The sequence below is a fragment of the Prionailurus bengalensis genome, chromosome A1 (genome assembly GCF_016509475.1).
Source record: "Prionailurus bengalensis isolate Pbe53 chromosome A1, Fcat_Pben_1.1_paternal_pri, whole genome shotgun sequence".
NCBI lineage: Eukaryota > Metazoa > Chordata > Mammalia > Carnivora > Felidae > Prionailurus > Prionailurus bengalensis.
The window spans coordinates 191145406-191289584 of NC_057343.1; the positions used below are offsets into that span (position 1 = coordinate 191145406).

The 144179-nt window shown below is 38.9% G+C and overlaps 3 protein-coding genes and 1 non-coding gene across 10 annotated transcripts; 1 reads left to right on the top strand and 3 right to left on the bottom strand.

The window, feature by feature from the left end:
- Positions 1-26849: 26849 nt before the first annotated feature.
- Positions 26850-40928, bottom strand: LSM11 (LSM11, U7 small nuclear RNA associated). Its single transcript, XM_043597172.1, has 4 exons — positions 40444-40928; positions 35048-35187; positions 32585-32668; positions 26850-32120 (listed from the first exon to the last, which is right to left on the bottom strand). Exons 1-4 carry the CDS (start codon positions 40886-40888, stop codon positions 31710-31712), a joined length of 1080 nt encoding a protein of 359 aa, XP_043453107.1. The 5' UTR covers positions 40889-40928; the 3' UTR covers positions 26850-31709.
- Positions 40929-42912: 1984 nt separating this feature from the next.
- THG1L (tRNA-histidine guanylyltransferase 1 like) lies at positions 42913-76139 on the bottom strand. 6 transcript variants are annotated; one of them, XM_043597222.1, is made up of 8 exons: positions 76086-76139; positions 73331-73409; positions 71284-71315; positions 49146-49322; positions 48008-48177; positions 46899-46987; positions 45656-45763; positions 42913-44392 (listed from the first exon to the last, which is right to left on the bottom strand). In XM_043597222.1, the coding sequence occupies exons 4-8, from the start codon at positions 49265-49267 to the stop codon at positions 44231-44233; spliced, it is 651 nt and encodes a 216-aa protein (XP_043453157.1). In that variant the 5' UTR covers positions 49268-49322; positions 71284-71315; positions 73331-73409; positions 76086-76139; the 3' UTR covers positions 42913-44230. The 6 variants fall into 6 exon arrangements, with proteins under 6 accessions (XP_043453157.1, XP_043453144.1, XP_043453164.1 ...); XM_043597209.1 differs by lacking the exons at positions 71284-71315; positions 73331-73409; positions 76086-76139 and adding an exon at positions 50049-50491; XM_043597229.1 differs by lacking the exons at positions 71284-71315; positions 73331-73409; positions 76086-76139 and adding an exon at positions 49478-49867.
- Positions 76140-76263: 124 nt separating this feature from the next.
- SOX30 (SRY-box transcription factor 30) lies at positions 76264-113390 on the top strand. 2 transcript variants are annotated; one of them, XM_043597185.1, is made up of 5 exons: positions 76264-77609; positions 79208-79447; positions 80638-80817; positions 87337-87829; positions 112964-113390. In XM_043597185.1, the coding sequence occupies exons 1-5, from the start codon at positions 76598-76600 to the stop codon at positions 113343-113345; spliced, it is 2307 nt and encodes a 768-aa protein (XP_043453120.1). In that variant the 5' UTR covers positions 76264-76597; the 3' UTR covers positions 113346-113390. The 2 variants fall into 2 exon arrangements, with proteins under 2 accessions (XP_043453120.1, XP_043453129.1); XM_043597194.1 differs by lacking the exon at positions 87337-87829 and having other exon boundaries at positions 112964-113082.
- Positions 113391-136611: 23221 nt separating this feature from the next.
- LOC122496327 lies at positions 136612-136718 on the bottom strand. The gene has a single exon (XR_006300768.1). It is a non-coding gene; the product is annotated as a U6 spliceosomal RNA (small nuclear RNA).
- Positions 136719-144179: the final 7461 nt, after the last annotated feature.

Genomic DNA, 144179 nt, shown 5'->3' on the forward strand with positions numbered 1-144179 from the left:
ACTATGCCTCCTTCCTATATCTCCGAAGACCAAAGGGAGCCTGTCACACATATTACTGCACCTCAACGTACAGTTTGCTGTCTTACCAGTGTGTTTTGTTTCAGAGCCCATGAAAGAATTGCCTTGCTAGGGGTCCATCCAGTTTAACAATTTGTTACTGAAGGGGTCACTAAATGATACTTCAAAGAAAAGTCTGAATACCCCCAAGTAATTTGGACTTGACAAGAAACTACTCTTCTTTGGTCTGTTGGACTCCCTCTGCCTGTCCTATACCCCTTTATCTTTTTGAGCTTCCGCTTAATGTATTTTTTTTGCTGGAGAGGAGGAGGTAGGAACTGTTCACAAAATTTACAAGTGAATCTCCACTGCCAACCCGGATTTCATCTTTTTCCCGTTTGAAAATTTTTTTCTACCTCTAATACAGTCTTCAGGAACCACACATGGACACAGCGTACTTGAATGGTACTTGGGATGTTTCTTCTGGTGTCTATAACAAATTGCCTGAATGATAACCATAATGCTGCTGGTTGTGGGGTCGTCAATAAGTTGGGGTCTAGAGTTCTATTTGGAGGGAAGGGGTAATGCTTTTTCTCTCAAATATTTTTGAAGCACGTTAGTAAAATGAAGCTAACTGTCCTAAGCACAGAGCACACCTTACGGTAAATAGATTTCTGAAATGAACTGGCTTTGTTGTTTGAACTCTCCCGGGAGACAGCATAGCGTTGTGGAAAGCACGGACTTGGAAGCAGATCTAATCCCATTTCAACCATGCACTACCTGTGTGACACCTTGATCAACCTGCCTGACTTCTCTGGGCCCTGATACATTTTTTCTGAAATGAACTTAAATCTGGAAGCATTAGATAAATAACGAGTGAGATCTACCAGCACTGACACAAGTACACTAAATATTTCTCTGCCACCCATTTTTATTTCATGTAAATGTGCCTACATGACAAGACCTTCTATGTGCCAGTCACCGCTAGACGCTTGGCATGCATGCCATTTACACAACAAACCCAAAAGTTCATCTTCTGGTGTATTCCTAAAAGCAGTGTGTAGTTAAGAAAGCCTTGGAGACTTCTGCTAAGTTGTTTTCTGAGGATTTTTCTGCCTGAGTTTAGTTCCACTTTGTTCTTAGACAAGGAGATTGTAAGTGAGCTATTTTGTGAATGTATTGACTGACTCCTTACCACATTAGTGCAGATGGGAGGGAGAGAACTGTGAAAGTGAGCGCTTGGTATCGGATTTGCCGCACAAATAACCCTCATTAGAATGTTCTCAGCTTTTAGAAGCAGTAGAAGATCTCAATTTTTCTATTGACTTCTTGCAGTTTTGTTGACTAAGATCTTGCTATTCTTATATCCAGAGAAACAATCAGATATAGAGACTAAAAAAAAAAAAAAAAATCTATCCATGAAGGTTTTTTTTAACTCTTACTCATTATGCCCTTAATTCTTGCATGCCTTCTTAATAACGGCAGCCTTGCTAATAATGCGTTGTTCCTTGCAGACGTCATGAGTATCTGCTGGCGCCCCTTCACACTGCCCTTGCTCACCCCAATGGGTAAGGGAATCAGCGTGCAGCCAATTCAGATGGTTAGCTTCCCAGGGATTTGGGAGGGATTTGAAAGTCCTGATGGGCAAACATGGGTTTTGTTTGTTATTCTTTAAAGTAAATGTCATTACTTTAAATAACTGCTTCCTGGGCTGTCAAGCCCTGCATTTCTTTTCCATTTAAGTTAACTATACATCTTGCAGCTGTGTTCTTTAAGTAAGTGCCCCAGGCACACTCTGCCATTTCATGGTGAGAAAAGAGTGCTTAGAGTTGTGTATGGAACAGTTTGGTCTCAGCACCCCCTTTACACCCTAAAGATGATTGAGAACCCCAAAGAGCTTGTGTTTATGTGGGTCATATCTGTTGATATATGCTGTACTTGAAATAAAAACTGAGCAACTTAAAAAATATTAATAGATTTTATAGTAAACCCCATTACCTGTCAAAATATAATTGTATAAAAAAATTCAAAATCAAAATTTGAGAAGAGTGGCAGTGTTTTTACATTTTTGAAAATCTCTTTATTACCTAGCTTATTGCTGGATTCTCTTATGCGCTTCTGCATTCAGTCCACTGTGCAGTGTTGTTTTGGTGGAAGTACATGAAAAAGGTCTGGCCTCAGGGATATCAGGTTGGAAAGGGTGGGAACCCGCAGATGGCTCCGGACAGGTCTCAGGGCTCCCCAGTGGTCCACAGGCCACGCGGCTATAATATTTTATTTTTTTTTAATTATTAAAAAAATGTTTTTAATGTTTATTTTTGAGAGTGAGAGTGCAAGCGGAGGAGGGGCAGAGAGAGATGGAGACAGAATCCAAAACAGGTTTCCAGGCTGTGAGCTGCCAGCCCAGAGCTCAACGCAGGGTCCAATGCACACACGAGCTGTGAGATCATGACCTGAGCTGAAGTCAGACTGACTGAGCCACCCAAGAGCCCCTCCCCACTATAGTATTGAGAACAAATAAGATTACTTCATGGTAACTCTGTTTGATTTATTCTGTTTATAAGGTGATCTGCTTGAGGTACAAAGCATTTAGTTTTGCCTTTCACTCAGTCACCAGCAAAATGACTGCCACATGAAATTACTCTCTGGATACCCAATACTAGAAGTTTGTGGCATCATGTTTGCTCAGTTTTCGAGATTATTTTCTGATACCTAGTGCATATTTCCTAGCTTCTATAATAGGAAGAAGTAAGTTTCTTATCCATTTTGATTTTTTTTTTTAATTTTTTTTTCAACGTTTTTATTTATTTTTTGGACAGAAAGAGACAGAGCATGAACGGGGGAGGGGCAGAGAGAGAGGGAGACACAGAATCGGAAACAGGCTCCAGGCTCTGAGCCATCAGCCCAGAGCCCGACGCGGGGCTCGAACTCACGGACCGTGAGATCGTGACCTGGCTGAAGTCGGACGCTTAACCAACTGCGCCACCCAGGCGCCCCTCCATTTTGATTTTTTAAAAGAACTTACACTGAGCGACTGGGTGCTGAGTGATGAGTTGTGAACCTTTCAAACGTCTCTTTCTGTCCCTTGAGAAGAGAGAGCAAAATGGCTCAAACCTGAAGACCTATGACTTGTTTGCAAGGCAGCCTGGCAGCTTCGTATACTGTGTTCTCTACCAAATATCTCAAGGAAGCATGTGGCTATAGAGGTAGTGCATGCACATTCACGGTATTCCTTATGAACCTAGATGAATTTTGATCCCTGAAATTGGAGGAATCTGGCAAGGTTTCCATCCATTCACGGAATGGCAGGAGCAAGTTCTGGGCTGGGCACCTTCACCCGATGTACATCAACTCTCCTCATTCTCACAACCTATGGAACAATGACCTCCCTCTGGTAGATATGGAACAGGTTCATCCGAAACTGGTCAAAAGTAGCTTTAAAAAGATTGTTATGCAGGGTCCCCAAAATGGAGACTGTCAATTTTCAGTAACTGATCAGCAAGGTCAGACTTCAGTTAGTAAGTCTGTCAGAGTTTTTGCCATGGAAAGAGGAAGGAAATCCTAAGCAGGACTCCCTCTCACCCCAGAAGAGCTTCATTTTGGAAATTGGTGTGTAATGGGCACAGAATCAGCTTCTGTTAGTGAAGTGTTGAAGAGGTGATGTTTTGTGTCTGGTGACTTATACCCCTTTTATTAAACCCTATTTTCTAAAAGGCAGCCCAAACATTAGGTAGTAAACTGGGCCCCAGCATTCCTATTTTTCATGATATTTTCACTTCTCGATTATCAACAATTAAATCAAGAGGAACAATACCAAAACAGTCATCATAAAAATGCAGAAAGTCCAAACCCTTGTAGCTAGGAATCTATGGAAGTGTGTGCATGTTTAAGTGTTCTGAAAGAGATAGTTAAGTGGCTGTTATGCCAAAAATAGAAGGAGAGAAGAGCCTGGGTGGCTCATTCAGTTAAGTGTCCAACTCTGGATTTCAGCTCAGGTCATGATCTCACCGTTCATGATCGAGCCCCACATCAGGCTCCAGGCTGGCAGTGTGGAGCTTGCTTGGATTCTCTTTCTCTCACCCTCTCTCTGTCCCTCCCCAGCGACCTCTCTCTCACTTTCAAAGTAAATAAATAAACTTTAAAAAAAAATACGGGAGGCCTAATTTAGGTAGGGTAACTCAGGAAGGCCTCTCTGAGAAGGGAGCTTTTATATAGAGATCAGAAGAACGATGAAGCCCACATGGAAAACCTCCAAGTGGAAAAAGAACCATCAGTAGCTTAGTGGGTGTGGCTGGAGCTCAATGAAACAGGAAAGCTGAGGAGATCGGCAAGGACATGGTAATCGTTGAGGTTTAGAAGGCTGAGGTACGTAATTACTCTCCTCGAAAGTTCCTCAGGGGATTATGACCACCAAGGATGGTGTATTCTGAAGGTCCCATGTGCTTTCACTGCCATTGTTTTCACAGAGCTCACTTGGAAAAATTTGCCGTGGGCTGTAAAACACTTGAGTGGAAAATCGTGTGGCAATGTTTACTGTCGAACTTGAAATATATCAATTGTTGACACATATGTGAAAGATACAAAGGGGCCATTTATAAATACAAACCGAATACTTCAAGAAGTAACACAAGGGCGCCTGGGTGGCGCAGTCGGTTGAGCGTCCGACTTCAGCCAGGTCACGATCTCGCGGTCCGTGAGTTCAAGCCCCGCGTCGGGCTCTGGGCTGATGGCTCAGAGCCTGGAGCCTGTTTCCGATTCTGTGTCTCCCTCTCTCTGCCCCTCCCCCGTTCATGCTCTGTCTCTCTCTGTCCCAAAAATAAATAAACGTTGAAAAAAAAATTAAAAAAAAAAAAAAGAAAAAAAAAGAAGTAACAACACGCATTTGCCTATTATAGTTTACAGAGTGGATTCACACTCATTTCCTCCCTGATGTTCACAATTACCCTAAGCTGAGAAGGTAAGACCGTTAACCCCTTGTTGTAGATGAGGAAACCAGCTCCCAGAAGGCCAAGTATAGTGAAACCATGTCTCCTAGCACAGATCCTCAGAATCCAAATCCAGTTTTATTCCACTATCCCTCATTTCTCCTCTAGAATATTTGAGACCTCTTAAAGATTGTACATGCCATTCAGATAAATTATCAGGTTTTTCTTGCATATCCCTGATCTCTGACCATGTTGTCCCAGGTGTCTTGTCACGCTCTACACAGAGTAGCCAGTAGATACTTGTTAAATGATACTTTTTTTTAAGTAAGCACTGAATGTTTATGAAATCTTGTTGCATTTGCTAAAGGTCGCCAGCAGGAGATGAGCCACAGAGCAAATAAAAACTGATCTCTTCTGAAGAGTGAACCTTTTGTTTGTTTTGTAGAAATGGTGATGTAACTTAGCGTAAGACATTAGCCACATCAGAAGCAGAAAATTCCAGCAGGTTTGGAGTATAATGCGAAGGCTCCTCAAGGGCTCAGAAGATATGTTAAGAGTAAGCTGCCAGAAAGGTGGATGACCTTGGATTGCTTGTTTAAGGAATCCATTTCAAAAAGTGCACAGCAATGCCTTTTAAAGATTGTGTGCTCTTTGCAATTTTTTATTTGCTCCTGTGATTCTTGCGTTTGAGAAATAGAATTGAGATGCCCAGCTATCAAATGAAAGCACAAATGGAATTTCTAGATTTAAGGTGTTCTTAAGGGAATATTTGAATTGACATCTTTAGAATAAGGTTTTTATTTACTTTTTTATATTTCTCAAGTTTATTTTTTTTAGGTTTCATTTTTTAAAGGGCAGTTAGAAATATGTGGCAACTTGAAAACTAGTTTGCCAATAGTTGAATTATTTTTGATATGGAAAAAATACTTTTTTTTTTCAGTGTTTGTTTTTGAGAGAGAGATAGCATGAGTGGGAGAGGGGCAGAGAGAGAGGGAGACGCAGAATCTGAAGCAGGCTCCAGGCTCCGAGCTGTCAGCATAGAGCCCAATGCAGGCCTCAAACTCATGAACCGGGAGATCATGACCTGAGCTGAAGCCAGACGCTTAACCGACTGAGCCAACCCCGATGCTACCCCCAAAATACTAACTTTAATGAAAAGTATCAAATGAAGTTTGAGACATAAGTTACACTAAGCTGAGATGGTTGAGTGGTTGAAAAAACATTTTTCAAGTTATCTTTCATAGGAAAGTGATAAAATTAAATAAAAGAAAATCAAAGTGCCCTGAATTTCAATGAACATACTGGCTTTATCAGCGCTGTCTTTTGGACCTAATTCCCGTGATGAACCAAAGAAAGAATACTGTAGCTGAAAATTTTTCAGTTTTTAAGAACTCTTCACATACTTTTAATTCCTCCAACAGAGAAGCGTGTGTATGTATGTCTCCACACACACACTATCTCTATATATAAATATATAATAAAGGTTGGCTCTTAAATACTCTCTTCACCAAATTCTTTAGATGTCCCAAGAGTTCTCAGATTTGAATGATAAAAGGGGTGCCATAAGGTACCGCTTTAGTAATTAACTGGTTCTTTAATAAGGCCTCAATTACTTTGTTTCATGATAAGGAAAAAAAAACGTTCCAAGACAGAGTTACATTCGACATCTGGGAACCTCCTAACAGCTGGCTACCTAATGAATATGCATCTGCTTAAGAGGCTGTAGACCATTAATAAACCAATAGATGTAAAGCAGAAACAATCTTTGTCAGCTTCAAATGAGATTGGATGCAATGTGCTGTGAACTGTCACTGTCACATTGAATCGAGTTTGGGAGGTTAACAATCAACTGTTAGCTGCTTGTGTCTTTGTAGCTCTACACTTGGGCTAACACTCTTCCCAAACTGGTGGCCACGTTTCTGATGTACAACTTTTTGCTCCTGATTGCCTGGTTTGAGGCTGACAACGTCTGTGTTTCAAAAATCCCTTCCGTTTTGTTCAACTAAACCACACATTTGCCAAAACACTTTAAAACAAAGGCGTCACCTCCAGGTAAGAAAGGCAGTTAATATCAGGATCAAAGTGGTGCAAGACGGGCTTCCAGTGAATTGGAAAATGTTTACAACAAAACTTCTATGTATCTGTAGGTAAATTGGGAGTTGTTGGGTCCTCCTGAGGGAACCCCTCACCCCAGTGCAGGCGACAGTTCAGGCCTTGATAACTGGTCTCAATGAGACCCTAAAGTAAGTGGTACACCAACCTAACAGTTGTGTGATTAGGACCACACTTGCCCAGTTTAGTGGCTGAGATTTCTTGAGGGACATATTCATAGAAGTCTTGATTGAAGTTATTATCCAGGTGAAGGAGAGATTATACCTAGAAGAGCATTTTCACAGCCAAACATACTCATCACTCTATTCTCATCAAAGTGCTCACGTATATGTTTTGGGGTAATATTAATAATGGGCAAGGAGAAAGGCTGGCAGTTTAATTCTTTTTTTTAATTGCTTTAATGTTTATTTTTGAGAGACAGAGTTCAAGTGGGGGAGGCGCAGAGAGAGAGAGAGAGGGAGACACAGAATCCGAAGCAGGTTCCTGGCCCTGAGCTGTCAGCACAGAGCCTGCCACAGAGCTCAAACTCACAAACCACGAGATCGTGCCCTGAGCTGAAGTCAGACACCTAACTGACTAAGCCACACAGGTGCCCCAAAATTTTTATTTTTTTTAACTTTATTTATTTCTTTTGAAGAGAGAGAGAGAAAGAAAACCAGATGGAAAGGCTGAGAGAGAGGGGGACAGCAGATCCGAAGCAGGCTCTGTACTAATAGCAGGAGCCTGACACAGAGCTCGAGCTCATAAACCGTGGATCATGACCTAAACTGAAGTCAGACTCTCAACTGACTGAGCCACCCAGTCACCCCTGGAAGCTTAATTCTTATAAATTCAACTACCTTTTCTATTTTATATCATCTCTTTAAATTGTGGTAAAATATACAGATTTTATTTTATGTGTATAATATAAATTTATGTGTGTAAGTGTGGTAGAATAAAAAATTTACCATTTTAAACATTTTAAGTGTATTTTTCAGTGGTATAATGTAAATCACATTTTTGTGCAGCCATTATCACTATCCATCTCTAGAACTTTCCATCTTCCCTACCTGAAACTCTGTACCCATGAAACACTAACCGCCCCCCCATTCCCCACTCCCCTCAGCCCCTGGCAGCAACCATTTTACTATGAGTTTGATTACTCTAGATACCTCACAAAGTGCCATGATACATTATATTTCCTTTGTGTCTGGCTTATTCCAGTTAGTACGTCTCATGGTTCGTCTATGTCATAGAATATGTCAGAATTTCATTCCTTTTAAGGCTGAAAAATATTCCCTTGTATATACAACACCACGTTTGGTTTATCCGTCCATCTGTTGGACACTTAACACTGTTTCCACCTTTTGGTCATTATAAATAATGCTGATATAAACATGAGTGCACAAATATCTATTCAAATCCCTGCTTTCAAGTCTTTGGGGCATATATCTGGAAGTGGAATAGCTGGATCATGTGGTGATTCTATGTTTAATTTTTGAGGAAGTGCCATTTGGCTCATTTTGGATTTCTGCTTTTTTCCTTGACACAAGGCCTTTGATCAGATTCCATTTTCTCCCCCTTGGCCCTTTTGAAGAAAAAAACCCAATACAACCTTGAAGTTTATTCTTTTTTATTATTTTGTTTTCTAATTTCAAGCCTGGAAAATATACAAAAATGCACACCATGGGAATAAGTTTTTTAAAAAAGGTGAGGGGGTGAATTAAGCCCCACCCATTCCCTATAACATCAAAAATGTGATGTTCTATCAGAAGCTGAGAATTATGGTTTTTTTTTTTTTTTTTTTAGGTTTACTTATTTATTTATTTTGAGAGAGGCAGAGAGAGAGAGGGAGAGAGAGAATCCCAAGCAGGCTCTGGGCTGTCAGCACAGAGTCCAACACGGGGCTTGATCCCACGAACTGTGAGATCATGACCTGAGCCAAGATCAACAGTTGAACACTCAACCTAACGAGCCACCCAGGCGCCCCAAATTACAGTGTTTTTTTTTAATCCCATAGCATCAAAAACATATGTAAAACCCTACTATCTCCCAGTTGTGGGAGTGACTCCTTTATTAAATAAAATGTCACCCTGAATTCCTACACAGAGACTATCACCTTATTCATGGGAATGTAAGATCCAGTTCCCCCCAAATCTATATAAAAATTACCACCACAACTACCAACCCATCTAATATGTTCATATAACAAGTGGAAAGCCAAGTAAACACCATAAGCTTCAAATGATGGGTTTGGTCAGTGACAGAGGAAAGTGGTTTGGTAGAGAAGGACAGGTTGTATTGGTCATGTAAATATGACAATATCCTATACCACAGTATATCTAGTAGGAAGTCATATTTGGATATGCAGTAATTATTCTCTAACTCTGAGCAGGCGGGGAGATATTTGAAAGAATTCCAGTGCCATACTCAGGCAGATACTATCAGGTAGATACAATACTGTAACATTTTCAGTCCAAGTACAATAACAAAACAAACTTTTCTTAAGAAAAAAATTCCTTTAAAAACTCATGATGCATCCTGTATATACATAGATATACATATTTTAGTTACCAGCCAATAAATGGCTTAAACTCAAGTGATGTAAATAGTAGTATTTATTCATCTCTCATAACGTATTTGTAAGACCGTCTCCTTTTATTATTCAATTCTTCTTTTTTTCCTTCACCTCACCACAGTTCAAAGCTATTTGGGGCAGATGATAGTTTCAGTTCATTTCATTCGGGAGTGCAGTCTTAGGTGATGGTGTTTTTCTCTGTCAAGGGTGTAGATTTTGATTGTTCTAAAACAAGTGTGGGTGGGTCCCAGACCCCACATTGAGGATTTTTCCATGGGCTTCCCATAACAGTTGCTTTCTTAGGATTCAGCCATCAATTCTGTGGTTCATAAAATCCTTCAGTAATGGTAAGTCATTATTGAAATTCCCATTAGTTATAGCTTCAGAATCCCATGTTTTATACTTGAAAGGGATTTTTTAAATTTGTTGTTGAATGGTAAAAACTTTCAAAAAGATGGAATAAATAAAAGAACAATAAAATATCTGAGATCTGCTCTGAGACCATACAGGATTATCATTGCTCTAAATCAGCTAGTGTCTTTTCCATTCCTTGGCCACCACTTTTGTTTGAGCTCAGAACGACTTCTCACAAATGTCTTGTAACAGCCTCCTAATTGGTTTCCATGTTCCTTGCCTCTTCTTCACTTCAAATGTCTTGTTCATCTCTCCTTGGTTCATATACCACCGATGGCTCCCCATTCCTGGTTGAATCAAGTCCAGGTATTCAGGGCCATCTAACCACGGGCTACCCTTTCAGACTTTTATGCTTGGTCCTCTCTCATGTGGCGACAAAAGGAAACCACTTCCCAGTGCTGGCATACTCGGCTCCTGTTTCTTTCCCCCTAACACTGTGCCAGGCCAGTCCTGGCACCAGGACCCTGGAGGCCTTCACCTGGACCGAGGGCTGTTATCTGAAATGACCATTCTTCTCTGTGAAGAGTGAGTAACCCCAGGAGAAGTGATCTCTCTCTGTCTCTCTTTCCTAGGATAATTATATTCATAATAACCATAGAGTAGGCTCTTACAGCTGATAGTTGCCACCCTAGATAGAAAACAATAATAGTACTCTAATTATCATGGTTATATTAACTTTCATTATCAGCACTGTGCCAGGCACTATGCTAAAGAAGTTTATGTACATTCTCCCATCGAAGTCTCATGATGATCTGTGAGCTGGTATTCCAGTGAAGTTACAGCTTCCCTTGGGGTTTGATTGTAGAAGCAGGAATATAGCAGATATGGGGTAAGGTCAGAATTGCTCTTGAAAATCTTTTAAATTGCATATGGTGTTATGTACAGAATCATACACAACATAGATGTATACATACAGAGTTGTGTACAACATAAAATATACCTAATTGGAGTATAATTGCATGGCGCTGGGTATGAAAACACCAGGATGCACTTGAAGTCCACATTTTGAGAGGCAGGTGGAAACTGAACCCACTCAAGGAAACCGCAGACTCAGGTCCCCCAGCATCACCTCTGGGACAAATGAAAATGAAGAAGGGGCCACAGAGGAGCCTACATTATTTCGACTGTTACTGAAATGGCATAATAAGCCACAGTGTAGGCCCCATTTTACAGATTAGGAGCAAACTGGGGCTCTGCAGGGTGGAAGGAACAGGCATCCAGTCCCTCTAACTCCATGCTGTTAACCAACCTGCTGAAGGCGTGGAGTGTGGTCCCTTCCATCTGTGCTCCAAGGGCGCGCTTACCACACGCTGCCTTGAATTGTGCTCGAATCTTGACAGAAAGCTTGTGGAGCTACAGGCCCTGCTGACATGACCCATCACAGTGCATGGGACACATCTGGTGAACTAGGACTGGCTGTCAGAAGTCATGCCTGTCTGGGTGTTACACAGATTGGTTAGTCTTTCATCATGCAGCACACTTTTTCCAAGGAAGGAAGGAAGGAAGAGGAAAGTACAGGACTCAGGACTTTTTCTGTCCACCATGCTTCAGTTACACTAGGCCAGTGTGTTAGCTTCCTTTTCCAGAACGAGAAATGGCAGTCCTATAACTTTGTTGAGAGAATCAGGAGAAAAACTGAAACTAAATATTTCCAGAAAATATAAAAGTAATTTCTCAAATATTTACTGCCACCAACACCAAATTAGGTCATTTTTCTTAACACAAAACAAATCTGTGACATGGGAAAAGAACCATGGGTATTTGACAAAACTAAGAATAATATTGACTTCTCCGTGATTCTGATCCATGGATGGGGGGTGGGGTGGGGAAACAGAGGCCCTGCTTCACTCAGCAGGTCCATCAATGGGAGAGCTAGACTCCAAGCCCAGGAGCCCTGGCAGAGAGGGCTGCACTTCGTAAATTTTATGGCCTCTCAATGGAAAAGGAAAGTATGTGATGGAGCTGATGATATAATCTGTTGCTTGATTACAGGTGTCAAGACAGCCAGAGAAAACCATGAAAGGAAGATCCAGCAAGTATTGTATTAATTTTTAAATAACTTAAGGCAATAGTTCCCAATGTGTGGTGCTTGTTTGGGTTGATTTGGTGATTTGGGGGAGCATATGGAAGAATTTGGGGGGGGGACATTTTTAAAGGCTATTTTTCAGTTTTATTGAAGTATATTTGACAAATAAAATTGTAAGATATTTAAAGTGTACATTGTGGTCATTTGATATATTCATATATATTGTGAAAGATTCCTCTCCCCACCATCTAGCTCATTAACACATCCATCCCCACACATACTTATCTTCTCTTTCTTTTCTTTTTTCTTCTTTTTCTTCTTTTCTTTTCTTTCTTTCTTTTTTTTTTGTGAGACCATTTATGTTCTCTCTTAGCAACTTTCAATTATACAAGTGTTATCCATCAACTACAGTCACCATGTTTTACATGAGATCCTCAGACCTTATTCATCTTATAACTGAAAGTTTGTATTCTTTTACCAATCTCTCCCTATTTCCCTCACCCCCACCTCCTGACAACCACTTTTCTCCTCGTTGTTTCTCAGTTTAACTTTTTAAAAAATTCCACATATAGGTGATAACATGCTGCATTTGTCTTCCACTGTCTAGCTTATTTCACTAGATGTTCTCAAGGTACATCTTTTGTCACAAGTAGAAATATTTCCTTCACTGTCGTGGTTGAATAATATTCCATAGGATATACATACACCCCATATTCTTTATCCATTCATCCATTGACAGACACATAAGTTGTTTCCCAATCTTGGCTATTGTGAAGAATGGTGCAATGAACCTGGGAGTGAAGATATCTTTTCAATATCTTGTCTTCATTTCTTATGGATACATACCCAGAAGTGGAATTGCTGGATCATATGATAATTCTATTTTTAATTTGTTGAGGGATCTCCATACTGTTTTCCATAGTGACCGTAACAATTTATATTCCCACCAACATTTACCTCTTGTCTTTTTTGTTTTTGTTTTTTTTTTTAATTAAAATAAATTAGTTTTTATTTTCCCCTTGCAAAGGGAAGTCCCTTCTGAGTTTGGACAGTGGTGACTGAACATGATCAACCTCTGGTTTTCCATTTAACATCTTGGTTATCTAATGGAACTCAGAAGATGAAGGCTTTTTCCTTTTCCCTTCTGCGACAATTTCAGAGGAAAATCGACGTCACTTGGACTTCCCCTTGCCCATTTCCTCCTCCTGCTTGGAGTTGCTGGTGCAGTCACTGTCACCTCAAGGTCTTGAGGCTCAGGCTCAGGCTCATCTCTTGTCTGTTTGATGACAGCCATTCTAAGAGGTGTGAGGTGATATGTCATTGTGGTTTTTAAATAATTACACAGATAAATTTTTTATTTCTTTCAATTTATGGCAAGTGAAGTTGACATTCCATTTATGGTAGTGCTATAAAGAATCTTTTGAATATAATAATTTAAGTGAAAATGAGAATATTTAAAGAAAATATTTCTAAAGTAACAATACTACAGTACTATGATGAGGCAAAGAGTAATATGGGAAGGGCAGAACTTGGGGAAAAACTTGTATATGACATGATTGAACCTCTCTTTGAATGCTTTGACCCGTGATCTCCAGAGAAGATCCACAGAAGGTCAAAGGCCAGAATGTTTTGTTTAATGCACTTTCTTTTTTTTCCTTTTTTTGTTTATTTATTTTGAGAGAGAGACATAGAGCATGAACAGGGGGGTGAGGATGGGGACAGAAAGGGAGAGAGATAATCCCAAGCGGGCTCCTCCCTGTCAGCACAGAGCCCAGTGTGGGGCTTGATCTCACGGACTGCGAGATCATGACCTGAGCCAACGTCAGTCACTTAACCAACTGAGCCACCCAGGTGCCCCTGTTTAATGCATTTTCCATATATATTCATATGTAAGACTCTAACTCTTAATATGCTCTTAAGATGCTCCTAGTAGTAGGTCTGTTCCCCATCAACTGGGACATGTTTCTGCAAGAAACCACGGCTATCTTAAGTTACCTCAATTGCTCAGCGTGGTGGTCATGAAGAGAAGGTTTACACAGGCCCTGGGAGAATGCCAGAGAATTTGCCACGGCATGACAAGGATAAGATATCTATTTTCTATCTATTTGTATTGATTTTATCTAAAATATAGGAAAATAAATTTTACTAATGATCAATGCACACTGACAGAACAGATATCTATTTTATAAGTATATACTTTAAGGGATTGGACACTAAACACTGTTTTATAAATTGGATGTTTAGTCAGAAAAATTCGATCACTACCATATATGAGGAGAGAATTGAGAGCCCCAGGCCAGGCACTATTAGTTCGGTTGCAGTCTGTTGTGCTAGGCACATTTGCTCTCTCTTATTCTATCCCTGAGGAAGACAGGAGACTCTGAAGAACCCACTCTGGAGGAAAAGAAGTGTGTCCAAGAGGTCACCCTCACATGTGAAGGATCATTTTTACAGCCCTTTGGAAATCTCAAAACCCAACCATCTTCTTCCAGTTCAAATTTAAAAAAAGGAAAGAAGACCCAGGCCACAAATGGACTATGTTCCCAGATTTTCTTACTCTTCATTTATAACTCAGAATTTATTTTTCTGTAAAAACAGTTTACAGTAATTCATTTTCTTAGCAAAGATTTATTTAATACTCAGTGTGTCAGAAACAGACAGTTGCAAAGACAATGTACAGATTACAATGCTGTTACAATGCTAGTGAATAAATAGAACAAAATTTGGGTAAGAATAGTTTATGTTGAACTGTTGGGAAAGCCACAAGAGTGAGAAATGGAGACTTTTGTGAACACTTTGAAAAGGTCCTCTAGTCTAGTCTGCTTCCAGGACATGAAAGATGCACAGAACTAGCTTTTTCTTGTCGAGGTTCACTGCGAAGCTCACAGCTCTTCTCCTCTTCAATACTAAAGTATCACTAGCATGCTCTTTTAGCATACACTCAGGAGTAGGGTCTATTTTGGGCCAGTGAAGGGGGGAAGAGCTTCATCCACCAAAGTAGTTATTCATTATATAGGGGTCTGCTTATAACTAACCTTTTCTTATCTCATTCTAAAAGGATGTTTTTAACATACCTCTCAGAGATCATTCAGTTAGTGCTGGGAATTGGATATACATTGGTCCCCATGGGTGTGATAAAAAGTCCCAAGGGCCCTGGAAGGGAGAGGGGCACACTTTGATGGAATACTATTTAGTTCACAATTGACAGAGATTATGGGGAACTTTTCTGATGTTTTTCCTTAGCGACCCAGGCAGAATGATATTTTTTCTCACAGTTTTGAGCAGTAGTCTACATCAGATTTGTTGTTTGGGCTAGGTTGCTCTTCCTAAAGAACCTAACATCCCTGGGACAATGTGGAAATGTATGAATATTTTAAAGTTCCATCAACACATCATGAAGGTGCCAAAACAGAGTGGTAGTACATAAACTAGAGCCGTAATCACTTGCAGAGCATGACAGTGGCAGGAAGAAGACAGGGACGAAAAACAGCTCTCTCTGCAGTTTTTCACCACCTACCAGCACACGTAACCAACGGCAGGATCCACACAAGTTCATATTGGAGGCAGACTACAGAAAAGTGCCTGCCCTTGCAAAGAATGATAATGATAATGCTGGCAACATAGTAATGCCATCTTGTGTTTTTCTTCCATCTCTCCTACCTGCCACTCTCACCCCTACCCCGCCGCCCACCTTCCTTATTGCTTCCCCACTCACCCCATTACCTTAGAAAGGACACTAAACAGAAAACAACTGGTGACGCTGGAGGAAGAACAAACTCTTAGGTTGTTCAAGACCCTCCTGTCCATTGGCAAATGCTGCTTTCCTCTGAAACGCCTTGCTGTCACCCTCCCAGTCTCCCGTTTAAGTTTTCTCATGGCACTCTACGTTGTCTGAAGTTGTTACTATTTTGTTTCCTTGGGAATCATGGGTCTTGTCTCGCTTCCCCAGTAGAATGTAAACACCATGAGAGCAGGAAACTTGTCTGTCCTTTTTCGTCCCAGTATCTCTGGTGCCTAGAACAGTGCCTGCTTCTAGAAGGTGCTCAGTAAATAAGTATTGATGAAACAGATACCCTGAAATATCCGGGAGGATGATACAGGCATTCAATACATGTCTACTCACTAGATAGTAAGCACTTAGTAAATGGTGGTTATTATGTTTATTATTAAATTGTTGGTTGGTAGCCAAAAAAAAAAAAAAAATTACCAGGCCTCTAGGATCTGACAGTGTTCTTTCCCAGCCCAGCAAAATGATTTGGTTCCTCTTGCTTCACCCTGATCCCAGAAATAAAATTCTATTCTGAGCCTGAGAGCTGCACCCCCAGCCACAGTCCCAACATATCTGTGTATTAGCCATGCAGGCTTAGTGCTATGATGCGATCTCCTTTGAGAATATCGGGTGAAAAATCCCCACGGGTTTGGCCCCAGCTTTCTTTGTTCACATTGTTTGCTTTATAGACCTTAACACGGTGCTGAGAAATCAATAAGCAGGGATGCTGCCGATCCTGTGTCTCCTTCTGATTCTCCTCTGGGAAGCTTGGCTCACACCAATGCACTGATAAGTCATGAAGTGTCCAGCTTCATCTGTGAATTAAGGCCCTTGTAACTAAATAAGGAACACCAAGTTTAGCATGCTGTGGATTTTCCATCCGGAGTGTCATTAGATGAAATGAAAGTACACATTACAGGTTTGTGTAATGAACAAGCCTCAAGTTAGGTTTGCCGTGATAGGGTTATCAGTCATTGCACAAATTAATTATTTAGGAAAGCACTTTTTACAATGGGGTTTCATTTAAGTTTTTCCCCTTGATATATGTATATAAAAATGACTAATCCATCGGACACTGCTATTGTACTTGTGCATCTATCACTATCAGGCCTTTTTTGGTAATTGGTTTATTAATTATAGCATCTTAATGATCTGTTTAAAATAAATAAACCATTTGCACCATTTCAAAGGTATTTTGTGAGGCTCAGCTGATATTAAAATAGCACCAGCCTTATGTGCTTTTTCAGCAAGTGACCTAATTAGTTAATAAAGTAATTGAATATTAAAAAGGATGTTGCAAGTGATTAAAATTTAAGAGCCTTCAGAATGTTATTAAAGCTATAAATCATACATCACTGTTTTAATTTGCATAGCTACAGAATTACTAATGGTCCCACGTGCATACGGGGCTTGGCAATTAGTCCTTTAACAAAATGTTGGTGATGTTAAGGTACCAAATTCTTTCAACCTCTTTTGATAGCTACATAGAAACCTGCTTTTGCCAGATTAAATATCTAACTATTGAAATTTCTGCTTGCTCGCTTTGACAAGTATAGACATTCACTCAACAAATATTTATGAATACCCACTGTGTCCAAGAACTGTGTTAAGTATTGAGTATAATGGTGAGCAAAACAGACACGGTCCTAATGGAATTTAGGGACTAGAGACACTAGTCATGCACTTCCCTAAATTCATATATAATTACAAAAGGTGATAACGGGCTATGAAGGAAAAGTATGATGCTCCAAGAGGATTTTGCTCATGAAATCTGAACTCCTCTACTAGATTAGGGACCAAGCATTTATTTCCACGTGAAGAGACAGGGACTTCACCCAGCAGGCTGAGAACTCTTGTCCAAGCAGGAAATGCCTGATGAATCACCAGTAGTGTGTAGGTAGGAGTGACTGACATTGTTGGTTGTTTACCCAAGAGCCTTTGTTCTTTCCTGGCTATCAGAATCCCAGTTCTCTTTGGCTATAGAACTAGTACTATGCTTAGGGAATGTAGGCCCAGGTCCAGGGATAAGTGATGAAAAGTCTAAACCAATTATTGTAATTCCATTGCCCTTTGCCTGTGTATTGGTTTATGGTGGATGTGTCCTGAGGAACTCTAAGAGGATTTCTGGAAGAATCTTCCTCTCTGATAAAAAGAGACACACAAGAACTCTTTCCTTCCATTCTTTTGTATATCATCATTAGTGAAGATAATTCTTAGCACTATGGTAGCCATATTGAGACCATGAGGGGGAAGGCCAAACCAACAAAACACTACACACACACACACACACACACACACACTCCCTAAACCTGAAAGATCTGATATTGTTGAGTTTCTGAACCAACTCTGGAAATTTTGGGTGTCTTACTATATGAAAGAATAAGTTTCAGTTGGATATTCTGTTGCTTGCCACCTAAAGCATCTTAATTGAACCAGATAGGTCAAAAATGAAGACACTGGAAACTGAAAGGTAAATTAAAATGCTAGTGTAATTGTCCAGACGAGCAGTGAAAAACACTAAGTTATAATGGGATGGAACAGGAGGAATGGAAAGTAAAGAACAGAGCTGAAGCATTGTGGACAAGATTCAGAAGAATGTGTCACCTTATTAGTTATCCAAGTTGCCAGGTGATAGGAATTGCCATCCATTGAGTATTTCCCATGTTCTGGACATTTCTCTAAGCACTTTGCATGCAGTATCTCATGTAATAATTTTAACAGCTCTGTAAAATACTACTAATTGTCATCATGGTCAAATTCTTTCAGTTGTGCCTTGACTTCCCAAGTCAAAGCCCGATAGCCTCTGCCACCATTAGTAGGTGAAAACAGATGAGTTGCTTCTGACTCCTTGAGAGAGCTGCTGGCTATATTGGTGCTTTCAACATTTTTCCTTTGTAATACACATAGAAAATGATGATATTTTAAGATACACACTGGAGTAAACTGGAAGGGACTTGGGGCATCTATATATGGGTCTTGGCAAAAACCTCCATTAGTCTTTCTTTAATATTATATAATTATAAGAAAATAAAATTCAAAGTTTAGGAAAGATGTTACATACTGAATTTGTGTAAAATTTCCAAAAAATAATTTCTTTAATTTTTAATGAGAAATTAGCATTTGCTTTTTATAAATATAGCTTTTTTAATATCAGATTTTATGCTTCAAATAGCAACTCCTGATGAAGACTTTTAATACAGTCAAGACTTTTTAATCATGGTCTCTTCAAATTCTTGATAGTCATCACTAACGATAAACTTTGTTCACACAAATTAGTAATACCAAGAAAGTAAAACATTTTTTGAAGCCATTTCAAATTTTATAATATTTGGGCCTTATTTAATGGATCTAACAGTTCTTTTTTCTTTCATTGACAATTGCACTACTGAAATTCCTTGAGATTGTGTGACTGGATTTCAAGTCTTTGGGAGCTTTCTCAAACAAAATTATTTCAAAGTAATAAAAATGCTTTAATTCATAGGCCACTCATGCATAGTTATAGTAGTTACTAAGCACAGCCAGCTTGGACACCTCTGAAAGGGCATGTCAGTCACAGAGGGAAGAATCCAATATCTGTGAAGACAGATCCAGCGCTGTGCCTGCCAAGAACCTCCTTGCCCCTCTCCCCACCCCTGTTGAACTTGTGACTGGCTCCAGTTTGGCCTGGTGCTGTGCTTCCTGCAGGGCTAGCTTCATGGGTGTGCAACCTGTGCTGTCATACAGGACCCCACACTTAGAAGGAGCCTTTTCTTGGTTTAATGCTCTGTTGTTGGCATCTTGAAATGAGTTTTGAGCAAGTAGCCCTGCATTTTCATTTTGCACTAGGCCCTGCAAATTACGTAGCTGGTGTTGGTATCTGGGGTACCGGGAACACAAACTCCTCCAATAGTAGCTACCTTGTGGCAATGGCATTTGTCACCACTGGCTTTTGAGTTATGAAGCAACTTTTTAGCTTCTGTATTCAGCTTCTTAACACAGAACATAACAATCTGGATATCCTCAGGCTCATGGGGTTCAAAGTTCACGTGACAATGGGTCATACCTTTATACTTTGTTCCATTCAGCCACCCTCGAGGGTCTCTGATGAAGCTGTTGATGCTTCTGGTTGGAGGCGACTGGCCCAGAGGTTGCAGCTGCCCCAAGAATTGAGGCATCAGTTATATTACTCAAGATGTCATGGCTTACCATTGGGGCAGTCCTGTGCAGGATGTGTTCCTGGGTACGTTACTTTCTGGTAAGAAGATCTCTGTGACCTAAAATAGATCTACTAGGTCCTTGCCAATACTTTTCAATATGAATGGTTAGGATTTTTAAATTTATTTTTATTTATTTTTGAGAGAGAGAGAACAAGCAGAAGAGGGGCAGAGAGAGAGGGAGACAGAGGACCTGAAGTGGGCTCTGTGCTGACAGCAGAGAGCCCAATGCGGAGCTCGAACTCACTAACTGTGAGATCATGACCTGAGCTGAAGTCAGATGCTTAACTGACTGAGCCACCCAGTCAGTTAACTGAAGAGTTAGTATTAAATTTTGAATACCCATTCAGTGCAAAAGAACCTAGATTTGGTATGATTGAGGTATGATCACTGAGGGATACATTTGGGAAGGACTGAAGTAGAAGTGAGAGCTGGAAGGGAACGTGCTGAATCCTTCCAGGCTCTTCCTCTGTCATGTGAGGGTTTTAATTAAAGCAGTTTCTCCCAACCATTTTGGAATTGGAATCTAAATTACTTTTGGTTTGATGTCATAATGTTGGTCTCTCTATTAAAATGACACATATAGGGGCACCAGGGTGGCTCAGTCAGTAGACCGTCCGACTTTGGCTCGGGTCATGGTCTTGCAGTTCTTGGGTTCAGGCCCCGCGTCAGGCTCTGTGCTAACAAACAGCTCAGAGACTGGGGTCTGCTTCAGATTGTGTGTGTGTGTGTGTGTGTGTGAGTGTGTGTGTGTCTCTCCCTCCCCTGCTCGTGCTCTGCCTCTTTCTGTCTGTCAAGGATAAATAAATGTTAAAAAAAATAAGTAAATAAATAAATGAAATGACATATATTTATACATAAGGGTATATAAATGTGTGTGTACAGATATATTTTTAAACAAAGTAAGCAAAAACAATTCCAAGCCAGTGAGGACAGATGACTCCCAGCACAGGAGAGGGGAGTTTCTGCCAAAACACTTTTCATGGAGCAACAGATGTGCTCAGATGAACTCTGGGGACCGGGGAGAAGGAGGGGCAAGAGGACTCGCTGAGGAATAATTGGACCTGGCAAGGGCAGGGAGGAGTCTGTACACAGGCCTAAGATTTCTCACACAGAATACCAAATGAACTAATTGCTTTCGGGCAAAGATCACAAGTATGCATCAATCTTAGAACAAGGTCATACAAACAGAATTCTAACAGATACTCTTAAGTAAATACTATTTTTGCACTGTTTTCCATAAATACACACACAACATTCCCCATTACACAGTCTTAACTATTACAGCAAGAATCATGCGATGAGAACTCTGTAAATGCTAACGACATGGAGCCATTTCCTTGCCCTGTACCGTGTGTGGGTATGTGTACATGTACATGTGTGTGCAGTCATTAAGTAGTTCTTGCAGTTAGAGTACTCATCTGTTCTATGTGCAACGGAAGAAAACTATAACTGCATTCCTGCTTCTTAATATTTTGATTTTCTGATTTAAGTAAGTCTTGTGGCACTTATAAGATGGCCTGGCCCTCTTGCTATCAATCAATGGCTTTCCAAGGATTCTGAGGAAGCTATAAAAGTGTGAAACCCAAGCAGCACCGAATAACAGGAGTGGCTTTAGCAAGAGACCACAAGGTAAGGGAGACAGGAGCAAAAATATACCCTGAGCGACTTGGTGTTTCCACACTGCTAAAATGTTACACTCTGCCTCATGGTATATTTGAATCCATATCCCTTTATAAGTCCATTTTTCTGTCAGAGCCCATCTCTGGACATTGGGGGCAGAGAGGGAAGACCTTCTGGACTTCACATTCACAAGACCTCACATACACACTTGTGGCTCCATTTCCAAATGAGGCTTCACAGCCACTCACAGATATGCAAAGAGGATTGATCAAGTTGTGTATCATTCAACTAGGACTTTAAAAATATATCACAAAATTTACAACTTTGCTTTGACATTTCTTCATTTTTTTAAATGTATTGGGAGCCTCAAATAATGGAAGTGGCCAGGCCCGCTCTCAAACTTGAAGGGCCCTGTGTGTGTGTGTGTGTGTGTGTGTGTGTATCTTTTTATGTGTATTTGTCCTCCAGTGCACATTTTCATAACTGGATTAGACGTAACATGCTCAATTAATTAGGGAATACATTTTTATTACCAACACCACTATTGGTTATAATTTGATCTCTGTAAGGGACTGGCCAACCAGGCAGATTAGTGTGAACTGGCTTATGACTGGAGGGGAACAAAGATGTTGTACAGTCAACACATCTGATTTGCATGTTTGGGCTTTGTTTATCATAAAACATGAGATAATGATAAGGATGTGTAAGAAGCACAGTGTTAATGATAGTGCCAGTAGAGAGTGCGAACAAAAGCCATGACTTTGAGCAAAAGCTAGATGTAAATTAAACCCTGGATTTGTTCAGAGTTGAGGTTTTATAGCTATATATTTATGGCATTTAGAAAGACCCTTGGTGTTGAAATTCCTGCAAGAATAATTTCATCACTTCAAGTGTGAAACTCCCCAGTCACTGATTCCAACTCTTTCCACTGAAGCAATTGCTTTATATAATATTGTTTTTGCTGATGTGACCATTTTATTACAGAACAGTGGGTATATTATAAAACACACAAAGCTTATAGAGTGCAACATTTACTAACACGCTTGATCACTTGTGGCTCAGGAGGTGTTTGCAGATAGTATGAAGACTAACATTTAAAAAAATTTTTTTTAATGTTTATTTTTGAGAGAGAGAGTGTGTGAGCAGAGAGGAGCAGAGAGAGAGAGAGAGAGAGAGAGAGAGAGAGAGAGAGAGACACAGAATCCTAAGTAGGCTCCAAGCTCCGAGCTGTCAGCATAAAGCCCAAGGTGGGGCTCGAAATCACGAACCACGAGTTCATGACCTGAGTCTAAGTTGGACACTGACTGAGCCACCCAGGCGCCCCTGAAGACAAACATTTTAATTTCCATAGTTGTATATTTCTTTCAATGTGTACTTTCAATTTAGGGCAAATATTCCAACTTGCCATTGATGGTAGTGATAAGTGTAAGCTAAAAAGTGAGTCAATTTATAGAAAAATATTGAATCAATAAGCAGTAGTCTGCCTAGGATAAGGCAAAAATCATGAAAGTGCTCTCCAAATGACTCACATTTTGGAAACAATGGGCTATCTAATAAAAAGAAAGAGGATGTAAGCTTTGGGTTGACTTTCTGATAGTGATGATGGCCACACTGAGCCATCCTGGTGACCAGTGCCACACACACAGGTAAGGCTGCTGCCTGATGCCCCAGGAGCGTGCTTTTCCACGTGACACTAATTGGCCCACACAGGAGTGAAACCATGACCCTTCCCTCATTAGCCACATGCTCAGACCAGCTGAGCTAGCTCGCTCTGGGTCACTGGGGTCCCATGTAGGAAATTACCATTCCAGTGCCCTGTGGTCCTCTCGTAACCCCAACTAATGAATGTCCCGTGGAGCCTAATGTCATTCCTGGGGGAGCACACAGCTCTCCCAGCAGTGGAGAAGTTGATGATATTCTGAAGTTTTAACCCAGGGAAAGCCAAATAAGAGAGCACAGAGAACTCAGGGAGAATAATATTTCACACACCTGTATGCTAGAAAAAAGAATGACAACACCATTCTGCTCTGCGCATTTGTTTTCTAGGCCTGGTCTCAGGACATAGAAAGCAAGCACAGGGAAATGAAGAATGCTGCTGGGCATCACATAGCAAGCTCATCACAGTGTAAATGACATTAAGTGCTTACTGTCCAGGCCAAGCATTTTCTGTCACCAATGCTATGAGGTGGGTGGTATCATTCCTATTTAGAGATCAGGAAATTGAGGCTCAGAAGTAACTAGTATAAGAGCCTAGGACAGCAAGCTCCTCCGAGGATTGGCTATATTCTGGAAATTAACACATTATCAAGTTGAAAGGAAATTCTAAAAGATGGACAGACAGCCTGCCAAACCTTTCTGCTTGTGCCCCTTTTCAGGTCTCTGGAGAAAGACTATAAGCCTTCAAGTAATCTTTATTTTTCTGTAGCTTTAGCACATCCATAGTTTAGCCTTGACAAGAGTTTCTTTAATAAGATGAATTTACGGTCAAGACCAGAGAAAGCATTCTTCCCAAGTGTTGGAGACAACTGGAAGGATAGGGACAGCAGATGTTCTAATGCATACTGAAGAGCTGGGAAAGACCACTAAGTCACTCCATCTGTTTTTTAACAAGACTATTGGATCAATAACCCTTCCAGGGCCAAACGTACTGGTCGATGAAATACTTCCTGGGGCTCACTTGACAGCCACTATTTCCAGAGCCACAGTGGACCTACTGCCCTGGGGGGCTCACCACCTTTATTTTCTTTGGAAGCCATGAAACCCTGTGCGCACGTCCACTTCCAGCTAAAGAACTGTATGAATCAGAAGGCACTAGAGATGCCTGAAGCAGATAACCAAACCACATTTTAACTCAGCTCTCTGGTTTCTGGTCAGTTTCCTGGTCAATGCCTGAGAAATTTAGTATTTTTGAGGTATAACTGGCTAATAATAAACTTGAGAGTCAGTCAGATCTAGATAATTTCCCAAATTTGCCATTGATTAGCAGAGAGATATTGGCAAGTTATTTTTAGTTCCCTCACATCCGGAAGAGGGATAAAATCTTTCGCTCATGGTGGTTGTATTCGAATAAAGTATTGCATGTATGTTTATTACAGGGCTGAAATGCTTAAAAAATGACAGTATTTCTTTATTGCCTGACCTGTCCTCTGCCCCTTCACATAGCATGACTGAGTGAAATGTGGTGCAAGTTGCCATAGTGCAAAAAGGCATGAGATAAAGCTTTTTATTATAATCTTATCTGTAGTTATTCATTTGGAGGATTTATCTATTTATTATTTCACATTCTGTATTCCTCTTCACTATAGGCTGCTGAGAAACTATTTCTTGAGGTAGAGGGGAGAAGGTCTTTGGAAGGCCTTGACTGACTACCACTGCCCACCCACCCCATCTGCCCCCAGAGTCCAGCCTATAACAACAGACTTTTCTGTGTTTATTATAAATTTTCCTTTGACTCAGGAGCAAATTTGCTTGGTCTTGGGATGGAGACTCAATTCTGGTTATGGAATCACGAGACAGCTGCAACCTTTCTTACAAGCGGGCTCTCAGGCATCAACACTGGGTAGAACAGAATTGTTTCCAAAAGTGAGACAAGTGCTGAGAAATAGGGGCCTCAAGACAGTTTCCCTGGGGTAATCCTTAGCCAGCAGCTGGGAAGAGTCTGGGTGGGGTTGACCAAACTCTGAGAAGAAACAAGGAAACCCATGACGTGAGAACAGTGATAGAGTCCCTGAAACAGTGGACGCTGGGCAATGTCTCCGTTTGCTACTCCTCTCCAAGCACATTCACTGGCTGGTTGCCATCAGTCAGGTTGTCTAGGCTTCAAATTAGGCACATTCGATATTGGGAAGAAACGTTTATATTGCCACTTGGGTTGATCATAGCTTGTTTCTCCTTGATTATCTCTGTTCAGACTGGAGCATTTAACAATGAATTGTAGCAGTGACTGGAGATCCGGAGACTCAAGTCCTTCTAGGGCCTCTGGTTAAGCAGTTCTCTTTAACTCACTGCCACCTAGTGGCAACTGAACAGACTGAAAAGTGCTTCACTTCTGCTCAGAGAAGAATGTGGTTGGGCAATAAACTTTTTTGTCCTTGCCATTAGAATCCGGGAAGCTTAGGGAAAGATAATAGATATATCTCATTCCACTGGCCTCCATCCCCCTGCTAATATGTAACAGTCACTGTACATTTTAAATGTACAGACCAGCTGACTCCTCTGCCTTTATTTTGATTAATGATGATATTATTGCTTAATCAGAAGTCTCTGAGATACAAAACAAATAAGCAAGGGGTTGAACTGGAGCATAGTTCACCTTTTCCACCACTGAAGTGGTTAGAAATTTCTTGCATGTTGGCTAAACCCAGCTCAATATATTCTTTGAAAATGGGGAATCGGGTCTTAACAGTTAACTTGAGGTTTCCCTCTGTAAGCATCCGTGTGATTTTTTGTCTGTCTCTCTTACAGGTGACTCAGTTATGAAGCAAACAGAGCTCAAGTAATCAATGTCACAAATCTTTGGGCAGTTCAACTTCCTGTACATGCACAGAGGGAAGCTGGTGGCAAATTCAAATATTTCTGGAACCATGTAAGGATCAATTAATCAAATGTGGTAAAACCCAAGGGAGCAGAGTGAGGGGTGATCTCAGCAAATCATGAAGAGAGGGGGTAATGCCAGTGAGCTATTAGGTAGAATAAATTTACAGGGAAATTACCAGTGCTTGGGGCTTAGAAGAGACAATTCACAATGTGGGCCAAGTTCCTTTTCTAAGCATAAACTTCTTCTTTTTTTTTTTTTTTTAAATTTTTTTTTTTTCAACGTTTATTTATTTTTGGGACAGAAGGAGACAAAGCATGAACGGGGGAGGGGCAGAGAGAGAGGGAGACACAGAATCGGAAACAGGCTCCAGGCTCTGAGCCATCAGCCCAGAGCCCGACGCGGGGCTCGAACTCACGGACCGCGAGATCGTGACCTGGCTGAAGTCGGACGCTTAACCGACTGCGCCACCCAGGCGCCCCTCTAAGCATAAACTTCTAATAAACATGGAAGACCAAAGCCACCTCAAGGATAGTTGATGTAGATATGTGTGCTTTGGTGAAGAAAAGGCACAAGGTTACAACAATGAGATGGCTTGGGATGCTTTCACTTTCTAGGTCAGTATCGTCACCTGGTAATAGACTCCCCTGCCTCCTCCCCTCCACCGCCCCTCAAAATCAGCAGAGACAAAGCAGTCAGTACATTAACACAATCATATTTATTACAGTTTCCAGACTCCCATGTGACACATACCTACAGCAGAACACTGCAAACTGACGTTACTAGCAGCAATCCTCCATAAACATGAAGAATTTAGAATCCTCCATAAACATGAACTTCACAATTAAGAGTAATTTCAAGACAAGATGAGAAGTTATGGTTTTTCTTTTAGCAGCTTATATATGAATAGTGAAACTATAAATACAGAGGGTCACCAGGTTTAGCCTTGCCTAAAAAACACATTAATAAGTCACGGTGCAGAGGGGTATCCCCAGGGTTGCCAAACAGAAGGCTAATGTCTTTAGATGTCAGTATGAAATAAGCAGATCACTTTTCAAGACATCGCTTGCTATCTGTGTTAGTGTCAGGACAACAGAAAAAGAACTGGACAGCTGCCCTAGAACCTAGCTCACACATAATTCAGCCAGATAATCATTTAAATAATACCCCCTAAAATTGTTTAGACATTTTTCCCCCACAGCTCTAAAAACATAACATCAGACATAACATCAGACATTTGCTCCAAAGGAGTAAAAATCAAAAGCAATTGCAATGTATTGGGAATAGCTTTTATAGCTTTCCTGAGGGACAGTTGCCATCTTTTCAGAGAGTGTTTTTAAAGCAACACTAACTCTGGTAGCTTATCAAACTACTTTTTATTCTAAATAAATAAAAGACCAACTGAAGGTCTCAGGTGTACTTATTTCTTTTCCCCTAGATCTCTGAACCATGCAAAGCCATTCCTTGACAGATAGCTTTCATTTTTATTAGAGGGGCACAAGAGAACTTACAAACATTTGAAAAATACTCAAAACACTGAAAGTAAAAAAGGCGCAACCCTTCCTCAGAGCCCAAGAAACTGTGACAGGCATCCCAAAGGCTTATATAAAATCCATCAACTCAATTTGCCAGAAAGTAGTGACAGACCACCCACCTTTGCAACATAAGCCCAGATAAGATTTTCTTCCTTTATAATCACTAAGAAAAGCCTTCTGGGAGTTACTGCCCAGGAAAACATAGGTTGATGAACAGAAGCTACTGGAAAGGGATTGACTGTATTCTATATCTGGCACAGGAAAAGAAAAATTAAAACAGTTGCTAAAACATTATATTTATGCCATGATACTCTTACGTGAACCTTGGACTTCCCACAGCGACTATTTCATTCATAAAAAATACATAAAAGATGGGAAAGTTTTGGGGCAGCACCAGTGACAGACAGCTGTCTTTGAATAATTTTAATTATTCCTAAAGGCAAAAATTAGAGAAAATTTACAGAATCAATTCTATTTCATGATTTTGCCCATGTCAGCAGCTATGAGGATAGTGCAAAAAGAAATCCAAAAAACTCCTCTGCATCAAGTTAGGTTTCTGTTTTTCTCTCAAGGGGTAAAGTGGTATAACTAGATTTCTGTGAGGCTTCTGAGGAGTAAAGAGAGCCCATAGTTCATGTCTTCACAACCTCTTAAGGTACTCCTGGACTTTTTACCACAAGGATAAATCAAGTCCCTTCTGATCCAGTAACAGCTCAAACCAAGGATTCTGATGCACCTAGACTTTAATGCTAATGGTTTCTAGGCTTTCTAACTTGATATGCACCATGCACAGACAGCAAGGTACCAAATGGTCTAAAGCCATCTGTCTTAGACACTGCTAACACTGGCTAACCATCTCACAAATGACCCACCATCATAAGATAGTCTCTGAAATGAAGCATAAACGCTTCCCAAGTACTAGCACCAACAACCTAAAACGCACGTTCTCCTGGTTGCAGAACCACAGAATCACCTCTATGTATGAAGAACAGCACATGAAATCGTTCTGGGTGTGAAACCCATGTTCCATTGCTTGATGCCTTGTTATCTAACAAATCTGGTGCTCTGGAGAAGAGGTGTGTCCCATGAACTATCTTCGGAACGGATTCCCATGTCTAGAGATTACTTTGAAGAACCTAAGCTGGATGTTCAAAAATAAGCACTATTCCTACCAACTGTCCTAAGCCCAAATCCCTGGAGAATACTAGAAACCAGATTTTGCTGCATTTCTGCAACATAGGGACCCCTCAGGTAAGCTCGTGGGGGCCTCCAGAACTCTACCATTCTGGCTGTTACTTTCTCTTTTTCTTTCTTTCTCCTGAGGAAGACTTCAGTTATTTTCATAGCAACTTATTATAATGTCCTAGATGATGACATATTTTGAGCAGCACATACATTCTTAGGACCAATTTTTTTTTTCCTTTTGAAATATTTCTACAATAATAAAGAAAAGGCAGTAATTAAAAAAAAAATGACTTCCCTATAAAACACTGGCATGCTTTATACAATACAGCACATTTACTAAATGTGAATCACTGTCCAAAACTGAACCGATAAATGGGGGCCAATGGGCACATTAGACTGATCACATGGATTTAAAATTATTTTCAGAGCCAGAATTATTATATTGGACAGAAAAGCAGTAAACCAATCCTTATCTGGATATATGAAAATTATATACAAACATGAAAACTCAGCATGTGTTTAAAACAAATCACGTTAGATTTAGTCAGGCACTAGAATGAATGCAAAGTGATATATTCCTTTTGATACCAAACTTTTACTTATTGGGAAAACCTGGTATCTATTGCAGGTTCTAGCTGAGGACAGAAGGGTAGACAGATGAGGACATCTAACAGGAGAGACTGGTAAAGATGCAGAGGCAGGGGTGCCTGATGATTAAACAAGATAACTATTAATTGGGGAACTGAGATTTTATTAGACATACTATTTAGAAGATAATTTAGATTAGCAGATTCCAAAGACAATTGCTTGACTTTGTAACATGGAACCTCTCTAAATGCTTACTGCATCTGATCTGGCTCTAAAGAGTATATTTAAAATGCATCTTAAAATAAAAACAAGTAAACGAAACGAAGCATCTTCCACAGATTCCCCTTTGGGGATGTGTCATTTTTAGATGTGCATCTCCCTTTGGTACTATCACATAAACAAACCTCTTGAAAAGTTCAGGGGAATTTTTTCTGATGATCAGAAAAGGATTGGGGCTGGCATTTGTGGGGGAAGCAGCAAAGAAACGTTACTCTTCTTTTACTGAGGATATTCTTCTGAGAACTTCCATTGTCCTTTAGGAGAAAGGAATGGAATATGGAAAATAGTTCCTGAAGATATCACTGCCTTCTGATGACAAGTTCAAAATTACAACAGCCACAGAGATGACTTTCTTATGTAGCACCTACCTTGCTCATAAGACATAGAACTCTTATCGAGCTATGAAATATAGTTAGTAAAAATTACTCATGGCACTTAAACATGTTTAGAGACTTTAAAATGCGTTCCTAAAATTCTCTGTCTCAGTGCCCCGGTGAGGTAGGTGTCTGATGGGAAAAACTGAGGCACAGAGGGGTTAAGTCTGCTCTCCTTTCATTGGCCCAGTGGCCCAGCTAGCAGAAGGACCAGGTGCCCTAACTCCCTAAACATTATTCACCTGCTTCTCAGAAGGCTTATCTAAGTTACACAAAAAATGCAGCAGGGAATTTTTTTTCAAGCATTTTAACTAGTTAGCTACTTCTTATTCTCACTTTGAATGTAAGTTATATAAAATAAAACCAAATATAAACTAACAAAACAAAAAAATCAATATTGCCTAACAGTCTGCGTCAAGATGTAGCCTATTCTGTACTGGTGATTGAAAAAGCATATAATATGATTCAAGTAGAAGTATTAGAGAGTACTACAGTGTTCCCATTACTCAAGCCAGGCAGTAAGTAAAGTGTTCCTTATAGATGCCACCCACTGTACTTTGTGAGAACCTCGTTGGCGTGACTTGAGGAAATAAAACTATCACTCCTACTTTGTGGAAAAACCATTCTGAAAGTTAGTCTACACAGGCCAGCCCTCCCCAGAAAGGAAGCTCCCAACCATGTGATGCATATATATTACTGAGTCCATGCAGAACTCTTTGAAGCCAGATATGTAGGTCACAATCTCCTGCCATAAAGCTCACAGGACAGTTCACACTACATACAGAAGGGCAATACAGTGGGTACATGCACTACACCATGCCACACAAGTGAGAGAAAAGGCCAAGAAGCCACCTCATGAGCATCTTATAGTCCCATGTGGCATGCCATTCTCAGAAGCTACCTCTGGTAAGTGGGGAAGACTGATGAATTCCCATATCCCTTTACATACTAAGGAGAGGGATAACAACAGAGTATTCATTGTTGGCTGCTCTAAGCATACCAACCATCCAAAGTTTACATAAGTTAGTGGCTTTCTTTCTTAGTTTTGCAGATATTCAAAGGTAATAAATTACATTTCTTGATAAAGAGAGAGAATGGTGTAGAGCAAAATTCAAAGGTCAGTTACAAGTTGTGGGTGCAGGGCTACAGGGCAATTTATGTTACTACTCTTAGAATCAAATTCATGAGTACTCAGGGCACTAGCTTTTAGAAATGAGAGCATTTTTTGAGGTGTTTTTTTATTCCCATCCTTATAGTGTCTGTGGGATGAATTTAATTCATACCATGACTCCTAATTCAAATGGAAGATCTGGTATTTGGTTTGAGTGTCTAAAGTCAACCATGACACCAAACTGGATGCATATTTCCTCTGTACAGCTTTTGCCTTGATATTAACGCAAACCCCCACCTTCCTAAGGCCTGTGTCCGCTTGAGGGAGCTCATCTTCCAGAGGGCCCAAGCCTGGCTCTATGCTCTGCACATGCAGGACCAGAGGGAATCATTCCAACTCAGAGTTTCACTGGGATACTAGGATACAGCATAGCAGCGGTTCATGCATTTTATTTCTAAGAACCAAAGCTCAAGAGATGCCGAGCTGGTCACTGTGCAAGATGAACCAGCAGGACATTCTCGCCTCGAATGAAAATCTGATTTATGTGTCGAGTGAATACCTGCTGGTAATCCACTTTGGGCTTTCGCTTTTTCTTACGGGGCTGACCCCTGGAAAGGGTGGTAGCCCTGGAAAAGGTACCTCCTGCACTTGACCCTTCTGTCCGTGTAGTCCTCCCTGACATCTCTGACCTGGACTCCTCCCTTGCAGACGCCTGCAGGGAAGAAGGGACGGAGCGGGAACGCCTGCGTGAGCCCCGGTCAGTGTCTCCTCTTCCCCACACCGAAGCTACCTTCCAAGTGGATGTCTGGGAGTATCTGGACAGAGTGGAATCTTCAACTGCAGACTTGGAATCTGCGTCCTTTTTGGAGGAATCTTGAAGTTTTAGGCGATCAAATAGCTAGAAGGAAAGTAATGATAAATATCAGCCTTCTCTTTAGCCGTCAACATCCTTCCTTGAATATACAGAAAAAACACCATATTCATGAATTAGGTTTTATGGACTTCTCACTTTGTAATTTTTAAAAAGCAATGAGTTTTTCTGTGTTTAGCCATAATTCGGGTAAATCAATAAATACGTCAAAAGAAAAGGCACCTGCTTTTTTCTGTGGTATAAAATGGAAAGACTTTTAAGGCTTATAAGAGGTAACTTGCTGCTCAAATAACGTGCAGGCCAGAAGCACAGACTCATTTGTGATTAGCTGAACGCGTGAGAAGAGACTAATGAAGACCCTGGTCTGGGCATACAGAGTGGACAGCAACTGAGCTCTCTCCCCAAGAAAACCTGGTCACCGGGCTCAGTGATCTCAATGTCTAAGATTGAAAGCATGCTGGGTACTCAGGAAGCCAGGGTAAACTGCCTACCCTAGTAAGAGTCAATGAAGAATCCCGTTCATATGCTTTGCCTAGAACAGGTTTTCGGTAGGTCTCATCCACATCGGTAAGTGCCTAGAGAAACAGCCCAAAGGGAAAAAAAGATAAGGCAGAATTAAAAATAGTATTTTTACAGCTTCTAGAAAAAACATTTTAAAAAGGAGAATAAACATTGGGGTGCCTGGGTGGCTCAGTAGGTTGAGCGTCCAACTTTGGCTCAGGTCATGATCTCGCCGTTTGTGAGTTTGAAGCCCGCATTGGGCTCTGTGCTGACAGCTCAGAGCCTGGGGCCTGCTTCAGATTCTGTGGCCCCTCCCATGCTCATGCTCTGTCTCTCTTTGTCTCTCAATAATAAATAAACGTTAAGAAGAAAAAATTTTAAAAAAATCCTCCTATGGGTGGAACATAAGTTTTAAAAAAATAAATAAAAAGGAGAATAAACATCTAACTTAGCAGAACTAAACTTAACAAGTGACTGAGCTCTTGGGCAGGAGAAAACGGTAATACCTGGAGCCCTCTGAGTAAGATTTCCAAGCTGCTACCACCATATAAGATAGGTTTCTTCTATGGTAAGGGGCCTTTACAAATGCATGGTAGAGGTTTTTAAATTTCAGTGTGCATATGTATCTAAGAGGCTTATTAAAATATAAATCCAAGGCCACTTCCTAGATATTCTGATTTAGTAGGTCTGGGATGAAGCCAAGGAATTTTCTGTTTTAACCAGAAATTCCATGATTCTGATGTAGGATGCCCTTAGATCATACTTTGAGAAACACTATTCTGCTGCTTCTTTTCCCTCATCAGATTTAGGTCTTACAACAGCAATGAACAGGTATTAACCAGGGTTCCATACAGAACTGTTGGGGAATTCCTGTCTTTGAGAGATGGACCTCAGAGGACAGCTATGTAGGGCCAAATGAGCTCAGGTATGAGAATTCAGTTTGAAAAGTGTGACTCACCTTACAAATATAAGCTGACGGTATTATTATCATGCCTGTCATCAAAGATGTTCTCTTAAAAACTTTTCCTTCAAAGATGAAATTATAATAGTAAAGTAGTTTTTCCTACATTTTAGAGATAAGAAAAGTGGCCTCAGAGAAACCATCTTGCTCAGAGTCACAGAGCTACCAAGTGGTAAAGCTAGGATTCAAATCCAGGTCTTCTGATTCCACAGTGGTTGAAAAGATGGTGTTAGGAGTCAGAAAGACCTGGGACAACGTTCTAGTACTTCCACTTACTAACAGTGTGATCTGGGCCAATCATTCAATATCTCTAGCCTCAATTTCTTCATTTGTAAAATGGAACAGTAACAGACCTTGTTCACTGAGATACTATATTATAAATCCTTAGTATACTGTACAGCAAATAGGAAGTACTTAATAAATAGTCAGCAACTATTATACTCATCCAGGAGAATGCATGGAGGAAGATAAAACACAGGAAAAAGAAAAGTTAGAGATAGAAGACCATATGAAAAGCCTGGTGGTTCCTATTTTAATTGCTTGTCTCATAGCATAATTGTGCCATAATCTATCTCTTCCCTCCTACGAATGTCTGGTAAACAGACAGTAAGCCTCTAGGAGTGTGGGGGCGCATGTACTCCATAAGGAAACACCATGCAAAGTGCCTTGCTTGTTAGTATGTCTGCTTCCCCTCTATCTTTATCTATCTTCCCAAATGCTATAAAGTGAAAGTTCCTTTCTGAAATTTCTGTACCTAGCACTGTGGTAAAGTACCAGCCAAAGTGGAAAATCAATAAATATTTTGAAATGAATGAAAGAATGGTTAGTAGGAAATTGACATAGAATTACTAAACAGATAAAATAAATCCTTATTCCTTAAGCACAAATGACATTTGGGACCAGAGAATGGTTTGCTGCTGGGGGGCTATTTTTTGTATTGTAGGATGTGCTGCAGCACCTCTGGCTGCTACCCATTAGATACCAGTAATACTCCATGCCATGGTTGTGACAATTAAAAAAACGTACCCAGACAGTGCCAAATGTCCCTAGGAGGGAAAGAAGGGCAAAACTGCCCTGCTTGAGGGGCGCCTCGGTGGCTCAGTCGGTTAAGCATCTGACTTCGGCTCAGGTCATGATTTCATGGTTTGTGGGTTTGAGCCCTGTGTCGGGCTCTCTGCTGTCAGCACAGAGCCCACTTCAGGTCTCTGTACCCCTCTCTCTGCCCCTCCCCCACTCACACTATCTCTCTCTCAAAAATAAATAAGCATTAAAAAAAATTTTTTTTAATTGCCTTGGATGAAAGCCAATGCCTTAAAGAAAAGGAAGCAGTAAAAAGAACTTTTTTTATTGTTGATCAAGAGAATGCAAAAATTCTAGTTCTTCTAGGAAGTCATTTTATAGGTTTTCCTAAATAAAATTACTCAGGTCATTTAGACATATAAAAGATTTAATCCTTAGGAGCTCTCCAGCCCTTTGAGAAAGGCTTAATTACCATATTCCAGAACTTGTCAAATGCGACGAGGAAGCCTGTACAGACGCCACGAAGACCCTTGAAAGTGCGAATGTGAACGTTCACCTTCACCCCCTCCCGGATACAACGATGGAGCTCACCCAGAGGGCTGCCTTCGTGCACTGAAACAAGACAAGAGCAGACAGCATAATGTAAACATCTGCCTTCATTCTCAGAATTAGCAACCAAGACCAGCCAACCATCTCCAGCAACACCAGGCAACATGGTGCAGTGGCAACCTCACTATGGAAATGAGAAGGCCCAATGGGCAGCATGGTTAGTATGGGCCACACACTGAAGTAAGACAAGATTCCACCAGGATGAGGATAAAACATACATATGGCTGTCACCCGAATGTTTCACTAAGTGTATATCCCATGTTCTATGATGTCATTGATTCTAAGATGCACCATTATTTAAAAACATTTGGGGGGGGGGGACCCACATTAAATGTACACATCAGCAGCAAAATTCTTCTCAGTTCTGTGCCTGGTTAAGACAACTTTTTAAAAGATAATTCTCATGAACCACATATCCAGCTTGACTCTTCAAAAAACCAAAAATCTTGTTCATATGTTTAAAGGAAACAAACCATGTAACACATCTGCCCTTAAACACGTGCAGTCCTCTAACGAGAGAATGGACTTTTGGCCCCCATCTGAGATACTCCATGGACAAGCTCTCTGGAGCCACTAGTGTTCCAATGGACACCATCTTTACACTAGACGGAAGAGACCTGGTTTCAGTCCAAGCCTGTTGACAGAAAGGCACCTGCTGGGCATTAGGCTCGTAGGACATTGCAGATAAGCATCACGTAAAAAGAGAATGACGATTCATGGGAAGAATGCTGGGACTATAAGTTGCAGCCTTTATGATGATGGATTCTCTTTCTCAGGGCTTGTGAAGAGGGATGAATTTTATTTTTATTACTTCATGTTAACTTAGCCTTCACAATATGATGGCTATACGATATATATAAAACCTCCCAAAAGAAAACCACATGTCCAATCACACACTTACACTCACACTCACACATAGTCTTTGTCTTTCCCTCCCAAGTTTGCAAGGCATAATTCTTTGGAGATTGATTCTTGCCATCAATAGTAAACACAAAATCTCTGTTTTGTTTCTAGTAGTATGAAAGAGAACAAGAGTCCTGCCCTTCAGTTTGGAAAACTAAGCTGGTTACTCCTGACCTCTTTATCCCTCACTCATGGGTCAGCTTATACATCATGGCAGTGATAAATTAATAAAAGAAAATACTCTGAAGAAAGTGACCTAGCCAATGAGAAGTAGGAGCTTATGTCAGATTGAAGATTCAGCAAGAAGGCACAGTTGAAGGCAATGTGGCAGAGACAGAGGCTCTGGAAAGGAATGTGAGAGTTTTGGTCTGGCCTCATCATCTACCTTACCTGTAGCAATATTTTAAAATTCCTTGAATGTTTGAGTAACTTTTTCTCTACAAGTCTGACTTTCCTCATTTGTAAAATGAGGTTAGACTAGTTAACTTCTAGATTCATTTGAGAATAAGTCTCTATAATTCAGTATTTTAGAAACCTGGATTAGTTTCTTTGCCTATACACATTCACTGCTTCCCCCGTCCCCATATGTGTTTCCACAAACAGTGGAAAGACCACTCTTTTCCTAACTTGTAAAAAAATAGAGAGGTATGACTTTTACCCCTGAACCCCCACATAAGAGAAAAGAGACAAGCACATATCTTAACAACAGTTTCTTATTCTAGCTAAACAAATGACAAACTCAGGTCTTTCAACTCTCATATCTGTACTCTTCCCTTGATTTTTTTCTTCCAAAGATTTATTAATAAGGTATAATTCCAGGGAGCACTTCATTCCTGTGTGATCAAAAATACATTACTAGCACCACCTATCAGAGCAAACTACCAAGGCAAAAATTCTGAATTGGAACGCACACTCTGAATCTCTTTCCAGCAGTCTAACAAACTCCAAATATGAACCAAGCTTCTAAAATTTAATACAACAACAAAAAGATATATATGCCTTATCTTTGAAGTTATTCTTCCAGATCTCCTTCTCCACTGCTACTATTCTTAGGCCTCAACCTTCTAAGTCCCAGTCATTTTTTTAAGTTTTTTTTTTTTTTTTTAATGTTTACTTATTTTTGAGAGAGAGACAGTGAGAGCTAGGGAGAGGCAGAGAGAGAGAGAGAGGGAGACATAAAATCCGAAGCAGGCTCCAGGCTCTGAGCTGTCAGCCCAGAGCCCGACAAGGGGCTCGAACCCACAAGCTGTGAGATCATGACTTGAGGCGAAGTTGGACGCTTAACCGAATGAGCCACCCAGGCGCCCCTAAATCCCAGTCATTTTAAACTCTATTCTTCTCCCTACTTGTGGCCACACTAGGCTCAGACAATGGATTCTCAATAAGTATGACCTGTCCTTTCCTTTCTTTTCCCACAACCAATACAGCCCAGAGTCTTATGGGATGGTTGGTTCACTACAACAGCCTCTGAGGTCCCCTCACTCCCATCCTCCCTAGCCATCATCATCACCAATTACTGAGCACTCCCTATGAGCCAGGCCCTGGGGTAAGGTTAACTTTATGTATGTTATTTAATCCTCACAACTTTAACACACAGGCACTATTATTTTGCCCTACTTTCTAGATGAGAAAAACGAGGCTCAGAAATGTTCATTTGAATTAGTTTTTCAAGGTTACTTACGCAGTAAACAGCTGAGTCAACACCCAATTCGGGTACGTTATACATACATCCTGCCCTGGAGCTTTTAATTATGACAGCCTAAAACAATAATAACCACCACAACAACCTACAACAATCACAGGGACATTTAACAATCACTGAGAATTTCCCCATGTACTACTGTGGTAACGCTTTGAATGGATTAGCTAACTGAGGCCCCAAAGAGTTTAAGTGACTTGCCTCCGTAAAACAGCTAGAAAGTGGAGGAGCTAGTGTTCATGTTTAAAACTAAAAAAGCCAGCAGTCGAACCCCTGCATCTGTGGTCTATACACCGTCCCCACCAAATACATTTTACTACCAGAAATTAAACTATGAGAAACATTGCCCTAAAAGTGTTTACTTAAGAATATACATCATGGTCCCCACTATCTATCATAACAAAGTCAGAGAGAAACCCTTTGGTCTTCAAAATGTTTTAATACATCCTTCTCTGGACCCAGATTCCGTTCTCATTGTTCTAGACACACACCGTCTGCCTCACTTATGTGGTACTCTCCACCCACCAAAAGAAGTAAGCAGAGAAACATGAGAATGTACTCCCCTGTTCCCTCACTTGAGATTAGCATGATGGCCCTGGCACATAGGCCCTGGAGTTGGACAAACCGATTTGCAAGCTAACTAGCTATGTAATCTTGGGCAAGCAGTGATGCTCAACAAGCCTCATTTAAAAAGTAGTATCTAAGGGTAAAGTAAGATACGAAGCATCTACAGGGCTTCGCAAACTGCACAGCACTCGCCCACTAAATAACTGTAGCCATAATTAGCAACAATAAAATTATCTCCTGACTTAAAAAGGGACTGTTTGGGATGATGGATTTGTTCTGTATCCTTATTGTGATGGTGATTTCATGACTACACATTTGTCAAAACTCACTTTAAAATGGTGAATTTTGCCGCATACAAATTATACTTCAATAGCCGAACTTTTAAATAATTACTGTCATCCCTAACCATGCCCTTCTTCAAATTCACTTCAAGACCTGAAGACAACCTTTTATAGGAACTCTATCTGAATAAACTTAATCTTACCCACGCTTCTGTACTTTTCTTGCTTTCTGAAGCTCATCAGTTCTTTGTCACGTCTACCCATCTCTATCATGTACACCCAACCGTTTCCAGTGGAGTGATAAAAATTTTCAGTGCCTACGGCACACTCTGAGATCTTGATTGCAGGCACATATTTAATTGTGGAAAGCCAACAAAGCTGGTTTTCATGCTCTGTCATACTAATATAACAGAGTACTCCGTAGGTAAAGCCAAAACCACTCGCCATACAGAAGTATGTCTTTTCTTTGACAATATCAGTAGCAAAGCCACAACTGGCAAAACGGAAATAAATGTTACAATCTGAGAGTTGGAGAGCATTTCAAAGATCTGATAGTGGCAAAACAAGGTCCCCAGCTACTCTTATTTTAGCTACATGCACACTCTGTCTTTGTGTTATCGTCCGGGAAGCAGGCTGGGGTGCCCCCTGGCTTGGCCAAGAATGCTCTAGCACTGTCACAGTAAATGATCTGACCAAGACCCAGCTAACAGCACACAGCTTTTCAGGATGTTTCTCTCTTTACAAACACATTTCTAGGAATGAAACAACTCGCTTAACACAACCTTCCACTCCAAAGCCAGTGATTTAAAAATGTTACAATTTAGCTATCAGGATACAGATGCTTTGAACGGCTAACTAGGTCATTGTCTTCCCTGGCAGATGTGAGAACTGCTTGCCAGATGACAGAAGACATAACCCTGGCTTGTTTTCATTCCACTGGTGGAAGACCTAACTCACACATTAGCAGCCTTGCTGTTTACAGATCTCCAAGGATCTATTAGGCTCCAAGAGATTCCCTTGTGCCATTCACACCTTCAGAACTTAAAATAACTTGCGCATATGGTAACAGGAGCCTGACAGACCCAGTCCTGCACCCATCCTGGCAGGGTGGCGGTGAAACAGTGTCTGTATTTTAGTGGCACTGGTGCCTGCTGCATTCCAGCACTTGTGACTTGGGAACGCGAACATACGTGTTTCAAGACCGCACAGCCCTTCTCCTACGACCCCAGGAGGAGTGTCACTTAGTGTGCGGGGGTTATGAAATTATGTCCCCTGTTCCAACTGCAGGGACAGATCTCCTCACACTCCATCCCGTCATCGCCAGTCCCGCTAACCACTCTCCTTTCCTTAAAATTGGCTGCGCCCCTCCCCTCTGGCTGTGGCGTGCAGCTCCTCCCGGTGATGTCCGCTTTCCAGGCCCCACCACCTTTCCAGACGCCCATCACCCTCGTGGTCGTAGCCCCTCGTTGCGGGCTCCGCATCACCTCTGCAGCCACTTGCATGGACCCCGTTAGAGCCCCTCCTTGTTACCTCTACAGCCTTCCCACTCTGCCCCCACCGCTCTCCCTCACCCGTCGGTACTCCAGAAGACCTTCCTTCCCCACGCCCCCCCTTCCCCACATTATTCAAGGAGAACCTCCTCACGGCCGCGGATGATCTCTGCAACCTTCATCAAGACCCTCTCCCTCAGGCGCGCAGACCCGCCCCAAGCCCCTAGCACCCTGCAAACGCCCCCTCGGCCGCCACCTTCCGGGCAGCGGGCCTGGCCCTCGGCCCCCGCCCCGCCCCGCCCGCGCCCGCCGGACTCACAGGGCATTCGCGTGAGCACGTTGCGCGGCGCCTTCCTGCTCCGACCCGGACCCCGCCGGCGTGCCCCGGCGGCCCCGTCCCCTTCCTCCTTGGCCACCATGAGGCGACGGAGGCGCTGGATGCGCTCGGGGTCTGGGGCCGGGGCGTCCAGGCGGCGACGGGTTCTAGCCGTGGGCCCGGCAGAGGCGGCGGGCACCCCTGAGCCCGCGGCCGCGCCCCGCGCCCGCCCGCGCCCGCCGCCCCGGACCCCGGTCCTGAGGAAGCTCTCGTACTCGGCCAGGTTGTTGAAGCAGGGCGCGTTTGGGTAGGGTATGGGCGGCAGGCGGGGCGCGTACAGGGCCAGCAGCGGGTCGAAGCTGTCAGAGCTGACATCCAGCCGCGGGCTGGGCGGGCGCGCGGGGCTCCCGGCGCGAGCCGACCTCGCCCCCCGCTCCCGCTCCTCCATGTTTGAAAGGCCCGCAAGCCGAGGCCGATGGGAAGAAGGAGCGGGGCCGCCAGAGGGCGGCACTGCGCAGCCGCGGCTTGGGGTTGCACTGCGCCGGCGCGGCCACCGGGAGGCAGCATCTGTCCGCTCTCGGCGCCGAGCAGCCGGCCTCCGCCTGGGCGCTCGGGTAACAGGTTCATCTGCTTGAATGCAGTGTTTCCCCATTTATATCATTATCACTTAGGATGTTTGTCAATACTCCAGATTCCCCGGGGGTGGATCCTGGAACCAGCATTTTAACAAGCTTCGCTAGGCGTTTGTCTGCTCTCTGGAACTGTAGTATACTCGTAGCTTGAGCTGGTGGGAAGAGGCTGGAAGAGGGCAATCAGAGTCCCGTTTTGCATGCTAAATTTTACTGGGGGCTAGCCTACCCGGACTCAAATTATTTAGCTTCTTTGGGTCTTTACATTCTCACCTGAAATGTACCTAACCCACAGAATTGTCCTAAGAATGAAGAGATACTGCATAGAGAGCATATAAATGCTTTCTCCTAGCTGGTACTGGTTAAGTGGACAACGAAGCTGTGAAGGATGGATGGATCCCGGTCCTCCATTTCCTAAACCCTATGCAAAAAGTAATTTACATTAACACCTGAGAGACCTTAGTATTAAAGAAAATTCATTACATCATAGATTTTCTAAGCATCCCTTAGGCAAGTGGAGGAAACCAGGATCCAGCTCTTGGAGGAAAGGAAGATGGAAGATTTCCAAGACCCAGTTGTACTTATTTTATTACTTTTAATTTACATCCAAGTTGGTTAACATATAGTGTAATAATGATTTCAGGAATAGAATTTAGTGAGTCATGACTTAAGTATAACACCCAGTGCTCATCCCAACAAGTGTCCTCCTTCATGCCCCTTGGCCATTTAGCCCATCCCCCACCCAAAACCCCTCCAGCAACCTTCAGTTTTTATAGCTTCTGTTCAGCAAAAACATTTTTGCTTTTTGCTATTAAATGATAGTCTAGGGGCGCCTGGGTGGCTCAGTGGGTTAAGTGTCAAATCTTGATTTCCACTCAGGTCATGATCTCACAGTGAGACCAAGTCCTGCTGTTAGCACAGAGCCTGCTTGGGATTTTCTCTCTACACCTCCCCCACTCATGCTTGCTCTTTCGAAATATTTAAAAAATAAAATAAAGTGATAGTCTACACAGAAGGCCAGGTATTACCCTCTCATCCAGCACAGCCAAGGTGTTTCCAGTTACCTACAAGCCACGCAAATCACTTTCCTAATTGCCACTTCCCTACCAAATTATCAACTAGTGTTAATTCTATACTAGTTCTTTTTGTGTATGTCTTAACGTTTCTTTAAGCTATGCAAAGCCCAAGAGAATGCATTCTTTACCTTAGAGAACACAATGAAAATTAACATACAACTGTGAAATATATGCTGGAACAAATACGTGTGGCAACAAAGAAACACCATCGCTACAGGTTAAGTTATGGCAAGAGTATGAAACATACATACCTTTGCTCAAAACTTGAGAACAAAAAACAAAGCTGTAAACTGCTAATTCAACAAATGCTTGTCCCTCTATCGTATGACAAAATTGAGCCTTTGTATCACATAGCACCCACAGAAAGCACATTTCTTTGGGTGGTTTTGTCCTGAAAGTTTGTACTTTAATGTCCACTTATCACGTACCATTGTTACATTCGCCAGTCCAGAGCTACATTACCTTATTGCCTGACTTGACCTATCACAGGATACCGAGGGCCTTACAGCCCAAAGTGCCACAGATCACCCACCATAGGCATCAGAGGCCTTTGGGGTTAAAAATCAGATGAGCAAACCTCAAATCTTCATCGGGGCGTGCTGGAAGAGGAATGTAAAACAAGCATTCCAAGTAAATTTTTGTATGTAGAAGTCTGTGAACCACCGCGGTGATGAAGGTATGTTTATCCTGGCTTACGTAAAGACATATATACAAAAGTCGGATCCATACACTGTATTTGTATGAGAAAAATAAGTGGAAACGTAGGCCAAGGGAGTTGAAACCTTTATTTTCTCAGAGATTTTTATCAATTACCAAACATGCACCATATTTCTTCCTGTGCAGTGAGTACATGAAGGGAAAAAAATGATTCCAACAGATGGAGTATCAATTAGCGGAGGATGAGACCAGCCGTTGCCTTCAAAAATACATTTTCTTCGTGGCTGTGAAGTCTGCGATGCAAGACCAGGCACTAAAATGTAGACTGCCTCTTAATTCCTACTAGAGCCAAATAATTTTCCTCTGAAATATGAAACCAGGACAGCAGGCAATGGGAGTTCTCTCACCACCTACCCCCACTTGAGGGGGACCCCTCGCTAGTGGTGGTTCTCGAAATTACTGCTGCTGTCCTCTGCTCTTCCTCCCCCGTCTGCAGCTGGAACTGACCCATCTGCAGCTGGAACTATTAGGTGTCCTCTGACACCTGCCACTTGTGACCCCAAGGGAAGTGCTAATTCAAATGCCAGTGTTCTGATTACATAGAGGCTACCGGAGAATCCTTTTCAGGAATCCAATAGGAAGGGGACTTTTAAAACTGAAGTATCTAGAGAAAATGGACTAAATGCTTCTCCCTTCTTGTTCATTCATTCTCACACATTTTCTTTATTTCATATATACACATAATTCCTTTTCTTTTTAGAAAGAGGTTAAGTGGCCTTGGAAATACCCCTGGCAAGACGACGATCATGCTGACAACTCCACAAAATCAATCTATGGAATATTCATATAAAGACATCCAAACTACTACTCATTTGTTCAGCCAAAGGTGCCAACTTGGTAACTGGCACAAAGCGCTCATTCTCCCTGGAATTCCTGAATTCAGAGGCATCTGCAGTCATCAACCCATTACTTATCTCCAGGTCAAAGTACACGGGTAAGAAAGGTGGCTTTAAAGGTCCGTGGATTCTGTAGTTAAGAACAGGTGGCTGAAGAGTAAAGTTTGGGTTCATCATCTACCATAGGTGGAAAGAGCTGGACACGTTTTTATAAGATTTATGCCACAATGTAAAAATGATTCATTCTGCAAAGCATAAAGTAGTTCTTGCTTTATAAAAATAGGACCACAATTTTTTTTTTTAAATGCACTTCTACAGAAGGAACCATGTTCCAATACTGCAAAAAAAATGTTCTACTTAAAGCAGAACAAGATAACCACCCCCATACATCCCTTCTTTTCCTGGTCCCTTTCCAGTCAGTCATGTTATTCCTGGCACACTGTTCTTGGTAGTAAGGATCCTAGGGCCACCTGCTGCCAGGAAACTTAGGGGTCTTGCATGGTTAAGCATGCCAGGACTGAAAAGCAAAGGATCAGCTGTCTTCATCTAGGATCTCTGGATGTTCCTTCCAGAAAGCATCCCCAATAATATCGCAATATAAAGGCACTGGCTTAATCCTGGTCCGAGTCACCGCCATCTTTTTTCCTTCTATTTCTGCTGGCAGCTTGACTTCTTTTGTTGTGACTTCACCCACCTACAGATAAAAGTTAACATATTAACACTGTTAATTGGGTTTGGGAGAGTAGAGGGGGATATGCAGGAAGTTGACTTATTTTATATACTTCCGACAAACATTTTTCAGGTAGATATACAAATACATATCTCAACATACATGAATTTGTTTAAAAACTTTTAAAAAGTTGCTATATTCTGAAAGAAGGTCTTAGGAACAAAGGAATAAGTCCATGTTCCTTATTAACAATAAATATAGAATTAAAGGTTTTTTTTGTTTGTTTGTTTTTTTGCTTCTCTCATCTGCATGAAGAAGTATCCAAGTCTGTGCTAAAGAGCAAATGTGGTTTTAAAATACTAATAAGCTGAAGCTGCCAGTGGGGAGGACTAATTCTTAAGGTACCCCTTAACACCCGAAAACATTCATTAAAAAAAAAAACAACTAAATGAAGGAAATAAATTCAGAGAAATCATTATGCTCAGAAGCTGGCACAGAGAGAAAATATTGGTAAAATTAAGAATTTAGGTAAAGGTACAGAATATTAAAGTATGAATATCTAGGGAATCTCAAGAACATTCTCCAAGTGGTAGAACGCTCATATACAGTGTTTCCCTATGCCTCATATTATAGTTGTCATGGGACGGGTGGACCACTTAATGATATTATCCAGTGTGGAAGAAAGTATTTTTTAAATGTTATATGAATGCAAAAATCCTTCTGTCTGCAGTGTACTCTGTTATGGGGTTTTATTTGATTTGGAGAGCTTATGACACAGGAAAATAAATGAACTAATTCTAAAATCTGTGATTCTGCTTATAAAGAGAAATTCCAGACAACAAAGATCACTAACAAACTGACAAAATTAGTAGCACTGACTGACAAAAAAAGCATCCAAAATAATATATAGTATCTCATTTAAAAAAAGATCTAATTCATGTTAATCAATGGAGTCACATCTTTATATATGTGGTAAGGGACACAAAGTTTGGGATGGGCACAGGCTCTCTTCTTTCTGACCTCCATTCTAAAATTTTTTTTTTTCAACGTTTATTTATTTTTGGGACAGAGAGAGACAGAGCATGAACGGGGGAGGGGCAGAGAGAGAGGGAGACACAGAATCGGAAACAGGCTCCAGGCTCTGAGCCATCAGCCCAGAGCCCGACGCGGGGCTCGAACTCACAGACCGCGAGATCGTGACCTGGCTGAAGTCGGACGCTTAACCGACTGCGCCACCCAGGCGCCCCAATTCTGACCTCCATTTTAATTTGGACACAACAGCATTACCTTCTGCCATATCAACACAGTCCCTTTCCTATACATCAGTGGCTCATTATTGTAGTTGATGTTGAATTCAGAAAACAAAATCTCATTCTTGTCTGCTGCAAGAGTTCCCTGAGAAAATAAAAAAAAGATATAAAAAGATTTTTATGTCTGCTCTCTGCCCTCACCCTACCTATCCATTCCACCCTCTATCTAAATTTCCACAAACAAAAAAGTGGAAGGGTTTTACCAAATATCTTATAGATACTAATGAATTTCAATTGTAAGAGCAGTTTAAATCTTATTTAGATGTCTAAATTCATAAAACTGTCTTCTGTAGCAAACAATTGGCTACAAAAGTCACAACTGGGATGGGGTGACAGGAAAGAGTACTATTCTGTACTACGTAATGTATGTTATCTTATTTGACCCTCATTACCATCTCCATTTTAGAGAGAACTCTGAAGCTTAGAAAGATTATATAAATTGCCTAAGGCCAAAAGCTGCTTTTATTCTTATAAGAATCAAAATCTAAACTCAGCTCTTCCAAACTCGGGATAGATCTACCAATATGCCAATTATTATTGCTATCTCTAAATCTTCACCATTACTGTTAATGACAAACATGTATTGTGTAATTATAATGTGCCAGGCATTATATTAAGAGCCATAACAACACATCACCTCATTTCAGTTAGTCATCCCATAAGTAGCACTGGTCATCTAATGATGAACGCCAGTGTTTATTATGGTTTATGTGCTTCATGCCATTTAATTCTCACAATAAACCTATGCAGTGGGAACTGTTACTTCTTACATCTTACCTATAAAGAACTAAGGCAGAGAGGATAAAATTAAATAGAAGTCCCCGAGTACAATTATTTGACTTCCAAAGCCTATACTCTTAACAATACACGCACCCAGCAGGGAATGACAATGATAAAGATGCCAAGTGGGACTGATGAAAAAGAGCATGTGCCCTGTCTAAAGAAGGCAACCAATATGCAGCCCCAGCCACGCACTACCACGTGGGAATGTAGAGCCAGTGTCACCAATTCCATTTTCTAGCTGAGGACACTAAGACTCAGGGAGAAGCAGTAACTCATCTGGGGTCACAGAATAAGCAGGTAGCAGAGCTGCTACTAGTAAGATCTTTATATCCTTTCAAACCAAAGCAGTAGAGAGCTTTAAAAGAATACAAAATGGCATGGGAGAGTGTACAGAAAACCAACCCCAGGTGAGTATTAATGCAGTTAAGACCTTATACCTGTAATCTCTCTTGGGCTTGTACTGGTGTTAGTCCAGACTGTTGTACAAGTGCCCAGAAAACTGTATTATAAAGATTATTGACGTGACCTGTGAGGAGAAAAGAGTAGCACTGTTTATACAGATATTATCTTTATGCAATACTCATGTTTCGAAGAACATTAGAACTCCACCTCTCTGGGGCGCCTGCGTGATTCAGTCAGTTAAGCGTCTGACTTCGGCTCAGGTCATGATCTCACAGCTTGTGAATTCGAGCCCCACATTGGGCTCTGTGTTGACAGCTCGGAGACTAGAGCCTGCTTCAGATTCTGTGTCTCCCTTTCTCTCTCTGCCCCTCCCCAACTCTCTCTCTCTCTCTGTCTCAAAAAATAAACATTAAAAAAAAAATTAAAAAAAAAAAAAAGAACTCCACCTCTCTCCTCGAAAGGAGAGAGATCTTGGAGACATTTAGTGATTTACCCAGAACCATACACTGGGAAGATGGGGGGGGAAGTGGTGAAGTATAAACAAACTTATTACCTAGAAGTTTTATTCTCTCATTTCACTTATGCTGTGTATAAACTGGTTAACTTACACATTAAACTTAGGAATACTTTCAAAGTTATTTTAGATTAATCCTAGCTCTTTTCCAGTTTTTCTGGGAAAATCAAGATACACCAAATAAGTAAGTCTCACAAACATGTCATCATAGTTGTGTAAGGCAGGAGTCACAATTCAAACACCCACTGAGGCCACCATAAACATAAATGCATAAAGCAGAGTAGGTGACCCATGGGGAACAAGAGAGAATGGTACAGTTTATGGCACATTGGCTTCTGTGTGTGTGTGTATACATATATATAAAGGCAGCAGTCACTACATAGGTAATATCTAATACTAAGTGGGAATGTAGACCTAGTATTACCAGGTCTCCTGATTTTTCCCAAAAAAAACTGGAAATCGGGAACATTTACATGAATCTCCCAATTTTTCAATTGTTTTCAACTAATTAAAAAAATACAAAATACTGCATTTAAACAAAATACACATGTGCCAAACCTATATCAAATCACCACCTCTAATATATGGAACTGGTGGTTTAACTACATCTGTTTATTTGGTTTCACTTACAATCTGCTTGCCGCCAACTGAGGTAGTCCTTTAAGGTCTGGTTGGTAGGATACACTATGACTCTTCCATCAAAGCCTGGGGGATACAGAAGGGGCTGGTCCTCAAAGTAATCTCGCCAATAAAACACATAGCTGGAGGCAAACTGGGAAGCCACATGGGTCATGAACTTACTTGCAGAAGTAAGGCACATTGGGTGGAGCAAGAAAAAAGAAAATACATGATATTAATTCAAAACCATGATAGAGCCTGTGTGTGCAACAGAGTGATTATACAATGTCCAGCAAGCCAAGAGATAAAATGTGCTGGGCCAAGAAAAACTAAGCAGCCTGCCTCTCTTTCCAGTCCAATAAGTAACTTACTAATACTGAATTTTTGTATGTAGGATGTTATGTGAATTTATGGTTAAAGAGGGTTTGTGTGTGTGTGTGTGTTTTTTAGCCTTGGAAGGAAGAGAACCATTGTTTTAAAAAAGGCAATTCATTATATGCTTTGTTTTCTGTGACAGTTTCGATATACTGCCAAATGAAATATCAAATTTGTCTATTTTGAGATCCTTCTTAATTAAAAATTTAAGCAATATTGTAAAGCACATATAGGCTGTTCTTGGCTAAAGCCAACCTAGGAATTATTAATATTATTATATTCTAACTGTGTCTGTTTCTAGTCTTAATGTTCAGTGCCAGATCTATGTAGAAGCTAAGGTGATGAGGATTGAAGCAGAAAGAATCAGATAAAGAGGCTTATGTAATGCTCACATAAAAGATAAAAGTACAGGGGCGCCTGGGTGGCTCAGTCGGTTAAGCGTCTGACCTCAGCTCCGGTCACGATCTCGCGGTCCGTGAATTTGAGCCCCGCGTCGGGCTCTGGGCTGATGGCTCAGAGCCTGGAGCCTGCTTCCGATTCTGTGTCTCCCTCTCTCTCTGACCCTCCCCCGTTCATGCTCTGTCTCTCTCTGTCTCAAAAATAAATAAACGTTAAAAAAAAATTAAAAAAAAAAGATAAAAGTACAACAGTCTAAACAGGAAATATACATTCTGCAGTTGGAATATTCCATCTGCAGTCTGTAAGGCACCAATTAAAAAAGGCAAAAACCAAATGCTGACAGGAAATATTCTCAAGAGCTAGGACATGGAATTACCTGGCTCTTCTTTTAAACCAATTGCTTTTCCGCTTGAACACAAAGCTGTACTCATCACTCTGTCCATACGCAATCACAATATCCTCCAGTTCTGTCATTACAGTCTGGGCACATTTGGTCATCAGGTGGAGAGCACGGCTGTCATTAGGTTTTGCAAAGTTGTGTTTCTCAGCAAACCTTTATAGAGGGAAAAGGGCATGAATGGAAGAGAGCTTACAACCTGACTTATTTAAGAAGTCTACTTTATTCTCGCCCTGACCAACTGAGAAAAAGGGGCATAATTGCTAAGTCTCCATTCCCTGTTCTGCGAAACGGAGATAAAGTATACTTACTTCACAGGACTGTTGTGAAGATTAGAGGGAGGTAACAAATATAACTATGCCTGGCTCCTTGGAAATGCTCAACAAGTGATAAGAACCATTATTAAAATAATACTTTTAAGAATTAAATTCCCATCTTTCTGTTACATTTCTTTTTTATTTTTCCTCCCGCGTATGGCTAGTTACTGATAATCAAAGAACATACTATAAAGTATTGCCCACAGCAAGACCTAAAAAGGTCTCTAAGCAGTCTGCCTTCAAATATAACTAACTAAATAGCCGGGCAACTGGCTGAAGAGCTGAAATGCTGCATTGGGGACTGACTTTTTCCACCAGGGCCTTGCTAACAGGTCTTAGCTCAAGGGCGCCGCAGGCCAGCTGCTCATCACAAGAGCACTCGACCTCAGTTTAACTACTCAGACCGCGTCTTCAAGCACCTGGTAGCTAGCGCGTAGGGTGAGGCTCAACGCCACGCGCTCATTGGCTGTCGCGTTACCCGGTAACCAAGAGCTGCCGCCACAATTGGCGTTCCATTCCCCGGAAGCCCTGGGGCACCTTGCTGCCTCAAACCAAACTCGCTCACCGATGGAAATTCCTGCCGTCCAGCCGCACCACCACCCAACAGTGGGCCAGGCAGGTGTCGTCAGCCTCGAAGTTCCGCACGTACTCGAACTTGCTCTTTGCCATGGCCGCCCCCAATTTCAAGCACCGTCTCAGAGTAACGGAAGTGACGGCCCAGCAGTCGCGAACTTTCACATTGCATGCGGACCACATTCGCCCCGCGGAAGGAAGGACCAAGAAAGCCTCGCCCCGGAAGTTCCTGTGTCTCTTAGTGGCCGCTCTAGCTGTAGTGGAGGTCCTCATCTCTCTCGCCTCTCCTTGTAGTTCTTAATCCACTTCCGGGCGTGTAAGAAGCGTTCCATTGCACCTTTTGTACTGCACACGGTTGTCAGATTTTCTCCTCCGTCGTGCAGCAAGTCACTTTCACGAAGTGAGATTTTGTAAAAATTTTCTTTCTGACCAAGTTTGAAGGTTTAGTTGTGATTTTTTTTCTTTCTAAATAGCATTTATTAACTTGCAGAAAATGTGGGATATACCGGAAAATATAAGAAAATACTTCCTATTTCCCCTCTCCCTTCAAAGCATTGTGAATGGTTTCTTCCAGTCACTTTTCTCTTTGTATTTGTATTTGTACACAGGGAACACACAAAATTGTAAGCATACACCTATGCGATTTTTGTATTTTCCACTTAAACCTTGAGCATTTTCCAATGTCATCAAATATTCCAAAGGGTGATTTTAAAAAGAAAAATAGGATTTTATTCTGACACACGGGCCTACTAAATTAATTTACTCAACTTTTGCACGAAGACCCAACCTTTAATTTCTTTTTGCTGGTAGATAATAGTAACATTAAACCCTAATATTTTTTATGATGCTTTATGATTTATAAAGCTCTTTTGAATTCAGTACTTATTTTTTTATCCTCAAGAAAAATTTTCAAATAATATAGAAGAATATATGATGAAGTCTCTCACTGACTCCTAACTCTATACTTCAGACAATGGCTGTTGCTAGTTACTTGTATATCCATCCAGGAGTAGATAGAAACATATATCTACATCTGTATCTAAATCTCTCAAACTGTTTGAAGGCAACATGAAGAAAGGAAGGATGTGAATGTCATGAATTTATGCCCTGGCTCTGCCACATATTGACTATGTGACCTAACATAAGTTACTTTTTTTCTCAGATTTCCCCTTCGTTAAGTGAAGACGCCAATTCTTCCCTTGCTACCCTCTAAAGTTATTGTGTGAGCATTAGAGAACATGATGGGTAGCATTTGTGGTATGGATGTACAGACACACTGGTATAATAATATTCCAAGGTGATGTTAATTTGCAACCAAGATCAGGAAGCACTTAGAGGAACAGGTTAAAACACACCAGGAGGAAATAGACAAATTCACAATGTAGAATCTTATATATGATTACTGACCTGACTTCTTAAAAATATAAATTTCATGAAGAATAAAAAAAAGAAAAAATGAAAGGAAGGAAGGATGGGAAAAGGTAGGACACTGTTTCAGAATGAAACGGATTTAAGAAACATAAAAACAAAACACAATGTGAAAATCTGGAATGCATACTGGCCTGAAAAATATTAAAGGTAGTTCTAAATCCACTGGGAAAACATGCAGTTAAAAACAGCTCTAGATTTCAGTGGTTTACAAACAAACATTTATTTCTTGCTCAAGTCACTCAGGTTTCTGGCTTGGCTACTGCTATGCTCCAGGCAGATGTTCTGATTTATGTGTCTTCTTATTACAAAACTCAGTCAATGATTCAAAAGGCTTTTGCACCATAGGGGAACATCTTGCTGTTCACATTATGTTTGCTAAAGCAGCATAACAACAGAGTCAAATGCAAAGATTGCAGGACAGGGATGTATTATCTTCCCACAGGGAACGGAAAAGTGAATAATTCTGAACAATAATGCAATCTACTGCAACTGTTCATTAGTTGATATTAGGGAATTATTGTTAATTTTAGTGGCACAATAATGGTAGTGTGCTTAGGCAGGAGAATAACTTTATTTTTCGTTTTTAAATTTATTTTTAAAATTTACATCCAAGTTAATTAGCATATAGTGCAACAATGATTTCAGGAGTAGATTCCTTAATGCCCCTTACCCATTTAGTCCATCCCCCTCCCCAAACCCCTCCAGCAACCCTCAGTTTGTTCTCCATATTTATGAGTCTCTTCTGTTTTGTCCCTCTCCCTGTTTTTATATTATTTATGCTTCCTTTCCCTTATGTTCATCTGTTTTGTATCTTAAAGTCCTCATATGAGTGAACTCATATGGTATTTGTCTTTCTCTGACAGACTAATTTCACTTAGCATAATACCCTCTAGTTCTATCCACATAGTTGCAAATGGCAAGATTTCATTCTTTTTGATGGCTGAGTAATACTCCATTGTATATGTATATATATATACCTACATATACATTGTATATATAGGTATACATATATATACATTGTATATGTAGGTATATATATACATGTGTGTGTGCGCCGGTATATGTGTGTGTGTGTGTGTGTGTGTGTGTGTATATATATATATATATATATATATATATATATATATATACCACATCTTCTTTATCCATTCATCCATCGATGGACATTTGGGCTCTTTCCATACGTTGACTATTGTTGATAGCACTGTTATAAACATTGGGGTGCATGTGTCCCTTTGAAACAGCATACCTGTATCCCTTGGATAAATACCTAGTAGTGCAGTTGCTGGGTCGTAGGGTAGTTCTATTTTTAATTTTTTGAGGAACCAGCAGGAGAATAACTTTAATCTTAGAGGATACCTGAAGAAAAAGTGGCAAAATATTAACATTTACTGAATCTAGGTGTAGTCATATGGGTATTTATTATATTATTTTTTCTATTTTTCTACATATTATGCGTTGTGTCACCCAAAAAGATATGTTGAAGTACTAACCCAAGATACAGTGATGTAACTTTATTTGGAAATAGGGTCTTTGCAGATATAATCAATTAGGATGAGGTCACTAGGGTGGGGCCTTAATCCAATATGACCAGTGCCCATATGAAAAGAGAAAACAGAGGCACACAGAGGAAGACCACCAAGTAGAGAAGAAGCCAGAGATTTGAGTGATGCATCTATAAGCCAAGGAAGGCAAAGGATTGCCAGCCATCATCAGAAGCTAGAAGAGAGGCGTGGAAATGGGTGCCATCATTATTCCCATTTTAAAGATGTGGAAATTGAGTAGAGAGAGGTCCAGTAATTTGCCTAAGGTCACAGATCCAACAGGTGGTGATGCAAGAATTCCAAACCAGGGGTGCCTGACTGGCTCAGTTGGAGGGCATGCAACTCTTGATCATGAGGTTATGAGTTCAAATCCCACATTGGGCAAAAAGTGCACACACACACACACACACACACACACACACACAAAGAATTCAAACCAAGCATTTTAAATACAAAGCCCATGCTCTTAGCTACTCCTCAGTATTATCTCCCCTTCTCTCTCTCTCTGTCTTCATTCACCAGCTTTACAATAGTTACTGCCTGTGTCAACCCGGCAGAAATCAACCAATTCAGTACTTCACTGAGTCTTTAAATCAAAAGGTACATGAATCATCCAATCCCTTAATTCTCAAACATAATTTATTCATATACAGCCTTTGTGAATGTTGTCATTTCCATATATTACCTTAATTAGAAATATTTTTCTTTATGCCAATTCTCTTCATTTTAAATCTTTTTATTGGAAATGAACATACACGTGCAAAAGTACACAAAACATGATGTAATCAGTACTCAGTCAAGAAAGAGAACATTGTCAGTTTCCAGGAATCCATATCAATTATTATTACCTCTCCTTTCCAGAGCTAATGGCCTTCTTAACATCTATAACTTTTTTATGTTCATTTTTTAAAGTTATCTCTCTGCCCAACACGAGGCTCAGATTCACAATCCCAAGATGAAGAGTTGCATGCTCTACTGACAGGAAGCCAGGCACCACAGTTATGTTTGTTTTTGGACATTACATAAATGAAATCTTGCAGTACATATTCTTTGGCATCTGGTCTCTTTGGATCAACATTATGTTTGGAAGATTCAACCAAGTTGCAGAGTGTAACTGTAGTTCATTTATCTTCATTCTTCCATAGTATCCGATTGTATAACTATACCAGTTTATCCACGGTATTATTGAATAGATATTTAGATTACTTCCATTTTGGGAGTGATTATGAAAAACACTACTCTGAACATTCTTGTACATGTCTTTTTGTGTACACATGCCTGAATTGGGTATATACCTAAGACTAGAATTTCTGTGTCATGGAGAATGCACCTGTTCACTTTTGGTAGATAATGTCATACTTTTTCCAAAGTGTTTTTACCAATTTCCATTTCTCCAAATAGTATGTGACTTGCTCCATATCCTCACCAACACTTGATATTGTTAGTTTTCAAAAAGATTATGCTGCATCATTCTAACTTATATGTAGTAGATCTTTCAAGGAGTATATTTCCATGATGATTAACAATGTTTAACATTTTTTCTTACACTTATTGGCCACCTGGATATCCTTTGTTGTGAAGTATGTGTTCAAGTCTTTTGCACAGTTTTTCACTCACTATTTAATACTTCAATTAAGTATTTGAAAGAGAAAGTATTTGAAAGAGAAATTATCTGAAAGAGAAATTCTGTCATTACCATAAATGGAAAATTAGCATCACATGTCAACAATAGAGGGTGACAATATATTAAGATAAATGCAATTCCAGGATAATGCTCATGCTTTGTGGTAGGATTTTTTGTTTTCTTTTTCATTTTGCCAACAACGAAAAGGAAGCACTGAACATTACCAGACATTCTCAAAGTCATTCACGAAGCTAGTTGCAAAACTTGATTTGATTCAGAGTTCCCTTTCCCTTCCAATGACTGATAAAAACCTGGAGAAGAAGGGACAGGTCAAAAGCCATAACAACTCTCCTGAGGTCTCCTCCAGGTTTATCAGTTAACACCAGGGACCATTCATTAAATATCTACTCTATGCCAGGTCCTATGGTCATATATTAGCCACATTGCTTTGGCTATCTGATTTATTCTGCACAGTTGTTCATTGAGGGTGGGTTTTCCAGTGTTGGTGTGTGGCTTTTACCCTTGATAGCTGGAGCTCCGCCATTATATCTATGTTCCAGGAAGGAAGAAGGACAAACGGGAAGATAGCAAAGCTCACACCTCCAAACCAAATCACGTCTCTTTATCAGGTTTTTACTAAAGCTGCACAACTTCTGCGTATATATTTTGAGCCTTCCTCATCTACAGTGGAGCCTGGGAAATGTAGTTCTTTTAGCTGGGCACTTGGCCATCTCCAATAATATAGGATCTTTCTTTCTTTTCAAAAAAGAAGGGAGAATGGTATTGCACGGACAACTGGAAGTTTCTGCCACAAAAGCCACTAGGGGTTATAAAGGGGTAGCCTAACAGGCCCTGCACCCTGAACTCTAACTCCCAGCCTGTTCCCCCTACCTCCCTCAGCCACTTTATAAAAAAAAAAAAAAAAAAAAAAATCAGGGCACCTCAGTGACTCGGTTCAGTGTCTGAATCTTGATTTTGGCTCAGGTCATGATCTCAGAGTTGTGGGATCCAGCCTCACATCTGGAGTCTCAGGTCTGGGAGAGGAGCGGGTGGGGGGGGTAGTGGGGGGAAGAGGGAGGAGGGGGAGGAGGGGAAGGAGGAAGAAGAGGAAAAGGAAAATGAAGGAGGAGGAGGAGGAAAAAAAGAAGGAGGAGGAGGATGAGAAGAAGAAGAGAAAGAGGAAGAGGAGGAGAGGAAAGAGAGGGCAAGGGGGAGGGGGCAAGTGGGAGGAGGAAGAGATGGGTGAGGAGGGGAGAAGGAGAGGAAGAGGAAGAGGAAGAAGGAGGTGGAGAAGAGAAAAAAGGAGAAGAAGGCAGAGAAAGAAAAAAAAGAAACAGATGATTGGTTGGAAATTCCAGGGGAGATGTTACATTCTTCCCTCCCCATACTTCCCTCCACCACCTGCCTTGAGTTCCCCCACTTCCCATCCCCAGAATAGGTGGGGGAACTCGAAGCAGGTGGTGGAGGGAAGTATGGGGAGGGAAGTTGGGGGAGGCTTCAAAGGCAGACAAGAAAGGAGTACTAGTTCCTTACTTACTAGCTGGGGACCTGAAGAATTTTCCTGGTGCTATCACTGTAGCAGGATATCAGGAGAGTTACTTGGAGGTCCTGATAAGTATCCCTCTCTTGCTCCCCTTGAGTTTTGGGTATATGTGAATGTAGAGACCAGTGACTACACCATATTTGGAGGTTTCTGGAGCAGACTAGGCCAGTGTATGAGAAGGATCAGCAATGAGGTATGCCTGAAAAAATGACAGAGATACCTCACTGCAGTCCCCCTCAGCCTTTGTGCATGTGTGTGGGGGGTCATCATCATCACTGTTCCATAAGAAGCAGCTCAGAGGTTGGGGTAAGGGGGGGATAGGAACTGGGAATTGCCTTGAGCCCAATGGGCAAGTAAAAGTCATCCCTCCTATAGAGGGTCTGAAGAGAGAGAGAGCTGGAAGGGCCAAGAGGAGCTATATGTTCCTCTCTAAGGATCCTTGGAAGATCATCCTGGTGCTAAAAATGGCCCCAGGATAACCATGCACCATGCCAATGTAGGAAGAGAGAAGACTTCCCACCACAAGGTGGAAGGTCAACTATGTAAAAAGGCCTCTGCTTTGCCTACACCCCAACCCAGCCCTCAAAGGGAATTAAATTTTGAAAAGAGGAGGGTGATGCAGAGGATCTCAGAACAAGATTGTGGCTCCCACCTCCATTCCAGGTTGTTGGAGTGGGACCAGAATGAAAGAGCAGGGTCTTCCACTCTAAGCCCCTTGAGTAATAAGCATGGCCTGTGCTGGGGGTGGGGTGGTGGGGGCACTTGTCACAAAAAGACAAATACTGTATGATTCTGGAAACTCAGTGAGGTATGTAGTCAAATTCATACAGAAAATAGAATGATTGTTGCTAGGGAATAAAGGGAGTGGGGTAAAGGGAGTTATTGTTTAATGGATAAAGGACTTCAATTTTGTAAGATGAAAAGAGTTTGGAGATTGGTTGCACAACAGTGTGAGTGTATTTAACACTACTGAGATGTACACTTAAAATGTTAAGGTGGCAAATTTTTTGTTATGCATATTTTGCCACAATTAAAAAAACCTAAAATCCTGCACACAACAGATATTTGTAACCTAACTGGACAATGATTTCTATTTTTAAAAATTTCTATTACTTAGAAGATCAGTTATCACTGAAGCTGACGAAATAAAAATAATTGCCTTTGGTGTGGAAGTCATATTCCAATTTTTCTTCCCTAATGCTGACTCATTTCATTTGTACTAAGAGCTACATTATGTAAATGAAATTCAGGGTGGAAGGGGGTAAGAAGAAGGAATAATTTGTCTCTAAAGTCTCCTTTTCTGTTCTAAACCACTCTAATCAAATTTCTGGCTGGGAGTAATGTATACACTTCCAGGAATAGACTGGTTTTGAGGCAGATAAAAATATCACTACATACCAAGATTTACATGGGTGTAAAGTTTAGAACTATTATTCTAGAATAAATTCATGATTACCAGGGCCTTGAAATTGCTGTAATATATTTGCTCTGTATTTTGATATGTAGCTTACATAGGTCAGAGTGAATGGATTTTATTTTAAATAGTCATTAATTATGTCTTTAAATGGACATGTTTTGTCAACTACCTCGTCTTTCTCTACTTAGTAGAAGTTCCGGAAGTCATGAGGATCTGGTCACTGGAGGGCTTAGAAAAAGACATTAGGAAAACAGAAAGGGGGAATTAGATGTATGTTTCCTAGTCCACTTGACCTTGTTACCACTTAATCCTACAAATTTACTCATTCATTAAACTAGTATTTCTTAATTTCCTACCATGTACCATGTTCACTGGGATGCAACAGCAAACAATACAGCTATGGTGCCTACACAATGGAGTTCACGGCAAGTTGAGGAAGACAGACCTTAAACAAAGAGTTTCACAAGTAACTGTTGGACTACATTGTGTTCAGTGTTATGAAACACGTTGCAGGCCCTGCCCTGACTGGGCAGCTGAGCATGGTCCATGAAGTTTTATCTGAGGAAGCAATATTTAAATTATGACCTGAATAATGAGATAAAAAGACAGCTTGCTTCATATGTTCCTGGAATTGTGGAATTGTTGAATTTAATGTTGAATAAACATTTTGCCAAAAGATTTTGCTTGTATAACATTTTGGAAAAGAATCCAGAGTAATATGAGTTTCCATACCATGGATCAGCCATTTAAAAAACACATATTGGGCACTTAAAATGTGTAAGGGCACTGGGCAAGGTACTGACTGGGAGGATATAATAAATAAAAACAATAACAACAACAATAGTAATTTAAAAAAATGCTTTCTAAGTGTAAGAAACTTAAGAGTCTCCAAACCATAGTCTCATACATTATCCTATTTTTTCCCTTTCAATGAGTCTGTGGAAGGCAGAACAATAATTCTCTCCATAAGAAAGGAAACCAACTTTGTGGGAACTGTTTAAATGATTTGCCCAATGTCTCATGGCTTCCAGAACCAGGATTAGAACCAAGTCCTTCTTTTAAAAAAAAAATTTTTAATGTTTACTTATTTTTGAGAGAGAGAGAATACAAGCAGGGGAGGGGCAGAGAAAGAGGGAGACACAGATCTGAAGCAGGCTCCAGGCTCTGAGCTGTCAGCACAGAGCCTGATGTGGGGCTCGAACCCACAAACTGTGAGATCATGACCTGAGCTGAAGTCAGACACTTAACTGACTGAGCCACCCAGGTGCCCCCTTAACTGACTGAGCCACCCAGGCGCCCCCTAGAACTCAGTCCTTCCAATGCCAAGTCTAAGTATTTTCCACTCTACCACCTTGCTTTGCTATGTTTTAAAGGAACAAACTAGATAGCTGTTGTTTTTGCCTGCCCAGCATCCCTCTTTCTGTCTTATGGCAATGGCATCCCAACTGTCTTTCCCCCACCAGACCATTTGGTTTATGTGGAGAATACCCTATCTGACATTTGTTCCAGGGTAAGCACATGGTCAAGACCACGCTAGTGTCTCAGTGTGAGTTAGAAAAAGGCCCCCTCTCCTGCAGACATAGTTGTGCACCGGGCAGAGGTTTGGTAAGTGTTCTCCACACTGGATTTAAACCTCTGCTTGTCCTCTCTGTAGTGACCAACCTGCACAAATATGATGACCTCATCAATAACTGAGACCTTACCAGTAAGGTTCAAAGATGTGCACCTAACCTTAGCCAGGTCATTGAGACAGTCTGACATTCTGCTAGAATGACTACGAAAATCAGGTTCTCTTCCTATTAGAAATGCTATACTGGTGATCACATTGCCTTCAAGACAAAAGAGGCTGCCCATTGATTAGGCCTATACAAAAGGAAAAAATCTGAAAAATACAGAAAACAACTTCTGATGACATTGAGTTGAGCATTGCGCTTAGAGCCAGTGCACAGAGTGCTGCTCCTAGACCCTTACAAGTTCCTGGAGAGCAGGGACCTTGCTTAATATTTTTCAAAGCTGTATCCTCTGTGCCTGGAATAGTGCCTGGCACATAATAAGCAATCAATAAATAACTGCTGAAAGATTAAGCCAGTAAGTTCCTTTTTTGTATATGAACTTGGGTTTTTAGAAGCCTCAATTCATTGGGGGGTGTAAATAAATAACTTCTTTTTTCCCAATAACCGCTCTCTCACCTTCTCCTTTATTCATGGTTAGCAATTCCCTTAAAGAATCTTGGCCAGATCCCATACTTCCCAGTAGGTGAAATGTATTAATGTTGGTATTAAAACATTGGTCAAGAGCACTGTGCTCCTCCAAATGCAGGCCAACTCTCTCCCTCTCAGTCCTATTCTTCTATCAACTCAGTGCGAAGAGGTGATTATAGCAGGCCTGGTTCTGGCTTCTTTAGCAAGCCCTTCAGGGAGGTAGCTAGCTTAATAGGGGCTTATGAAACTTAGAGGTGGGCTACTTCACACTTAATGTTCTCAGCTTTGGGCCTTTGGTATAATTTAAGAACAACAGGAAAAATCACACCCAACATCTTATTTAGCAGTTTGAGTTGGATCAAAAGCAATTCACATAGGTGAGATGAACTTGAAAGAGAATAGGATGACCTTTGGATAAATTCAGGAGTATGAGTAATACATGCAAGGTAGACTGAGGTACGTGAGGAGACTGACAAAGAGATGGAACGTACGGAGTGGAAAACAAACTATAAGAGACAACATCAGACTTGAGGATATCAGGCACGAGGTAAGGACTTTAGCCTTGCTCTATCTAACAGTGTTTTAGGAAAATTAATCTGGCTATGGCATGAAGGGTACATGAAAGGAAAAAAAAAAAAAACCCAGGGGAAGCTAGGCCAACAGAGAATCTATTTTAACACTTCAGATATGCAGTGCTGACTAAAAGGAAGACAGGGATGAAGAAACAGAAAAGAATTTGGCATCCATAAAATGTTCTGAGGTCCTAAATCACAAAGATCTTTAATCCTTTTTAGAAAAGCCAAGGCATTAAGATATCTTGAAATAATTACAGATATTATTATTGATACAGAGACAGAATCATGTTCAATGAAGTATAAATTCCACCATATAACTAGGAGTTATTTATAGGGCTGCATCTTGAATGTTCCATAATGATTTGGCCCTGAATGGGCCATAAGTTGGTAGTGAGTTGATACAGGCAGATATATTTCAATTTATTTTTTTCCAGTGACTGGGCTGCTCTACTGAAGAAAAGAATTTGAAATCTTCATGCCTATCTAAAAGTGGAATCTGGAATGTGAACTGACTTTCTATATAGCTTACACTGTTACTCATTCTTAAGTGACGGAAATTAAAGGTAAAAGAAAATCCAGTAAGTAATTTTCTTAGGAAGGATTATTTCCTAATCTGAGTTCAATGAGATCTTCTTTTTCATTTTAACAAAGGAAAAAAAAAACTGCATAAAAAATACTACTACCCATGCTTAATTTTTATTACCGGTTCTGGCTATTTGGGGATCAAAAGTGGTTCCTAGAACACTCATACACAGAATTTCACCTCTAAATATTTCTGACATAGCTTGCCTCTGTTTCTGTGGAGAAACATAACATTGGGAAGAGAATTCAAAGGATTTCAGAGACTGAACCACACTGCATCACTGACACTGCATGCATTTATACCATTTAAGGAAATCTTTTCTCTCTGTGATATTTTGTTTATGAAGATCACTACTTAAGAACATGTTCTTGGGCAAAATCTCACAAATTATTTCCCCCTTTGACTCATCTTAGATGCAGTCTGGAAGTTACCTTCCTCTTTAAATTACTACATTTAAAAGTAAAATTCTGTAATTATAGATTTTTAGGATGAGTAACTGCAATATAAATTAGGATCAGAGTAACTCTCTATATAAATATAACCAAAGTATCTTCACTCCTGAACTATATTTAGGCTTTGTTTTATACATGTTTGAAGATGAACATCATCTTTTCCATTTCCATACTGAATTTGGGCCAGATTTATCTTCATTTTCCCAGTCAACAGGCTTAGAATCCAAAATTTGGAATCATCGTTGGCTCTTCTCTGTTTTCCTCTAATAATAATGGTTAAAATGTTTACTAGATGCCAGATTATTTATTGAGCCCTTTACATAGAGCATTTAATAATATACTCCAAACAGTTCTCTTAGGTATATATTGTTGTTTATCCCCCATTTTATAGCCTTATAGAGATTAAATTATTTGCCCAAATCACATAGCTAGTAAATGGCATAGCCAGGATAGAAAGCCAGAAATGTAATGCCAGAGTTTATGTTCTTAACCAATTTTTCTACAATGCCTCCTAATAACATCATAACATTGGTTTATAGATTTATCCATTCAATTACTTATTAATTTATTTATTCATTGCACAATACTTCTTAAGCAGTCATTCTACAGACACTGTAGAAGTTGCTAGAAATTAAGAAAAGGTCCCTACACTAACAATTTCAGGAGAAAAACATGTTAACAAAAAATCAAAGTATATTACAAATGTTTAACAAATGCTATTTTCATTCCTTCTATCAATTTGGATGCTTCTTGTTGCAAATAACTAGGAGCCTGAATAATAGAAGCTTAAACAATACAAAAATTTACTTATATCCTATAGGGAAATTGAGTTTGGCAGTTCCAGGGCCCATGCAGTGGCTCAATGATGCCATCGGGATTGGAACACTTTTAATACTTCTGCTTTACTGTACACACCATATCAGAGAGATCTCTCCTCATGTTCACAAAATGGCTGCCATAGTACCAGACATCACGTTCTCACACTATAACATCTAAAGTGGAAAGGAAGTGATGAACACAAAAAAACTTTCTTTGTACATCTGCTCTCTTTTCTACTAGGGAAAATGGTTTTCCTCAGAAGCATCCAATAGACTGCTCCTTATGTCTCAGTGGAGAACCTGGGTCACATGCTCACCTCTATACCAAGCTCAAGTAAGGGAACAGTACTTGGGACAGTGTCTTCTAAACAAAAGCAGGGTTTTGTTAGTAAGGAAAAAGGGAGAATGGTGGAAAAGTAGGCAATCGGTAGTGTTTACCATATCCTTTTTCTAATATGAATGTCAAAACAGAGGTATATAGAAAGTGCTGTGAAAGAATAGATTAAAAAATATTTTATTCTGCCTATGAGATCTAGAGATAGCTTTTTAAAGGAATTGTACATTTCAGCTGAGTCTTGAAGGGTAGATGGAAGTGTACCAAAGAACCAGGATCTCAGAATATCAGAGATAACAGACCTTAAAGAATATTAGAAAAAATTACACTGAACATGTACATCTCCTTCACAGTATTTTCCAATTCTGCCTCATTTCTTTCTATGACCTCTGCCTCTAGTCAAGTCAAAACCAACAGTGCTTGGGCCTCTTTGCTTTGGCCAATAGTGATTTTATGTGGTAGGAGGTCCAAGACAATAAAAATGCAAGAACCACATTTTTGCCAGCTGACCAAATGCTCTTTTGACCAAATAAGATAATAAAGGACACAGTACGTACACTGTGAGGGACCTCAAATATTTGTTCCTTTCCCAGCTACCTTTATTTCTCTTTCCATCTTTCTCTTTTATTAATTATCTTCCATTCTTATTTCAGAGAATGAAAAAATTGAAAAGCTAGAATTTTGATTCTTCTGATAGTAATAAAATAGAAACTATAGGATACCATGTGATAGAGACCAAGGAGCCTCGCTTTTCGCTCTTTATTCAGGACAAAAATTATGTTACTAATCCTTTCTTATGTAACAAATTATCCTAAAACTTAGTGGCTTAAAACAATCATAAGTATGTATTGTCTCACATGGTTTCTGTAAGTCTGGAATTCAGGAGTAGCCTAGCTGGGTGGTTTTGGCTCAGGGTCTTTCACAAGGTTGCGATTAACATGCCAGCTGGGTGTGTAGTCATCTGGAGGCTTGAATGGGACCAAATTATCTGCTTCCAACATAATTTACTTATGTGGCTGTTGGTGGGAAGTGGCAGTCCTCCCCACGTGGCCTCTTCATAGGGCTACTTGGTACATGGAGGCGGGCTTCAGTAGCAGACAAAACATAGATTGTTAGATGGAGTTAGGATAACTAAATATGAAGTGAACTCCAGTCCTTATTTCACATCACATACAAAGGAAAATCACACACAATAAAGACCTAAATATGAAAGGTAAGACTATAGAACTTAATGGAAGAAAATATAAAAGAATTCTTTGGAGAAACTTGAGGTGGGAAAATATTTTCATTTCCTTTTCCTTTTCTTTTTCCTTTTCCTTTTCCTTTCCTCTTCCCCTTTCCCTTCCCTTTCCTTTCCTTTATTTCTAGAGAAAGGGAGATAGTGTGTGAGTGGGGCAGAGGGGCAAAGGGAGGGAGAGAATCCCAAGCAGACTCCACACTCAGCATGGAATCCAAAGCAGGGCTCAATCCCACGACCCTGGGAACATGACCTGGGCCAAAATCAAGAGTCAGACACTCAAACAAATGAGCAACCCAGTTTCCCCAAGAAAATATTTCTTTTTTTTTTTTTTTAATTTTTTTTTCAACGTTTTTATTTATTTTTGGGACAGAGAGAGACAGAGCATGAACGGGGGAGGGGCAGAGAGAGAGGGAGACACAGAATCGGAAACAGGCTCCAGGCTCTGAGCCATCAGCCCAGAGCCTGACGCGGGGCTCGAACTCACGGACCGCGAGATCGTGACCTGGCTGAAGTCGGACGCTTAACCGACTGCGCCACCCAGGCGCCCCCCCAAGAAAATATTTCTTAAACAAGACCCTAAAAGCACAAATTATAGGGTAAAAAAATGATGGGTGCAACTGCATTAAATTAAGGATTCCTGTTCAACAGAGGATATCAGAGATAAATGAACAGATGGGTCACACACAAGAAGATATTTGCAATGTTTGAAGATCAATAATAAATAAGGGACTCCTGTAGATCAACATGGAAAAAGCAGGGAACAACAATAAAATGATAAATGATTTGAATATGCATAGTTATTAATTGAGAAGGCCAAAAGACTAGTAAGCTTATGATGAGATGATCAGCCTTTCTAATGATCAGAGAAGTGCAAATCGAAACAATAAGATACTTCTATACTCCAATAAGATTGGCAAAATTTGTTGAATAAAACTGGTAAAAAAGTAGAAAACAGGAAATCCTCGTGTGTGCCACTGTTATGAGTTTGAAGTCAAACAGACACCTGAGAGAGCAATCTGTTCATTAGTGAAGTGGTGTGTGTGCATTCCTAGAACCCAGAAATCCCACTCTTGGATGTGTCTGCACAGAAGATGTTGTACAGGTTTATGGGGGCATGTCCATGACAACACTGCTTGTGGTGGGAACTTGCCGGAGGCACCCTAGGAGTCCATCAGTAGAGCAATGCAGAGGTAACAAGTGCTTGACAGAATCCAGAATTCAGGAGCTCAGAACCAGATGTACCTATATGGTATGGACAGATATTTCTACAGATTTTTCTGCTTCCCAAGGGTAGAAAGTAGATCAGTAGTTTCCAGGAGCTGGGGAAAGGAAAAATGGGGAGTAACTACTAATGGGTTTGAGGTTTCCTTTTGGGATAATGAAAATATGCCAGAATCAAATAGTGGTGATTGCTGCATACTAAAAAACATGTACTAAACATATTAAAAACGTACTAAAAACTACTAAATTGTACACTTAAAAAATAAGCTAAAAAATCAGTAAACACATCCACTGGAAAAAATACAGATAACCCAGAAGAAATTTTAAAAATTATGCTAAATGAAAAAAAGAAACAAATTGAGTCTGTATCTAAGATGATATGTGTAAATTAAAAAACAAATACATGTATCCACCAAACACTGTATATCACTCAATGATACATATATAACCAAAGATACACTAACTACATTAAAGTGGGTGCCTGGGGGATGGGGGTGAGGGAAAACAGAATTGGAACGGGAATAGAAAATGGTGAATAAAGAAGTGTCATAAAATAATAAAATAAAACAGGAATAGGGACTTCAGTAGACAGACTAATGCCCCTCTAAAGACATCCATGTACTATCATCCTAGGAACATATAATTACATTACCTTATATGGCAAAAGGAACTTTGCAGATATGACTAAGTTAACGATTTAAAAACAGGGATATTATCGTAGATTATCTGGGTGAGCCCAATGTAATCATAAGGATACTTAAAAGATGGCAAAGGAAGATAAATGAGCCAGAGAAGATGATGTAATGATGGAAGGCAGGGGGCATGAAAGGTCAGAGTGATGCATTTGCTGGCTTTGAAGACGGAAGAGGTCCATGAGCCAAGAAATGTGGGCAGCCTCTCAACAGTGGGAAAATCAAGAAACAGATTCTTCCCTAGAGCCTCCAGAAGGAAAGCAGCCTTACTGACTTAGTTTTTGTCCCATGTGACCTACTTCAAATTTCTGACCTCCAGAACTATAAAGTAATAAATTTGTGTTGCTTTAAGTCATTAAATTTATGGCTCCAACAGCAATAGGAAATTTACACAGGGACTTGCCCATAGCAAAGTTAATACTCTGCTGGAACTACAGAGAATAATGAACTCAACTATCTGTACTAAAGTCCAAAAAGAAAAAAAAATGTCTGTCTCCCCCCATAAACAATTAGTACTTGGTTCATTCTGTATTTGTTCTAAGAATTAGCATGTGGTGGCAATTCTAAACCTTAAAAAATTCTAAAATTTTTTAAATGTAAGTTTAATCAAATTCATTTCACAATTTTGTAAGGATAAAAAGGTACCCCTTTCTCACCAGTTACTATGGATATTTGGTTCCTGTTTGTATTAACTGCTTGGGCTGCCATAACAAAAAACACAGGCTGGGTAGCTTAAAAAACAGACATTTATTTTCTCACAGTTCTGGAGGTTAGAAGTCCTAGATCAAGTTCTGGCAGGGTTCATTCTTGGTGAGAGCTCTCTTTCTGGCTTATAGATAACTACCTTCTTGCTATGTTCTCATATGGCCTTTCCTAGGTGTGTTCTCAAAGAGGGTGGGCAAGAGAAGAGAGCTCTCTGGCTTCTCTTCTCATAAAGACACTAATCCTATTGGATCATAGTCCCAACCTTATGACCTCATTTAAATTTATTTAGTTCTGTAGAGACCCTATCTCCAATACAGCCACACTAGGAGTTAGGGCTTCAGCATTTGAATTTTGGGAGTCACAAACATTCAGTCTATAATACCGGTTTAGTGGATCCATTTTAAGTAATCTTCTTAGGACATTTTTGTGACCTTAGACAGTGTTGTTATTAATTTAAATTTTCTGTTAAAAATATAAGCTGTATAGGGGCGCCTGGGTGGCTCAGTCGGTTAAGCGTCTGACTTCGGCTCAGGTCATGATCTCGCGGTCTGTGAGTTCGAGCCCCATGTCGGGCTCTGTGCTGAGAGCTCAGAGCCTGGAGCCTGCTTTGGATTCTGTGTCTTCTCCTCTCTCTGCCCCTCCCATGTTCATGCTCTGTCTCTCTCTGTCTCTTAATAATAAATAATTAAAAAAAATTTTTTTTTTTAAATTTTTTTTTTCAATGTTTATTTATTTTTGGGACAGAGAGAGACAGAGCATGAACAGGGGAGGGGCAGAGAGAGAGGGAGACACAGAATCGGAAACAGGCTCCAGGCTCTGAGTCATCAGCCCAGAGCCCGACGCGGGGCTCGAACTCACGGACCGCGAGATCGTGACCTGGCTGAAGTCGGACGCTTAACCGACTGCGCCACCCAGGCGCCCCTTAAAAATTTTTTAAAAATTAAAAAAAAAAGATAAGCTGTATAAGAGAAGAGAAATCATTTGTTTTATCTTCTGTTATGTTCCCAGTACCTAGTACAGAGCTTAGCACATTTTAGGGGTTCATTAAATATTTGCTGAATGAACAAGTTAATCAGTGAATGGAAACTCTCCTTTAGGCTTTTAGTCAGTGACTGGTAGCAACCACAGAAAAGAACAGAGCTCAAAACGTTCTGCTGCATATTCTCTCTTATGAAAAGAGAAAAGAAATGGAAATGTATTAGTTTCCAAGGCTGTTTTAACAAAGTACTGCAAACTGGGTGGCTTAAAACAGTGGAAATTTTTTCTCTCATGGTTCTGGAGACTAGCACTTTGAAATCAAGATGGAGGCAGATTGATTCTTTCTGGAGGCTCTGTGGGAAAATCAGTTCAATACAGGACATTTCTCCAACGTAGGCATAGAGAAGGCCAACAGGGGCACCTGGATGGCTCAGTTGGTTGAGCCTCTAACTTTGGCTCAGGTCATGATCTCGTACTTTGTGAGTTTGAGCCCTGCACTGGGCTCTGTGCTGACAGCTTGGAGCCTGGAGCCTGCTTTGGATTCTGTGTCTCCCTCTCTCTCTGCCCCTGGCCCACTCACACTCTGTCTCTGTCCTCTCTTTCAAAAATAAATAGACATAAAAAACATTAAAAAATTTTTTTAAAAAGAAGACATAGAGAAGGTCAACAGACACATGAAAAGATGTTCAACATCACTCCTCATCAGGTGAATACAATTTAAAATTACAATGGAATATCATCTCACACCTGTCAGAATGACTAAAATAAAAAAACACAAGAAACAAGTGTTGGCAAGGATGTGAGAAAAAGGAAGTCTTTTACATTACTGGTGGGAATGCAAACTGGTGCAAACACTGTGGAAAACAGTATGGAGGTTCCTCAACAAGTTAAAAACAGAACTACCCTACCATCCAGTAATTGCACTACTGGGTATTTACCTAACAACAACAACAAAACAACAACAACAACAAACATGAATTCAAAGGGATATATCCACCCTTTGATTTACAATTTACAATTTATTTACAATAGCCATATTATGGAAGCAGCCCTTAACCATCAACAGATGAAACAAAAAGGTGTGGTGTGTGTGTGTGTGTGTGTGTGTGTGTGTGTGTGTGTGTACACACACATAATGGAATATTATTCTTCCACAGAAAAGAATGAAATCTTGCCATTTTTAATGACATGAATGGAGCTACAGAGCATAATGCTAGGTAAAAAAGATAAATACCCTATGATTTCACTCATATGTGGAGTTTAAGAAACAAAACAAATGAGCAAAGAGAAAAAAAAGAAAGAAATAGAGACAAAACAAGAAACAGACTCTTAATTATAGAGAACAAACTGGTGGTTACCAGAGGGGAGGTGGGTGAGGGGATGGGTTAAACAGATGGTGGGGATTAAAGAGTACACTTCTCGTGATGAGCACTGTGTGATGTATGGAATTATTGAGTCACTACATTGTACACCTGAAAGTAATATAGCACTGTATATTAACTACACTGGAATTTAAAAATAACAGTAATTTTAAAATAATACATAAAAAATAAAATAATAAAATCAAATAATCTCTATTTTAAGTAAGCATGATTTCAGGGGAACCTTGGTGGCTCAGTCAGTTGAGTGTGTGACTCTTGATTTCAGCTCAGGTCATGATCTCAGAGTCATGGCATCAAGCCCTGCCTCAGGCTCCCTGCTGAACATGGAGCCTGCTTGGGATTTTCTCTCTCTCTCTCTCTCTCTCTCTCTCTCTTTCTGTCTCCCCCTGTCCCTCCCCAGATCACACATGCACTCTTTCTCCCTCTGTAAAATAAAGACAATTAAATTTAAAAATTTAAATAAAAAGTACGATTTCATATAAATTTCTATAAGTGTTTAAGTGCTCAGATAAATACATATTCAAAAATATGTGAGATTACATTTTATGAAATGTAATACAATTCATTAAATGTAAGTTCATTGAAACTATAAGGAGGACAAACTAACTCAACTACTGAATTTCAAATACATGTTTCCTTGTCCCAAGATGTAGCATTCCATAATATATTCCTTTAAGGTAAAGAAAAAGTTATTTAACTAAAGGATGAGACCATAAAAAAATAAAACAGATTGAAAGCAATAGTATGGGAAAAGGTATATGAAACAAACACTAACCATAAGAAAGCTGGAGAGGCGATATTAAAATAGACTTTAAGAAAATCACTAGAGGGGCATCTGGGTGGCTCAGTCAGTTAAGCATCTGACTTTTGGTTTCAGCTCATGTCATGATTTCATGGTTTGTGGGTCTGAGCCCCATGTCGGCTCCACACTGTCAGTGAAAAGCCTGCTTAAGGATTCTCTCTCTGCCCCTCCCCCACTCACATTCTCTTTCTCTCTCAAAATAAATAAATTTAAAGAATTTTTAAAAAATAAGAAAATCACTAGAGACAGAGAAGCATATTTCATAATGATAACAGGGTCAATTAATCAAAAAGATACAGCAATTCCAAATAGCACCTAGCAAGAGAACCCTGAAATATGTAAAGCAAAAATTGATAACTTTGAAAGGAGAAGCAGGCTATTCAGGAATTATAGTTGGATATTTCAATATTTCTCTCTCACTGACAATACTAATTCATAATACAACTATACAGTAAATAAGAAAGGATATAGAATACTTGAGCAATACTATTAAACAACTAGAACACTCCACCCAGCAACAGTAGAATATACATTCTTTTCAAGTACACATGAAAGATTCTCTAGAATATATCACACGCTAGGTGAAGGAACAAATCACATTTATAAGGACTGAAATCATACAAAATATGTTCTTTGGCCATAATGGAATTAAATTAGAAGCCAATAACAGAAGGAAATCTGGGAGATCTTTATATAGTTTGAAATTAAACAATATGCTTCTAAATAACTCATGGATCAAAGAAGAAATCACAAGAGAAATTGGAAAATATCTCTACTGCATGAACAAAAAATCGGGACATAGCAAAACTAATGGAACACAGGTAAAGCAGTACACAGAGGGAAATTTATAGCCTTAAATGCTTATATTAGGAAGGAAATGAGCTTTAAAATAACCTAAAAAAATTAACTAAGCTTTCAACTTAAGAAATTATAAAGGAAGAGCAAATCAAACCCAATGTAAGTAGAATGAAGGAAATAATAAAGACAATAGCAGAAATCAATTTTTCAAAAACCAGCAAAACAATAGACAAAATCAATGAAACTGACAGTTTTTTGAAAAGATCTATGTAATTGATAAAATTTTAGTAAAATGACTACAAAAAAGAGAAGAGATACAAATTACCAAAATTAGGAATGAAAGAGAAACATTCTGAACCCTATAGAAATAAAAATATTACAACATAATATTATAAATTATAAACAACTTTATTTCAATAATTTGACACCTTAGTTGAAATGAGCAAATTTGCAGACAGAAATGACAAATTGACTCAAGATGAAATATAGAATCTGAATGGACCAATATCAAGCAAAGACATTACATTACTTAATTGAGTTACTAAACTACAGACCAATACCCTTCATGAATATAAATGTTAAAACTCTTAAAAGATCCAGTAAGGTATAAAAAGTATTATACATTATGACCAAGTAAGGTTTACCCAGATTAGCTTAACATTTGAATAGCACTTAATGTAATGCATATGTTAGCAGAATAAAGCAGGAGCCAGCAAACTACAGCCTGCAGACCAAATCTGGTGTCTTTTTTTCTGTAAATAAAGTTTTGTTGAAACATAATTATTCCCATTCATTTACATGTTGCCTATAATTGCTTTCATGCTACAAGAGCAGAGTTGATTGATTGCCACCGAGATCATACAGCTCACAACACCAAAAATACTTACTTTATGGTCCTTTCTGGAAAATGTTGCTGACTCTGGAATAAAGGAGTAAACAATATGATCATCTCAATAGATATAGAAAATGCATTTGATAAAATCCAACAAACATTCATGATAAAGCTCTCAACAAACTAGGAATAAAACATAACTTCTTTAATTTGATAAAAAGCAGCTACATAAAACCTACAACTAACATCATGCTTCAAGATGAAAGACAATGTTGGGGCGCCTGGGTGGCGCAGTCGATTAAGCGTCTGACTTCAGCCAGGCCACGATCTCGCGGTCCGGGAGTTCGAGCCCCGCGTCAGGCTCTGGGCTGATGGCTCAGAGCCTGGAGCCTGTTTCCGATTCTGTGTCTCCCTCTCTCTCTGCCCCTCCCCCGTTCATGCTCTGTCTCTCTCTGTCCCAAAAATAAATAAACGTTGAAAAAAAAAATTAAAAAAAAAAAAAAGATGAAAGACAATGCTTCCCCCCAATATTGGGTACAAAGCAAGGATGTCCACTCTTGCCACTTCTATTTAACACTGGACTGTAGCTTCTAGCCTGTGCAACAGGCAAGAAAATATGAATATAATATCAATATACAACCAACTAGAAATGAAATTAAGAAAATAATTATATTAACAACAGTTTAAAAAGTATTCAGGGATTTTAACAAAATAAGTGCAGAACTGTAGACTGAAAGTTACAAGACATTGTAAAGAAAAATTAAAAAAAAAAAGAAAAAAAAAAGAAAAATTTAAGACCAAAATAAATGGAGATATGTCCCAAGTCTGCAAATTGGAAAACTCAATATTGTTAAGATATCTATTTTTCTCTGCAAGTGAATTACAGAGATTCAATGCAACAGGCTGTGTGTGTGTGTGTGGTGAAAATTGATAAGCTAATGTTAAAATCCATATGGAAATCCAAAAGACCAAAAATAGTTAATATGGTTTTTGAAAAGAACTAAGTTTGAGGACTTATTTGACTTAATTTCAAGATTTACCATAAAACTGTAATGATTAAGACAGTGTGGCATAATACTTCTAGAGAAAAACATGACAGAAAAACCTTTTTAACTTTGGTTTAGGCAAAGATTTCTTAGATATGATTAAAGGCATATTGATAGTTAGACTCCATCAAAGTTAAAAAACTTTTACTATTCAAAAGACATCATTAAGAATGAAAAAATGGGGTGCCTGGGTGGCTCAGTTGGTTAAGCATCTGACTCTTGATTTCAGCTCAGGTCATGATCTCACGGTTTGTAGTTAAAGCCCTGCATCAGGCTCTGCACTGACAGTGCAGAGCCTGGTTAGGATTCTCTCTCTCCCTCTCCCTCTGCCCCCCCCGCCGCTTGTGCTCTCTCTCTCTTTCTCAAAAGTAAATAAACATTTAAAAAAAAGAATGAAAAATAAGAAGAATGAAAAGAAGCCACAGAGTGGAAGAAAATATTTACAAACATATATCTAATAAAGACTCTGTATCCAGAATATATTAAGAATCCCTAAAAAAAAAAAAAAAAAAATCCCTAGGGTCTCCTGGGTGACTCAGTCAGTGTCGGACATTGGCTTAGGTCATGATCTTGCAGTTTGTGAGTTTAAGCCCCACAGTGGGCCCTGTGCCGACAGCTCAGAGCCTGGAGCCTGCTTCAGATTTTGTGTCTCCCTCTCTCTCTGCCTCTCCCCCTGCCACACTCTCTCTCCCTCTTTCTCAAAAATAAATAAACATTAAAAAAATTTTTTTTAATCCCTAAACATTAAGAAAACAGCCGAATATAAAAAAATGGACAAAACCACTTTAATAGACACTAGGCAATGAAGATGTATAGAATAGCAACTAAACACATGAAAAGATGTTCAGTGTCATTATTTATTGTGAAAATGTAATTTTAAATCACAGTTATTTACTATAACATACCCACTAGAGTGGCTAAAATTTAAATGACTCATGATACCACATGTTGGAGAAGAGGCAGAGAAAGTGAGACCCTTATGTTGTGAGTGCAAATTTAAAGTGGTACATTCATTTTGCAAAGCAGTTTGGCAGTTTTGTAAAAGTTTATACTTACCGCATAACCTAGCAAGTCTGTTCCTAGATGCCACAAATATTTGTATATGAATGGACATAATATTCACAGCATCAAAAACCTAGACATAATCAAATACCAATCAGCTATTGAATGGATAAGCAAGATGAGTGACAGACATCTTACAACAAAATATCTAAAGACAATTTGGTATTTCCGTATAATAGAATACTACTCTGCAAAAACAAACAAACAAAATGAACCACTAATACATTCAGCTTGGATGAACTTCAAAAACATTATGCTATGTTAAAGAAGACAAACAGATAAGCTTACATATGATATGATTCTATTTATATGAAATTTCTAGGAAAGGGAAAATTACAGAGACAGAAAGCACCTGGGGTTGGAGGTGGGGCAGAGTTTTTACTACAACTGGCAACAAGAAGAGTTTTTTGGGTTTCATTTCAGAACTTTCTTGAGTTGACAGAAGTGTTCTCAAACTAGATTGTATTTATGCTTACACAACTTTATCAATTCATTGAAACTAATCAAATTGTACACTTAATTGTAAGCTTATGATACAGAAATCAAACCTTAATGAAGATATTTTTTGTTTAAAAAAATATTGCTTTCTGATTAAAATATACTCCCCATATACGATTTGCATTGCTGTTACAGAAGATTGTCATATCACTTTTTAAATTTCTAATTCAGATTGGAAAATGAACTAATCCTGAACAAAATCAATTAACTTGATTTATTTCTATGCCTCTTTCAACATTCTTTGTACACATGTTTGGCTCTTATATTTAAACCCCAGTTCAGCTGTTCTCAAAATGCAGTTCAGGAACCAACTCTTTCTGAAAGTCTGCTAGGTTAATACTACTTCCATAATTCTTTAAAAAAAATTTTAATGTTTATTTTTGAGAGAGTGGCATAGAGAGAGGGAGACAGAGGATCCAAAGCAGGCTCTGTGCTGACAGCAGAGTCCGCTGCGGGGCTCAAACTCATGAACTGTGAGATCGTGACCTGAGCTGAAGTTGGACGCTTAACTGACTGAGCCACCCAGGCATCCAATCATAATTATTCTAAGACAACATTTGCCTTTTTCACTTCATTCTCTCATGAATGCAGAATGAAGCATTCTATATGACATGTGGATCATAACACATTGCCTGAAACACATGAGAATCCAACCTTTTTTTTTTTTTAATTAAGCCAGACATTAGATTTACAGTGCCACTCTTTTAATTTTTGGGAAAACAGGGTTTTAGCATAAAAATGTGATGTGTTAACATGTAATCAGTTTATTATTGATATTTTGAATGAATTGAGAATATTTTTATTTTTTATTTATTTTTTTAATGTTTATTTTGAGAGCAAGAGAGACAGAGCACGAGCAAGGGAGGGAGAGCAGAGAGAGAGACACAGAGAATCAGAAAATTGTGTGCACTATCAGCACAGAGCCTGATGCAGGGCTTGAACTCACAAACCGTGAGATCATGACCCTAGCCAAAGTTGGACACTTAACCGACTGAGCCACCCAGGTGCCCTGAGAACTAATTTTTTTAAATGTCCTTAGTTTTTATTTATAATATGGCAAATATTGATAGATAAAACCACAAATATTGATAAATAAAAACACTTTGGAATCTTCAATCATTTTTGTGGGTGTAAAGTGTTCCAAGATAATAAAGTTTGAGAACCACTGCCCTTGTCTACCTTCCAGATAATAACTCCTCTTTGCCACATTTGACAATAGGGGATTAGAGAATTGGGGCAGGTCTTCTTGTAGAGATAACTTGTTTTGGTTACAAAAATCATCTGCTTCAAGATAAATCTATAGATCTTAGGACATCATTTAGAAATGTAGCAATTTCCTTTTTCCTCCATGATGAAAATAAACACAGTCCTAATAAAAGGAGAGGCATAGTCATAGAAAGGACTTGGAGAGTGCCTGGCACAAGAGTAAACCCTAAATATAGATAGTAATTACTGTTATTATTAGAGGATAGGCAGTCTTTATTTATCTAACAAGAATTTCTTGAATGCCTACTATAAGCCAGGCTCTATGAACAGCATCGAGGATTCAATGATGAGCAAAACACTGTCCTCAAGGAGGTTGCAGTCAAGGAGTAGAGTCAGTAAATAATATAAAGAAATACATAATTACAATTGTGGTAAGTGTTTTAAGTGATAGACATGAGTACATAAAGGAAATTTGCCCTGATTTTCAGAATCTGGTAAGACTTCTCTGAGCAAGTGACAGTTGAGCTACAATTTGAAAAATGAGCAGGGAGGAGGTAAGGAGACATAAGAGAGAAACAGCTTTGGGGCATTTTCAAAGTCCCTTAAGATAAAATGATGAGAGGACAGTGTAGCTGGAACCCACAGAGCCCAAGGTATTTGGAGCTTTACATGCTTTGCAAGTACATTAGGCCTTTGATCATGAGATCAATGGAGAGCCATGGGAAGATTTAGGAGCGTAGGGTGTGACAGGACTAGATTTGCACTTTTAAAAAGATCTCTGGCATCTGTAATATAGTGTAACAAGGATGCAAAATGGAGACTACACAGCAGTATCCAGGTGGAAGATTATGGAAGCTTGGAATAGAGTAATGGCGGTGGAAACCCAAAAAAGTGGGTAAATTTGGGATGTATTTTGCTAGTAGGGCCCAAAGAACCTGGCGATCAACTGAAAGTTATTGCACAAAAAGGAGGGTTGCAAAATCCCCCCCCCCCCCTTTCCCCTTGGCAGAGATCGGAAGGGCCCGCCGTGATGCACGGGACTTACATGTATTCTGGCACGTCAGCCGGCAAGTACAAGGCCCAGCTCCCCATCCCGTGTAAGAGACTCACTCGACTTTATCCCCTGGAGGTCAGTGGCGTAGAACCGCACCGTTCCCTGGGCAACACCATTGTCGGGCTCTCCAGGCGGGGGAGGGGTAACTAAGGACAACGGCCAGGAGAGAATTCCGGAAGAGAGGCAAAGTCAGAGGGGGAAAATGGGCAGCACGTGCCACGGCCCCTGCCATCGCGGGTGATTCGAGGGCTCAGCACGAGGAGAGAGCGGTGGACGCGAGGGGCCGGAGAATGCGCCTGTGATTGGAGGGCCGGGGGTACCGGGACGCTTGTGGTTGGGCGAGGCCAAGACGGAGGGCCGCGTTTTGAACCGCGTAGGGTTCTGGGTAGTAAGTGCCTTGGAAGGGTCTTAACCGAAAGGGGAAAGGGGAAGGTCGCCAACAAACGGCTGAGCTCACAATCCGGGTTGAGACCAGGCCGGGGCGTCGTTCCCCCCCTCCCCCCATGGAGAGAGCCAGGCCAGAGCCGCCGCTTCAGTTGCGCCAACTGCCGCGGGCGACCCCGCCGCGCCCGCTCCGTCCTGCTCCGCCTCAGCTGCCGGTGGAGGGCACCTCTTTTAGGGCTGCAGGCGCGGATCTCCCTGCGTCGCCGCCCACCCCGTGCGCTGCCGCCATTACGACCGTGGCCTCGTCGTGTGGGGAAGCCCAGGCGTCGAGTGTACAGCCCGCGGCACGGCGACTGCTGCAGGTCAAGTCGGAACAGGTGTTGCTGCTGCCACCAGGGCCACCACTGCCTCAGGCCCTGGAAGAAGGCGTCGTTGCTTCACCCTCGCCAGCGAGGCTGCTGCAGCTGAGGCCCGAGCTGCTGCTGCTGCCACCGCCGCCGCCCGCGTCGGACGGCGCCCCGTGCAGACCCGAGCTGCACCCGGTGCAGCCCCGGGCGCTGCACGTCAAGGCCGAGAAGCAGGAGCCAGGGCCGGGCTTGGATCCGACGGCGGGGACTCGAAGGCCTGTGGAGGCCGGCCATAGGGCCTCCAGGGAGGCCAAGGTGGAAGGCCCCGGGCCAACCCTCGACTGCCGCCGCGGGGGCGAGAAGAAGGGCAGATTGGAAGCGGAGGAGGTCATGAGGAATGCAGCGAAAGGCGGGGAAGGTAAAAACCTGGTGGCCATCAGAGAAGGCATCATCAAAACGGAGGAACCCGAGAGACTCCGCGAGGACTGCAGGCTGGGCACTGAGCCCGCATCCAATGGCCTGATCCATGGCAGCAAGGAGGTCATCCTGGGCCAGCCATCCAGTGCCTTTGGGCCACACCAGCAAGACCTCAGGATCCCTTTGACTCTACACACAGTCCCCCCTGGGGCCCGGATCCAGTTTCAGGGACCTCCACCTTCAGAGTTGATACGGTTGACCAAGGTCCCCTTGACACCAGTGCCTATTAAAATGCAATCTTTACTGGAGCCTTCTGTAAAAATTGAAACTAAAGATGTCCCGCTCACCGTGCTTCCCTCAGATGCAGGTATTAGACGACAGGGGAATCTGTTTTTCAAACTTCGTCTGTGTTGCCCCATAGCTGACATGTCAGCTTTCAGAAGCCTAAACTAGAAAAATAAAATCATGGAACTGATTCATTACAGGGCAAAGTCTGCACAGGTATCACTTCCGATTCACTTGTACATATACCAGTAAAATACACTAACATGTTCCAAGATTCCCAAACATTTTTTTTAATCTATTTTAAGACCCAGTGAATGATGAGATTTAGAAGTGACTAGTGTTTATACACAAAATAGAAATATTCTCACTAGATATCACAGTTACCTCAGCCCTCAGTTATGCTGCACTTAAACTACCGTATTTAGTAGCTTAATATTTTTACGTGTATCAAGAAGAAAATTTTAAATGGTGTCTAATGAAAAAATGGTTATAATCCAGCAGGAAAGTTTATTCTGGATTTGGGGGTGATTTGTCTTCTTTAAAAATGAATAGTAAACATTTTTCTAAGAGAAAAGTAGTATATGATTAAATGTAACAGTTTAGTATTCTAAATGCTAAGGATTTATAGACATAGAAAATGAAAACACAGTAGAATAAGCTAGAAATTGTTTTCAAAGAAATGACTGTAGTTAACAGCAGTAATAACTACGAACATATTTCTATCCATTACTTACAAACATATAGTTAGAAAATTCTTATTTTAAAATTTAATTCAGACAGTATTATGCCAATCAGTATCATGGGAAATCATATCAGTCATCAGTTCATATTTTCATTAACTTTCATATTTATTGTTTTCTTATTTTTCTTAATGATCCTTTCTCTATCTCACCCTCTTGCTTTTATAAACTTCATTTTCTAAAGGAGAGAAAGGGAGACCTTTCTTTATAATACTTATTTGTGTGTTTTAAACCATTTTATGTATCAAGTAACTAAAGAGAAACAATATAGGAAGTTTGTAGAAAGCTGTTTTTGATGACTTAGGTAAGAGATGTGAATTTAGCCACCTTCTTTTATTGTAATTTCATCTGGTCACTTTTGTTATTTTTCTTTCATTTTTCTCCCAGGACATAGGATCAGTGTCGATTACCCGCCATGGCAAGAGCTTCTCCTTCATAATGAAATATAGTATTATATTATATTTTTGCTTGAATGGACACTACAGGGCCATGTAAAGGAATTCCTTTAAACATTTAGGGAACACTTAGCTAATGCTAGGATTATAGTCATGAATAAGTCATGGTTCTCATCCCCCAGTAATAGAATATTTTTAATGGGAAAGAAACTATATGATAATTATTGGTAGAGGTATTACTAAAGCTCAAAGAGGTAATGAGCCAGGAGTTTACTATATTTTCAACATTATTACTCTTACAATAACTTCAACAATATTATCCTTTTTGAAGAAAAGAAGAGTCATTCTAAGCTATAGTTTAGAATGCTGAGTTCAGGCGTTATGAGGCATTCTGGAATACTGGCAGTTCTTTGACTATATTGAAGTGTATATTTTCTCCAGATATTTAAAAATAAATATAGATGAATGTGCACTTCACTTTAACATTGTGTGTATGTATGTGAGTATGTAGCACATTAATTTAGTTTTTAATTTTTGTCATGTAGGAATACCAGATACTCCCTTCAGTAAGGACAGAAATGGTCATGTGAAGCGACCCATGAATGCATTTATGGTTTGGGCAAGGATTCACCGGCCAGCACTAGCCAAAGCTAACCCAGCAGCCAACAACGCAGAAATCAGTGTCCAGCTTGGGTTAGAATGGAACAAACTTAGCGAAGAACAAAAGAAACCCTATTATGATGAAGCACAAAAGATTAAAGAAAAACACAGAGAGGAATTTCCTGGTAATCCAATGAAATGAACAAAACCTCTTTTTAGTTTCTTTTAAATTTATTTAGGTAAAGATTAGGTTAGGTTGAGATGAAAAGACAAAAATGCATATTTTTCTAATCCAATATGTACAATTAAGAGAATAATGGCTAATACTGTAGTAATGATTGAATCGATACTGAGCATAAGTTTTCTTAAATAGAACCAAATACAGCGTCTGGTCTCATACTTGCCAACTAATAACAAACCTGGCGATGTAACAATTTTAGTGTGGTTTTGATTAAATATATAGAAATGAACTTAATGAAGGTAAAACTCCAGAGTTCTAGACTATAACTTTGCAAATAGAAAATGAAGAGTTAAAATCACAGCAACAGAAACAAATATGCATCATACACTTAATGAGAATGCAGGAATTGACACCATGCTCCATTTTAATGTTACATAGTTATCAGAACATAGTTGTGCCTTCTGACTGATAAATTTATCCTCATCATGATGTAGTTTTAAAGGAATTCTGATTTATCCTCCAGCTGTAGGACATTTAGATTAAGCTTGGGTAAAGGCAAAGTGTATGGCCAACATGATCATGCATGATGGGAGAGGAGTTATTTTTTTCTAAAATATTAGCAGAAAGGTTCTGGATGTGGGGGTAGGTGGTCGGAGTGATACCCCTGGTTATTCAGTGGCTGCAAACTGTTATAACTCCACTTTTCTGACTTTGGAAGGAAATTGGGTTGTCTGTGGACTTAAGACTGCCAAGTTTAGGAGAGTGACTCTTCCAACTAGGCATAAAAATGACTGGTCGTTAGTGACCGTTTCATTGTAAGATATAGACAATTAGATCTCACAGAAAGGAAACAGGAGATGAATAATATCTTACCTTACAGGTAAAGGAAAAGCCTTGAGATTCAAACCCAATGTCTTTAATGTTGATTTTACTATGGAATCAATATGTGTCTTTGGATATAAGACATTTGACCTCACTCTGAATTGTGGGTTATAACACCGACCACTAGTTAAGAGCTATCTGGATATTAAAATGCACAGAAATAGCCTAATAAAGCTGGAAAAGACACTTTAGACAATAACTTATTTTTTTTTAATTTAGAAGTATTTTGGATATTTTATTGTGAAAAAAACTATCTAAAGGCTAAATAGGGCCTATATGTTGAAATTAAAAATTGCTTATCTTCTTCTATAGGTTGGGTTTATCAACCTCGTCCAGGGAAGCGAAAACGCTTCCCTTTAAGTGTTTCCAATGTATTTTCTGGTACCACACAGAATATCGTGTCTACAAATCCTACAACAATATATCCCTATCGCTCACCTACCTACTCTGTGGTAATTCCCAGCCTACAGAATACCATCACTCAACCAGTTGGTGAGTTGGCTTTATTGTAGATTATGAATTTTTTTAATAACTGTGAAAATTTTACCTTAAGGTGAAATTTTGTTTCTGTTAGCTTAAGAATTTTTAGCACAACAATATTAAGGGAAAAAATCAAGAAGAAATGTTTAATGTTTAAAAGCATTAAATTGGAGAAGGAAAAATTTCAGTAGACCTCAAAGCGCTTGGTTTGCCAGAGTAGCAAATGTTCCATGTGTAAAACTTCAGACCTTTTAACCAAATCAGCATTAGCACATAGACTAGGCAGATAATGCAGGAAATGACTGACGTAATTCAATAGGAAATAGGAGTGTCTTTGTACTATCACCAAAAAAGAATGCCTTGCTAATGGGATATAGAGCATCCTGTTTTGGAATTTAGCAATGATGACTGATCTGTTAAGACTGTTCTCTTGCTGCTCTAGAAAAGTAGTGAAAGTAATCTATTTTCTACCAAATATCTGGTTCTTTATATTGTCTTTTCCTAAATTTCTCCTCTATTATCAATTCTTTATAACATTCGTCTGTTGCTTTTAAGAACCCAAAGTTGAGAATCTATTATCTTGATAACTTGTTATTGGGCTGTCCATCATGGGTTTGTTCTTCCAGCACCTATTTTACAATCTCTTAGGCAGAGCTTTATACATTCACTACTTACTGTTACTTGTCCTAAAACCACTGCTTTTTCTAGTTGCCACCTGTTCAGCTCCTTCTTGTAATACAGCCACCCCTTAGCACTAAGGGGTTTAGATATGTTAAAAATTGACTTTTAGAATCTTACACATTTGCAATGTTTTTTTTTTTTTCCCCTATGTATCATTATAGCAATTGATAGCAACAAAGCCACATTTAAGATGTCTAGGCTCAAGAGAAAGATGCAGAAAGCTGATTATGTTGCCTTATTCTCTTCCAGCAGAGTCAGGCACTTTCACACGTCATTATTTGGTAGTATCTCCTTTAATCCTGTATTTCAACCTAGGCTTAATTAAGCCTTTGTTGATTTATTTTGTTTTGTCTGCTATGTTATTTATGATTTATGCTTTCACAATCCATATTTCTTCTCTTTATTCTTCCTTTCAAGACCTCTCTTCCATCTGCCTCTATCCACAGTTAAATACTGCATGAGACCATTTGTATCTGCTTCATCTAATATTTTCTGTTATGACTTTGAGCTTCTATATAATTATTAGGTGAATGCTGCCTAAGATATAGTTATATTAATTTTATCAACTTGGATTAGAACATTCTGTGAACTTGACTACTGTAATCTATATAATCTTAATCTATCTGCTATGAAAATGAATTAGGGTTCAGAAATCTTACAGTCTTCTTCTGTAGGTGAAGGGGTTTATTGAGTCTCTCTGGTCTTCTTTCAGTTGCCTTTTATACTATAATGACTATTCCACTGATTCCACTGCGTTCCTTCTATAAAAGTGAAGTCGCTTAGTATTGACTTTGAGGTCCCTCAGATGTGACTCCTTCAATTTTCCTTTGGATTGCTTAATTTTTATTTATACTTACATACTTGGGCAGCCCTGTTTAATACATTTGGACAAACTTTCCATTTTTAAAAGATTTCTTTCCTTTTTGATGGGTTCTCTGTTCTCTTTAATTTGGTCAGTTAACCAATAACTCTGATTTTTGAGGCACATTTTGTACTTCTAGGTTTTTAGCATTATCATATAAAATAACCTTCATTTTTAAATGAACTCTTCATTTTAGTTACCCCTATTAGCTTTTTTTTTTCCCCTAGGCAACATCTGTATTTCCAAAAATCAACCCAAGAATGGACTTTTTTTTGGTCTTTTTTTGTTGTTAGGATCTTAAATTTAAGTATGTTGTGATCACTAGGCAATATTTCATATACAGAATTCATGCACCTCCTAGTAGTCTTTATCCATTATTTGGTTCTCAGTCAAGCTTATTTCATTTTACTGTGTAGAAGCAATTATTTGTTGTATGTACTGGATCATCCTAGCACATTTTTATCTCATTATGTCAATCTATTTGAAATCTAGCAATGTAATTTGGTATCCTACCTTGTTTTGACGAACTTTTCCATCTCAATCTATAGTGTATTCCACTGCCATATTTGCATGCCTGCCTACCTGTCCCCCACTGCCTAATGTTTATTAAGCACCAGTTATAGATAAAACTCTGTGCTTGAGGCAGAATATAAAAGTATCTTTACAGTCTCTTATATAAGAGCTTATAAGGTAGTTCTAGAAAGGATAGATAAAAATACAACCAATTTTACTACTTCTTTGATGGAATCTGTAGTACCTTGTCTGATATCATTTCTGTGACCAGTGCATTATATTCACTCCACCTTTCACATTTAATGCCACGTCCCGAGCTCTTCTCCTATTTCTCATTTCCAAAAATGATTACAGCATGATAGTCCAGAATTCTTTTTAAACATCTTTTATCAAATACCTTTGATGCCAGTTATGCCAGTACTATTATTTTATATTTTCAAGTTTGTTTACTTTAATGTCTTACAGAATTCTAGTGAAAATTATATATATATATATTTTTAGTGTTTATTTTTGAGAGAGTGTGAGCAGGGGAAGGGCAGAGAGAGTGAGAGAGAGAGAATTCCAAGCAGGCTCTGAGCTGTTAGCACGGAGCCTGACACGGGGCTCAATTCCATAAACCATGAAATCGTTACCTAAGCTGAAATTAAGAGTTGGATACTTAACCAACTTAGCCACCCTAGAAATTATTTTGGCCTGGGTTTTGAATGTCACTTTATACATATATGAATTTTCTGGTTAATTATTTTGTTCTCTACATTTTATTTCTCAGGACTGAAATTGGTTTGCCTTATTTTATCTTCACTCATTTGACATCTTTCACTCTTCTGAATTCATACCTTTCTCTAAATTTTTAGTTAAAAAAGTTTACTACTATTTCAGTTGTTTGATGCCTTTTTGGTTTACCCACCTCTTCTTGTTTGACTGAAACAAGCCAAAAAAACCGTCCACTGTTCCGATCCTATTATAATCCCAAAAAAGCTAGTTGTCTCTCTACCTTAAGGTCCATTCCAGCAAAGTATTATGTCCATGAAAGACACAACTCTGGCTCAGAAATTACTTGAAAAGAGATATAGCTCTATATTGTAGGTTTTCTTGAGAGGGTAGGGAAGGAGGAATCATATGGTTCGACATATAGTAAGTCTTGGGACTCCTCATTACCATTGTCTCTCTCCAAAGTCCCACTTTTTTTTTTAATCAGTTGCCTAACTGTCCCAATTCTTTATTCCCCAACTCTGTCTCTGCATCTCTGCCTATTACTTTATTTCTCTCTCCTCTCTTTCTTTCTCTGCCTCTTTTTCTCTTTACTCAGCCATATGCTGGTTCTTCTCTCCTTACTATCTCCATATAGCTTTTTCTTGTAGAGAAATATGGGCTGTCCTCATTTTCTGCCATTCCTTACCCCTTCACTGTTTATCCCAGTCACACAACAAAATCCTAGTTGCACTCTTTGTCCAGTCAGCACAGGCAGTGGATTCTTCCTTTTTTGTAGAGATGGTGAGAGATTATTTGTAGAGATCGTGAGAAAGATAACTTTTTTTTTGTTCCTGTCATACTATACTATAGGACTAGAATTCTGCTCTTTATCTCATGTAATGATTAGATAATGCAAGCTGCTTTAACAAGCACCTAAACATAATGGTTTAAACAGGATTATGGTTTATTTTTATACATTTCAAGTTTAAAATAGGTATTTCTAATCAGTGTATAGCCGTCTTTGAAAGAGTGCCTCATAGACACAGACTTCTACCCTGTGGCACTGCCATCTTTAATATGTGGCATCCAAGGCCACCAGACCTCGTGTGCATGAACCTGCAGAAAGGGAAAGAGCATGGAAGATAATGCATGAAAGTTTTTCATGGACCAGTCTTAGAACTGGTGCAAATTTCTTCTACCTTCCACTGGGTAGCCCTTAGCCAAATGGCAGTTCCTAACTGCAAAGGAGGCTGGGAAAGATAATCTAGCTATATGCTAGAGAAGAAAACAAGAGACTGGCTAGTCTTTTACATACTTTATCTACAGCTTGAAACATTAGAGCTCTGCCCTTCCCACAAGTCTTCCCTATTCACTGACAGTTTATAGAGATGACTGCATGATGCAGACTTTAGCTTCCTGCTTAACCACTGGAATTTTGACATTTAAGACATCTTCATTATAGTACAGTGTAATTATGCATCTTTTTTTTTTTTTAACCTCAGACCAAAACAGTGCCTGGCATATGTTCGTTGCTTAGTGACTATTGAATTAAAGGAATGCATGACTTATCATCTCATGCCCCATACCTCTTTTTTTTATAGAAATATCTTTGGTAAAAAAGAACATTTCATATCAGCTAAAAGATGAGTCCCTTCCTTCTTCAGTAGCTGAAGTAATATTAGTTGGTCTGTGTAGTTCCTTTCCTTTCTTTAGGAAGATCCTACTTCTTTAATGAAGACTGAGAGCTTCTTATACTAGCTATGGGGGAAAGAAACCTGTGTCAGAGGTAGATTTTAGGAGCAGATGTCTTGAGTGCAGTGATAATTAATAAAACTTTTGAAAGATTTTACGCATCAGCCCAGCTTCATAGTTGTTTTAGAGAAGGGAGTTCTCTTTATACTAGATCAGTGGTAGAAGTGCTGTCAGTTATAGATGTATTTGTTAGTTGTTGTTTTCATCTAGTCATACCTTTCTTTCTTTTTTTTTTTTTTTTCCAACGTTTATTTATTTTTGGGACAGAGAGAGACAGAGCATGAACGGGGGAGGGGCAGAGAGAGAGGGAGACACAGAATCGGAAACAGGCTCCAGGCTCTGAGCCATTAGCCCAGAGCCTGACGCGGGGCTCGAACCCACGGACCGCGAGATCGTGACCTGGCTGAAGTCGGACGCTTAACCGACTGCGCCACCCAGGCGCCCCTAGTCATACCTTTCTTAACTATTATTAACCAAGTTCTTTGCCAAATACTGGGATGCAAACATGAATGAAACTGTTCCTTCTCTCAAGATTCCAGTTTTTTGATTGTGGTAAAGGTGACAGGCAAGCAAATAACAAAGATTTATACTATTTTGTGATAAGTTATAGATTTACATGTTCTGAGGGAACATGGAAGAGGGAAATTACTTTATGTTTGATCAATCAGGAAAGGCCTAAGGCCTGTGCCTCACAGATGGGAGGGTACATAACTCTATCAACTAAGAATCAGGACAGCTTCATTTACACCCTTCTCCTATATTATCTGTACTTAACTCCTATATTATCTGTAACTTAACTTAAGTACAGATATATCCCAATTTCTTGCCTGCAATATATCCCTTAATTTCTTGCCTGCAAGTTTAAGAGGAGTATTATATGCCTTATCTGGAGAGAAAGAAGAAAGGAAAGGCCTTACCTGGGCAAGACTAAGAGAAGATCTGCATTCCTTTCAGCCTCGCACAAGACAGTTCTAATCACAGAGTTTGCTCTTGGACTGCATCTTATATATGAACAGAGATCTAACTGCATTGGAATAAACCAGATCATGGGTCTATTGCTATGGCTTCTCTATGTCTTTCTTTGGAAAAGTTTAGTTTATTTCAGCTAAATGTGTCATTTAAATAACTCAGAAACTTAATTAGTCCTCTCCTGTTCAAGAACATGATTGTTTTATCTACCTTTAAAAATCCTGCCATATCCATCATGCTTTGCTGCAATAATATTCCTTTCCTATCTGCCACAAATTGTTGATCTGTGGCGAGTCTTCTTCTCACCTGGGCATTTCCTTCTGTATCCACATTGAATGCAATAAAGCAAAATAATTTTACTGATTGCTTATTTTTTCAATTAAAACATTAAATGTTATTCATAATTTAGTTTAATATAGAGAAGTATATGACATAGGAGAGAAATGATGCATACCGCTGCCCTGAAACCTCAAATAATATTTAAAATAAAGTTAACATATTTAGACAATAGAAAATTCAAATGGTATTGATAGATATAAAATGAAAGTCTAGCTTTTTTTTCTGCACCACTGCCCTGTCCCTTTCCCCAGATGATTGTTCCTTACAAGTAACCGTATTATTAGTTTCAGTAGTTTCATATTATTTTTTAACGAAAGATTTATATATACATATTAGCATTTGTGTGTATTTGTCTTTCACTCAAACACTCAATAATTTTGTTCATTTATTTATTCATTCAAAAGTATTTGTGGAGGGCCTATTCTGTGCCAGCTAGAATTTTGAGCCCTGGGGATACAGCAGTGAGCAAAACAAAAGGTTTGTCTTCTCATGGCACGTAGAATCTAGGTGGGAAAGAGAGACAAAAAATGTAAAATAGGTAAACAAAATGACTTTGATTTGTTTAAAATACTATACAGGAAATAGAGTGGTTTGATGTGGTGATGTTGTTAGGTAAGCTGGTTAGTGAAGGCTTCTGGTTGTACAGTTTATTAAATTCTGAAAAAAGAAAGACATGGAGCAATTCAGTTAATGCTAGACCTATGCTGTTTTTATTTCTAAAGGTGACGCCACACCTGCCATCCAGCTGCCCACACCTGCAGTCCAGCACCCAAGCCCCATCTCACTTTTCCAGCCCACTGTCTCCAGTACTGCTCAGGTGGCTGCCCAGGCTCCAAGTCTGCCCCTCCGACCGGCACTCCCACCCCAGCGCTTCGCCGGGCCCTCCCAGACAGACACTCATCGGCTACATTCTGGAGCCAATCGCTCTGTGAAGAGACCCACTCCTGTCTCTCTGGAGAACACCAACAGGATTCCAACAAGTGCAAGTACTGCCCATGCCAGATTTGCAACCTCAACCATCCAGCCTCCCAAGGAGTATCCCAGCGTTTCCACTTGTCCCAGAAGTGCTCCAATCCCCCAGGCTCCTCCTATTCCACACTCACATGTTTACCAGGCTTCTCCCCTTGGCCATCCAGCCACATTGTTTGGGACACCACCGCGATTCTCTTTTCATCACCCTTACTTCCTACCTGGACCTCACTATTTCCCATCAAGGTAAATGAACATTTTTTTTTCTTTCACCTAAAGATACATATAGCTAACAAATTTTTAGTAAAAAAAAGGGACTTCCTCAATTCTGGTTGGAATCTGATTTAGATTAGAGGCTGAGTAGGGGCCAAGCAGTCAACATAAATATATGAAGGAGGATAGATGAGGACTAAGGGAACAAAAGAGAGTTCATGCCCCATCTAATAAGATAGCTGTTACTCAGCTTTAGCTGACTGTTGCCACAAGATAATATGGGCTCCAATTCTATCAGATATGATTTTCAGAAAAAATCAGTGATAAGGGTTTTTAAGATCATTTAGGAGTACTGATGCATAGGGGCACTTGTACCCCAATGTTTATAGCAGCACTCTCAACAATAGCAAAATTATGGAAAGAGCCTAAATGTCCATCAACTGATGAATAGATAAAGAAATTGTGGTTTATATACACAATGGAGTACTACAGGGCAATGAGAAAGAACGAAATATGGCCTTTTGTAGCAACGTGGATGGAACTGGAGAGTGTGATGCTAAGTAAAATAAGCCATACAGAGAAAGACAGATACCATATGTTTTCACTCTTATGTGGATCCTGAGAAACTTGACAGAAACCCATGGGGGAGGGGAAGGAAAAAAAAGAGGTTAGAGTGGGAGAGATCCAAGGCATAAGAGACTCTTAAAAACTGAGAACAAACTGAGGGTTGATGGGGGGTGGGAGGGAGGGGAGGGTGGGTGATGGATATTGGGGAGGGCACCTTTTGGGATGAGCACTGGGTGTTGTATGGAAACCATTTTGACAATAAATTTCATATATTGAAAAAAAAAAAGATCATTTAGTTACCCTTCCACTCCCAAAGCACACCTTATTGTATAGAGCTGTGCTTCTCAAACTTTTATATGTATATCAGTCACATGTGATCTTGCTAAAATGCAGATTCTGAGTCAGTAGGTCTAGGATAGAGCAGTCTAAGGATATAGTAGACCTGATATTCTGCATTTCTTACAAGCTCCTAAGTGATGTGAGTTCTGTTAGTTTGTAGACTACATTTTGAGTAGCAATGATATAGAGGAGAGTGCTTGGTTTGTGAGGTTAAATGACTGGTCTAAAGTTACACTGTGGTTTTTTTAACCAAAAAATTTCCCATATAAATTATCAGTAAAAGAAGTGATTTTATTTTATTTATTATTTTAAAAAATTTTTAATGCTTATTTATTTTTGAGAAAGAGAGAGAGCAAGTAGGGGAGGGACAGAGAGAGAGGGAGACACAGAATTCAAAGCAGGATCCAGGCTCTGAGCTGTCATCACAGAGCCCAACACAGGGATTGAACCCATGAACCACAAGATCGTCACCTGAGCCCAAATCAGACACAACTGACTGAGCCACCCAGGCTCCCCTAGGAAGTGATTTTCATAGGGAAGTATCTAGGGAAAACAAATTTGTAACTTTTCATTTTGGAGCCATGGAATTTAGCTCCTTTGCAAACATTATAATAGAGTGTAACTTCTACTTTTCAATTGCTGTTAAGTGTATAAACAGAGATAATTTCTATTGAAATTGGAGTGTTACATATCTAACACCAGTCTTTTATTGTTACTTATTTAGGAAGGTAAAATTACTTCCCATTTAGGTATACCAATAGCTCAAAGAACTTTTCAGGTGTATATTATGTTGCTTCAATTCTTAATGGGATTGCTTGCTTTAAGTCCTTAGCCCAGTTTGCCACAATCGTCCCCCATTTTGTAGTTTACTGATGGTCAAGGGGATGGTGGCCCATGTGACTTTCTGATATTAGAAGAGGCAATATGGTCCTTTTTTCTCAAAGCATTATGATTGTGCATTTTGACCTGTTTGGTGTTTCCTGAAGAATTGGTTTAAGGGCTTACTTTTGTTTTACTAACCTCATAACACTTTCAGGGTTTGAATGGTCTTTCAAGTGGTGTTGTGGAAAATATTTAAAAGCATATACTATCCACAACTTCCTGGAGGAAGGGACAACAGATGAGGCAAGCAGCATACAGACTGAAAAGCCTAGAATAGACTGGGAAGGGAGATACACGGAGGAATAAGAGCTTTGAGAAGCTCCCACGTATATTGGGGAACCCAGAATGGCACACACATGTCCTGGGCTAGCCACATATTCAGCAAACACCTGAGAAGATGGTAAGCTTTTACCCATGACTGATCTTTAGACTCTGTATAAGTAGGAAATCAAGTCTAAGAAAAAATTGTGAACAGCCTGGTTAAGCACTGAAGGAGTGCCCCAACTTAGAACGAGTCTGCAAAGATTGGGAGGCTATTTATTGCTTTGTTTTGCTTTGCTTTATTTTGGCTCTACATGTTTAAAGAAATCTCTGCCAAATCACTAGGTGATCACTAAGCTAGTGGAACAGACTCAATAATCACACATGGCAAAGAATGAAATCTAAACAAAAAAGTTTAGAAAGGTCACCAATGAAGCACACAAGTACAACCCCAAAGAAGCAACAATATCATACCCTGGGTGGGGGAGAAATCTGATTTTTGGAAATACTACATGATAATACTCAAAAGGTCCAGTTTTCACCAAAAAAGTATTAAAAGCATGCCAAGAAACAAGATGGTATGGTATTTACAAGAAAAATGAACAGAAACTATTCCTAAGGAAGACTTGACATTGGATTTATTAGACAAAGACTTTATTTATTTATTTATTATTATTTTTTTTAATATATGAAATTTATTGACAAATTGGTTTCCATACAACACCCAGTGCTCATCCCAAAAGCTGCCCTCCTCAATACCCATAACCCACCCTCCCCTCCCTCCCACCCCCCATCAACCCTCAGTTTGTTCTCAGTTTTTAACAGTCTCTTATGCTTTAGACAAAGACTTTAAATCAACTTTCTTGAGCTAAAGGAGGTAAAGGAAACTGTGGGCAGAAATCTAAATGAAACCAGGAGAACGGAGTATCACCAAATAGAGAACATCAGTAAAGATACAGAAATTAAAAAAAGGGACCAAATGGAAATCCTGGAACTTAAAATTACAGTAAATGAATGAAAAATTCATTATGGAGATTCAACAGCAGATTTGAGCAGGCAGAAGAATTAGTGAATCTGAAGCTAGGTCAGTGGAATCATCCAGTCTGAGAAGCAGAAAGAAAAAATAGTGAAGAACCTAAAAGACCTGGGAGATACCATTAGGTGTACTAACATAATCATCAGGGGAGTTCCAGGAGAAGGGGTGAGAAAAGAAAGGGCAGAAAGAATATTTAAAGAAATAATGGCCAAAAATGATCCAAATTTGAAGGAAGATGTGAATCCAAGAATTTCAATGAATACTAAATAGGATAAATTCAAAGAGATCCACACTGAAATACATTATGATCAAACCATTAAATGCCAAAAAATAAAGAGATAATCTTGAGAGCAACAAGAGGAAAGTGACTTATCTCATATAGGAGATTCTCAATAAGGCTAACAGCCAATTTCTCACCAGAAACCATGGAGGCCAGAAGGCCAGATGCATAGTGCTGAAAGAAAAAAAAAAACATCAATTAAGAATTCTATAATTGACAAAATATCCTTAAAAAATAAAGGAGAAATAAAAAGTTTCATAGATAAAAGTTGAGGAAGTTCATAACTAGTCGACATGTCCTACAAGAAATGCTAAAGGGAGAACTTCAGACTGAAATGAAAAGACACTAGACAGTTACTTAAAGCCAAACAAAGAAATAAAGAACCCTGGTAAAGGTTACCACATAAGTAGGTACAAAAGCCAGCATTATTATATTTTTGGTTAGTAACTTCTCTTTGTTTTATATATTATTTAAAAGGCAAATGCATAAAACTATTATAAATCTATGTTAATGGATACAAAATGTATAAATATATAATTTATGACAACAATATAAAGTGGGAGTGATGTTTTATATAGAGTTTTCATATGCCAATGAAGGCAAATATCAATTTAAAGAGATTGTTATCAATTTAGGATTTTAATTGTAATCTACAAGGTAATCATTTAAGGAAATAACTTTAAAAATACACAAAAAGGAGGGGCACCTAGGTAGCTCAGTCTGCTCAGGTCCAACTCTTGGTTTGGGCTCAGGTCATATGTTGTGGCTTCATGAGTTTGAGCCCCGAGTCAGGCTCTGTGTTAGCAGCATGGAGCCTACTTGCGATTCTCTCTCTTCTTCTCTTTTTGCCCATCCCCTACTCACACTGTTTCTGTCTCTCTCAAAATAAATACTTTTTTTTAAATATTTCTTTTAAATTTTATTTATTTTTGAGAGAGACAGAGACAGAGCACAAGTGGGGGAGAGGCAGAGAGAGAGGGAGACACAGAATTTGAAGCAGGCTCCAGGCTCTGAGCTGTTAGCACAGAGACTAACATGGAGCTTGAACTCACAAACCGTGAGATCATGACATGAGCCAAAGTCGGACACTTAACTGACTGAGCCACCCAGGTGCCCCAATAAATAAATTTTAAAAATAAAATAAAGTAAAAATATACACAAAGGAAATGAGTGAAATAAAATAGTACACTAGAAAAAACCTATTAAATACAAAAGAAGACCTTAATGGATAAATTGAGAAACAATAACAAAAAAATGACATATAGAAAGCAAATGGCAAAATGTTACAGTAAGTCCTTCCTGATCAGTAATCACTTTAAATGTAAGTAGATTAAACTCTCTAACTAAAAGGCGGAAATTTGCAGAATGGATTAAAAATAGGATCAAAATATATCCTCTTTGCAAAAGACTCACTTTAGATCCAAAGACACAAATAGGTTGAAAATGAAAAAATAAAAGAAGATATTCCATACTAATAGTAACCAAAGAGAGCTGGGGTGACTGTAATAATATCAGACAAAATAGATTTTCTGTCAAAAATTGTTAAGTAGACATTGATAAAAGAATCAATACTTTAAGAAGATACAGTGATTATAATCATATACATATATAAAAACATGACTCCAAAATACATAAAGCCAAAACTGGCAGAATTAAAGGGAGAAATAGATAAATTTACAATAGTTGAAGACTTAAATACTTTATTTTTGAGATATAGTTGATAACATTATATTATTTTCATGTATACAATATGCTTTTTTTTTTTTTTTTTTGCTTGTGATAAGTTTTAAGATTTATGGGGCACCTGGATGGCTCAGTCGGTTAAGTGACCAATTACGGCTCAGGTCACAATCTCACGGTTTGTGGATTCGAGCCCTGCGTCAGGCTCTGTGCTGACAGCTCAGAGCCTGGAGCCTGCTTCTGATTCTGTGTCTTCCTTTCTCTCTGCCCCTCCCCCTGCTTTCAGTCTGCCTCTCTCTCTCTCAAAAATAAACATTAAAAAAATTTTTTTTAAAGAGATTTATTCTCTCAGCAACTTTCAAATATACAACTTGACAGTATTATTAACTACTGTCACTATGCTATACATTATGTCTTCAGGACTGACTTATAACTGGAAGTTTGTAACTTTTGACCACCTTCACCTATTTTTGCTCATTTCTAACCTCCTGTCCTGCCATCTCTGGCAGCTGCCAATCTGTTCTCTGATTCTACATATAAGTGAGATCATACCATGTTTGTCTTTCTCTGACTTATTTCACTTTGAATAAAGTTCTCAAGCTCCATTCATATTGTCACAGGATTTCTTCCTTTTTTGAAGCTGAATAATATTCCATTGTGTGTATGGAACTTCTGCTGCAATGAACATGGGGGTGCAGTTATTTTTTCAAGTTAGTATTTTCATTTATTTAAAATAAATACCCAGAAGCGGAATTGCTGAAACACATGGTAGTTGTATTTTTAATTTTTTGAGGAATGTTCATACTATTTCTCATAGTGGCTACATCAGTTTGCTTTCCCACCAACAGTACACAAGAGCTCCCTTTTCCCTACATCCACACCAACATTCGTTATTTTTTGTCTTTTTGATAGAACCATTTTAACATGTGTGAGGTGGGGTCTCATTGTGATTTTTATGTGCATTTCCCTGATAATTAGTGATGTTAGCACCTTATCATGTACCTCTTGGCCATCTGTACGTCTTCTTGGGAAAAATGTCTATTCAGATCTTATGCCCATTTTTTTTCCTTTTTTTTAGGTTTATTTACTTATTGAAAGAGAGAGAGTAGGAGGAGGGGTAGAGAAAGAGGAGAGAGAGAATCCTAAACATGCTCCACACTGACAGTGGGGGCTTGATCTCATGAACCATGCAATCATGACCTGAGCCAAAACCAAGAATTGGATGCATAATCAACTAAGCCACCCAGGCACCCTTTGTGCCCATTTTTAATTGAATTGTTGTTGTTGCTGTTGAGTTGCATGAGTTCTTTATATATTTTGCATATTAATTCCTTATCAGATGTATGAGTTGCAAATATTTTCTCCCATTTGGTAGATAACTGTTACATTTTGTTGATGGTTTCCTTTCTTGTGCAGAAGCTTTTTATTTTGATGTGGTCCCACTTGTTTATTTTTGCTTTTATTGCTTTGCTTTTGGTGTCAGGTCCAAAAAATCATCAGTAATACTGATGTCAAGGAGCTTACTGTCTATGTGTTCTTCTAGGAATTTTATGATTTGGGGTCTTATGTTCAAGTCTTTAATTTATTTTGGGTTGATTTTTATGTGTGGTTTAAGATAGGGGTTTCATTCTTTCCATGTAGCTGTTCAGTTTTCTTAACACCAGTTGTTGAAGAAATTCTTTTCTTTCTCCATTGTATATTCTTTACTCTTTTGTAAATTAATTGGCCATATATGTGTGGGTTTATTTCTGGTCTCTGTATAGTTTTCCATTGATCTATGTGTCTGCTTTTGTGTAATGCCATATTGTTTTGATTATTATAGTTTTGTAATATAGTTTGAAATCAGGGAGTGTAATGCCCCTAATTTTGTTCTTTCTCAAGATTGCTTTGACTATTTGGGGTCTTTTGTGGGTCCATCAAATTTTAGGATTGTTCTATAAAAAATGCCATTGGAATTTTGATAGGGATTGCATTGAATCTGTAGATTGCTTTGGGTAGTATAGACATTTTAACAATATTATTTCTTTTGATCCATGAGCACAGCATATCTTTCCATTTATTTGTGTTTTCTTCAATTTCTTTCATCAATGTCTTATATTTTTCAGTGTACAAGCTACTATCTTTTTGGTTAACTTTATCTTTAGGCATTTTATTCTTTTTGAAGCAGTTGTAAAAGGGATTGTTTTCTTAATTCCTTTTTATAATAGTTTATTGCTAAAATATAGAAATGCAAATGATTTTTGTGTATAGATTTTGTATCGTGGCACTTTACCTAATTTGTCAATTAGTTCTAACATTTTTTGTTGGAATCATTAGGGTTTTCCATGTATAGTATCATGTAACTGCAAACAGAGACAGTTTTACTTCTTCCTTTCCGGTTTGGATGCCTTTTATTTCTTTTTCTTGCCTGGATGTCTTTTTTTGACTTGGACTTCCAATACTATGTTGAATAAAAAAGGCAAGTATTAGCATCTTTGTCTTATTCTTGATCTTAGAGAAAACCTTTCAGCTTTTCAGCATTGAGTATGATGTTAGCTGTGTATACTTGAAATAATGAATAGAAGAGCATTCTCTGGGGCGCCTTGGTGGCTCAGTCAGTTAAGCATCTGCCATTAGCTCAAGTCATGATCTCATGGTTCGTGAATTCGAGCCCTGCATCAGCCTGTCTGTCAGCACAGAGCCTGCTGCAGATTCTCTGTCTCCCTCTCTCTGCCTCTCCCCAACTAGCGCGCTCGCTCTCTCTCTCTCTCAAAAAATAAATAAATAAATATAAACTTTAAAAAAGGCAATTCCTCCAAAATGAATGAAGATTACAAGGAGATAGAAGACTGTATAATACTGTAAACCAACTAGACATAATAGGCATATATAATGCTTCACCCAACAACAGAATATAGATGCTTCACAATTGCACATGGTATGTTATGTAGGATAAATCATATGTTGGGTCACAAAACAAGTCTCAAAATTTTTTTAAAGTTTTAAAATTTTACAAAGTTTCTTCTCCAACCATGATAAAATGAAACTGGTAATAACAGAAAGAAAACCAGAAAATTTAAAAATATATGGAAATTTAACTCTTAAACAACCAATGGGTCAAATAAGACATCACAAGGGAAATTATAAAATATTTGAGATGAGTGAAAATGAAAACACAGCATCTCAAAACTTCGTGAAAGCAGTACTGACGGAAATTATAGCTTCAATGACCTACATTTAAAAAGTAAGCTTTCAAGCAAACAGCATAACTTTAAACCTTAAGGATCCAGAAAAAGAAGAGCAAACAAAACCTAAGCTCACAAAAGGAAATAAATAATAAAGATTAGAGGTAAATAAAGAATAGAAAAACAAAAGAGACCTTAATGAAGTAGAGAAAAGCAAAATCAATAAAAGTTAGCTTTTTGAAAAGATCAATAAAATTGCTGAAACTTTAGCTAGACTGACTAAGAAAAAAAGAGATAAGACATAAATTACTAAAATCAGATGTGAAATTCAGTACATTGCTACCAACTTTGCAGAAATAAAAATGACTATACGAGAATACACTGAATAATTGTATTTCTACCTGTCAGATAACCTAGATAAAATTGACAAATACATGAATTATCAAAACTGACTCAAGAAGAAATAGCAAATCTGAACAGACCTATATTAAGAGATTGAATCAGTAATCAAAAACTTCCCAGCAAAGAAAAGCCCTAGGTGAGATAATTTCATTGGTGAATTCTACCAAATGTTTAAAGAGGAATTAACACCAATCCTCAAACTCTTCTAAAAAAATATGAGGGAACACTTCTAGGGCCAGTATCACTCTGCTACCAAAGCCAGACAAAGATGTCATGAGAAGGAAAATTACAGACCAATATATCTTAAGCATATAGATGTAAAATATGTTCAGTAAAATACTAGCAAACAGAATCCAGCAGCATATGAAAAGGATTACATATCAAGACCAAGTGGGATTTACCCCAGGAATGTAAGTATGGTTCAACATCTGAAAATCAATCAGTGTAATACACCTCACAAATACAATAAAGGAACAAAATCACCCTATCATCTCAAATAATGTAGAAAAAGCATTTGATAAAATCCAACAATTCCTGATTTCAAAACTTAATGGGAAAACTAGGAATAGAACTTCCTCAGTGTGATAAAGGGCATTTTTGTTCAAAACCTACAGTTAATATTATCATCACTGATGAAGGACCAACAGCTTTCCTCCTAAGATTTGGAACCAGAAAGGGATATCTGCTTTCACAATTACTGTTCAACATTGTACTAGAAGTTCTAGCCAGAGAAATTAAGTGTGTGTGTGTGGGGGGGAAGACATCCAAAATAAAAGAAATAAAATTACTTCTTTTTACACATCATCCTATAAATGGAAAATCCTGTATTTAGAATATCCCAAAGAATCCACAAAAATTTGTTGGAGCCAGTGAATAATTCAGCAAAGTTGCAGGATAGAATATCAATATACAAAAATCACCTGAATTTTCTGTACACTAATGAGCAATCCAAAAAGCAAATTAAGAAAACAGTTCCACTTACAATAGCATCAAAAAGTGAAATACCTAGGAATAAATCTAACCACGGATGTGCAAAACTACAAATCATTATTGAATGAAATTAAATATCTAAATAAATGCAAAGGTATTTATGTACATGCATTGGAAGACTTAATATTGTTAAGATGACAGCACTTCCCAAAGTGATTTATAGAATCAATACAATCCCTGTCAAAATCCCAATGGCCTTTTTTTGAAGAAATGGAAAAGCTGATCCTAAAATTTATATGGAATTGTAAGTGACCCAGAATAGTTTTAAAACCATCTTGAGAAAGGAGAACAAAGTTAGAGGAGTGACTTCAAACTTACTACAAAGCTACTGTATCAAACAGTGTGGTATCAAGAAAATGAAAAGACATGCCACTGTCTGGGAGAAAATATTTGCGAATGATGTATCTGATACAGGACTGGTGTACAAAATATACAAAATATTGAATTCTTAAAACTCAACAATAAGTAAATAACCTGATTAAAAATGGACAAAAGACCTGTGAACAGACGCCTCACCAAAGAACATATACAGATGGCAGTTAAGCACATGAAAAGATGCTTCACATTATGTATCTTTAGGGAATTAGAAATTTATTTTTATCTATTTATTCATTTTTTAAGATCAGCCCCATTATGATTTTTTTATTTAATTAATTTTTAAAAAATTTATATCCAAGTTAGCATACAGTGCAACAATGATTTCAGGAGTAGATTCCTTAATGCCCCTTACCCCTTTAGCCCATCCCCCCCCCACAACCCCTCCAGTAACCCTCTGTTTGTTTTCCATATTTAAGAGTCTCTTATGTTTTGTCTCCCTCCTTGTTTTTATATTATTTTTGCTTCCCTTCCCTTATGTTCATCTATTTTGTATCTTAAAGACCTCATATGAGTGTGGTCATATGATATTTGTCTTTCTCCGATTCACTAATTTCGCTTAGCATGATACCCTCTAGTTCCATCCACATAGTTGCAAATGGCAAGATTTCATTCTTCTAGATTGCTGAGTAATACTCCATTGTATATACATATATATATATGTACATATATATACATATATATACATATATATATGTACATATATACATATATATATATACATATATACACACACATATACATGTATATATATACATATATATATACATATATACACACACATATACATGTATATGTATACATGTATATGTATATATGTATATATACTACATCTTCCTTATCCATTCATCCATCAATGGACATTTGGGCTCTTTCCATACTTTGGCTATTATTGATAGTGCTGCTATAAACACTGTGTCCCTTTGAAACAGCATACCTGTATCCCTTGGATAAATACCTAGTAGTGCAATTGCTGGGTCATAGGGTAGTTCTATTTTTAATTTTCTGAGGAACCTCCATACTGTTTTCCAGAGTGGCTGTACCAGTTTGCATTCCCACCAGCAGTGCAAAAGAGATCCTCTTTCTCCGCATCCTTGCCAACATCTGTTGTTGCCTGAGTTGTTAATGTTAGCCGTTATGATAGGTATGAGGTGGTATCTCATTATGGTTCTGATTTGTATTTCCCTGATAATGAATGATGTTGAGCATTTTTTTCATGTGTCGGTTGGCCATCTGGATGTCTTCTTTGGAGAAGTGTCTATTCATGTTTTTTGCCCGTTTCTTCACTGGATTATTTGTGTTTTGGGTGTTGAGTTTGATAAATTCTTTATAGATTTTGGATACTAACCCTTTATCTGATATGTTATTTGGAAATATCTTCTCCCATTCTGTCAGTTGCCTTTTAGTTTTGCTGATTGTTTCCTTCACTGTGCAGAAGCTTTTTATTTTGATGAGGTCCTAATAGTTCATTTTTGCTTTTGTTTCCCTTGCCTCTAGAGATGTGTTGAGTAATAAGTTGTTTTTGCCTGCTTTCTCCTCAAGGCTTTTGATCCTTCCTTTCTTATATTTAGGTCTTTCATCCATTTTGGGTTTATTTTTATGTATGGTGTAAGAAAGTGGTCCAGGTTCATTTTTCTGCATGTTGCTGTCCAGTTTTCCCAGCACCACTTGCTGGAGAGACTGTCTTTATTCCATTGGATATTCTTTCCTGCTTTGTCAAAGATTAGTTGGCCATACATTTGTGGGAACATTTCTGGGTTCTCTATTCTGTTCCATTGATCTGAGTGTCTGTTTCTGTGCCAGTACCATGGTGTCTTGATGATTACAGCTTTGTAGTACAGCTTGAAGTCCGGTATTGTGATGCCTCCTGCTTTGGTTTTCTTTTTCAAGATTGCTTTGGCTATTCGGGGTTTTTCTGGTTCCATACAAATTTTAGGATTGTTTGTTCTAGCTCTGTGAAGAATGCTAGTGTTATTTTGTTAGGGATTGCATTGAATATGTATATTGCTTTGGGTAGTATTGACATTTTAACAATATTTGTTCTTCCTATCCAGAAGCATGGAATATTTTTTCATTTCTTTGTGTCTTCTTCAATTTCTTTCATAAGCTTTCTATAGTGTCCAGTGTATAGATTTTTCACCTCTTTGGTTAAATTTATTCCTAGGTATTTTATGGTTTTTGTTACAGTTGTAAATGGGATCTATTCCTTGATTTCTCTTTCTGTTGCTTCATTATTGGTGTATAGGAATGCAACCAATTTCTGTGCATTGATTTTATAACCTGCAACTTTGCTGAATTCATGGATCAGTTCTAGCAGTTTTTTGGTGGAATCTTTTGGGTTTTCCATCTATAGTATCATGTTATCTGTGAAGAGTGAAAGTTTGACCTCCTCCTGGCCAGTTTGGATTCCTTTTATTTCTTTGTGTTGTCTGATTGTGGAGGCTAAGACTTCCAATACTATGTTGAACAACAGTGGCGAGAGTGTACATCCCTGTCTTGTTCCTGACCTTAGGGGGAAAGCTCTCAATTTTTCCCCATTGCGGTTGGTATTAGTGTTGGGTCTTTCATACATGGCTTTTATGATCTCAAGGTATGGTCCTCTGTCCCTATTTTCTGGAGGGTTTTTATCAAGAAAGGATGCTGTATTTTGTCAAATGCTTTCTCTGCATCTATTGAGAGGATCATGTGGTTCTTGTCCTTTCTCTTATGATGTGACAAATCACATTGATTATTTTGCGGATATTTAACCAGCCCTGCATCCCAGGTATAAATCCCACTTGGTCGTGGTGAATAATTTTTTTAATGTATTGTTGGATCCAGTTGGCTAATAACTTGAGGATTTTTGCATCCATATTCATCAGGGAAATTGGTCTATAGTTCTCCTTTTTAGTGGGGTCTTTGGTTTTGGTCTTCTATGCTCGCTTCATAGAAGGAGTTTGGAAGTTTTCCTCCCATTTCTATTTTTTGGAACAGCTTCACGAGAATAGGTGTTAACTCTTCCTTAAATGTTTGGTAGAATTCCCCTGGAAAGCCATCTAGCTCTGCACTCTTGTTTTTTGGGAGATTATTGATTACTAATTCGACTTCTTTGCTGGTTACAAGTCTGTTCAAATTTTCTATTTCTTCATGTTCAGTTTTGGTAGTTTATATGTTTGTAGGAATTTGTTCATTTCTTCCAGATTGCCTATTTTATTGGCATATAATTGCTCATAATATTCTCTTAATATTGTTCTTGTTTCTCCTGTATTGGTTGTGATCTCTCCTCTTTCATTCTTATTTTATTTATTTGGGTCCTTTCCTTTTTCTTTTTGACCCAGCTGGTTAGTGGTTTATCAATTTTGTTAATTCTTTCAAAGAACCAGCTTCTGGTTTCGTTGATCTGTTCTACTGTTTTTTTGTTTGTTTGTTTGTTTTGTTTTGTTTTGTTCTGTTTTGTTTATGATAGCATTGATTTCTGCTCTCATCTTTATTATTTCCTGTCTTCTGCTGGTTTTGGTTTTATTTGCTGTTCTTTTTCCAACTGTTTAAGGTGTAAGGTTAGGTTGTGTATCTGAGACCTTTCTTCCTCCTATGGAAAAGATTGGTTTGCTATATACTTCCCTCTTATGACTGCCTTGGCTGTGTCCCAGAGGTTTTGGGCTGTGGTGTTATCATTTTCATTGGCTTCCATATACTTTTTAATTTCCTCTTTAACTGCTTGGTTAACCCATTCATTCTTAAGTAGGATGTTCTTTAGTCTGCAAGTATTTGTTATCTTTCCAAATTTTTTCTTGTGGTTGATTTCGAGTTTCACAGCATTGTGGTCTGAAAATATGCACGGTATGATCTCGATCTTTTTGTACTTGTTGAGGGCTGATTTGTGTCCCAGTATGTGATCTATTCTGGAGAACGTTCCATGTGCACTGGAGAAGAATGTATATTCTGCTGCTTTAGGGTGAAATGTTTGAATATATCTGTTAAATCCATCTGGTCCAGTGTCTCATTCAAAGCCATTGTTTCCTTCTTGATTTTCTGTTTAGATGATCTGTCCATTGTTGTAAGTGGGGTGTTGAAGTCCCCTACTATTATGGTATTATTAATATCAATGAGTTTCTTTATGTTTGTGGTTAATTGATTTATATATTTGGGTTCTTTCACATTTGGAGCATAAATGTTTACAATTGTTAGGTCTTTTTGGTAGATATACCCCTTAATTATGATATAATGCCCTTCTTCATCTCTTATTACAGTCTTTATTTTGAAGTCTAGATTGTCTGATATAAGTAGGCTACTCCAGCTTTGTTTTGTCGACCATTAGCATGATAGATGGTTCTCCATCCCCTTACTTTCAGTCTGAAGGTGTCTTTAGGTCTAAAGTGGGCCTCTTGTAAACAGCATATAGATGGATTTTGTTTTCTTATCTATTCTGTTACCCTATGTCTTTTGATTGGAGCATTTAGTTCATTGATGTTTAGAGTGAGTACTGAATGATATGAATTTTTTGTTTAATTTTTTTTTAATTATTTATTTTTGACAGACAGAGAGACAGAGCATGAGTGAGGGAGGGGCAGAGAGAGAGGGAGGCATATAATCCGAAGCAGGCTCCAGGCTCTGAGCTGTCAGCACAGAGCCTGACACTGGGCTCGAACTCACAGACCACAAGATCATAACCTGAGCCAAAGTCGGATGCTCAACCGACTGAGCCACCCAGGCGCCCCTGAAAGATATGAATTTATTGCCATTATGTTGCTTGTAGAGTTGGAGTTTCTGGTGGTGTTCTCTGGCCCTTTCTAGTCTTTGTTGCTTTTAGTCTTTTTTTTTTCCTCCGTCTTTTCTCTCCCCAGAGAATCCCCCTTGAAGTTTCTTGCAGGTCTGGTTTAGTGGTCACCAACTCCTTTAATTTTCATTTTGTCTGGGAAACTTGTAATCTCTTTTTCTATTTTGAATGACAGCCTTGCTGGATAAAGAATTACTGGCTACATATTTTGCCAATTCAGCACATTGAATGTATCCTGCCACTCCCTTCTGACCTGCCAAGTTTCTGTGGATAGGTCTGTTGCAAGCCTGATCTGTCTTCTCTTGTAAGTTAAGGGCTGTTTTTCCCTTACTGGTTTCATGATTCTTTCTTTGGCTGAGTATTTTGTGAATTTGACTATGGTATGCCTTGCTGATGGTCAGTTTTTGTTGAATCTAATGGGAGTCCTCTGTGCTTCCTGGATTTTGATGTCTGTGTCTTTCCCCAGGTTAGGAAAGTTTTCCAGTATGATTTGCTCACATAACCCTTCTACCTCTTTTTCTCTGTCTTCATCTTCTGGGACCCCTATGATTCTCATGTTGTTCCTTTTTAATAAGGCACTGATTTCTCTAATTCTTAAATCATTCTCTTTTGCCTTAGTCTTCCTCTTTTTGTCTGCTTCATTATTCTCCATAAGTTTGTCCTCTATATCACTGATTCACTGCTCTGCCTCATCCATCCTTGCTGCCATGGCCGCCATTCGAGATTGCAGCTCAGTTATAGCATTTTTTATTTCATCCTGACTGGCTTTTACTTCTTTTATCACTGCAGGAAGGGATTCTAATCTATTTTCTAACCCCAGCTAGTATTTTTTTTTAATTTTTTTTTTAACGTTTATTTATTTTTGAGACAGAGAGAGACAGAGCATGAACAGGGGAGGGTCAGAGAGAGAGGGAGATGCAGAATCTGAAACAGGCTCCAGGCTCTGAGCGGTCAGCACAGAGCCCGACACGGGGCTCGAACTCACAGACCGCGAGATGGTGACCTGAGCCGAAGTCGGACACTTAACCGACTGAGCCACCCAGGCGCCCCCCCAACTAGTATTTTTATTATCGTGATTCTAAATTCTGGTTCAGGGGCGCCTGGGTGGCGCAGTCGGTTAAGCGTCCGACTTCAGCCAGGTCACGATCTCGCGGTCCGTGAGTTCGAGCCCCGCGTCGGGCTCTGGGCTGATGGCTCAGAGCCTGGAGCCTGTTTCCAATTCTGTGTCTCCCTCTCTCTCTGCCCCTCCCCCGTTCATGCTCTGTCTCTCTCTGTCTCAAAAATAAATGTTGAAAAAAGAAAAAAAAACTAAATTCTGGTTCAGACATCTTGCTCGTATCTGTGTTGATTAGGTCCCTGGCTGTCATGTCTTTTTTCTTTTGGGGTGAATTCCTTCATTTCATCATTTTGAAGGAAGAAAAGGAATTAATAAGGTAAAAAAAATTAAAATTAAAAAATTAAAAACAACACACACACACACAAAATCAAAGAAATTATGCTAGATCCTAGGTATATTTTGTTCTGGTTGTTGAAAGGAGCTTCATAGATTAGAGAAAAAAGAGAAAAAGGGGGGAAAAAAAGAAGAAAAAAAAGTAAAATTTGAAAATTTGAAAAAGTGAATACAATGGAAAATAATAAAATGAAATGATGGAAGTAAAATAGAATTTGAAAAATTTACAAAATAGTAAAAAATATAGTAGGAAAAAATTAAAGAAATATATATTTAAAAAAATTTTTTTTTTCAACGTTTTATTTATTTTTGGGACAGAGAGAGACAGAGCATGAACGGGGGAGGGGCAGAGAGAGAGGGAGACACAGAATTGGAAACAGGCTCCAGGCTCTGAGCCATCAGCCCAGAGCCTGATGCAGGGCTCGAACTCACGGACCGCGAGATCGTGACCTGGCTGAAGTCGGACGCTTAACCGACTGCGCCACGCAGGTGCCCCTTTTTTTTTAAATTTTTTTTTTAAATTTTTTTTTCAATGTTTTATTTATTTTTGGGACAGAGAGAGACAGAGCATGAACGGGGGAGGGACAGAGAAAGAAAAATATTTTTAATAAAAATTGAAAATAAAAATATTTTTTTTTCTCTTTCTGATGAGTTCTGTGGTTCAGGTTGTGAAGATTATTGTGTTAATCCTCAAATCAATTTTCTAGGTGTGCAGGATGGTTTAGTGTTGATCTGGCTGTATTTCATGGATGTGAGGTGCAAGAAAAAAAAACTTCCATGCTGTTCTGCCATCTTGGCTCTTCCCAGCTCCATTATGTTTTATTTGAAAGTTTTGGTTCTTCCTCCTTTTTTCTTTCTTTTTAAATTTTTATTTAAATCCAAATTAGTCAACATATATTGTAAAATTGATTTCAGGAATAGAATTTAGTGGTTCATCACTTACATATAACACCCAGTGCTAGTCCCAACAAGTCTTCTCCTTAATGACCCTTGCCCATTTAGCCCATCTCCCACCCAGCACCCCACCAGCAACCCTCAGTTTATTCTCTGTATTTAAGAGTCTCTTATGGTTTGTTTCCCTCTCTGTTTTTCTTATTTTTCCTTCCCTTCCCCTATGTTCATCTGATTTGTTTCTTAAATTTCACATATGAGTGAAATCATATGATATTTGTCTTTCTCTGATTGGCTTATCTCACTTAGCATAATACACTCTAGTTCCATCCATGTTGTTGCAAATGGCAAGATTTCATTCTTTTTGATTACTGAATAATAGGGACTTACAAATTTAAATGAGAAACCACTATAAACCTATCTGAACTTACCAAATCCAAAATACAGACAACACCAAATACTGCGGAGGATGTAGAGCAAAGGACATTTTAATTCATTGCTAGTGGGAATGCATAATGGTATAATTATTTTGGAAGACAGTTTGGCAATTCCTTATAAAACTACAAAAACTCTTACCATATGATCCAGCAATCATACTCCTTGGTATTTACCAAAAATACTGAAAACTTGTGTTCACACAAAAACCTGCACACAGATGTTTATAGCCATTTTATTCATAATTGCCAAAACAGAAACAATCAAGATGTCCTTCAGTAGGTGACTAGATAAACTGTGATATACATAAACAGTGGAATATTATTCAGTGTTAAAAAGAAATGAAGCCCTGAAAACACATGGGGGAAACTTACATGCATATGAATGAGTGAAAGAAGCAATGAATAGCATTATATTTTTGTCTTAGTTACCATCTAGTTACAGAAATTTTTATATGTAAAGCAGAATAGCATAATGAATCTCCATGTACCCATCACTCAACAATTATCAACAGTTTAGCTCTTGTTAGTTTATTTATTTCTTCTACTTCTTAGTGGGAAGTGCTTTAAGTATGTTAAAGTAAATCACAGATGTCATGTAATTTCATCTGCATATACATCAGTATGTATATTTATTAGCTAAGGACTTGAAAAAAATGTTGAACCATTTTTATACCTGAAGCATTAATATTTCCTTATTATCATCCAACAACTGACCTGTTGAATTTTCCTCCATTCACAATTAGTTTGCATAAAACAGGATCCAAGCAAGATGTACACATTGGATGTGATTATGTTTCTTAAGCCTCTTCTTTGCTAAAATCGTGCTCTAACCTCTTTTATTTTTTTAATTCCATGTATTTATTGAAGAAACAAGAAATTATACTCATCTTACATTTTGCTTATTACATCCTTGGATATTGTTTATATGTTTCCCTTTCACCTATTTTTTTTCTGTAAAATGATAGATCTTGCAACTTGATTAAATTCAGGTTCAAATTTTTTTCTTTTACCTTTTTCCCCCTTTATTTTTCTTTTCCCTATTTCTCTCTCTCTCTCTCTCTCTCTCTCTCTCTCTCTCTCTTTGACAATGATACCTCCTGGGTGCTGTGTACTTTGTATTGTATCACATCTGTTTTTCTCTAATAGTGATGTTAAGAATGATCTGTGGGTTCAGGTATTATCACTTTAATAGTACTTCTCAATTCTTGGCTGTACAGTAGCATCACTTGAAGAGTTTAGACCAAACAAATTAGAATCTTTGTCAGGGTAGGACCTGAGCAGCAGTATTCTTTAAAAGTTTCTCTAGGTTGGGGTGCCTGGATGGCTCAGTTGGTTAAGTATCTGACTTCAGTTCAAGTCATGATCTCACAGGGTTCAGAGAGCCCCACATCGGGCTCTCTGCTGTCACTGCTTCGAATCCTCTGTCCTCCCCTCTCTCTGCCCCTCCCTCCACCCCCCACCCCATCTCTCTCTCTCATAAATATTAAACATTAAATAAAAAAGTTTTTCCAGGTGATTGTAACGGTCAGCTAAGGTTGAGAATTACCATTGTAATGATTTTAGTAGCTATGGTGATTGTTGCCTAGACCAATGGGATTGTAAAATGGTGATTTTCTCCATCAGCATTTCTTCATTAACTAGAATGCTTTTTTGAAGAAAAACTTGCCATCAACTACTTGGTTACTCTGAAATACAGGAAGAGCAGGATAAATTCTTGATTCCCCCTCCCCCCACTCCCCACACCCTCGCCTGATATTACTGAGTCTTGTTTTGTTTTAGGAATACCGTCATGAACAAGTATATTTTTATATATTTGGTATTTTTTGATACATTGCAATCATTATTATATCTTCTGATGCTCAAATTATTCTTTTATTTGTCCAGTTGGCTATAAGTTGGGTTCTGTGTCCTTAATCTTTGATAGCTTTTTTGTTCTATGGCAAAGTATGCCCTAGGTTTTTCTTGTACGTTTTGTACTTCCCAGACCTGGAATCAGCCATTTTATCCAGAAATCCAAGTTTCTTTTACTGAAATCACAATTTGGGCAATAAGGATGCTTATCACTTCTGAATTAACAAAGTGTCTAGGGCTTTTCAGTGTAAAATATGAGAATACGTATGAGAATAATATGTATTTTTTGTATGAGAAGTAATTCATGAGTATATACTGGTATTTATAAAATAAATTAAATATTGTAGTTTCAAATGAAGTTCTTTGATTTTATGTGCTAACATCTTTTCTCCCTAGGAGAAATCTTGTTTTCTAGTGATAATAATATATTTGCTTTGTCTTACGAAATATGTTTTTTTTTCCTAATATGTTTGTGGGGGGTGGGGGGAGAGAGAGAGAATAGCTTCAAAACAATTATAGCAAGAGTTTCAAAGCAGCAGTATCACAAACAATAAAATTACCAAATGTAGTTTAGTATTTGTCATTCTTTTCTCTTTAGGGTGTATCTTACCAGGAAGACACAATAAAGACATCAGATTTAAATTATCTTGAAATAATTTTTCTCTGTGTAGTCAAGGAAACTGCAACTTGATATGAACTTGGGTTCATTTGTTTTCGTTTGCTTTTAATTTTTAGGGCATTACTTTTTAAAATAGTAAATTGTTTTAAAATTATGCAAAGTTGTTACATGGTTTCAAAGCCAAAATCATAATATAAAGTACATTCTGAGAAGCCTGGCTTCTCTGCCTGTCTCTTCCCCCCTTCCATCTTGCCTCCTACATGCCACCATTTCTTTTATTTTTTAATGTTTGTTTATTTTTGAGAAAGAGAGAGAGAGAGAGAGAGCGCGCGCGCGCGCGCGCGCGCGCGCGCGCGTGGGGGAGGGGCATAGAGACAGGGAGACAGAATCTGAAGCAGGCTCCAGGCTCCAAGCTGTCAGCACAGAGCCTGATGGGGCTCGAACCCATGAACAGTGAGATCATGACCAGAGCCGAAGTCAGGTGCTTAACCGACTGAGGCACCCAGACGCCCCTACATACCACTACTTCAATTAGATTTTGCTCTACCTTTGCATTCTTCCTTTTTGAAAATAAAAGCAAAACATATATGTGTATATTTATGAATACATTGCTACAAATAACTTTTTTTTAAGACTAAGTAGTAACACATTATAAGTGTTTCTAGTTTCTAAAGTGCTCATATAGACATCCTCTGGCAAGTTCCTCATGACAGACCTTTTAAGTTGGCAGAACAGGTAATATTATCTCTTTTATATAAGGAACCCAATGCTCAGAAAAATGTAGGTTTCTTTAAGGTTACCAGGTTTATAAGTGGCACAGCTAGAACTAGTACCCATGTACTGTGGCATGGTAGTTAGGAGAACAAGTTCTAGAGTTAGCTTGCCTGATTCTGTTTCACTACTTACTAATTACTGACTTTGAGCACTTTACTCAGTCTCTTCCAGGTTATCTTTTTCCTCATCTGTTAAGTGGAGATAGAGTATCTGTCTCATATAGTTATTCTAATGAGTAATTGAGATAACACATAAACCTTAGCAGATGCCTAGAAAACGTAGTTATTGCTTATTAAATGTTGACTAATATTATCATTCTGAAAATTCTAATTGATGGTTTTCCCACTATACCTCAGTGCTTCCAAAGTTATTCATTTTCATCCATGCAAACTTCTAGGATTACTCCTGTCTTAACTGATCTATTTTGTGGGTCTAATGTGTTTTTACCACACTGGTATAGCCATCTGGTGTTTGCAGTTTGCCTTACAGACTTGAGCACATGTCTACTATATACCTAGATTCTAGATCATTTTTATTTTGTATTTATTTTTAATGTTTATTTATTTGAGAGAAAGAGAGAGAGCAAGAGAAAGAGTGAGCACATGCATGTGAGCAGGGGAGGGGCAGAGTGAGAGGGAGAGAGATGAACCGTGAGTTCATGACTTGAGCCAAAATCAAGGGTCAGATGCTTAACTGAGCTACCCAGGTGCCCCTAGATCATTCTTAAATTAAATTATCCACCAAGCCTTGCATAATATCTTGCCTACGTTGAGTCCTGAAAAAAAATAGTGGGTGATTGTTTCCACCTGATGTGAAGGTTTTGTGAAAGAGGAAGTGTCTGTGTAATTCAGTGAATGGGGAGACGCTCAGGTGAAAGAGCTACAGGAGCAAAATCATACTAGCTAGAAGTATAACACGTTCAGGACGTATGTATTATATTAAAAATGCTTGAATGAAGATGTGGCAATAGGAAAGGAAATCTGAAACATTTTGGAAACTTAGCCTCATACTTATGATAGTTAACATGGACAAGGTTTCTAGCACTTGGAGATTTGGGGGTGAGATACCAATCCGCTGAAGATACCCCATATTTTCAGAGTTTGAGATGATGTCTAGTATGTTGATTATACTTCTATTTTTTAATAGAAGGAAACAAAGTTGACCTTTTTTTTAAAAAAAAAGTGGGAGCATAAAATGAAACCCCCAACTTGTCATGGGTTTTGCTCATGAGTATGGTTTTTATGTTTATGTTATCTGTCACTAGATGGAGTCCATGAGCCCAGGGAATTCTTGCTTGGACTTTTGTATATCCCTTCCTATGATTCCTGTTCTATGCCTTTACAATACCTAAAAAAATTGGGTTTGAATGGCAGAATTTTTAGATTTGCCTTAAAAAGGCAGTTTGTAAAACAGTAAAAATAATCTTTTCAATTGTTCATGTTGCAAAAATGTTATTTGGAAATGATCTTTAAAACCACAGTTTAATATCCATTCTAAATCTGATAGTGAGTGTTTTCAATTTAATTATTGTCAATTAAAGTTAAGTTGTCATCCTCTGTTCCAGTGGTGCAGCCCCACCCCTCCCCACCCTGCCCAGGAGGTTTTTTTTTGTATAGTTGACACACAATGTTATATTCATTTCAGATGTACAGCATAGTGATTTGATAAGTGTATACATTGTGCTATGTTCATCACAAGTGTAGCTACCATCTGTCCCCTGTACATTGCTCTTACAATATTATTAACTGTATTCCTTATACTGTGCCTTTTGTTCCTGTGACTTATTCACTTGTTAACTGGAAGCCTGTATCTCCCACTCCCCTTCACTCATTTTGCCCAACATCCCACCCCTCTCTCCTCTGGCAACCATCAGTTTGTTCTCTGTATTCTGCTTACTGCTCTAATACTGTAATACTGTTGTATTCTGCTTATTATGCTTATGGTCTGATTCTGCTTTTTGTTCATTGTTTGTTTTTTTTTATTCCACTTATAAGTGAAATCATATGGTATTTGTCCTTCTCAATCTGACTTACTTCACTTAGCATAATACCCTCTAGGTCCATTTATGTTGTTGCAAATGACAAGATCTCACTTTTTTTTTTAAGTTTATTTATTTTGAGAGAAAGAAGGGGGAAGGGGCAGAGAGAGAGAGAGAGAGAGAGAGAGAGAGAATCCCAAGCACAGAGCTGGATGTGGGGCTCAATCCCATGAACCATGAGATCATGACCTGAGCCAAAATCAAGTGTTGGATGTTTAATTGACTGAGCCACCCAAATGTCCCAGTATCCCATACTTTTTTATGGCTGTATAATACTCCATTGTGTGTATATATAACACATCTGTTTTATCCATTCATCTACTAATGGACACTTAGGTTGCTTCCATTTCTTAGCTATTGTAAATAAAACTGCAATAAACATAGGGGTGTATATATCTTTTTGAATTGATGTCTTCATTTTCTTTGGGTAAATACCCCATAGTGGAATTATTGGATCATATGGTAATTCTATTTTTAACTTTTTGAGGAACCTCCATATTGTTTTCCATAGTGACTGGTACCAATTTACCAACAGCATTGAGGTCCCTTTTTCTCCAAATCCTCACCAACACTTGTTATTTTTTGTCTTTTTGACTTTAGCCCTTCTATCAGGTGTAAGATGATATTCCATCATGGTTTTGATTTGTATTTGCTTGATGACGAGTGATGTTGAGCATCGTTTCATATGTCTGTTGACCATCTGTATATCTTCTTTAGAAAGATGTCTATTCAGGGGCACCTAGGTGGCTCAGTCGGTTGAGCGTAGGGCTTTGGCTCAGATCGTGATCTCACAGTTTGTGGGTTTGAACCCCACATCGGGCTCTGTGCTGACAGCTTAGAGCCTGGAGCCTGCTTCTGATTCTGTGTTTCCCTCTCTCTCTGCTCCTCCCCCGCTCATGCTGTGTCTCTCTCTCCTTCAAAAATAAATAAAAACATTAAAAAAAAATTAGAAAGATGTCTATTCAGGTCCTCTGCCCATTTTTTAATCAGATTGTTTTTTGATGTCAAGTTATATAAATTCTTTATATGTTTTGGATATTAACCCCTTATCAGGTATACTGTTTGTAAATATCTTCTCCCATTCAGTAAGGTTACCTTTTTGTTTTGTTGATAGTTTCCTTTGCTATGTAAACGCTCTGAGGTAGTCCCAGTAGTTTATTTCTGCTTTTGTTTCCCTTGCCTTAGGAGACATATCTAGAAAGCTGTTATGAGCAATGTCAGTGAAATTACTGCCTGTGCTCTTTTCTAGGATTTTTATGGTCTCACAGTAAGGTCTTTTTTTTTTTTTTTTTTTTAATTTTTTTTTCAACGTTTATTTTTGGGACAGAGAGAGACAGAGCATGAACGGGGGAGGGGCAGAGAGAGAGGGAGACCCAGAATTGGAAACAGGCTCCAGGCTCTGAGCCACCGGCCCAGAGCCTGACGCGGGGCTCGAACTCATGGACCGCGAGATCGTGACCTGGTTGAAGTCGGACGCTTAACCGACTGCGCCACCCAGGCGCCCCTGTAAGGTCTTTAATCCATTTTGGGTTCATTTTTGTGTATCGTATTCAAAGGTGGCCCAGTTTCATTCTTTATACATGTAGCTATTCAGTTTTCCCAGCACCATATTGAAGACAGGATTTTCCCCATTGTATATTCTTGCCTCTTTTGTCATAAATTAATTGATCATGTAATCATAGATTTATTTTTGAGTTCTATTTTTGAGTTCTGTTCAGTTCTGTTGATCTATGTGTCTATTTTTGTGCCAGTGCCATATGTTTTGATTGCTATAGCTTTGAATATCTTGAAATATGGAATGGTGATATCTCCAGCTTCCCCCCACCACCCTGCCCAAGATTGCTTTAGCTATTTGGGGTCTTTCATGGTTCCATACAAATTTTAGGATTACTTGTTCTAGTTTTGTGAAAAATGTAGTTGATGAGTAGTTCTTGATTGCAACACAATTATACATCACCCCCCCCATAAGATTTGTTTCAAATACTAATAAGAACAATTGTTGCACTGCTTACCAAGTATCAATTTTTAGCACAGTATAACACATGTTTGCATTTCCAAAACCTTACATGGTAGTAGGCATCATGAGAGAAAAGCCCAGATAAGCAATTTTTCTTTATCAAGGCTGTCAAAGGTAAGAAGCCTGAGGCTGATAATAGATAATAGTTCTAGTGAGTCACAAACTTATTTTGCCATTTAGTTTCTGTTGGGACTTGGTAGTAGTAAAAGAACAGATGGATACATGAAGTGGTTGAGGAGTTATCTTGGGAACTTTCCAGGCCCCAAAGAGGAGCAGTTAAGTGTGCTCAATTAGTCTGTGTGCAAGGAAACACGTGGGCAAGGTATGATCTAATTCCTTTTTTGTCTTTCTGCTGCAGCACGTGCCCTTATAGTCGGCCTCCCTTTGGCTATGGAAATTTTCCAAGTTCAATGCCAGAATGCCTTGGTTATTATGAAGACAGGTACCAAAAACACGAGGCTATGTTTTCAGCTTTAAATAGAGACTATCCTTTTAGAGACTACCCAGATGAACGTACACACAGCGAAGATTCTCGGAGTTGTGAGAGCGTGGATGGGACCTCTTACTATAACAGTCATAGCCACAGTGGGGAAGAATACTTAAATCCTATGCCTCAGCTGGACATTGGAGCCTTGGAGAACGTCTTCACAGCCCCAACGTCAACTCCCTCTAGCATCCAGCAAGTCAATGTCACTGACAGTGATGAGGAGGATGAAGAAAAAGTGCTCAGGAATTTATAATTTTAAAACAAATATGCATAGAAAATAAACATTTCTTAAAATATACTCTGGGTCAGTTGGTGTGAGAAAAAAAGCCTAGAAAGCTTTGCTGAGGGTTTTCAGCCATGATATGAGGGGTCAAAATCAAACGTGATATATGCCTTCATAAAGATTTGATTAGTGAAACTGGAGTCCTGATGTTTCATCATCGGAATATTTAAGATATAAAGTAGTTTATTTTTGTGGCTGAAATTTGCATCAATATATATTATCATTACTTTATCTTGGAATGTGAAAAATACTGAATCCTCACAATTATATTTGAAGGGATAGGGAGTGTATAGCTGGCATGATAAGTGTGATTTGTATTTTATCTCAACATACATTTATTTATTTTTCTTATATGATTTTTTGTTTGGTGTTTATGTAACATTTATGGATATTGTCAGTTTTTATGTAACATTTTGAAAGTATTTTGATAACTTTTAGTAGTGAATTTGGACTCAATTGCTAAATTTAATTTATGTGAATAACCAAGTATAAGTTGCAAATATGTTTTCATGGCACTGGGTTAAGTCCTTCAGCTAAATTAGTCATTTCTGTTCCTAAACATTTTCATCATCTTTTTTGGATTTATTTTTCCATTTGGTATGCATTGTTCTACTTTTGTTATAATTAAATAAACATAGATAAAATTGTTCTTGTTGGATGTTTTCTGTTTGGGGGATAGAAATAAGCAAAATGAATGCTGTTCAGGTGCGGATGGTTTCCATACCACGTGCAGATTCTTATTAGATATTTATTTTTATTTAATAGTCTCCAGAATTGCACAGATTCTATTAGCTTACACGAGACTTAAAACTGTATCAATAAAGATGTTGTGCACATATTCTGATGCCGTTTTCAAACTCTTTTCACGTGTGTACATGTGACTTAAGCACTACCCCAAATGGAAAAACTCTTCCAGGTTTGGTTCAAACAGCTGTCTCTAAAACCATGGAGTTCATGGAAGAGCACATGGAATTTTTTTAATTCACAGTGAGCAATAAAAATCCTTCTTGTGATGTGTCCTCATGGTAAGTGGCCACTGTGGATCAAGAGAACCTATTTAGAACAGGATCAGGACCACCAGAGTTGGGATCATGGTAGAAGAGATCTACAAGGCACCTGAACCAAGGATCAGAAATATCCACAAACCAATACACTTTTCCCTCAGTGATCTGTATAATTTATGCAAATTGAGATCTTGTTACTTAAAACTGCTTGGAAATTATATATGGAAACCTGTTCTAAACTTCCAACATCTTCCTTCACTAAGTCTGTATTTGTTCCTTAAGGAAAGGTTGTTAATGTAATATATTTCATCAACCCTATACTTAATTGTATGTAATATTTCCTCTTCCCAATAAAATTTTATTTTCATATTTTATATTTTTTATTACTCTGTGCAATGTCATTTCAATGTGGTTAAAGAGCAAAATTTGAATTTATTGATAGGGCAAACATGTAACCCCACATTGGAACTAAAGTGACATTTGGTTGTCTTCACAATTGATGTTTATAACTAAGGGAAAATGTGTGTGTCAGCTTGACCCATTTTATCCCATCTAATTTTTTTACTGTTTATTTATTTATTTATTTATTTTAACATTTATTTATTTTTGAGACAGAGAGAGACAGAGCATGAATGGGGGAGGGTCAGAGAGAGAGGGAGACACAGAATCTGAAACAGGCTTCAGGCTCTGAGCAGTCAGCACAGAGCCCGACACGGGGCTCAAACTCACGGACTGCGAGATCATGACCTGAGCCGAAGTTGGACGCTTAACTGACTGAGCCACCCAGGCGCCCCAGTTTATTTATTTTTGAGAGAGAGAGAGAGAGAGAGAGAAAAAGAGAGACCGAGTGGGGGAGGGGCAGCAAGAGTCGGGGCGGGGTGGGGGGGGGAGACACAGAATGTGAAGCAGGCTCCAGTCTCTGAGCTGTCAGCACAGAGCCCAAAGTGGGGCTCGAACTCATGAACCATGAGATCATGACCTGAGCTGAAGTCACTAAACTGACTGAGCCACCCAGGTGCCCCTATCCCATCTCATTTTAATAATACCTTATTGATGAAATGGGGTTTTGATTACAGATCTTATTCTTATAGACAAATTGGTTGGGGTAAATCCCTTTGTAAGGCAGCTGAATGTTACAGAGCATAGTTTAGTGTTTTCCCTGTCTACCTTCAGGCTAGCCCTGTACCACCAATTCCTTCCTTCTTGTACTTAATGGCTGTTGAGGATGGGCAACAGTGCTGGGATCACATGTCAAGAGTTTAGATTATATACAGATCCACAAGATAATTTGGGCTGGAAAATATGGGTAGCTCTTATGGAGAAAAGTAACCCAACTGCAGATAAGCATGCCTCGCTACAAATGCCCATATCTGCTCATTTATAGCTCTTTAAATCACTGTTGGCTCTGACTAGAGATCTACAGACTAAACAAAGCCCTGCCCCGTTGGCACTAATTCATCTGCCTCTTCAAGTCATCAGAGTGAAATTTTCTAAGCTTGGAGCCACAAGCACTTTCTAGTAAGTCTCATTGCCTTGTTTGTTCTTATGAATTAGAGGTAATACTTGTAATAAGAATAGCCTTCTTTAAAAGTGTGCTGAAATATCAGCATGTTCAAAGCATCAAACTTTTCTGTGCTTTTGACAAAGCTGCTCTGGCTAATTGCAAATTAAGGAAACTGTTTTCACTGAAAATAAAATGAAAATAAATTTAATCCCAATTTTCAAGTAGCCTAATTATCAAATTTAGAAGGGCAGGAGCAGTGCTTTTCCAAATGTGTTAGTTGGAACCCAAGCCATTTAGATATTCTGACAATATTTAAGTTTAGGAAACACATCCTACTCCTCTGCCTTGGGGACGGTTGTTAAAAGTCTCGCAGTGAAAAATCATGTTTAACAGTTTATTTCAGTGCTCCCCAAACTTATCTGGCTTGAGACCCCCTTTTTTTGTTTTAACATGTCTGCTAACATCTCACAGAATCCACTTTGGAAAATGCTAATACAATTACAGCCGGTGGCTTTGGTTTTCAACTGCTGACTTCACATGTGGTTTCCTGCATTGATCACCTTAAATCCTTTATTGAAAGAAGGCAGTGGCTAAATAAACTGTTTTTTGTACTAAGTATCTGATGGTCTTAAAAGAGTCAAGAACTGAAACTTATAGTTGTAAGTTGCCTTTCTCTACTAAACTGGTTTTTTAATGAAAGTTGATAGATATTACATCCAGGAATTCAAGTGGGCAAATGTGCTAAATTCCCATGCAAGTATATTTTCCGCAGTGTAAAACAGCTGTCAGTAGGATTATTCCTGAGCCAAAAGTATAAGCTACTTTTGAAAGTTGTAGTTTGGAACTGATGTTGAAATGAAATTCTGGGGATTCTATGAATTACTTGCAATATTTTAAAGTAGTATAATTTTGATGTGGGCAGGGTAATTCTGAAAAATCTCTGGCCTATATTTTGGGACAGACTGCTGAGGCACATCATTTTTTTAGCTTTCTGACTCATTTAAACTTATTCGATTTTAGAGAAATTCCAAAGGCTTCATAATAAAATCAGTTTTCTTAAAAACAAACATATAAGTAGTTACATTCTATCTAACTCTACTTGATGAAAACGTTCACATCCTCTAGACAGATGTACTCTTTATCTCTACATTCTGCGTTCTAACTACTTGACCCAACCTACCTGTCTCCTTTCTGATGAGTGTAATATACACAAATTCAGTAAACTTTTCACTCAGTGATGAATGCTTGTAGGAAAAGGGGAAAATTGTGTGTGTGTGGGGGGGTTAGTTTCTGTTTGCTAAACCCTTTAGTCTCTGGCTCCTTCTCTGAAATTATTTTAGGAAAATGTTGTTTTGTTTTGTTTTAATGTTAATTTTGAGAGCAAAAGTGGAGGAGGGGCAGAGAGAGGGGGAGAGAGGATCCCATGCAGGCTCCACTTTGTCAGTGCAGAGCCAGACCCTGGGCTTGATCCTACAAACCGTGAGATCATGTCTGAGCTGAAATCAAGAATCTGACACTTAACTGACTGAATCAAACACCCTGAGAAATGTTTTATTTCTAAAAATAATGAACAGCATCTTACATGTATTCTTTTTCAAAGGAATATCTTCAAAGAGATAAGATTTGCCTGTGTTCCCTGAGACACTGTGCAAGCTAACAAACCCATCCTGGAGAATGTCTTTTCTTTTAAGCTGTATCTAATTACATAGGTCATAGACAATGGAAAGGTGTAGGGTGACCAACATTTTCCCAGTACTGTGTGGTAAGGAGTCCCAGAACAAGGGACTTTCAATGCTAAAACCAGAAAAGTCCTGGGCAAACAAGACAAGCTGGCTATCCTAATAAATAAAATGAATATAGAATCATCTAGAGGGTTGGCTTATGAAGACTGTACTATCCAAATTTAGAGTTTGAAATCATGATGCTTCTCTCACAAAAGCAGAGTATAGCTGAACTTGTGCAGGTTTAATAGAAAGGTGTGTGTGTGTGGGCGGGAGTGGGGATAAGTTACAGGACATGTAGGAACTATAAGAGAAGTGAGGATAGCTAATTATTAATACCTGTGGTGATTTAATCAGACAGTTCACCTTTATTTGGAAGACTAAAAGAAAAATAAAACCGTACTTTTTAGTGATATTTATTTTTATTTATTTATTTAATGTTTTTATGTATTTATTTTGAGAGAGAGATAGAGAGTGAGCAGGGGAGGGGCAGAGAGAGAGAGAGACAGAATTCCAAGCAGGCTCCACACTGTCAGCATGGGGCCCGATGTGGGGCTCCAACCCACCGTGAGATCATGATCTGAGCCGAAATCAAGAGTCAGGCACTTAACCAACTGAGCCACCCAGGGGCCCCAGTGATATCTCATTTTATAATCCAGGGTGGGTAATAATCTTTGTTAATATGGAATCTTTGTTTTAAACTTTCTTGCTGTTTTCCCCAGCAAAGGTAGAGGAATATTGGTCATAGTCTTTAGCCCGATGTAAGCCAGGGCTACTTTGGCACAGATAATGTGCCAATTCTATACTTATTTAGGTATCTTTGAAACACTAGCCATGATAGTGGTTTTCAAATGTGGTCAGTGTACCACTTCCCACAGAGTGATATGGGATGCTTGTTAAAAATGTAGTCATTTCCCAGACCTATGGAATCACAGTCTCTCTGGCTAGAATCCAGAAATCTGCACTTTTACTAAGTTCCTCAGGTAATCTTTAAGCACACCTACCTTTAACAGCAAGTAGTTTTGTGAGGCTTATTTCAAATTATATCTGTTATGAAAACAATACAACCACAATGGTTTTCAGAAGAAACAAAACAAAACAAAACAAAACTTACATCTACCCAATAATTGTTTTTATTTTATGATGTTCTTTCTAATATTTGTCCATATACACATTTTCCACATAATTATATTTACAACACAAGTGCACTTTTGCATATACACTATTGTGTACTTCCTCAATGTTTTATTGTGAGCTGTTTTTCATGCTCTATGGTTTTATAATTGATTACCTTTCATGTTTGCACAATATTGCTTCAGGCTGATGTGCCACAATTAACCACATGAAAGAGTTAGGATTGTAGTTTTTTCCAAGTTGGTTTCAGTAATTTGTCCTAGCAGTTTCAATGATGTGATTTCAAAGTGAGTTCTCTTACAGACCAGAAGGAGTGGGGGTCCCTCCGAGTAGCCATTATTTCAGTGACATGAGGGATTTTGATATCATTTTAGAGGTCATTTTAAAACAGAGCACTGAATGGTTGAGGTAGGCAGGCTCATTCTAGTCCGATTTTGGGTCACAATATGAAGGATGATGAGCAGAGCACTTGGAAAGAAAAATGTGGCCTAGTGTCCCATTATGTTGAAGAGGACACACTAGTCCCTGTTTCTTGAGTCTACTTCATGACTTACCTGGCCTAATGGCCTACTTGTTCTTCATAGCTCAGCTTAGAGATCTTCCCATTGCCTCTCAATGCTTTTCTTTTTTGGTAGTAGAACTCTATATATTTAACTATATTTCGTTTCTTGAAGCCAGGCATGGTCAAGTACTTAAGTTCTGGACTATAAGATGTCAAAGGAAGTTTCATATGCAACTTTCAGAAGGTACCCATAAAGGGAGAGGTTATGCCCTTCTTTGCTCTGTTGTCCTTCTTGCTGGCTAGAATACAGAAGTGAGGGCTGGAATCTGAGCAATCACCTTGGAACCTACAGGCCTTATGCTGAGGATGACAGCAAAACAAGAGACGAGTCTAAAGCACCATGCCAGCACAGGATTACTTTCCTCAAGACCTTTATGTAACAGAAAAATAATTTCTTTCTAGTTTAATCCACTATAATTTTGTGTTTTCTGTCATATGCAACTGAACCAAATTTTAACTTATCCAGAATTCTTCCTTTCTGCAAAGTTTTCTCTAACCCTCAAAGACCATGTTAGTTGTTCCTGCTTTATATTTCCACAGCATCTTTGTTCATATATCCTGCTAAATTCTAAATTTCCTTGAGGGCCACTGGGGGCAAATATCCTAGAAAAATAAACACATGGTAGGCCACAGAATTACAGACACAGTTCTGTATTCTCAACCTCAGGGACTAATGGATTTCATAGACTGACTGGGAAGCAGTGTTTCTCATGTCTGATTGCCCATAAGAATTACCAGGGAACTTAAAAAAAATACCCTAGACCTCCAGAATTTGAATATTTGAGGAGGGGAACTGGGAGTCTGTATCTTTTAAAGGATCCCCCCCCCCCCCACCAGGTGATTCTGAATCCCACTGGGCAATGGTTGACGAAATGGCATTTGGATATACTAGAGGATAGTATCAGAATTTTCCTACCATCAACATTCTGTTTTCCTTTCCTCTTCATGCAATGCCTTTCCAAGCTCCAGCTTAATGTAAATGCTGAAATGTCTTTGAGAATGCCTTTCAACACATAAAGCGGTGGAGAGAGACTGCACAGGATGGTTGTTATACCAATAATAAATATCAGCATGGAAACAATTTCATTTTTTTTCAAAGCCATTTCGTCATCTGTAACTATCTTGTTTCCTTGTTTATATTCTCCAACCCCAGCTGTGAGAAGCTGCAAGAGAATAGAAACATTGTCTTTTGTTCTTGATTAACGATCCCAGATACCCAGCCCTCTGCCTTGCAATGTAGTACATGCTCAGTAAGTATTTGTTGAATTATTTAATAGAGATATAAGCTATACTTTTTTGAGCACCTGCTATGTGCCACTGTATCTAATATCACACTTAAGTGTGATTATCTCACTTAATCCTCATGACAAGCTTGTAAATAGGTGTTATCATCTTTATTTAGCCAGTGAAAAATCTGGAGATTTTAAAAAGTGAAGTGACTTATCCAAGGCAACCCAGCAAGTGAACAGAAGAGTTGACAGTTGAACTTGAGTCTCTGCATCCAAACTCAGCATTCTTTGTGCTTCACCATGTTACCCTTGCTGACAAACAATTCTGGAGAAAATCTAATTCAACTGGAACTCACAGATCGGTGGAACTTTTCTTCCACCAGATATGGAAGTCTGAGCTACCATAGGATGAAAGAAAACATGAAAGGAAGCTGCAGGATTAAAGGGATCATCAACTCATCCCTAATTTTGTCACTACCTTCCAGAGTGCCCTGGGTGCCTCCTACATTTTCCCTCTTGGGACCACCACTCCTCACATATTCTTTTCTGGATCATTTGCAGCCATGTGGCTGTGGTACAGACAATCCCAACAGTGCATTGAATTCACTGTTGGGTCCAGGGTTGGTTGAGCTATTCAGCAGGCCAGTCAGAGCCTTCACAAGGAGTTTTCTAAGTGGACGTGGTGGGACAACTTTGCCATCATAGAAAATGATTCTCTAAGAAGTGACTTTGGAGCTTCCCATGGCCATGTTTCCTCTGTGTAGGTAAGGTCTACCTTTGGTAGGAGCAAATGATGATACCAACACAGAAACAGAGGCAGGAAGACACAGAGAGAATCCAGACATTGAGCCTTTGCTTCCATTCACCACAAAGTTTAGCTTCACACTGTCACTGGTCCTTGAGCCAGTTAGCTTGTTCAAGCATTCTTTCCCCCTGTGGTGGTGGGTTTTTATTTCTTGCATATTAATCTGGGCAAACACAGAAACATATAAAAATCCCCTTCGTGTGGTGCAAGGAGCCAGTCAACATCTTGAAATTCAGTGAATACTCTTCACAATGTACATTTTTCACATCTAGTGATGCTGTATAGAATAGTGTTTAAGGATCTCTATCAGGTTTTGGATCAGACATGACTGGGAAAGACGCCTGCTCCATCACTCTGGAACCATGTGACATTGGGCAAGTAACTTCACCTCTCTGAACCTGTTTTCTTTTCTGAATAATAATAATAATAGTAATAATAATAATACATACCTCATAGGATTGTTTTGGAGGATTAATGATAATACGCAATGTTGGGGGCATATGTGGAGCAGTAGTGGTGTCCTGGTGTTTCCCTCTTATGTTTTAAGCAACACACAGCATCTCCTCCCCACTCTTTCATAATGTCTTTGGGACACCTCCCAGTTGCTAGGACAAGGCCAAACCTGAGAAAATGATTGGGAGGGAAAGAAATTTGTCCTACTCAGGTGTCCACCTGCCCCAGTATTTTGGCTTCTCTCTTTCCTTAAGATATAATGGTACAGTTGTCCAGAAGGTACTAGCCACTATCACCTCCTGACATTTGTATAAAGCCTTTCAGAACACTTTGCTTTCTCCTTTGAGTTTCATGAAAAACACAAGGTGAAGAAACAGAGACCCACAAAACAACCATTGACTTGTCTCCCATCAAACAGCTCATTGTTGGAAGAGAAGAACTCAGGTGTGTTGGGGAGAAGTTCAACTTTGTATAGACACAGAATACATAAGTATTCACACATTTTCTTAAAATGTCTTCATATAGCGCTGAAGTTTCTTCATTCTAAATTTCTTCTTATAACAAACTACTCTGCGTGAATTAGGAAAATACAGAAAAGCCTCAAATTCTGTCTTTCAGAACCACTATCCTTCCATAACTTTCCTGTGCAAATATAGTTATACATATATTTTTTTCTAATTATAGATAGACTTGTTATTTTCTGCTTATAAGAGTAACAATGTATATTGGAAAAAATTCATACTAGTAAACACCATAAAAGAGTATAAATGTAACCCAGTCATTCATATTCATTAATCACTTTGGCTCATATATTTTTGCAGACTTTTTCATACATATACCCACATGGGTACAAAAATTAGATCATCACGGAACTCAACATACAACCCCCTTATGCACTCTCTCTTTATTTTTATGTAATATGTCATAAACACTTTTCTACGACACTAGATTTTTAAAAAATTTGTTATTATGATAATTTCAAACTATATGAAAATAGTATAAACATTATAATACAATTCCTGTACCTCCCATCCACATTCGACAATTACCGATTGTATACTCCTTACTCCCTTTACTCAGTGGATTTTTAAAAAGCAAATTGCAAATATTATTTTATCCATAAATATTTCAGTATATATCTCTAAGGGATTAGGACTATTTTTAAACAAATTGTAGTCATTCATTAGTATTATCTAATATCCAGTGTTCAACTTTCCCAATTGTCTCATAAATGACTTTTTAAAAAATATAATTACATATTTTTATCAGGATTTAAGCAAGGTCTACTTACTGACTTTGTTTTAAACATATTCTAAGTCTCTTTTTCTTTATGTATTCCTAATGGTCTGTTTTGTTTTGTTTTTTATTAAAGAAGAAACTAGGTTTGTGCAGTGCTTACATTCTGAATTTTGCTGATTGCATCCCCTTCGTGTCATTTAACATGTCCCTTTGTCCCCTAAATTTTCTATAAATAAGTAGTTGGATCTAGAGATTTGATCAGAATATTTCCTAAGTGGTAGGTAATATTTACTTCAGGAGGTATTAATCTAGAATAGAATTTTTAATAGTTTACTTGTATAGATATACTATAATTGTTTTAACCAATCACTTACTATTGGAATTTAAATGGTTTCTTACATGTATTGTGATTATCAGCCCTGGGACAACAGCCTTATAGTCAAAACAAATTCCTTCCTTTAGAATAGATTCCTATAAAAAATTCAGAGACAGAGCTCAAAATATATAACCTTTGAAAAGGTTCCAAGGAGTTAAACTTTCTAAGAGACTCTTTTGGTAACTCTGAGCTAGACCAGAGCATAAAGCTGGTTGGATTTAAGGGTAAGTGAAAATATATCTCACTCTAGTGAGGTTGCTCTTACTTTGCTTTACTGTGACCTAAGACAGTGACCAGTGAAAATGCCTCCTATAGAATCAGGAGTCCAGGAAGGCAGATGCAACCACCCTCCACCCTCACCCCAGGCATCCCTTCTTCTTGGGGCAGCTGCCCACACATCAACGTGCATCCACATGGGTGAAGGGCTGCCAGACCAGATTAGCCTGTTTGAGATTCTTTCCCTGGATCTTTTGTGAAGTGTATAATGCTTGGATTCTGGGTTCATAACTTCTTGTGAGACTACAGGTACTTAAGCTTAGCTCCTTCCATGTGATATCATGTTTGTTGTAGCCAAGGAGTCAGTGTACCAGGCTGGCCTGAGTATCCTCCACAACTTTCATTGGGAATCATTTCATTCCCAATCGTTTGAATCATGTTGAAATCTTTAGTAGCTCCTTCTCCACTCTAGTCTGAAGGAGAAGGGAGAGTGTGAAACCCCTCCTAGCCCCAGCCTGGGAGCGTTGAACTCTCATATAATAGCACAAGCCCATGACAAGTAGGGATACAGCAGGTCAATTTCTGACTCTTCTTGCCCTGAGAAGACAATCCAGAGCACTGATGAATTCAGAAGTACTTTGTACTTGCAAAGTGTCTTACTACAAAGGCAACAAGACCAAGCAGGTGACTTTATTGAACTGAGAGAAGTGACTTGAGCATGGGCCCTGTATTCCTAATGCCCCAGTCTTGGGCAGGACCATACTTGGCAAAAAATGGGTAAATGTCAGGGAAGACCCAGAAGCAGGTAAAGATGCTGAACATAAATGAAATTGATAATAGAGGCCACTGAGTCAGGACACTGGATTCTGCTGTCCTGAGAGGACACTGAAGTCAGTCTTTCTAACAGTCCAGCCTTGTTTAGCTTATCAAATCTGGATGGAGCAAAAGCCCCAGGATCCACCCACTTCATCAGAAACAAGTCTGAACAAGCCAGGCACTGTCCATCAGATACCCAGGCATTTTGACAGTTCAGTTCTGACCATCAGCCAAATGTAAATTGAGAACACCAAGTCATCCATCATGCGTTAGCCACGTGTGAGGTTAATGCCCCATCTTTTAGAAGCACACAAAGGGCCATTTGAATAGGAAAGTCCCTCCAAATCCTGCTGAAACACATAACCCACATTTGGATCATCTTTCTGAACAGCATCTTGGTTTGGAAAGCACAGCTGTTGCTGAGATCCCTGAATATAGCCTGCTGTTCTCTGTGAAAGCTAGGGTAGATTAGTGTGGTTAACTTGAGATTCAGTAAAGCCCTCCAGCCTGCCCCCTCCTCCAAATAGCCAAGCTGCTGGCAGCCAGATGCTGGTGTTAGCCAAATTATCCATGTCTGCTTGCCAGTGGGAAAAGCTGGGTGGTAGTTGAATTCTTTGTATGACTTTAGGAATGTCAGCACCCCTCTCAGGAACTTGGTTCCACTGAAAAAGAACAGGAATGACTCTACTTCATACTGGAAAGTCCCCTTGGGAATGAGCACTCAGCACTTCTGATCCTGGGAGGGTGATGATTGGGAGAAGTGGCCTTCTCTGACTCAACTCCCAGAGGTGTGGCTTTGAGAGAATTCTATGAAACATGAGACATAGACCAAGGACAAAGACAGAATCAGGTTTATGCCTCTAACAGCTGTGTTTTTCAAATTGTTTGAGACTAAATAAGTTTAAACAACAGCTGCAGATTTATTCCGCGGTCTTGGGATAGGAGGTAATGGGTGCAAATGCAATGGAGACACAATAGCCATTACAATTTTCTTCTTTAATAAATCCCAAATTATGTCTTGGGTTCTGTAAAATAAGATGTGGAATGAGTGATCTGGCACACCTAACCAAAATGAATAAGTGGAATTAGGTAACCCCAGCCCCTGTGACTTTCCAAATTCAGATTAATATTTTTGGTTAAAGATGCTCTGGACTCACAGAGTTCTAAGAAACCTTAAAGTTATCTAGTCTACATATAGGAGCTGCATGGTTGTTCTGTGTCATTCCTCATCCTTAGGTCCATGACAGACATTGTTAGTCACAGAGCTCTAGCCTGCTTTCAGACATTCATTCTCATCACAGAGGTGGTCCAGGCAGTCTCTAGCAATGATACGGAGCTGACACTCAAGACAAAAGTCATTTGCCATCCCTGATCTATGCCCAACTTATGCATTTTACACATGGAAAACTGAGGGCCAGAGAAGGGAAGAATCTGCCCTAAGTCACACAGTGAATCAGTGTTATTTGTGGAAAGCTAAATAAAGGGCCTAGAATTCTTAGAAATGTCTAATAAAGGGGGGCCTGCATGGCCCAGTCGAGTGCCTGACTCTTGATTTCGGCTCGAGTCATGATCCCAGGGTCATGGGAATGAGCCCCACATCAGACTTCACCCTGAGCGTGGAGCCTGCTTAAGATTTCTCTCTCTCTCTCTCTCTCTCCCTCTGCCCCTCTCCCCCACTCGCATGGTCTCTCTCTGTCTCTAAAACAAAAATTTTTGAAAATTAAAAAAAAGGGTCAAATAAAAAATAGGTCACTGCTGACTTACCTATTGTGCTGTGTTTGTTCTCTCTTTCTGTTTTCTAAATTCATCAAACTGTTTCTCTAAGTTTTGAGGGCTTTTTTTCTAATATAAAAGCAATATATCTCCACAGAAATAGAAATAAAACAAAAACCCACTCAAAAGCAGCACTCACACATAAACTATTATAAGCCAAGGTCTGTAGACCTTTTCTACATGCATCTACACATTTCCCCATATATCTATATTTTTATGTTTTAAATCAAGTTTCCTTTGTAGAGCTCCTGGTCACAAGAAGCACTACTTCAGGTCATACCTTCAATTGGGTCCATATTTTACATATTGTTTTGTGACCTGCTTTGAGTAAATGTTCATCAGTTATAGGGGTGCCTGGATGGCTCAGTTGGTTAAGCATCTGACTTTGGCTTAGGTCATGATCTTGTGGTTCTTGGGTTTAAGCTCTGCATTGGTTTCTGTGCTGACAGCTCAGAGCTTGGAGCCTGCTTCAGATTCTGTGTCTCCCTTTCTTTCTGCACCCCTGCCCAAAAATAAACATTAAATTTTTTTTTTGTCAAATGTTCATCGATTATAATGTCTAAATACACATGTTGTTAGATGTTTAGACTATTACCAATTTTTTTGCCAGTCAAATATCCACTCTAAATCTTTGCTCACAAACTAAATTGTTTCCTTAATTTTTTTTAATGTTTATTTATTTTTGAGACACACACACACACACACACACACACAGAGGCAGAGTGTGAGCAGGGAAGGGGCAGAGAGAGAGGGAGACACAGAATCCGAAGCAGGCTCCAGGCCCTGAGCTATCAGTACAGAGCCCGACACAGGGCTCAAACACACGAACTGTGAGATCATGACCTGAGCCGAAGTCGGACACTTAAACAACTGAGCCACCCATGTGTCCCCTAAATTGTTTTCTTAAGGGCAAACACATTTTAAAGGATTTGACACACATTGACAAATTGCTCTCCAATAAAGCTGGAAGCAGGAGGCCAGCAGTGTCTCTAAAGTACATGTTTTTTTGTTTGTTTGTTTGTTTGGGTTTTGTTTTATTTTTTTTAGCAACTTCACTAACACAAGATCTCATTATTTTTGTTGTTATTTTATTCTCCTGTATGTATGCTTTGTGTAAAAAGATTGAGTGTGGAATTTCCAAAGGTAAAACCACACTTTACAGTTCCCAGGGTAAGAGGCATGACTGAACACATAAAAATGAATTAACAGTTACTGAACATTAACAAAGTGAGGGGCATCATAAGGTTCACAACAACCTATCTTGTAGGGGAAGTTCATAAGGGTTGAGCAACATGTCTGATGCTACCTGGGACCAAGCTTGGGTAAGTCTGGCCTGCATACCAACCCCTTTGCCATGTTGCCTCCACATAGTCACTACAAATAAATATTTACATGGGTTGATTGATTATGTTCCTCTGGTAAGACAGACCTGAGCAACTCAGAAAGGAGTAGCCATAAAAATAGGCCAAAACCACAATATTAGTTCTCCTAGTCAGTCCTGACTGGAATAGCCCCAATGGATTTCAGCAATGTTTAAGCTGGGTTTGAGGGTATGACCTGAGGTAATATTTTTATTAAGGATTTCTTATGACTGGGAACTCAAAGAAGGAAGCTTGAATTATCCCATATAAAAATATAGCCACTCAAGATTATCAGTGGCATTTCCTTTTTATAGTGTTTGGTGCTAATAATAACTCCAAACTCCTCAACCCAACTTTCCAGCTTTTTAAAAGAACAGTACTTAGGAGAATATCTGAACACTTGTGAGTGGTGGGATTTATTCCATCCAGCATTTCCTGTGGCTTCTCTGGAAAAAGCAAAGGTCTTGGAAGTTGGTGGCTACATACAGTTTCTGTGCTGCCCCAGGGACATGGTGAGGGGTCCCTGGCCACAGAACGAGAGCCAGAGAGAAAGGCTGCTAAGAAAGCAAGGTGGGGATGTGAGGTAGGAGGAGGGGAGAGGCATGAGGGTTTCTATGGAGAACTCAGAACAAGTCAGAATATCTATCTTCAGTTCCAGGGAGCTGAGTAGGAAAAATAGGCCCCTTTCTCCATATTGTTGTCCTTTGGGCAGCTCTGTTCCTGTCAGACCAGCACTTGGTGTCTGACAGGACCTGAGGAGCGATTGTGACCTCTAAGAGTATGAAAGGTCTTGTCAAAGCAGGGAGTGATTTTATAAACTAAAATGTTCTCCTTAGGTTTCCAGCCCTTGTCTACTTCAATGTCTTCCACACCGTGTCTACCCATGGAGGCTCTCTCCCTGCTGCACAGGCATGTTTCAAGGCTCTCTCATTTTGAAAAAATAATTCTTGGAGATGTAATTTACATATAATAACATGTCTCCATTTTAAGTACACATACAGCTCGATAAATTTTGATGAATGCGTGCACCCATACGACCACGACAGTCAAGATGTAGAACACCCCTATCACCTCAAAAAATTCTTACTTGCCCCTTCCAGCCAATCTCCTCCCCCAACCCCCACTCTAGAACACCACTGATCTACTTTCTATTACTGAAACTTGACACTTCCAGAATTTCACATAGATTGAATCATAGTGCGTGTAGTATCTTGGTCATGATTTCCTCCCTTGGCATAAAGTTTTTGAGATGCATCAGTGTTGTTGGATATACCAATAGTTCTTTTTCACTGCTGAGTAATATACCAGGATACATGGATATACCACAATCTGTCTAGCCATTTGAGTTTGCTTCTTTTGATTATTATGAATGAAGTTGCTGTGCACATTCACATCAAAATATTTTTGTGGGCATATGCATTCATTTGTCTTGGGCGAATATCTAGGAGTACAATTGCTGGGTCACAGAATAAGTAACTTAATGTGGTCTCAAGCAGTATCTCATAGTGCTTTTAGTTTGCATTTCCCTGCTAACTGATCATGTTGAATATCTTTTCATGTGCTTGCTGGCCATTCATATATCACCCTTTCTGAAGGGTCTGTTCAAATCTTCTGCCCATTTGTCTTTGAGTTACCTTCTCTTAATTGACCTTTCAGGGTTCTTTTTATATTCTGCTTACAAGCCCTTTATCTTTTGCTTTGCAAACACTTTCTCCCATATTGTGGCTCACCACTTGAGTTTCTTAATAGTGGCTTTCAAAGTTCTGGTGTTTCAAAGTGCAAAGTTTGGTTTGGTTGGTTTGGTGAAGTCCAGTTTATCAGCTTTTCCTTTAATGGTTTAAACTTTTCTGTCCTGTCCATGAAATCTTTGCCTACCTCAAGGTTGTGAGTATTTCCTCCTATTATTTCTTCTAGAAGTTTGTAGTTTTAGTTTTGCTCTTAGCTCTATGATTTATTTTGAAGTAATTTATGTATATACTGTGAGGTAGAGGCCAAGACCTCCTCCCCACCCCCGCTTTTTGTTCCCATATAGATATCCAGTTGTTACATAAATGTGGGTTTGCTTCTGGTTCTGCTACTAATTTCATGACTTTGGACAAAGATTTCAGGCTCCATTTCTTTATCTGTAAAACGGGATGATAGTGTTTTCTTCTCTGGCACTTTATGTTCCTTTAAAGAATAGGTACACAAGATTTGTCATTGTTCTTGGCACAGTAGGTCATAACTGTGAATTGTTAATGTTTCTGGTCTGAATACTAACATCGATTATATGTACAAAGCTATTTCCCATTTACAAAGCACTTTTGCATATATTTGGTATGATCTGATCCCATTCCTCCATGTCAGGCTTTAAGACCCCTTAGAGAAAGAACTGCTAAAGGGTAATCCTTACATCTGTGCTCAGTAGAAGTTGGAACTGTGATTTCCTGAAGGGCAGAGTGTTGTGTCTTCTCTACTTTGCATTCTTTCCCAGTACCTAGATTGGGCTGGCTATACACACTAAGTGCTCGATGGTAGTGTCATTTCATTTAGTGGGACAAGAAGTTATCTAAGTGCTTCTTGAAATCAGTCATGTTTCCAGTCTTTTCTCTCATCTCTTTTCCTCTGCAGAGATCTCATGGGTTCTGAACAAGCTTTGGTGATCAGCCCATGACTCCCACATCCCACCTTTTGCCTGGCTTGCTTCAAGTCTGTTTCCAACAACCTCACCCTCAAAAAGCTTAAAACCACATTCATCGGTGCTATCCTAATCAAAACTTTGTTGGTCACAGAAGCAGAAACTCACTCAAGTTAGTTCAGGTAGAAAGCAGTATTTATTGAAAGGCTGCATGGGGACAACCATATAAGTGAAGGGGTGGGGGGAAGCAGGAGGGCTTGAAGGACAGCTTGCTTGACTTGTGTGACCAAGGAGAGCCCCATAGAATAAAAGCATTTGAAATGAGGTCTGGCTGTGTTTGAAAGGTGAACATAGTGTGAGAGGTCTTTTCCAGTAGATGAAACACCTTAGATATAAAGGCACGAAGTTAGGAATGTGCTAGTTATTCTCAAATATTACTTGGCATTTTGGTTATTTGTGAATCCAACTCTTCTTCCAAACTGCATTCTGAATATGAATGTAATATTATATTTCTTCAGAACAAAATAATAATAAAAAGATCACCACCACCATCATCATCATCACCACCATGAGAACTATTTATTTAACATTTATGTACTAGGTACAGTGTTAAGTGGTTTTCCATATATTTTTTTTTCCTAATCCTCAAAATGTCTTTGAAATGATATAGCTGAGGAATTTGAGGCTCAGGGAAGGTATGTTCTTTAACTTAACCAAAGTGATTACTTAAAAGACACAGGGGAAAGACTGGAATCCAATCCCGGTCTGCCTGTTCCCAAAGTTCCTTACTCTTGAAGCTGAAGGCTTCTTTTTTTTTTTTTTTAATTATTTTTTAATGTTTTTTTATTTTTTGAGAGACAGAGCATGAGTGGGGGAGGGGCAGAAAGACAGGGAGACACAGAATCTGAAGCAGATTCTAGGCTCTGATGTCAGCAGAGATGGCCGACGTGGGGCCTGAACTCATGAACCGTGAGATCATGACCTGAGCCGAAGTTGGATGCTCAACCGACTGAGCCACCCAGGCACCCCAAAAGCTGAAGGCCTCTTAAGAACACGGTTTTGGGGTGCCTGGGTGACTCAGTCGGTTAAGCATCTGGCTTCAGCTCAGGTCATGATCTCAGGATTCGTGAGTTTGAGCCCCTGTGTCGGGCTCTGTGCTCACAGCTCAGAGCCTGGAGCCTTCTTCAGATTCTGTGTCTCCCTCTCTCTCTGCCCCTCCCCCATTCATGCTCTGTCTCTCTGTCTCTGTCTCTCTTCTCTCTCAAAATTAAACTTAAAAAAAAAAAAAAAAAGAACATTGTTTCAACTCCTGACTTGTTTGTTGAATGAAAAAGGCTCCATGTGATTGATATTGGAAATTTACCCCCCACCCCTTCCAAATCATCTATAACTATTAAACTGTGCAGGCCTAACCTAAAGATCTTTGGTGATGACTTTGTCCATCATGAAGTTTTATGGCTCTTTGAAAAAGATGGAAAATCATTATTTCTTCTGACAAGTCCTTCTTCAAATGGGATCTTAATCCTCAAACCTTGTAGGAATATTGACACTGGAACAAAGTCATTGCTCAGTCCCAGTTAGCACTGTGAATCTTTGGGCAAACTGCTTTCTTTAAACTTGTTTCCTTGGTTAGCTTTCTCCATAGAGAACTTGGTTACAGAGAACTTATGGGAAGGGCTTTCTAACTGATACTGATCAGAAGCTTCAAGAGGCCAGGAGGAAATGACGGGCTTAAGTGGCTCCTGGCGACCCTCCCTGAGCCAAATGCACTTTCTTTCTTTTCTTTTTCTTTTTTTCCCTAATGTTTATTTATTTTTGAGAGAGAGAGAGAGCACAAGGTAGGGAGAGAGAGGGAGACACAGAATCCGAAGCAGGCTCCAGGCTCTTGAGCTGTCAGCACAGAGCCTGCCATGGGGCTCGAACTCACAAACTGTGAGATCATGACCTGAGGCAAAGTTGGCTGCTTAACCAACTAAGCCACCCGGGTGCCCCAACTTCACTTTCAAGATATCTTTAACAGTGGCTTTTCAATCCCAGGTCCCTTTTCAGAGAAAAAGATTACCTTGTGCATTTGTTATGCTCTCTTTGAGATGGAATCTTTGGACCAGCAAGGGAAACCCTCTCATCTCTAATCTGTGAATCATGATCCCCTTATACTATTGAAATTACTCACAGTCTGTAAAAGAGGAAGTGTGCCTGTGGAGAAGGATCCTGGCCCAGGAAGTAGTATGAATCATTCCAATGTGGTATACGAGGCACCACCCACTGTTGGCATCAAATCCCAACTCTGCTCTGCCCTTGGCATCCCCTCCCACTGCCTACTCTGGTGATTTGTCTAACACACAGTCTCATAAACATAGCTCCAAGTTGGTTGCTAAGAGTAACTGTTTGCATCTGGATTACTCTTTGTAGTTAGCACGTCATTTTGAAGCATGTATCGATCCACCCATCTTTTCATTCATTCAGTAAAAACGTATTTGGCAATAATAATAATATTATAGGCCCACCATGGAACACGCATTGTGCCAGACATAGAGATTATAGTGATAATCAAGAGAATCATATGGTCATGGTCACTGCCAACATGGTGTTGGTAGTCCAGGACAGTGTTTTTTGTTTGTTTAAACACAATTCAGTGAAATTCAATTGAATTGTTACGTAAAAGGTATTTCTTACTGAGGATTATGGCCAAAAACATGGAAACACATTGGTTTAGTGGAGGTTATTCCTCTAACTATCCTTCTCACAGCCACTGGAGAATTCATGGAGTCTCATGCAGAAGAGAGAAAATATTACTATTCTTGCTTGTAATAATATTCATCAGGCATTATACCTTGCAAGGGAAGCAAAAGTTATCAAACACTTCTGTCCTTGCTTTCAATCCTTTTGGGGCTCCCCATCACCCACAGGATGAAGGCTCAACACCTTAGCCTAATACAGCAGCCACTTCTGGATGATCCGGTTTCTATCTCTCTGGCTCCCTTTTCCATTGTTCATACCACTTCCCTTCATCCTCTTCAAATGCCCTCCTTAACCCAGCTACCTGGAAACACCTCCTCACCTTTGAACACTCAGGTTAGGTGTAACTTCCTCTGTGCCTTTGCCCTGTTCCTTCAGGCAAAACTGACAGCTTCTTGTTTGGTCTTTCACTGTCACTTTCTTATTCCCCTTTTTCTTCTGATTATGGCACCCCCTTTTCTTTGGGAAGCCCCCCTCCCCCATGTGGTGTTGATGACAGGCAGGACTCATAGGATGGGCTCATGACGCTGGCCTAGAACCTCATATTCTGAATATTGCAATTGGTTCAAGGATGGTATATAACCCAAGCAAGGCCAGTTACAGTCTGTGAGCCCTTTGTGTTGAGATAGTTCAAGTTGGGTCTCTAAATAGTCATGAATATACAACGTCTAACTTTATAGCACCCTTACTTGTCTAAAGCCTATCTCCTTCTACCATACCATAAATTCCTTCAAGGCAAAGACTGTTCTTTGACTTAAAAAAATTTGTATGTGTATGAATTTGTGTGTTCATAAAAGTAGGAAAAGTAGGAAATCGGTGGGTGATTTGCTGTAGAAAAATTTAAAAACACACAAAAACGTTGCTAAGCCCTTGTAATCCTTCCTCTTCTATTTTAACAATTTTTATAGCGCAGATACACACAAAACTCACATTTTACACAAATAGAATATAAATGAACATATGACTTTATAACTCATTTTTTTCACCTAAGTGATATATTGTGAAAACTTTTCCATGTAAATTAGCTATTTTTCCTCGTGATTTTTCTTGGCCATTTATTATTCCTAGTCAGATGGAAAATGTGTCATGGCCTATTCATCAAAACTTAGGTGCTTTCTATTTCTCACTATTATAAAAAAAATGCAGTGTCTGTTTTATGCCAAAGATGACACTGCAAAGAACAGTCTTTTCAAGAAACGTTGCTGGTCAATGAGATAACCATACAGCAGGTGTATTAGTATTTATTGCTGTTTAACAGCAATAACAGTTTAACCACTAACTTGCATTTTAATGCAATGTACACATGTTATCTCAAAGTGCCTGTAGACAAGAGTTTAGACAAGGCTTAACCAGGCCCTCTGCTTAAGGGTCTCACAAAGTTGCAATCAAGGTGTTGGCTAAGGCTGCAGTATTATCAGAAGTTCAACTGGGGAAGGATCTGCAAATCAAATTCATGTGGTTATTGGCAGAATTCAATTCCTTCCAGGCTACCAAACTGAGGACCTCAATTTTCTGCTGTTAGCTTGAGGCCACCCACACTTCCTTACCGCATGCCTCTCTTCATGGAGTAGCTCAGAGAGTAGTTGGGTGTTACAATTTTAAGTAACATAATCATGTACACAAAATCACATATATCCTGTCACCTTTGCTATATTTTATCAGTTAGAAGCAATTCACAGGTCTCACCCAGACTCATGAGGAAGAGGTTACGCAAGAACATAAGCACCAGTATGGGAATCATGGGGACTGCCCTAGACTCAACCTCAGTGAGTTTCCCAAACTTTCTTGATACATGGCATCTTTAATGTCCCAGAAATTTTCTTTTCGTGGCACCTTTAGGCCAAAAGAAATACCTAACAATTTTTTTTGTTAAGTAGTTAGATCCAAACAAGTTAGTAAGTACTTATATCCTAGCAATTTAGTAATCATTTGAAAGATAGTACATATAATTTGAAAGAAAAAATAATATTTTATTTTATTTTTAAGAAACCACAATATTTACTAATGGATTTATGCTCCTGTGGGCCCTACAGGTCTTAATGGGCCTTGGAATCAGACTGAACACCATTATTCACATCTCCTGATTTCAAGAGGTATTTACTTTTATCACGGCAACTTCAAAAAACCCAGCTTTGCAAAAATATGTCATGGAAGGGAATGTAGTACGATTTAATGTTGAAACCGAACTACTTCAAGTTAATAGTTTGGTATCCAACAGATAGATGTCACTGTGCTTCTCTCAAAAAATGCAAAATATCTCATGGCACCCCTGTGAATTCACTATAGCTCCCAAAGATGACTTGGTATGGCCATATGGAAAAATTTCCTTGACCTTTACGTTATACCATAAACAAAATCAATTTCTAATAGATTACAGATCTAAAGGTAAAACGAAAACGTAAAGCTTTCAGGGGAAGAACATTTTTCTGATCCTGGGGTACTGCACAATTTCTTGAATAGTATTTAAAACGTACTAAACATAAAAAATTGACAAATTCAACAATATTAATATATGAATCTCTTTTTTAAAAAATATTTTTAATGTTTACTTATGTTTGAAAGATAGAGCATGAGCAAGGGAAGGGCAGAGAGAAGGGGAGACACAGAATCTGAAGCAGGCTCCAGGCTCTGAACTGTCAGCCCAGAGCCCAACGAGGGGCTCAAACCCACGAACTGTGAGACCATGACCCGAGCCAAAGTCAGACACTTAACCAACTGAGCCACCCAGGCTCCCTAATACAAGAATTTCTTTTCATCAAGTGAGTGAAAAGGCACTTTATAAGGTGGAATAAGGTATCTGTATACATTTATCTGGCTAATAGCTTGTAGCCAGGATGTTTAAAGAATGCCTACAAACCAGTAAAAAAAAAAAGACTACTCAGTAGAAAAACAGGAAATAGACTTGAACACACTCTTCAGAAAGAGGATATCCAATGACCAATAATCGTATGAAGAAGTTTTCAACCTCATTAATCATCAGGGAAATGAAAATTGAAATCACAGCTCGATACTGACACACCCACCAGATGGCTAAAATTTTTAAAAGTGTTATCAAGGATGTGAACAAACCAGAACTCTCTTATAAAGCTGATGGGGTGTAAACAGGTAGAATCGTATTGTTAAACTGTTTAGCACTATCTACTAAGGTGGATCATTCTTGGGTATATACCCCAAGGAAATGCAGATATTTATTAACCAAAATATGTTCACAACAGCACTATTTATAATAGTCTGAGACTGGAAACTACCCAAATGTCTATAAATAGCAGAATAGATAGATAACTAGTGGTACCTTCCCATAATGGAGTACTATATAGAATAAGCAACTTATAACTACATAAATAATGTGGAATCTCACAAAAGAAGCCATTCCAACTGTCCCCCACCTTTCCCTACTCCCACAAGGTAAACCATATACTGTGTGATTCCATTTATATAAAATACAAAAAAGGTAAAATTAGTCTATACTGTTAGAAGTCAGACTAAAAGTTCCCCTTGGTGGGAAGGCGATCTGAGAGCAGAAAGGGGCAAAAGAGGGCTTCTGGAGTGCTGGTCATGTCTTTTCTTTCTTTCTTTTTCTTTCTTTCTTTCTTTCTTTCTTTCTTTCTTTCTTTCTTTCTTTCTTGTTTTATTTATTTATTTATTTATTTATTTATAAATATAATTTATTGTCAAATTGGCTTCCATAAAAAATACGGAAGCTTCACGAATGTGCGTGTCATCCTTGCGCAGGGGCTGTGCTGACCTTCTCTGTGTTGTTCCAATTTTAGTATATGTGCTGCCCAAGTAAGCACCATATCTTCCTCCTTGATCTGGGTACCAATCATCTGTGTTTCGGTTGTGAAAATAGTTGAGTGGTATCCTTATTATCTGTGCATTCAATACATGCATGTATGTTGTACATCAATCCAAAGTTGAAAAATGTTTCAGTGAACATCCTTGTAGTGATGTTTTTGCAGATATCTCTGTTTCTTTCTCTTTTGACCGAATTCCTAGATGTGGGATTGCTAAATGAAATGGTATGAACATTTTTACAGCTTACAATACATCTTGTCAACTTGTCAGGGACTGCTTTTATTTATCTTGTCTCCCTGTGCCTAGCACCAAGCCACTGACTAATTGACGTGACCAAATGAATAAATGACGGACTTCTTTCAATTCCTTGAATGAAGCAGACTTTTTCAAGACTAAGAGCAGTTCCTATTTGCTCTTCCCAGAAATCTCTTCTCCCTATTTGTCATACTGCTGACTGTCAGCTTAAAAGACACTCAAATAAGAGGCTTCCCTAACCATGCTGTCTAAAGTAGTCCTCCATTCTTATTCTGTCTTAGCTCCTCTTGTTTACCAATCTCAATGCATAATTATTATATCTGATTTATTTGTGTAGTTGGTTGCTTATTGCCATTCTCCCACTGGACTCTAAGTACCACGAAGATAGGAATGACGTATGTCTTGTCCACTATTTTAACCCCAGCACCTACCTAGCATAGTGGCTAGGATGGAGAAGGCCTTTATGTTAGGCATTTTTGGCCACAAGGGACAAACTCCTAACTCAGATGGACTTAACCAAAAAAGAAGAAGAAGAAGAAGAAGAAGAAGAAGAAGAAGAAAATTTTTTGGTTCATGTAATTGAGAAATTCAAGGGGTATAAATAAACAATTACAGACATGCCTGGATCCACAGGTTCAAATAATATTATTAGGCCAGGTTGTTTCCTTACATAGTAGCAAAAGAACTCCTCACCAGCCCCAAACGTACATTGCTAACCATCTCTGAAGAAAAGGAAGAAACTTTCTGATAGGCCTGTCAAGAGTCTTGGGGAGGATTGTCCAGCTCAGGGACACATACCCACCACTGAGCCAAGCTCAGTGGGTATGGGGGCAGAGTTCTACACCCAGGCCTTGGTTCCTTGACTGTCTCTGAGGGGCTGGATGGGTGGGAGCGGAGTCTCTGTCCCATCCAAACCACAAGCGCTGATGTGGAGAGGTGTAAGACCACCGGGGGCTAACTTAGTTGCCTAACTCCCAGTCCAACTTACCACTTGATTAGCTGCAGGGACTCAGCTCTCTCAGTGGGTGTATGCAGCCATTAACTGAAACCAGGCAGCTGAGACCTAGAAGTAATTGAGCTATTTTCCAGCTAAGTGGGGCCAGCTAAAATTAAGTGCTTCCTTGAACTTTGATTGCCATTTTTAATTAGGCAGTATATTGGCATTCCCTGAATGCCTTCTCCCTTTCCAATTTATTTGGGATTTAGGTGGAGGTCTGCCCTTTGTAACAAAACATAGGGGTAGAATTCGTATATAACATTTTCTTTCTTCCCAGTCCTTATTCTAAACTGAGTCTGTTTATACGGTTTTCTTGATCGGCTTAAATCTCACACCCCCACCCTTAGGGTTTATTCACCTCCTTCACCTGTTTCAGTTGGATCAGCCTAAAGTTGACTGAGCTAAGTGACAAATAGGGATTTTCTCATTGGTATGCAGAGGTACATCAGATACATAAACTCACTGGCAGTCTTTAGTATTCACTGCCTTGCAGACTCATCACTTTAGATTTCCAATTTGGCTCCTTTTTCAGGGTTTGTCCATGACCTTGAAGAAGTCAATTCCCTCTTTCTGGACCTTGGTAGCTCTAGCTATAAAATGAAATAATTACCTCGTCCGCTGAATAAGATGATTTCTGAAGATGATCTCTGATCCCAGAATTACCTTTCCCTGCCTCTCCTTTGTAATCTGGTGATGAGAAGGTTACCGTTAAATGTGAGGTGGCTGCGGGATCAGCCACATGATTTGTGGATTCCCATACAAAACGAAAATGTAGGTCCTCCTTTTCCAAAAAGTATCAAGAATTTCAAGATAGCAACAGCAGAGCATTTAGCCAAGTATGGGGTCCTTCTGAGAGTGGGATCCTGTGCGACTGCCTGGGTTAGCACTTCTGTGAAGCCAGCCATGGATGCCGGAATTAATTAGATAGGATTAACCAGCCATGCTGACGCCCCTCCTCAAAATTCTGCATTATATGTCCACTGTCTTTTGCAAGGATAGAAAAATCAAATAAAATAAATGAGTGATGTGGGCTGGGGGTGGTGGTGACTGTGACAAAATGGAGAGAACAAATATTCTCCCTAAAAGGAGCAGCTAATATTGTCTGCTAATTGTCATCATGGGAGAATTTAGGCTTATTACTGTCCAATCTTTTAATGTTTGAAAAGAAGCCAGGGTCAGGATAAAAAACCAAAAAACCAAACCAAACAAATAAACAAACAAAACCTCCTGATTTTTCTTAAATGTTTATTTTTGAGAGAGAGAGAGAGAGAGAGGGAGAGAAAGCATGAGCAGGGGAGGGACACAGAGACACACACACACAGAATCCAAAGCAGATACAGCATCTGTCAGCACAGAGCCGAATGTGGGGCTCGAACCCACAAACCGTGAGATCATGACCTGAGCCAAGACCAAGACTGGGATGCTCAAACAACTGAGCCACCCAGCCGCCCCCTGATTTTTTTTTTTTAATGTTGGTAACTGTTGAGAAAAATTATCTAAAATTTGGAAATGAGGCAAAAGGATAATTGCAATTTCTTTTAATGGCATCTGAGAGCAGTGGTTCTGAAAATGTGCTTTCCAATCAACAGCATTAGTATCACAAGGCATTAGCATACACATGCTTATATATAAGTAGCATGAATAAAAGCAATGATGCAAAGGACAGGAGGGAGAAATTGAGATTATTTTGTTCTTATAAGGTACTCACAGTACCCTTGAAGTGGTATAGTGTTATTTGAAAGTGGACTTGGATTAGCTGTGGTATATTACAAACTTCTTTAAAAAGTTTAAAAAAGGGAAGTATAATCCATATGCTAAGAGAGAAAATGGAGTCATAGAAGATGTTCGAATAAAACCACAAAAGGCAGAAAAAGAGTGGAAGACAAAAACAAGAACAAACAAGGACAAGTAGAAAACAATAACAAATATAATAGATATTTATCCAACTATATCAATAATCACGTAGAATGTCAATAGTCTAAATGCACCAATTAAAAAAAGAGAGAGAGAGATTGTCAAGGCGGATAAAAAAAGACCCAATTACATGTTGTGTACAAGAAACTCACTTTAAATATAAAGGCAGTTATACATGAAAAGTTAATGGATGAAGAAAAATATATCATGCTAACAATGTTCAAATGAAAGCAAGAGCAGCTATATTAAATTCAGAGAGAGAGCAGATATCAAAGCAAGGAAAGTTACTGGGGATAAAGTAGGGCATTACATAATGATAAAGGGGTCAATATTTCAAGAAGACATAACAATCCTTAATATGTCTGTACCTAACAACAGAGCATCAAACTATGTAAGGCAAAAACTAATAGAATTGCAAAGAGAAATAGATGAAACCACTATTATAGTTGGAGTCTTCAACACCCCTCTATCACAAAGGGACAGATTCAACAGGCAGAAAATCAGTAAGGATATAGTTGAACTCAACAACACCATCAATCAACTGGATATAATTGACATCTATAGACTAGTTGATCCAACAATAACAGAAAACATATTTTCCTCAAGATCACATAGAACATTCTTCACTATAGGCCATATTCAGAGCCATAAAACAGACCTTAACAAGTTAAAAAGAATAGAAATTATACCATGTCAGCTCTCAGACCATAATAGAATTAAACCAGAAAGCAATAACAAAAGGATAAATGGAAAATTTCAAAATACATGAAGATTAAATAATACACTTCTAAATAAGACACGGGTCAAAGAAGAAATCTCAAGAACAATTTGATACTATTTTGGGTTAAATAAAAATGAAAACCAGCTCATGAAATTTATGAGGTATAGTGAATGTAGTGCATAAATGGAAATTTATTGAATGTGTATATTAGAAGGAAGAAAATTAAAAAATAGTAATTTAAGTATCCACCTTATGAAACTAGAAAAAGATGAGTAAATTAAATACAAAGTAAGCAGAGGAAAATAAATAATAAAAATTAGAGCAGAAATCTATGAAAATGAAAACAAGAAATCAATACACAAAGTCAATTAAGCCAAAACTGGTTATTTGAAAAGATCAGTAAGTCAGTAAGCCTCTAGCCAGGTTAACTATGAAAAGAATACCGAAGACACAGATTACTAATATCTGAAGCAAACGAAGGGAGGGGCAGCTGGGTGGGTCAGCTGGTTAAGCATCCAACTCTTAATCTCAGCTCAGGTCTTAACCTCAGGATCGGGAGTTCAAGCTCCACATTGGGTTTTCCACTGGGCATGAAGCCTACTGAAAAAGAAAGGTTTTAAAATAAGAAAAAAAAGAAAAGAAAAGAAAAGAAATGAAAGAGGGTACATCAGCACAGATGCTATGGACATTAAAAGGCTAATAAAAGAATACTATGAACAACTCTATACCCACACATTTGATAACCTAGATGAAATGGACCAATTCCTTGAAAGACCCAATTTGCCAAAACTGACACAAAAACAAATAGGCAAAGTGAATAGGCCTATATCCATTAAAAAAAATTGAATCAATAATTAATAACCTTCCAAAACAGAAAGCACCAGACGCAGATGGATTCACTGGTAAATTCTACCAAACATTTAAGGATGAAATTATACCAATTCTCTACAATCTGTTTCAGAAGATAGAAGCAGAAGAAATACTTCCTAACTCATTATATGAGGCCAGCATTACTTTTATATCAAAACCAGGTAAAAATATTATAAGAAAAGAAAACTACAGATCAAAATCTCTCATGAAAATTCATGCAAAAATTATCAATAAAATATTAGCAAATTGAATCCAGCAATGCACAAAGAGAATTATATACAATGACCAAGTGGGGTCTCTCTCAAGTATGCAAGACTGGTTTAACACTCAAAAATCGATTAATATAATCTGTCACATCAACAGATTAAAAAAGAAAAATCACATGATCATATCAATAGATACTGAAAAAGCTTTTGACAAAATCCAACACCCATTCATTATAAAAACTCTCAGTAAACTAGGAATTTCCTTAACTTGATAAAGGAAAAAAACTAGAGCTAATATAATATCATAATATAATCATATAATATCATATCATATCATATCATATATCATACTTAATGGTGAGAAAATTAAACCTTTTCCACTAAGATGAGGTACAAAGAAAGGATGCACCTTCTCACCACTCTTTTGCAACATCACACAGGAAATTCTACCTAATGCAATAAGGAAAGAAAATAAAATATGTACAGATTTGGAAGGGAGAAATAAAATTGTTTTCCTTTGCAGATGTCATAACCATCTATGTAAAAAAAATCTGAAAGGCAGACCAAAAAAGCTCCTGGAACTAGTAATTTTAGCAAGGTTACAAGATATACAAGGTTAATATACAAAAGTCAATCACTTTCCTATATACTAGCAATGAACAAATGGAATTTGAAATTAAAAATTCAACATCATTTATATTAGCACCCCCCAAAATGAAATACTTAGGCATACGTTTAACAAAATACGTATAAGATATAGATGAGAAAAACAATAACCTTTGATGAATGAAATAAAAGAAGAACTAAATAAATGGAGAGAGATCCCATGTTCATGGATAGGAAGATTTACTATTGTCAAGATGTCAGTTCTTCCCTTGGAATGCCTGGGTGGCTCAGTTGGTTAAATGTCCAACTCTTGATTTCAGCTCAAGTCATGATCTCACAGTTGGGAGATCGAGCCCCATGTTAAGCCCCACATTGGGTTCTGCACTGGGCAAGGAACCTGCTTAGGATTCTCTCTCTTTTTCTCCCTCTGCCCCTCCTATAATCACATGTGCTCTCAAAAGAAAGAAAAGAAAGAGAGAAAGAAAGAAAGAAAGAAAGAAAGAAAGAAAGAAAGAAAGTCCGTCCTTCCCAACTTAATCTATAGATTTAATGCAATCCTTATCAAAATATCAAAATATCAGCAAATTATATTATGGATATCAACAAAGTCACTCTAAAGTTTACATAAAGAGGCAAAAGACCCAGCATGACCAACACAATATTGAAGGAGAACAAAGTTGGACAACTTTAAGACTTACTATAAAGCTACACTAATCAAGACAGTGTGGTATTGGCAAAAGAATAGACAAATAGATCAATGGAACAGAATTAAGTTCCCAGAAATAGACTCACATAAATATAGTCAATTAATCTTTGACAAAGGAGCAAAATGCTGTACGATTGAGCAAAGATTTTTCCTTTCCACAAGTGGCACTGGAACAACTGGACAACAACATTCAAAAAAAAAAAAAAGGAATTTAGACAAAGGCCTTACATTCTTCACATAAATTAGCTAAAAATGGGTCACGGACTATGTAAATGTAAAACTAGAAAACTCCTGGAGGGTAATATAGAAGAAAACCTATATGACCTTGGGAATGCGGCAACTTTTTAGATACAACACTAAAGGCACAATCCATGAATAAGATAATTGGTAAGGTCGACTTATCAAAATTAAAAAAATCTTTTGCTCTGTGAAAGACAATGTCATTGGAATGGAAAGATAAGGTCACAGACTGGGAGAAAATGTTTGCAAAAGACACATTTGGTAAAGGACTGTTCTCCAAAGTACACAGAGAACACATAAAATTCAACAAAAAGAAAGCAAACAGCCTGATTAAAAAATGGGCCAAAAATTTTAAGATACCTAACCAAAAAAGATATATAGATGGCTAATAAATATATGAAAATACTTTTGACATCACATTTTATTAGAAAATGGCAAATTAAAATGAGATAGCACTACATACCTATTAGAATGGCTAAAATCCAAAACACTGACAACACCAAATGCTGGCAACAGTGTGGAGCAGCAGGAACTCTCATTCATTGCTGGTGAAAATGCAAAATGGTACAACTACTTTGGAAGACAGTTTGGCAGTTTCTTACAAACTACACATACCTTTTAATTTATTTTTATTTTTATTTTAAAAACTAAACATAATCTTAACATACAGTCTACCAATCATGCTCCTGGATATTAACTCAAATGAATTCAAAACTTATGTCCATCCACACAAAAACCTTCACATGGTATATATAGCATATTTATTCATAATTGCCCAAACTGGGAAGCAATCAAGATGTCCTTCAGATAAAGAAACTGCCATAAACCAAAACAACACAATAGTATTCAGTGATAAAAAGAAAGGAGCTATCAAGCTATGTAAAGACATGGAGGAACCTTAACTGGATATATGCCCAGTGAAAGAAGCCAATCTGAAAAGGCTAC

Excerpts from the sequence above, each read along its gene's own strand:
- LSM11 (XM_043597172.1), bottom strand. The coding sequence starts at position 40,888 with ATGGAGGAGCGGGAGCGGGGGGCGAGGTCGGCTCGCGCCGGGAGCCCC. Across the intron at positions 35,188-40,443 it reads CGTGCTCACGCGAATGCCCT|TGCACGAAGGCAGCCCTCTG; the intron begins GTGAGTCCGGCG and ends GTCTTGTTTCAG. Across the intron at positions 32,669-35,047 it reads TTGACAAGTTCTGGAATATG|GCACTTACCGATGTGGATGA; the intron begins GTAATTAAGCCT and ends CTGTTTCTCTAG.
- THG1L (XM_043597209.1), bottom strand. The coding sequence starts at position 50,329 with ATGAGGACCTCCACTACAGCTAGAGCGGCCACTAAGAGACACAGGAAC. Across the intron at positions 46,988-48,007 it reads CAGTTGGCGGCAAGCAGATT|GTCACGTCAATAATCTTTAT; the intron begins GTAAGTGAAACC and ends TTCTCCTCACAG. Across the intron at positions 44,393-45,655 it reads CTGTGTTGATATGGCAGAAG|GTGGGTGAAGTCACAACAAA; the intron begins GTAATGCTGTTG and ends TTTTATCTGTAG.
- SOX30 (XM_043597185.1), top strand. The coding sequence starts at position 76,598 with ATGGAGAGAGCCAGGCCAGAGCCGCCGCTTCAGTTGCGCCAACTGCCG. Across the intron at positions 77,610-79,207 it reads CGTGCTTCCCTCAGATGCAG|GAATACCAGATACTCCCTTC; the intron begins GTATTAGACGAC and ends TTTGTCATGTAG. Across the intron at positions 79,448-80,637 it reads ACACAGAGAGGAATTTCCTG|GTTGGGTTTATCAACCTCGT; the intron begins GTAATCCAATGA and ends CTTCTTCTATAG.